General features: G+C 40.8%; 2 protein-coding genes across 6 annotated transcripts; one reads left to right on the forward strand and one right to left on the reverse strand.

Moving 5' to 3' along the window:
• Window positions 1–968: 968 nt before the first annotated feature.
• On the reverse strand, window positions 969–91,179 carry ZYG11B (zyg-11 family member B, cell cycle regulator). Of its 5 annotated transcripts, XM_070609606.1 has the most exons (16): window positions 90,784–90,959; window positions 89,369–89,463; window positions 85,032–85,206; window positions 67,584–67,749; window positions 57,455–58,209; window positions 43,083–43,223; window positions 40,079–40,255; window positions 39,131–39,195; window positions 34,736–34,835; window positions 34,443–34,493; window positions 31,734–31,895; window positions 31,581–31,628; window positions 21,836–22,033; window positions 21,652–21,704; window positions 20,232–20,329; window positions 969–6,080 (listed from the first exon to the last, which is right to left on the reverse strand). In XM_070609606.1, exons 4-16 carry the CDS (start codon window positions 67,594–67,596, stop codon window positions 5,890–5,892), a joined length of 2,052 nt encoding a protein of 683 aa, XP_070465707.1. In that variant the 5' UTR covers window positions 67,597–67,749; window positions 85,032–85,206; window positions 89,369–89,463; window positions 90,784–90,959; the 3' UTR covers window positions 969–5,889. The 5 variants fall into 5 exon arrangements, with proteins under 5 accessions (XP_070465707.1, XP_070465708.1, XP_070465706.1 ...); XM_070609607.1 differs by lacking the exons at window positions 85,032–85,206; window positions 89,369–89,463 and adding an exon at window positions 59,260–59,651 and having other exon boundaries at window positions 90,784–91,142; XM_070609605.1 differs by lacking the exon at window positions 85,032–85,206 and having other exon boundaries at window positions 90,784–91,015.
• A 21,035-nt stretch (window positions 91,180–112,214) lies between these two features.
• COA7 (cytochrome c oxidase assembly factor 7) lies at window positions 112,215–125,239 on the forward strand. The gene is made up of 3 exons (XM_008542676.2): window positions 112,215–112,382; window positions 115,059–115,199; window positions 123,923–125,239. The coding sequence occupies exons 1-3, from the start codon at window positions 112,277–112,279 to the stop codon at window positions 124,369–124,371; spliced, it is 696 nt and encodes a 231-aa protein (XP_008540898.2). The 5' UTR covers window positions 112,215–112,276; the 3' UTR covers window positions 124,372–125,239.
• The last annotated feature ends 18,940 nt before the right edge of the window (window positions 125,240–144,179 follow it).

The following is a 144,179-nucleotide window of genomic DNA, read 5'->3' on the forward strand; positions in this document are numbered from 1 at the left end:
AATTATTATCAAAATTATAAAAAAACTACTTGTAAGAATCCTATAACCCTAACACATCTAATCTCATGTTTATGTATTAGTGAAACGGTGATATTTGCAGTGCCCATTCATTAATACTTCTATAGCCTCTAAATACTAATGCTGCCCTAAAGTACCACCCTCAAGGACAGTCTCCACTTCTCTGACCATTTGGTGCACATTCTTTTCTGTACCATTCATTTGATGCTTAATCACATATTTCCTAAGATCTAAGAAATCTCATACTATTATGTAACAATATGGTGGGGAGGGGGCACCCAGTGGATTCCAAGTTTGGAATAAGAATTGTAGTGCAGAGTCTGTCACTGACTTGCTGTGTGACTTGGGCAAGCTCATTTTACCTAAGACTTAGTTTCTTCAACTATAAAACAAGGTTTCTGAAACCAAAATCACTAAGGATTCCTCCCAGCCATGAGGTTCATGTGTTATACTTTGTTTTTTGGTAACCTCCTTCACTAAATTCACTTAAACAATACAAATTATATCAGTTAATTATCTCAATAGTTTTGTGAATGAATGTCAACCCAAATATTATGTTCTCTAGGAAGTCTCCTTGGACTGCCTAAGGGGTGCCCAGTTTGCATTAGGTGTGGTCTCTGTGCCTCTATAACAAGCACGGTGGACTGTCTGTTATACAATGTTAAATAATATTTATTTATCTGTTTACTTATCTTTCTTCTTCTCCATAAAGCAGTCAGTTCCAGGAGGGACTTATAAATTATATAAGTTGCAACATTTCAACAGGATCTAGCATACGTATTTAATGAAATGAATAAATGGAGCTCCAGTACTAGAAACATTTGCAGTAAAATCGTTGATCTTTTTCAGCAAGCAATTGTTACAAGTGGATAACTAAGGAATCTGAATCTTGCATTAGTATTAAATTGTAAAGCAAATGTCTAGAATCAAAGTAGACAAGACACATTACATAAAATTTTAACATTTATTTAGGCAAAAAAAAAAAAATTCCCCAAACAAAAATCTGTACACACAACATTAATACCTAAGTGATGTCCTGATTTAAAATATAGCATGATTCATGTACAGAACACTCCCATTCATCTGGCCACAGTGAGAACAGTGCCTTCAGTCCAGATAATTGAGAGAGCCTTTGAAATGTATACATATTATACTTTCTAATGAATTTTTCATATCTTTTGAAAGGAATTAAATTCTTCCATTAGAATTCAAGCAAAAGACAGCTTTTTCACACTCAAAGTCACTGAGAATTTGACAGTGGGACTTCTACACAAGTCAGGGATTTTTAAGTTGTATTCTCGCAGATTATCTGAGAGCATAAATCTTGATATAACATCCTCCCATTTTTAAAGGGAAAAAATGCTCTCAAGAATTTCCTGCTTTTATGAAAGTGTCTCAGCTTTTATTAGCTAAGTAGCTTCTTGCTTCTACAGTGATTAAAATCAACTTAAAAGAACCCAATTTGAACAGTTTTCCCAAAAGTAAGTCCCAAATTAAGCACATACTACTAATGAACTAGATTTACGATTTCCCATACAATAATTTTGATAAATTTGGGACTTTTTAGATATTCTTAACAGCCAGTCTGTCTAGCTATAAAGTTAGGTTGTGCTGTTCAAAAGAGCTTTGCTTCATCCTGAGAAATGAGAAACAGCACTGACTTTCCCATAATGAACCCCAAAAAACTGGGAAGGGGAGAAACAGGCAGAGAAAGCTCTTCTAAGGCTACCAACCAGTTAACATAGAGTGTCTTAGGTTAAGATTTGGAAATCGAAGAATGTAGAATTAGGAGTGTACCATGTCATGCAAAGTCTATGAAATACTAAAAAAGATAAAGCATTTACTCATTTAGAGCCCATTCAGCAAATTTTCCTATCATATTGCTATTCTCATCACTGGATGAAGGGTGGATTTGCATCATTCCTAAAATGAAGAGTTCATGAGTTAACACTAAAAGTTAAAAATGTGTCAATACAAAGCAAATGGTAAAGATTAAACATCCAATATCCACACAATCATGTGAAACTGCTACAATGGATCTGAGAGGGAAAGCTGAAGTTGGCAAACCTCTCCGTAAGCTGTCTTAGAACACTACTCTGAGGGCTTAGCCACATAACATCCCCAAATAAGTAACACACAGATAAAACTGCCCACATCAGCTGACAGTATGATACTGCCTTCAACTTACACGTTTAGTTTAATAATACTGTTTATCCCAAGATAAAAGTTGCATAATAATTAAATAATGTAAACATAACATTAGAGGGAGAGGAAGGGTGGGTTTCAACATACACAAAACAGTAAGTTTGTTTTCCCTGCTATTCATGACCTCTTTTCAACCTCGGGTGCTGCTGCACATTGTTCTATGGGGGGGAGGTGGGGGGTGTCATGCTTTAAAATAGTAAGTCAAAAGCATGGTTCATCAATCTGATCTACCTTAATTTAGCACATAAAATGCTAAATCAAAGTGACGAGGGAGAAAAAGGGCCAACTCAAAAGGTCCCGTTAGTAAGAGCAATTTCCTAGGCTGGATATATAGGATTGCTATTTTTAAATATGAATCTTTGATTACTTGGAAGTTCGCAAACCAAAGATATCATGAAATTAAGTTTCCATGGCAGCTTTACGGTGATTCACCTCCACCTTGGATAATTCACTTCAGTTGACTAGTGCCACTACATGGCATTTCCGTCCAGGAGTGAGGAGCAGCAATATTTAAGGTCAATTTCTGGAACTGTGGGCCTGATATGATTTTAAAAATCCTCGGCTAAGATCAGTAGTCACTGAGTCCTTGGCCAGAAAGTAAACCCATCCCTTATTATGACTTATTTCATATTTCTTTTCAACTACAAAAATAAAAAATGATTTTTTAGAGTACAAAGACCATAGCAAAACTTACTTGATGGAAGGAACGAGATGCCTTGATTATTTTTGCTTTAATTGTTCTTGTTTTATTCAATGACACCAACATGCATCATTATACTCTAAAATGTCTGTTTCCTTTAGTAGATCTAAACTTTGCTGCTGCTTGTGGACTGATGTAGTGATATTGTACAATATCTGAGCACACCAATGATTTGAGCAATGAGTGGTTCACCCTAATCTAAATTGTGCTTGAAACAGCACCTCTAAGCCATTGAAGAAGTCATCCTTGAAGGTACCAAGGACTGTTACATTGTAGCACACAAATGCAAAAGGAGGCCTGATTGATTCTAACTGTAGAGACAAGCCAGTTACGCCTCATAATTTCAATATATATATCTACTATATTTTAGCCAGATTCAAGACTTTACAGATGATTCTGTGCCTTAAACATATACACAATTTTAAAAACCATCCCAACCACAAAGGCACTACAATTTTTATATATTTGGGATGCAATTAATTATTTTGCTTTAAGACTCGGATGTATCTGGTCATTATTCACTGCTCAAAGTAGTAAACTTAAATTTAACTTTAAATACTTCTGAGTCTTTATCAACAAGTTATTCTGAGTAATGAAAAGATTTACTGTTTTCTGTACATTTTTAGCCATTTCTGAAAACAATTTATAAAGAGAAAAACCTAGGATTAGCCTATAAAACATGCACTTTTGTCTTGAACAGGATATGAGAAACTTGATGCAAAACGTCTCAAATAGGCTGTCTCTTAACTAGACAAGCTAAAAGACTTGGAAATGGTCGACATAGCTAGCAACTCCCAAGCTATTGTAGGTAGCCTATTTTCTACATTTTGCCTTAGACGTTAAAATTCAGAAAAAAGAGGAAAAATTTAAAAGAATTTTCCATTTCCTCTGAAATAGACAATCTGTGAAAATTTATCTTGCATCTATAAAAATTCCTTACATCAATTAAGTCAGAATGAACCTACAATTTAATATGGTTTTTAGTGATTCTAAATACCTATTTTGTTTTAGTTTTCATCCCTGTGAAGGAGTACCAAATGATTCAAGTATGATTATTGTGATAGCGGTACGAAACGTGTATGACAAAAATGTTATCAGCATAGTAACAAGCCAGCTCCTTTCTAAATAAAAATGTTTCTGAATAATCACCATAATTCATATATACCATTTAAAAATCTCTACTGAAAACATTTTGGCCATCTATGAAAAAATTCAGTCATCTGAGATTGTGATTAACCTTATTCACAAACTAAAATTTAAAATGGGAGCCAGCCCTGGTGGTGTAGTGGTTAAGATCCGGCACTCTCGCTTAGTTCTTTCCTGGTCGTGGAACCACACCACCTGTCTGTTAGTTGTCAGACTGGAGAGGGCTCACAAAGAAAAATAAACTAACAACTAGGATACACAACTATGCACTGAAGCTTTCTTTCTGTTTTTTTTTTTTAAATATAGGTGTTACATAGGAGACATTTTAAAGATTTTATTTTTCCTTTTTCTCCCCAAAGCCCCCTGGTATATAGTTGTGTGTTTGTAGTTGTAGCATGTGGGATGTCGCCTCAGCATGGCCTGATGAGCGGTGCCATGTTTGCGCCCAGGATTCCAACTGGCGAAACCCTGGGCCACCAAAGCGGAGTGCATGAACTTAACTGCTGCGCCCTGGGGCCGGCCCCCTGCACTGAAGCTTAAAAAAATTTTTTTTAATGGAAATTAAGTTCCATGGTGAATTGCTGCCTCTCAGCTGCCATTATTAATATAATGATAACTGATTCTTTACTATACTGTAACAAGTATCTTAAAAGGAAGGCAATTGTCTAAAAAATAACCCATCAAAAAATATTTCCTTTTATGCACTGCAACTAGAATCATTACTTCTAACAATAGTCTAATTCTTCTCGTTCATTTTTGGCAGTGAGATGTGGACATCTTTCTCCAACATGAAAACATTAAGATACATGTATTTTGAAACAAAAGGAAATAATTTCTTGTGGCAAAATTTACTGTTGTTAATTGTATTGTAACTGAGCAGGTAACACCATGTGTAGTCTATTCCACTGAACAAAATGACTTTGAAATAGAGGGAAAAGAATGCTCAGTTCTAACAAGAGACAATTTTTTCTAAAATTCACATTTTCACAACAATATGACATATAGAGATTCAGACACTTAATCTTTAACACAGAATGCTGTAATATCACACTGTGATGCTTGGGGAAATATTTCTAGAGAGTAACCAGCAGTCAATGTAGGAAGCGGCAGCCCATGCTTCCGGCAATAAAAATAAACTACAAACTACTGGTCACTGTCTCAGGAGAGGTGGGCCCCAGAAGGATAGCCTGTCCCGGTTTAAAAACTATACATACCATAAGAGCAGACCATTTCCCAATTCCTAAAATCTATTCTTCCTTAATAGTTTTTAATATATTTTTCTGCCAGCCATTCAGGCTCCAGCCAGTGAGTAGCTTTCACAAGGAGAGGACTCAGATTTCCATTCTTTCACACTAAGAAGGACATCTTATAAAAGGTACACAGAGAATAAAGGCATTTTATACAGAAGCAGTATAAAATTTACAACTGAAGCAGTGCCAGAAATCAGGTTAACAGCTTATCTGAAGCTGCAAATTGATTAGAAGGGACTTTAAGATCAAAAAAGTCTGGCCTAAGTGTTCGTGCAAACTTTATCATAAAACTGTAGAATTTCAAGCACGGGTAAGTTCAAACACTGAAAGATGTGGAAAATTTCCTAAAAGGCAATGATGAAGGAAGAGACCCTTCTTGCCTTGTAAGTTAAAAATCACAAGACAAATTAGAGACTGTTCACGTGGGCAGTACTGTACATCATCAACCCCTAACCGAGCTTTTGACTCTCGTCATGGAAGCTTCCAAGACATCACAGAGGGTAAGAGATTCCAAATGAACCTATCACAAAAAGGATCCCTACGCCTCCGTTATCCAATTACCTATGGCTGTCAATTGAGTCTGGCCTGGGGCTGCTTTTTACAGGGAGGTGGTCTCCCATGGCGTACAATGTGTTTTTCTAAGCTGTCCAGAATGGCCACAGCAATCTGTTGGACATGGGGATCAGTCTGTTCATGTTCTTTGATGTTGTACAAATGCTGCAGCCCTCCTTCCTCGATCAGCATGCTGCAATACCTTGAGGCTGAAAGAAACAGGACAAAGAGCTTTTCTTAAAACCCTTAAAAATTATTCCACAAAAAAATGAGTTCTTTCGTTGCTTAAATTTTAGGTGTTTTGTTATTGACCACTAACATATGCTGCAGCTTGAGAAACACCTCTGTAACGATGTTATGTCTACACTGCAAGGCCCCACACATAAATGATACACATGCCATTTATATATATATGTATTTTAAATATTTTATATAATATATTTAATATAAAAATATATACATATTTTTAAATCATAACTTTAAGACATAGACAATCTGGAAAAAAAATTTCTTTGACCCAAAATCGTACGTAAGATAGGTACTACACTTTTATGCATTGCCTATGCTTTTTTTTTTTTTAAGATTTTATTTTTTCTTCTTCTCCCCAAAGCCCCCGGTACATAGTTATGTATTTTTAGTTGTGGGCCCTTCTAGTTGTGGCATGTGGGACACTGCCTCAGCATGGCCTGATGAACGGTGTCATGTCCGTGCCCAGGATCTGAACCAGCAAAACCCTGGGCCGCCAAAGCAGAGTGCACAAACTTAACCACTCGGCCACGAGGCCAGCCCCTGAAAGTGCTTTCTTGAGATGAAAACTACTCATGGTGCAGATGCCGTAAACATTGTTGAAACGACAACGAAGGATCTAGAATATTACATAACCTTGCTGGGTAAAGCAATGACAGGGCTTGAGAGGACTGACTCCAATTTTGAAAGAAGTTCTACTGTGGGTAAAATGCTACCAAGCAGTATCACATGCACAGAGAAATCGTTCGTGAAAGGAAGAGACAATCGATGCGGCAAACCTCACTGCTGTCTTATTTTAAGAAATTGCCGCAGCCACCCTACCTTCAGCAACCACCATCCTGATCAGTCAGCAGCCATCAACATCGAGCAAGACCCTCCACCAGGAAAAAGATTTCACCTCGTTGAAGGCTCAGATGATGATCAGCACTTTGTAGCAATAAAGTGTTTTTTAATAAGGGTATGGACATTTTTAGAAATAATGCTATCACACACTTAAGAGACTACAGTATAGTGTAAACATAACTTTTATATGCACTAGGAAACCAAAAAATTTGGGAAACTCGTTTTTTTTGAGGAAGATTAGCCCTGAGCTAACATCTGCTGCCAATCCTCCTCTTTTTGCTGGGGAAGACTGGCCCTGAGCTAACATCCATGCCCATCTTCCTCTACTTTATATGTGGGACGCCTACCACAGCATGACAGCATGGCTAGTAAAGCAGTGCCATGTCCACACCCGGGATCCAAACCAGCAAACCCCCGGCAGCCAAAGGGAACATGTGAACTTAACTGATGTGCCACCGTTCCGGCCCCAGGAAACTCGCTTTATTACAATATTCACTTTATTGTGGTGGTCTGGAACCGAACCTGCAATATCTCTGAGGTATTCCTGTACATATGTGAGTTATAGATGTGTAATATTTTTCTACCTCTGGATGGTACTGTCAACATTAATTTGTAAAAAAGCTCCATTTGATTGGCCCAAAGAAAAATAAGTGCTTATATGAATTAAGTATTCCTAAAATTCTCAGAAATATAATAGAAACTGGGGCCGGCCCCATGGCCTAGTGGTTAGGTTCAGTGTGCTCTGCTTCGGCAGCCCAGATTTGGTTCCTGGGTGTAGACCAACATCACTAGTTGGGGGCTATGCTATGGCAGCAACCCAGATACAAAATAGAGGAAGACTGGCACAGTTGTTAGCTTGGGGTGAATCTTCTGCAAGCAAAAAGAGGAGGATTGGCAACAGACGTTAGCTCAGAGCGAATCTTCCTCAGCAAAAAAAAAAAAGAAAGAAAGAAAAGAAATATAATAGAAACTAACTCAAATGCTTTTCTGGATCATGTGATCTGGGAAAATATTCAGTATTAAAGCTAATTTAAATTGTTGGTTTAACAAAAATAGACACATATATTTAGAGTTATTAGCATTAAATATAATACGAACATACACCTTTTATTTACCTGGGTTTATCAGTCAAATAAGCTCATGTTATCCCTGTTATGAAATTTGTCAGCAAGAAAAATAACTTGATCTCTGTGGTATGTCTATGTAAAAATAGTTTACAAATCTTTTTGGTAACCTAAAGCCTTAAAGTTTTGCTAAGTTAAATTAAACGATGGCTAGTCATTAAACATGTAGATTATTTCCAAATAAGATACTAAAACACTAATGATCGAACATAAGTTTACCCACTTTTGGTTTCCTTTTGCAGAGACACTAAAGATATTTGGGTCTATTAGTAAACATGTTTTGTGCCACATGAAAAATTACTAGGAGAAAGCACATTTCTAAAAATTATAAAAAGTATTTATACATTTGCCAAGCCACAGAATGCTAATGTAACAGTTCACAATTGTTTATTTCTTTATTTTCACTAGAAATTAAGGTTTTTAATGGTTAAAAATTTTAATACAGATAAGCTACTAGAAATGATAAGGGAAACAATGCGAGAAAAGTAAGATGTGTGTTTCCAGTAAAAGAAGAAACAAGGAGTGCAAATGCATTTTGGTGAGGGAAAAGAAAATAATTTTGTCCTAAAATGAGACTGGTTGTTTCAAAATGAGAAAGAGAAAAAAACATAAGACAAAATTTGAATGAAAAAAAGGAAAGACAGTTGTAGAAGGTTTATGGAAAAGATATCTTGGAAAAGAAATTTTATGTGTGGTCAAGCTGGCTAAGATTGGAATGGATATAATTAAGTTTAAAAAAACAAGTTTTATTACCAAAAGTAAGTGGGTGCAATATTAGAATTTGGGTTTCTCTCTGTTAAAAGGACAAAGTTTTCTTGGTCTATTGGTCTATAAGAGATTGGTCTGATAAGAGGTTATAAAAGGTTTTTCTTTACTTTTTAATTAATTTGCATAGAAAACAAAGATTTTCTGATATATCAAAATAATTTCCTGTGTTTCATGGTGTCTTTTTTTCCTAATTTAAAATGTATAATTGAATAATTGATTTTTTTTTTCAGCTTTGTTGAGGTATGATTGATAAATAAAAACTGTATATATGTAGGTTGTACGACATGATTTTTTTTAAAGGTATACCTGAATGATTTTTTTTTTATTGAGGTAACATTGGTTTATAACATTATATAAATTTCAGGGGTAACATTATTATATTTCGATTTCTGTGTACATTACATTATGTTCACCACCGAAACAGTAATTCAATCCATCACCACACACACACACACACACACACACACACACACACACACACACACACACACACACGTGCCTAATCACCCTTTTAGCCCTCCTCCCTCCCCGCTCTCCCTCTGGTAACCAACCACCAATCCAATCTCTGTCTCTATGTGTTTGTTTGTTGTTGTGGTTGGTTGAGGAAGGTTAGCCCTGAGCTAACATCTGCCACCAATCCTCCTCTTTACTGAGGAAAACTGGCCCTGAGCTAACATCCGTGCCCATTTTCCTCTACTTTATATGTGGGACGCCTGCCACAGTGTGTAGGTCTGCAGCTGGGATCTGAACTGGTGAACCCTGGGCCACTGAAGCAGAATGTGTGAACTTAACCGCTGCACCACCAGGCCAGCCCCTGTTTGTTGTTGTTTTTATCTCCTATTTACAAGTGAGATCACATGGTATTTGACTTTCTCCCTCTGATTTATTTTGCTTAGCATAATACCCTCAAGGTCCATCCACTTGTCACAAATGGCAACATTTCCTCTTTTTTATGGCAGAGTAGTATCCTACTGTGTATATATACCACATATTCTTTATCCATTCATTCCTTGATGGGCAGCTAGGTTGCTTCCAAGTCTTGGCTATTGTGAATAATGCTGCAATGAGCATAGGGGTGCATGTATCTTTATGCATTTGTGTTTTCACATCCTTTGGATAAATACCCAGCAGTGGAAGAGCTGGATCATATGGTAGTTCTGCTCTTAACTTTCAGATGAATTTCCATACTGTTTTCCATATGAGCTGCACCAATTTATATTCCTACCACCAGTGAAAGAGGGCTCCCTTTTCTCTACATCCTCTCCAATACTTGATATTTCTTGACTTTTTAACAATAGCCATTCTGATTGGTGTGAGATGATATCTCATTGTGGTTTTGATTTGCATTTCCCTAATAATTAGTGATGCTGAGTATCTTTTCACGTGCCTGTTGGCCATCTGTATATCTTCTTTGGAAATATGTCTGTTCATATCCTCTACCCATTTTTTGATTGGGTTGTTTATTTTTTTGTTGTTGAGTTGTATAAGTTTTGTGTTTTTTTTTTGAGGAAGATTAGCCCTGAGCTAACATCTGCTGCCAATCCTCCTCTTTTTGCTGAGGAAGACTGGCCCTGAGCTAACAGGGTGCTCATCTTCCTCTACTTTGTATGTGGGATGCCTGCCACAGCATGGCTTGACAAGCGGTGGGCAGATCTGCACCTGGGATCCGAACTGGCGAATGCCAGGCCACTGAAGCAGAATGTGCAAACTTAACTGCTGCGCCACCAGGCTGACCCCAATATAAGTTCTTTATATATTTTGGTTATTGACCCCTTATTGGATATGTGATTTGCAAATATCTTCTCACAATTGGTAGGGTGTTTTTTTTTTTGAGGAAGATTAGCCCTGAGCTAACTATTGCCAGTCCTCCTCTTTTTGCTGGGGGGAAGCCTGGCCCTGAGCTAACATCGTGCCCATCTTCCTCTACTTTATATGTGGGTTGCCTACCACAGCATGGTGTGCCAAGCGGTGCCATGTCCGCACCCAGGATCTGAACCCGCGAACCCTGGGTTGCCGAGAAGCAGAACGTGCGAACTTAACTGCTGTGCCACTGGGCCGGCCCTGGTAGGGTGTTTTGTTTTTGTTGATGGTTTCCTTTGCTGTGCGGAAGGCTTTTAATTTGATGTAATTTGTTTATTTTTTGTTTCCCTTGCCTAAGGAGATATTCAAAAAGATACTGCTAAGACTGATGTCAAAGAACATACTACCTATGCTTTCTTCTAGGAGTTTTACAGTTCAAATCTTACATTCAAGTCCTTAATCAATTTTGAGTTAATTTTTGTATATGGTGTAACATGATGGTCTCCTTTAACTCTTTTGCATGTGGCTGTCCAGTTTTCCCAACACCATTTATTGAAGGGACTTTCCTTTCTCCACTGTATGCTCTTGGCTCTTCTGTCAAAAATTAGCTGTTCACAGATGTGTGGGATGCTAAGCCTTCCTTATGCTGTATTTGTCTGGGTATATAAGAGTCCTAGAAACTGTATGAATTTCCTAGAAATTTGATATGTCCTGGTATATCACTGGTCAGTCATAATTCTATTTATTGTCTTAAAATGTTGCATATCACAGAAATAACCAAATATCCTTGTCATTTCCATTATAACAAACTCTCATGAGATCTTTAATCCTGGGCATTTTTTTAAGTCTTTTGTCATTTACAGAGAGTTATTGTTTTACTATGATGCTTTTGCAAAAGTATTCCTACAAAAGCGCTTCATTCTCTAGGACATTCATGGAAAGGACTTTGACAAGTACAGGTTTCTAATACCTTTGTGATCATAAAACTGAACTAGGTAAAAATTTCTAAAACTAATAGAAAAACTAGATTCAACCAGAACAAGTATTAATTACACAAGACTGAACAAACTGAGGACGATGATTATAATTTTGATGACTTTTTATTTGAAACGTTGCTGGTTACTTAACGTTTTGTTTTTTCCAGATTTAAAGAAACCTTTTCGGGGTGGCCCCGTGGCCGAGTGGTTAAGTTCGCGCACTCCACTTCAGTGGCCCAGGGTTTCACCAGTTTGGGTCCTGGATGCAGACATGGCACCGCTCATCAAGCCATGCTGAGGTGGCGTCCCACATGCCACAACTAGAAGTACCCAGAACTAAAAATATACAACTATATACCAGGTAGCTTTGGGGAGAAAAATAAAAAATAAAATCTTAAAAAAAAAAAAGAAACCTTTTCTTTTAAGCTATCCATGGCTTACAGCAATTTGGTAAAGTATGAAATATTTACTTTTGCTCCCTACCTGATCCCTCCAGGATTTGGAAATTCTTGAATATACTTTTTGTTGCAACATAGCTATTTGCATAAGTTCAATCAAAATCTGTTCTCCTTATAACAGGACACAATTGGAAACATTCGCTGTATTGCCAAGGCTTTGACTAGAGTGCCATATTCGAGAGAGACGTGTATAGACTCAGATACAATCAGTAGCTTTAAGGAACTGCTGGGAAAAATCGGCCTGGTACCTTTCTTAAACGGTTCCCGGCAGCCTTACCAGGTAAAATCTGATGGCAAGTCCTTGCCTTGGTTTTTTGGACTCGGAAGATTTCAAGAGTTCATTCTGAGATTCCTTATGAAAAGTTCCAGCAAAGCAGTCTTAAAAAGAGCTTATATGGCCAATCACTATTCTTGTTGCACTTATATCAATATCAGGCCAAGTTTAATGCAAACAAATTAGTTTTAGTGTGATTATCTTTGGTAAGAAGACAAAAATGGGGGTAATTGCAGAGAGAAAAATTATGTTTGCACCTTTTATTTTTAATTAATTATTTATTTATTTTTTGAGGAAGATCAGCCCTGAGCTAACACCTGCTGCCAATCTTCCTCTTTTTGCTGAGGAAGACTGGCCCTGAGCTAACATCCGTACCCATCTTCCTCTACTTTATATGTGGGACGCCTACCACAGCATGGCTTGACAAACAGTGCCATGTCCACACCCGGGATCCGAATCAGTGAACTCTGGGCTGCCGAAGCAGAACGTGCACACTTAACCGCTGCACCACTGGGCCAGCCTGTTTGTACCTTTCAGACGTTAGATTTTAGTCCTGTTAATTGTTTTCGAGGTTTTGTTGTATATCTACAAACTTGACTGGACCCTGAATTATTCTAGTTTCCTCAAATTTCTGGCTACAACTCTCCAAACTAACATTCCCAATTCTCTCCCACTCTTCTCATTTGTAATCACTAAGAACGAAGACTGCCCTTCGATCTCCTTGGAAGGGACTATACCAGGTCCTCCTCACTAGCCAGATGGCAACCAAACTTCAGGGACTTGAACCTTGGGTACACATCTCACAGCTAAAGAAGGCTCCACTGGGGCTGGCCTCGTGGCCTCGTGGTTAAGTTTGCACGCTCCGCTGCAGGTGGCCCAGTGTTTTGTTGGTTCGAATCCTGGGCGCGGACATGGCACTGGTGATCAAACCCCACTGACGCAGCGTCCCACATGCCACAACTAGAAGGACCCACAACGAAGAATGTACAACTATGTACCTGGGGGCTTTGGGGAGAAAGAGGAAAAAAATTTTAAAAATCTTAAAAAAAAAAAAGATTGGCGCCTGAGCTAACAACTGTTGCCAATCTTCAAAAAAATAAAAAATAAATAAAGAAGGCTCCACTTGACGTTTGGTCCTGTGCAGACAGTGGAGACCTCTGAATTAAACTGCTGATAAAGAGAAAGAGCTGACATCGATGTAGACTGCTTCCACCCAAGATGCCGGATCAAGACTTCATACTTTAAACATGAAACCCTTTCTTCTTTCTTTCTTTTACTCCGGCACTGGCTTGGAAGGATAACATCATCATCCATATCTCCCAGGCCATTGCTAAAGGAGGTGATCTTTCAGACTGCTGGATTTGTCATAAAAAACTCTGATCTGTCCATTAACAATGCCACCTTAGCAGGAGTGGTTTGTGTCCTGACAGGATTTATTTTTATCTGTGGCGGTTATCATGCTCCTTGGGCCTATGAATGTCTGGAGGGCTGGTGCATCACCAGGCAATGCCTTTTAGGTTACCTGACTGTGCCCCTGACTATTCACAGACAGACTGAGCCATCTCACTGGTCAACAACCCTGAATTGATACTGTCGAGTCAGAAAGGACCTACCAGGAGGGTTTCATGATTCGGAATTTCCTTCCTTTGGCAGGTCCCTACTTCACTGGTTACGAATGAGTACAAATGAGGCTATGATTAGGAATCTCTCCATAACTCTTGAAAATATTGCAGAATCTGTTGCGAAAAAGCGATAGCTGCCCAACAAAAATCCTTAGACTCTCTGGCCAAAGTTGTTCTTGATAATAGGATGGCCCCTGATCATCTTTTAGCTGAACAAGGAGGAGCCTGTACTGTAGCCAACACCATTTGCTGCATCTGGATTAACATTTCTGGGGAAGATGAAACTCAGGTACATAAGATCACTGAACAAGCCACCTGGCTTAAGAAAGTGACTCCTTCACTGGCGTCTTTCTTTGACTTATTTGATTCTGATTGGTTTGAATCTTGGGGACCATGGCTCTGCAGTACACTCTAGACATTATCCTGCTTATCACAATCATAGTAGTCTCCCCGGCATGCTGTATTTTCTCAAAAGCCTTAAATGCATGTTCACAGCTGCTGACCACCAAGCAAATGATCTCCCTAAGACTGGTATACCAGAAAAGCAATGAAGAAAATGACTGACTAAAAAATTATGAGCCTAAAAGTTGTGACCTGTGAATATAACAGAGATTCAGAAAAAAAAAAGTCATGGACTGTGAACGTCCCACAGAGGATGGGTAAGAGGTGGGACAAGAACTCAGCAGTCGCTGAGAGTGGCGCTAATGTCTTACATTTTTATCACATCTCTCAGTTTGGCTGACGGTCTGATCAAAAAGGGGTGATTGTTCAAAAAGAAACAACAGGCCCAAAATGGAGTAATTTGTGCTAAGCCCCACGTCAGCAAATCAAGACTTAACACCTACCCTAACTGCAGTTTCAGCCTCTCCCAGGAATGTGATCTTCAGCCAGTCAGTCTGGAATTACCTGGTCAGCACGAGCAAGGCAATCTGCCTGACAGAGCCCCACCTTCTCCCAAGGAAGGTGACCTTGCGCGAAACTTTCTGCCCTTTGTTTGCATAACTTCCTTGCCTCGCCTCTTTCTGCCCATGAAAGTCTTCCATTTTGTACAGTTTCTTGGAGCTCTTTTCTATGTAGTAGATGCTGCCCATTTCATGAATTGTTTAATAAAGCCAATTAGATCTTTAAATTTACTCAGTTGAATTTTGTTTTTAACACTATATTGTAGGTCCTTTGCATTTCTATATGAATTTTAGAATCAGCCTGTCAACTTCTCTTCAAAAGCCTGCTGAGATTTTGTAAATCTACAGCAAATTTGGGGAGAATTGCCATTTTAACAATATTAAGCCTTCTAATTTATGAACATGGTAGGTCTCTCCATTTAGTTAGGCATTCTTTAACGTCTCTCAGTAATGCTTTGTTCAGCACACAGGTCTTGCACATCTTTGTCAGATATATGCCTAAGTATTTCATAGTTTTTGATGCAACTATAATGTCACTTTTCCATTTATATTGGTTGTTGCTGGTATACAGAAATGCAAGTGATTGGTGTACATAGATCTTGTATCCTGGAACCCTGAGACACTCACTTATTAGATCTAGTTGCCCTTTTGCAGATTTCATGGGATTTTTCTACATAGATAATCACGTCATCTGCAAATGAGAACAGCTTTACTTCATTCTTTCCAATCTGGATGCCTTTTATTTGTTTCTTTCCTGATCCTACTGGACAGAACCTCCATTACAATGTTCGATAGTGGTGAGACTGGACACCCTTGCCTTGTTCCTGATCATAGGGAGAAACATTCACATTTAATTTTTCACTATTAATTTTGATGTTAGCTGTACGATTTCCTTATATGCTCTTTATCAGGACTGTATGCCAACATTTGTCAAATGCTTTTTCTGTATCTACTGAGAGGATCAAATTGCTTTTCTTTCCCGGTCTGGTAGCAGGATGAAAAACTCTGATTTTCAAATGTTAAACAACATTGCATTCCTGGAATAACCTCCCGGGATCCTTTTTATAAGCTGTTGGGTTCTGTTTGTTAAAAAATTGTTAAGAATTTCCTCATCTATGTTCATGAGAGATTGTTTAGTAATTTTCTTTTCTTATAATGTCTTTACCTGGTATTGCTATCAGGGTAGTTCTAGTGTTCTTTCTTTTTTTTTTTTTCAGCTTTCTTTCTCTCTAAGCTTCAGTTTGCACAGTTTCTGTTCAATTTCACTGACCTTTTCTTCTGTGTTATCTATTAAGTTCCTGTGGATATTTTTCATGTTAAATATTTAAAGTTTTAGCTGTAGCACTTCTGTTTTATCTTTTTCTCCTCTTATTATTCATTTGTTCTTTAAAATCTTGGATTATATCTATAAATATATGTTTTGAAGTTCTCTTCTGCTAATTCCATCATCACCATCATTTCTGGGTCTGTTTCAATTGCCTGATTTTTCTCCTGGTTATAGGTCACATTTTCTAAGCTTCTTCCCTCATCTAGCAATTTTTGTCAGATACTAAACATGTTGTTGACTGTCTAGATTGTGTTGTTTTTTTAAAAAAAGTGCACACTCTTCCGCTGGCAGATAGTTTATTTGCAGAGCAGCATGACCATTTCAAGACTTGTTTTTACACTTTGTTAGGGTTGCCCTAAAGAAGCCTTTATTTGGGGGCTAGTTTAATCTCTTCTAGTTCTTTTGACATCTGTAATGAATGCCTTGGGTACTAAGTTCTTTCTACTGTTTAGAATTCGAATATTTCCCAACCCTGTGTGACCTCCAAATGTTCAGTCAGCAGTTCCTGGTATTTGTTCTTTTTCAGGCCTCAAGGAGTCTCACCCTAGACATGCACAGCTTAGTTTCAGTCAAAGACTCAAGAAACCCTTATGAAGATTTCTGGAGTTCTTTCTAGATGTAGCTACCACCTCTGCATTACTCTATCCCACAAATTCCAGGCACCTCAGTCTTGCCAAACTCTGATTTCTGTCTCCTCAGTTCAAGGAGTCAATGAAATTGCTGTGCTATACTTGGTTTCCCCACCCTAAGCCTGGTCTGGTAAATGCCTCCAGGAAGAAAGCCAGGGAGACTGTAGAGCTCATCTTATTTGTTTTCCTGCTTTCAGGGACTGGAATCCTTGCTGTCTTTTGTCTAACGTCTAGAAAAAAACTGTTTCAAATTTCCCCTCCAGTTTTCTATTATTTATGGCTGGAGGGCTAGTCTGGTACAGTTATTCTGTCATGGCCCAGAGTATAAGTTTCTGCTTATATAATTTTCTGTCATATCTTCTTCACTTATAATGACATGCAAATATTCCACTGTCTGAATATTCCGACTTTATCTAACATTTCTCTATTGCTGGACCTCTAGGTTATTTCGTTATTTGCTATTATAAATAATGGTGCCATGAATATCTCTATAAAAACAAGCATTTGAGTATAATTTTAAAATTAAAAGGTAGACTACCTAAATGTTCAATAGGGAAATGGCTACATAAATTACTAAGTCCATTTAATAAATGGATAGCCATACGTTATGGATCATACTGTGTACCCCCAAAAGACAGGTTAAAGTCTTAACCCTCAGTATTTCAGAATGCGACCTTATTTGAAAATAGGGTTGTTGCTGATGGAATTAGTTAAGATGAGGTCATTAGGGTGGGCCCTAATCCAATATGACTGGTGTTCTTATGAAAAGTGGAGATATGGACACAGAAACAGACACACACAGAAGACGATGTGAAGACACACAGGGAGAAGACGGCCTTTTGACTAGAGAGATGTATCTACAAGTCGAGGAATGCCATGAATTGGCAGCAAACACCAGAAGCTAGAAAAGGCAAAAGAGGATTCTCCTCTCAAGCCTCCAGGGAAAGCATGGATCTGCTGACATCCTGATTAGACTTCTAGCCTCCAGAACTGCAAGAGAGGACATTCCTTTTGTATTAAACCATCTATCTGTGGTACTTCTTACGGTAGCGCTAGGAAACTAACACACCATATAGTAACGATTATGTGATTGTTACAAATGACAGTGTCAAAAACTTTCTAAAATATGGGAAAAGGTTCATCATAATGTATGAAATAGGCACTATTATTATTCCCATTTAACAAATGTGGAAACTGAAGCCCCAGGCTTAATAATTTTCTCAAAAGGGCATACATAGTAAGTGCTGGAACATGATTTGAATCCAGGTAGGTTCCTGTGTGCTCTTAATCACTATGCAATAGTATCTCTTAATCATTAAAAGCCATAAACGGCATTAAAACTTTTTAAAGCAAAGTGAGAAGTAAATTCCATTTAAATATAAACAAAACAAGCCAGGAGGGCAAGAAAGTAGGAACCTGAACTATCTGAGTTGAGATAAAATATTCTAACATTCCCCCAATTACAGTGCATTTTAGAATAAATTCTTTAGGGTGGTCATTCCATAGAATAAACTTGAAAGAATAGCAATACCTCAAGTATTAACAAAAATAAACAGTTATATGAAAAAGCACTATTATCTACTTATTATTTTTTATTTTCTCCTATGGAACTGTAAAAGTGCATCCTTGAGTAATGAGGACAGAAGGCTAGAGATTATAGAGGCTTGGCATAAGATGGGGTAGGCTTAATAAACTAGGGAGTTCTCACAACCTGTGGGTTCAGCACAAGAAGATAATTTTTAGTGCAGAGGCAGTTTAATGAGGCTAATGAGGCAGTCTTACGTTATAAACAAACAACTCTGCTTGTGGGGAATTTAGTAAGAGCAGCCAGAAACCCTGCCAGGTGGAAGTTCAGGTGGTTACAAAGCAGTTTCTCTGTCACATCCCATTCCCTAAACCCTCCTCCTCTGTCCACCTGACACAGACGACCTTTTGCTGACTTGCCTTTTTGTGGTACACACTGAGTTTTCATCAAAGAATGCAACAAGAAAGAATCTAACAAAATGTTACTGCTATTTGCTATAAGACTATTGTTAAAAACAACTCTTGGAGGGCCAGCCCTGTGGCGTAGTCGTAAGTTTGCACACTCAGCTTCGGTGGCCCAGGGTTTGCAGGTTTGGATCCTGGGCACTGACCTACACATCGCTCATCAAGCCATGCTGTGGTGGCATTCCATATACAAAAGAGAGGAAGACTGACACAGATGTTAGCTCAGGGCCAGTCTTCCTCACCAAAAAACACCCCCCAAAACAAAAAAACACAACTCTCAGGGCCAGCCCCACGGCCTACTGGTTAAGTTCAGTGTGCTCCACTTCAGTGGGCCAGATTCAGTTCCCGGGCACAGACCAACGCCACTCATCAGCAGCCGTGCTGTGGCAGTGACCCACATACAAAATAGAGCAAGATTGGCATGGATGTTACCTCAGGGCGAATCTTCCTCAGCAAAAAAAACCCAAAAAACAACTCTCATATTTCCTATATAAGGCCATTTACAATATGGCCCCTATTAAGGTCCTATAAAAGGAATTTAATTTGTAGGTAACTGCTCAGAAAAGCTTTACTTCCATCTGAGGATATGGAATGTTTTTTCCCCCTTATATGGAAAGAGAGCCATGTAGCTGATTATTTGGAGTCCAGCCACAAAAAAGTATATGAATCACCATGAACAGCCTACATATCTACATTCTATTTCTACTCTTTTCCCTCAAACCTTTAATGTTTTTTCAAATTATTTTTCCTTGTTCCTGATTATTTATTTATTTTTTAACATAAAAAAATTTATTTATTTACTTTTTTGAGGAAGATCAGCCCTGAGCTAACATCCACTGCCAATCCTCCTCTTTTTGCTGAGGAAGATTGACCCTAAGTGAACATCTGAGCCCATCTTCCTCCACTTTATATGTGGGACGCCTACCACAGCATGGCTTGATGACTGGTGCATAGGTCCATGCCCGGGATCTGAACCGGCGAATCCCAGGCTGCTGAAGCAGAGTGTGCCAACTTAATTACTACGCCACTGAGCCAGCCCCAGGAATGTCTTAAACAATGGAATTTAGTGTGGATGAGGCCTGGGCACTGGAATGCACCATAAACACTGGATCTCCTTAAGACCTTGTGCTCAACATATGGACTCACTGTAGGCTCCTAATCTCTATATTCCATAAGGTTAAAAGAGTGTGTCTCATTCACCAGTGTCATTCGGTATCTAGTATTGCCATTCTTTCATTCTGAAAGAATAAATCTAGTTTATAACCTAAAATTCTCTTACATTGTATTGTTTAAAGTCTGCGTCCCTAAAACTTACTTCAACACACAATTTAGAAATGGCTTTCCCATGTAAGGAGAATTTCACTTGAAACAGAAAGACAAATTTCTCTTTTTGGTACATACGATTTTTGCTGCAGACATGTTGCATAGCCCAAACTGCCCACAGCTGGACTCCTGGTGTCGTGAAACAGCCAAGTAATGGGAAAAATGGATTAAAGGACCTAAAGGTCAAAAGGAAAGAATAAAAGTTACATCTTATACTTAGTGTTATTTCCTAACACAATAATTCCATTCTAGAAACCACATTCTACTATTTTTAAACTAGTGTAAATGAGCTATAGAACATCTTTTCTTCGTCTTAGCCATTTGAAAAAGGATCATATTCACACAAAAGTCTTGGGACAGAAGATGGAAAGTGATCAAAACATGGTAGTAACAGAAAAAAAATTTTTTTTTAGATTTTTTTTTTCCTTCTTCTCCCTAAAGCCCCCTGGTACATAGTTGTACATTTTTAGTTGTGAGTCCTTCTAGTTGTGGCATGTGGGATGCCGCCTCGGCATGGCTTGATGAGTGGTGCTAGGTCTGCACCCAGGATCTGAACCAGCAAAATCCTGGCGCCACCGAAGCAGAACACACGAATTTAACTACTTGGCCACGGGGCCGGCCCAGAAAAAAATATTTTTTTCCAAAGTACTTTTTTGGTCTTGAAGATACATACTTGAAGAACAGCAGAACTTGGTTTGGAAACTTAGAAAAGGAGAAGTTAGCTGATAATTAACCGGTAGAACGCCATGAAGGTCTAGAATTAGCCTTTCCATTCCACTGGTCCTCTGCCCCAAAATGGATAGAACGTAAGTTGGGAGAATCAAAAACGTTGGCGGCATCAGCATTTATGAAGTAGACAACAAAAATAAGTTGTAATAATATTTATGCAGCAATGCGTAATACTTACATAGCTATCAAGTCACCTAATTGTCATAAACAGAGTTGGGAATCCAGTATGCACTTTCATAAATTTTTATTAACTGTTTCCTCAAACTAATCTGGTGTCTGGTTCTTTCAATGTCACCTTTTTTAGACCTCTGCATTAATACATTGTATCCTCTTCCTAAAATCTTCTGCCCTTACTTCTTTCTCAAAACTCAGCTCACAATCCACTTCCTCTGGATTTTCCAGGACAGATTTAAGTATCTAATGTTTAGTTTCATAGCACTCTTGTAGCACTTTCATATAACTAGTACAATAGTGAATTATACCTGATTCACATTTGGTCTCCCCTTACTAGGCTGTAAGGTTGTTGTGTGCAGGCACTGTCTTACTCATCTTTGAATTTCAAGAGTATAAAAGAAGTCCCTGACACTTGTCTTCAAAAACTGTAGAACGAAGGACTGAGGAATGATAGGTAGCAGAAAAAAGTAAAAATACTTTTTTTAAAGCCAATACAAAGATGGATGCCTCAGGGAAAAACTATACACCCAGTAGGAATGATCTCTAGGCAAGCAAAATGACTAGATTACTGGCTTAATATTATCTTGCTAATTACCTGTATGCTACCATCTCACACTCTGGAGTCGGCCATTTCAAAATAGCTGAATGCTGCAAGATACAAGACACAAGAAAGGATTACAACATTTATTTAGCACTGCATTATTGCATTATGAGGTTTTGATAGTTTAACCACTACAAATGTTGTTTATATGCTTCCAGAAATCACAAAATGACCCTACCAGATCATCCAGAAGAGAATTTCTCTGGCTACGGCTCAAAGTCCAAGCTTGTTCACCTCTAGATATTAAATGGGCAATAATTCCAGCTGCAAAGTAACTGACTTCCACTTCAACACTATGTAGAAGGCTGCTGATGTGGTCTATAAAATCCTTCCACATTAATTCAGAGTGCAATTCTTGTACTTCAGCTATATTGTTCTGGAAAAAAAAGAAGACATAAAAATCAAAGTTATATGTTTAGCAAATGGCTAAACGACCCCCAGCATTCTAAGAAAGAGCAGAGACTGCAATGATTTAAACATGTAGCTGCATATGGACAAAAGGTGAAGATTGTTGCTGTGTTAACACAGTGGGATTATGGGTGATTTTTTCCTCTCCTCCCCAAACAATAAAATAAAGAAACAGTAGTGGGTTCCTTTTCAGGCAAAATGGTGAACTAGATAACCTAAAAATTTACCGCTATAACATATGTAGAAATGCTGGGTGAAAAATAGCTAGCAGCCTTTAAATATCTAACTTTATTTGCTGGGATAAAAAGCAAACAAACCCAAACTAGAGCAGTAACAGGCCATCACTGACCTGCAGGAGCAAGAGAACTGGGTTTTAATAGCCGTGCAAGAGCAGAAGGTAAGGGCTAGAAATTGGAACTGAGACTTCGCATACAAGGCAAGGACTTTCAAAGCGTTAAACCTCAATAAAAGAGTCGACTGGCACAGATACGTGAAAAAGAAGCCTATTATATAACCTGGGCTCTGGCCTAAAAGTAGAAGTCTTCCCTTGTAATTTACAACCAGAGGCCTGCCCTCATGCAAGATTGTAGTTCAAATTTACACCATCTGTGTGGTCTGGAGAAACTCCAAGCTGAAAAGCAACAGCAAGAGAGGTAGGAAGAAAACCAGGAAAGTTTGTTTCTAGAAAGCAGAGAGGGGTGAGTGTCTCAAAAGGACGTAGAGATTACCAATTCTGAATAATGTGGAGAGCCTAAGTAAGATGAAGACAAAAAAGCATCCATTTGTTTGAGCAATATAGTGATCTCATGTCTTAAAAATTTCATAGCCTTAGACCTCCACCGAATGCCAAAGTTTGCCTGCTGGCCTAAAGAAGGTAGGTATCTGGACTTGGGGTGTGGTGGCTTCCCCAGGCAGTACATAAGGAAGACCTCTGTTCACAGGGGAAACAACTGAGGGGTTTCCAATTTATACTGTGATTGATCTCCCAAAGGATCTAAGATCTAACTTATCTCAGCACTCTGAAGATTAATCCTTATTCTTAAAACTTCATTTGATCTACTATGAAATCATAATTCTCTTCCTAACAGATTTATTCCATTTCTTAGAAACCAAAAACCCTGGTCTTTTCATTGTTAAGAGACTATTCACTCCCTAGCTTAAATCATTCTATAAGAAATGAAAATGAAAGGCATCATGTCCAAATGTATTCTTTGTAATGACCAACAAGTTTTCTTCTCCAACCATGAAAAAGAGTGAGGGTAGAAGAGACAAGTTTAACTATACTCACTACATGAATGTGTATAATCTTGTATTTTTCTATCGCATCAATGATTAATCAAGGTCTCCTATGTCCCTCTCTAATCGCACATATTTATACAAGAAAAGGCATTTCACATTAATTTTTTATTATTTATATTTTTTACATAGCATGTATCATTTTTATAGCGACACAAAAAGAAAGGAAATATATGCCATTTAAAACAAACAAACGAGTAGGCCTCCATCTCCTCCAAGCTTGGGGAAGCTTGATAGAAAGAAAGACAAAGACCCCACACCCCTGGAACTCAAAGCCCCACAGAAGACACATCACAATGCTAAATTACTATTCACAATGAAAACAATCCATGACGAGTAAGAATCAACAAACAATAGTTGATTAGATCCCCCAAGAACCTCATATAATACAACTACAAGATAGTAACTGATAAAAAAAAGTAAATACACACACACACACACACACACACACACACACGAGAAAACACAAAGACAGGGCCAGCCCAGTGGCACTGCATTTAAGTTCACACATTCTGCTTTGGCAGCCCGCGGTTCGCCAGTTCAGATCCCGGTATGGACATGGCATTGCTTGGTACGCCATGCTGTGGTGGGTGTCCCACATATAAAGTAGAGGAAGATGGGCACAGATGTTAGCTTAGGTCCAGTCTTCCTCAAAAGAAAGAAAGAAAACACAAAGACACCACTATTAAAACAAAACACAAAAAGGAAAAACTCAGAATAGAACAAAATAGAACATCAAAAGAATTATGGCCATTCTTTCCTGCCCTAAACAAGTTACCAGAAAACCAGACAAAATATATGAGAGAACTATTTTCAGACAGTGGATAATAGGCTATACAGGAATGTGATCCCTGAGAGAAGGTATTCAAATGGGGCAGTTTCCAGATTGCTGTGTATGTAAAGGAAATCTAAAGAGAAAGAATCTGGCAGTTTTGCTGAGTTGAAGAGACAGAGATCAGAGTTCAGGGTGGCCAAGGCAGCAAACATTTGTAGAACAGAGTACTGAAATGGAAAAAGCTTGAGAGAGAGAGAAAAAGAGTGAAAGACACCTGCAGAGGGATGCCTTCAAATCTTTGGTTGAGTATTGATATGGGGTGAAACTCCATGAGGCTAGGGAAAGAATCACCAGAAAGCAGTGCATGAACCAATCCCAAAGCCACACACGGTTAGGAATAGTTCACATTCCCATCAGCCAGAGTGAAGAGATCTCATAATAAACAAAACATTGGACAGTAGTAGGGTTAAATCATATATCAGTCATAGGGTAAAGACTGATCTGAACCATTCTAACAAAGTAGATAAATAACCTTTGAAAGGGATAACTTGATCTGCGAGTAACTTAACTGCATGTCAGACAAAATCCAAGATTCTTTAAAGGAAAACAATAAAATCCAGCAATTAGCAATGTAAATTTCACAATGACTGCCATCCAATCAAAATTTACCAGGCATACAGAGCAAGCCCTGATGGTCCAGCGGTTAAAGTTCCACGCTCACCACTTCAGCAGCCCAGGTTCACTTCCTGGGTGCAGAACCACACCACCCATCTGTCAGTTGCCATGCTGTGGTGGCAGCTCACATAGAAAAACCAGAACAACTTACAACTAGGATATACAACCATGTAGTGGGGCTTTGGGGAGGGGAAAAAGAAAATGGGAAGGTGGCAACAGATGTTAGCTCAGGGCCAATCTTACCCTGCAAAAAAAAATAGTTACCAAGCATACAAAGATCAGGAAAAAACATGACCCACAATCAGGAGAAAAATCAATGAATAGAAATGACAGAGATAACAGAATTAGCAGACATGGACCTAAAACAGCTACTATAAATGTTATAAATATGATTCAAGTTGAAAGGAAAATACCAGAAGGAGAAAAATGAAGATTAAAAAAAAGATCTAAATGTAACTTCTAGAAATAGAAAAAACATATATATATCTGAAATGAAAAATATACTGGATGAGGGGCCGGCCCCATGGCTGAGTGGGTAAGTTCATGTGCTCTGCTTCAGCGGCCCAGGGTTTCACCGGCTCAGATCCAGGGTGGGGACCTAGCACTGCTCATCAGGCCATGCTGAGGCAGCGTCCCACATAGCGGAGCCAGAAGGACCTACAACTAGAATATACAACTATGTACCTGAGGGCTTTGGGGAGAAGAAGAAAAGAGAAAGAAAAGAAGATTTGCAACAGATGTTAGCTTGGGGCCAATTTTTAAAAAAATATACTGGATGAGATTAACAGCAAATGAGATGCAGCAGGAAAAAAATCAGTGAACTAAAAAACATAGCAACAGAAAACATCCAAGTCAAAAGCACAGAAAGAAAGAAGAGAAAAACTGGGAAAAAAGTCAATAGGTACTTCTGTGACATGTGAGACAATATCAAGCAATCTAAGATATTTGTAATTGAAATCTCAGTAAGAGAGGACATGAGAGAGGGTACAGAAAAAAATTTTGGGGGGCCAGCCCAGTGGCACAGCGGCTAAGTTCACACGTTCTGCTTCAGCAGCCTGGGGTTCACTGGTTTGGATCCTGGGTGTGAATGTATGCACTGCTTGTCAAGCCATGCTGTGGCAGGTGTCCCACCTATAAAGTAGAGGAAGATGGGCATGGATGTTAGCTCAGGGCCAGTTCTCCTTAGCAAAAAGAGGAGGGTTGGTGGCAGATGTTAGCTCAGGGCTAATCTTCATCAAAAAATTTTAAAAAAAAGAAGAAAAAATATTTGAAGAAATAATGGCCAAAATTTTTCCAAATTTGATGAAAATTATAAACCCAAAAACTCAAGAGAAAAAAATGCCCAGTTAGACATCAATAGCCTGAAACAATTTACCTTTTGAAAATGAAAGCGAAATAAAAGACTTTTTCACACAAACAAAACCAAATGAAAATTCATCGCCAGCATACCTACACTAAAATAAAATTGTTTTTTTTGAGGAAGATTAGCCCTGAGCTAACATCTGCTGCCAATCCTCCTCTTTTTGCTGAGGAAGACTGGCCCTGAGCTAACATCCATGCCCATCTTCCTATATTTTATACGTGGGATGCCAGCCACAGCACAGCTTGCCAAGCGGTGCCATGTCTGCACCTGGGATCTGAACCAGTGAACCCTGGGTTGCCAAAGCGGAACGAGTGCACTTAACCACTGTGCCACCGGGCCGGCCCCTAAAGAAATTTTTGAAAAACTGATATAATATGGTTGGTGCAGCCACTATGGAAAACAGTATTGAGATTTCTCAAAAAATTAAAAATTGAAATACCATACAACCCAGCCATCCGACTACTGGGTATCTATCTAAAGAACGTGAAATCAGCAATTCCAAAAGTCCCGTGCACCCCTATGTTCATTGCAGCATTATTTACAATAGCCAAGACGCGGAAGCAACCTAAGTGCCCATCAACAGATGACTGGATAAAGAAGATATGGTATATACATACAATGGAATATTACTCAGACATAAAAGAGGATAAAATCGTCCCATTCACAACAACATGGATGGACCCTGAGGGTATTACGTTAAGTGAAATAAGCCAGATAGAGAAAGACAATCTCTATATGACTCCACTCATAAATGGAAGTTAAACATGTAGACAAAGAGAACAGATTAGCAGTTACCAGGGGAAAGGCGGGGTGGGGGGTGGGCACAAAGGGTGAAGTGGTGCACCCACAACATGACTGACAAACAATAATGTACAACTGAAATTTCACAAGGTTGTAAACGATCATGATCTTAATAAAAAGTAAAAAACAAACAAACAAACAAAAACTGAGTAATATGGGAAATATGTGGATAAATATAAAAGACAAATTTCTCATTTTTAAACCTATTTAATGGAAGATTGATGAGGACTCCTGCTTCTGGCAAAGATGGTGTAAAAGGGGCCAGATTTACTCTCCTCTGTGAAAGAACTGAAAAAAACACAAACGTGAAACAACAGTTTTCAAGGCACTGGACATTAGGTAATAAAGGACAGTAACCTTTAAAGATGGAAAACAAACAGGTGAGACATTGCCTTGAGAGGATTTCTAGGCTGCGGCACAAAGATACAGAACTGAAGCAGAGCCCAGTGCGGACTCATAGAGCTGAAGAGATGGAGCTAAGAGTCCAGGGAGCCCAAGGCAATTCACAGGACAGAAGAGCAGAGAGAAGAGCACTGCCCAGAGGGAAAATCCAGTCAGCTGCAGAGAGTGCCACTCGACGCAGCAGAGCACCGATCAGAGCACCGATCAGAGCACGGCTGTGAGGGAAGTATTTGAGGGCAGGAAAAGAACCATCAAAACAGAGTAGAGAGCAGCTCCCGGCACTCACCCAGGGCCAGGAATAGTGCTTGTTCCCACCATCCAGTCTGGAAAAACTCTTCATTCTCAGGGCACTGTGTGGAGGACTCAGGAAGGTCTTGTCTCAGTAGTACAGAATAATTAGCCCTAGCCTGAGCACTGCTCTGAACCCTCCTAATAAATCATAAAAGCAGGATCCAAAATGATCAAACTGTTTAAAAGTTAATTACATCCCAGGAGAAAGCTTAAGAATATTTTATGGGAGAACAAAAATATCCAGCACCCAACAAAGTAAAATTCACAATATCTGGCATCCAATCAAAAACTACCAGGGATACAAAGTGGCAGGAAAACACAACTCAAAATGAGGAGAATAATCAATCATTTGAAATTGACCCAGAACTGACACAGACATTAAAATTAGCAGAGGACAGTAAAACAGTTATTAAAAATATATTTCATATGTCCAAAAAGTTAAGTAGAAACATGGAAGACATAAAAAACAAACCCAAACTGAACTTCTAGAGAAGAAAATGATAATATCTAGAATGAAAAATACACTAGATGGGGTTAACAGCAGATTAGACACTGCAGAAGAAACAATTACTGAATTAGAAGGCATAACAATGGAAATCATCCAAACTGAAACATACATAAAACAAGAATAAAGAAAATTAAAAGACCACCAGTGAGCTGTGGGACAATTTCAAGCAACTTAACATATGAGAAATTGGTGTCTCCAAAGGACTCCAATGGGTTGGGGGCAGGAGGAGCGGTGCAAAAAAATTTTTTTTGAAGAAATAATGGCCAAAAACTTTTCAAACTTGAAAATTATACACCTATAGATCCAAGAAGCTCCATGAATCCCAAATACAGGGAACATTAAGTAAATTACAGCAAGACACATCATAACCAAATTACTGAAAATTGTTGCTAATCTTAAATCTTAAAAGTAGACAGGGGAAAAAAAATCATGCATATACAAAGGAATAAAGATAATGATGACATCAGATTTCTCGTTGGAAAGACGCAAGTCAGAAAAAAGCTAATCAACATCTTTAAAGTACTGTCAACTTTGAATTCTCTACCTGGCAAAAATATTTTTCAAACAAAAAGGTTAAATAAAGATGTTTGCAGGGGCCTGCGCAGTGGCATAGCAGTTAAGTTCACATGCTCTGCTTTGGTGGCCCTGGGTTCACCTGTTCAGATCCTGGGCTCAGACCTATGCATCGCTTATTGGGCCACGCTGTGACAGGCGTCCCACATATAAAGTGGAGGAAGATGGGCACAGATGTTAGCTCAGAGCCAATCTTCCTCAGCAAAAAAAAAGAGGAGGCTTGGGGGTGGTTGTTAGCTCAGGGGTAATCTTCCTTAAAAAAAAAAGTGTTTGCAGACATACAAAAGCTGACGATTTCATCATCAGCAGACCCACACTATACAAAGCTTCAAAGGACGCCTTTTAGGCAGAAGGAAAATGAAACCAAATGGAAATCTAGACCTACACGAAGGAAAGAAGAGCATCAAAACTAGCAGCTACTTGGTAAACATATAAGATTTTAAAGATTATTTAAATCTCCTTGAAAGATAATCAAGATTTCAAATAAAAATAACAATGTGTGGTTTATAACGTATGTGAAAGTAAAGTGCATGACAACAATAGCATAAAACAAGGACGATCAGAAATGGAAGTCTATTACTGTAAGGTTCCTACACTATATATGAAATTGCATAAAATCACTTAAAGGTAAATTGTGATTAAAGATGTATACTATAAACTCAAAGAAATAATTAACACAACAAAGGAAAGAGGAATATCTAATAAGCCAAGAAAGGACATCAAATGGAATCATAAAAAAATACTCAACCAAAAGAAGGAAGAAAAAACAAAGAAGAGACGGGACAAACAGAAAACAAACGCCAGGGGCCGGCCCCGTGGCCGAGTGGTTAAGTTCGCACGCTCGGCTTCAGCGGCCCAGGGTTTCGCTGGTTCGGATCCTGGGCGCGGACATGGCACCGCTCATCAGGCCATGCTGAGGCAGCATCCCACATGCCACAGCTAGAAGGACCCACAACTAAAAATACACAACTATGTACTGGGGGGCTTTGGGGAAAAAAAGGAAAAATAAAATCTTAAAAAATAATAATAATAAAATAAAATAAATAAACAAATAAATAAATGATCCAAATAGCTCAAATAAAAAGCAAAGATTATCAGGATTGGATAAAAAAGTAGGATGCAAAGTATATGCTGTCTACAAGAAACACACTTTAAATACAAAGACAAATATAGGTTAAAAGTAAAAGGATGGAAAAATATAAACCATGTTAACATTAGGCAAAAGAAAGCTGGAATGGTTATAGTAAGAGGAGACAAAGGAGATTTCAAAGTAAAGGATATCACCAGAGATGAAGGTCATGTCATAATGAGAAAGGGATCAATTAATCAAGAAGGCATAACAATTTTGTTATTGAACCTAATAATAGAGCTTTTTTTTCACAGAGCTTTAAAACACATGAGGCAAAAATTGATAGAACTGTAAGGAGAAACAGACAAATCCACAATTATATTTGGAGATTTTTAAACCCCTATAGATAATCGCTAGAGCAAGTAGGCAGAAAATCAGTAAGAATATGGTAGACTTGAACAATATCAACCAACTAGACCTGACTGACACTTACAGAACACAGAACATTTACAGAATCGAACAACAGCAGATTACACATTCTCCTCAAGTACACATGGAACATTGACCAGGACAGACCATATTCCAGGCCACAAACACAACACAAGTCCCAATAAATTTCAAAGGACTTAAATAAAACAAACTATGTTCTCTGACCACAAAAAATTAAATCAGTCAATATCTCAAACTAAATTATTGAAAAAAATTCAATCACAGAGTAATGGAGAAAAATATGGAAGGGAGCATATGAGGTTGTATTAATTACCTCATGGAGATGAACATGATGGAAGGTTGGGGACAGAGTTTTAAACTTTTTAAATACATTTTTGCACTATTTCACTAGTTATAGTAAACATGTATCCTTTTTAAAATTTAGAAAAAAAAGATTTTAAAGCCCTATGAGATCTCTCTGAATCCTTAAAATAATTTCCCTTTTTCCTCTTCCGAAGACTTCAGCCAACTTCTGTATCTAAAATCCTATGAAGTCCAAATAAAACAATCAAATACTATAATTTATTTAATACTTCCCTATTACTAGGCATTTAGGTCTTTTTACATTTTCTACTTTAGACAACTAAAGCTATAGCGAATAGACAGGTCCTCCTTAAATGTCAGCCCTCAGCCTTTCCCAAATCCATCTCTCATTGCTCAGTATCTCATACTCTTGCATCCGGAGAACAAACATTAATCTACATTTTTTTTACTCACTAATCTAATCTACGCCTCCTATGATCTCATTCCTCAAGAGCTGAGGTCTGTTCTAAAATGGCTTTTATCAAGTAGGTACTTTGCCTGTTGCAGTGATTAAAGGTGATAAAAACATTTAATCCCTCACCTTTGACTCAAAATCCTAGAGAGCTCATTTTAATCTATATCCAATATCTTCACAGAATATCTTATTTGTTAAGCAGTCCTTTAAGCAGTAATCGTTAATTACCAAACATAGCATCTAAGAACCCTTGTTGGCAATATTTTTAAATAAGATCTGTTTTTTCTGATTATAAAAATAAAACATGCTCACGGTGAAGCTTTGTGCTATACCAAAAAATAAAAAGAAAAGTGTGTAATTTGTATTTTTCCTTTTAATGTGGTGAAAATCTTAATATGCATATTTAGTTTTATAGTCTGCTTTTTCACTTAATTATATTATATATACTTTCTAATGTCATTAAGTGTTTATAAATAGAGTATCAACTTTCAATGTATTACCTCAGATGGAAAATAATTACAGCTTAGAATTTAGCAGGAAATGCTTATATCTTACCAAAAGTCCTAGGACTTTCTGCTGGATGGATGACTCAGTTGGGAAAGACTGTAAAAGGAAAGAGAAACCTGTAACTATCTAAAGAACCAAATATAATAAATCAATGCTTAAATCAACCAACGTCAAAGCTGTCGGCTAAATTCCCATTCTAACCTCTAGAACCCTCATGAAGAGTTCTAACCCTTGGTTTTCAATAAAGTGTCTGCATGTGGTTGGCGATTCATCTGTGAGGTTCCAAAGTGCACTCAAAGTAAACTTCAAAGTAGTGTCCACTGAATTTTGATTGGTTTTCTGCTTCACTATTTGAAGAAGTTGCTGAAAGAAGGAAAATAGAATTAATTTCTCTTTATTGAATTGTTATTGCAATTAGTGGTAATAACCATAAGTCCATGAAGATTAGTCTCATGGCTTAAAACATTCCCTATAAAATGTTTTTCATAAGTACAACAAACAGTCTCTTGGATCAGACTTTTCCTTCAACGAGAAAAAAGTATAAGATCTTCATAAATATTTCTATATTATTCTGATAATACCTATAATCTAATTGCCTGTACATAAAGTGAACAACAAAATGATAAAGCTTAGGACCAAGTATCTTACCCAATTGGTCATAACATACACTCATTTCAGATCCTGGGATGAAAATAGTGGAGGGGGAAAAGGAGAAAGAAGCTAATATTTATTAACCATCAGCAAATTATTTCCTATATTGTAGTAATGTTATCCCCATTTTTCAGGAGAGGAAATTGAGTCTAAGAAATATTAAGTAATTTGATCACGGTTAGCTGAGTAAGAGAAAGTAAGAACTGAAAGACCCAGTTCTATCTAACTCCAAGTTTTCCTTAAGAAAAAAAGAAAGGACAAACTACATACAATAGTTAGAGAATTTAAGTCTATATTGGATTTAAATAAGATAATAGCTTTGAAATTCCATTTGTAAATTATTTCTCTCTTAGCTTTAAACTAAGAAATTTAAGTTTGAAAGATAAATGTTTTAAGACCTACATAAGGCATCCATAATTCCATTTTTAGATTACACTTCTGGGGGTAAAAGGGATCTCTACTAAAACATATAGAAGCAAACATTAATAAACACTATTACTTAAAGATATATAGAATTCAGGAAAACATTTTTAGGGAACACAAACATCTAGGTGCAATTATGTAACTTAACAGTATAGTGGCTAAGATTGTGCAGCGCTAGAATCAAGGTACTCAAGTTTAAATGGAAACTCTACATCTGACTAACTTCACAACCTTGTTTGCCAATTGAATTCTTGTTTGCTCATCTGTAAATTGCAGGTGATAATTACGAACTAAAAACAGAAAAAAAAAGGTAGCTATCAACATCATTATTACTACTACTAATTCCTGCTTAAACCAAGCTTAATTTTCCCCCAAAGCATGAGTGGACTACTTTCTTAAAATCTTTGAATATATCTCCAGCCCAAATTACTGAAACACATGTATAGCAATAAAAAGTCATATTTAAAATTAAAATGTCATTCCTGAAAATAGTAAAAATCAGCATCCTTCTCTACTAATCTAACATATATTGTATTTTGTGTTAGGCACTTAGTATATATTCCTTTAATTAATCTTGTTTTCCTTTTCATTTAGTCTTCACAATAACTGCATAAAGTATTTTTTCTATTCTTTTCTTTCTTTCTTTCCTTTTTTTTTTTTTTCGGTGAGGAAGATTGGCCCTGAGCTAACATCTGTTGCCAATCTTCCTCTATTTTTTGTATGTGGGATGCTGCCACAGCATGGCCTGATGAGTGGTGTACAGGTCTGCACTCAGGACCTGAACCTGTGAACCCCAGGCCACCGAAGCAGAGTGTGCAAACCTAACTGCTACGCCACCAGGCAGGCCCCTGTATGAAGTATTTTTTATCACCCCTAAGAAAATTTATTGACTTGCCTCAAATTACACAGCTAGTAAGTGACAGAATTCGGAATAAACCCAGATATGTCGACTCCAGAATTACTACTCTTTTCATTACACCACCAGAGCCATCTCTCTTTACATTACTTTTTTTATTCATATCTATATTATTATACTTATTAGATTGTATTAAATTGTCTACACAGCTATTTTCTCTACCATACTGTGAATTTCTTATGGACAGGAATTATAGATACAATTCAGTGAATCCCTAACCACCAGTAAGGTGGTAGGTACCTGTTGATACTCCATACATATTTATCAAATGAATGACTTACTCTCTCATTACATACATGATTTGTAAGTCATAGAAAAAGGGAGTCTCTCCTTTGACTTTTCCATCTACTATATTATTGTTAAAACATGCCATGCCAGGATTGTAACAGCAAGCTCACTCCTAAGTGGACTTTTTGCCTCCAGTCCTCTCCAAGACACTGTTAATACTTATTCTCTTTAAAGCATCTTAACTTTTCACTGTTCATTATATTATTTCCACAACTAAGTGTAAGCAAGCAAAATCATATATCAGCTAAATCTTCTTCTTCCCAAAAGCATCTAGTACAATCTTATGCCTATAACAGTGTCTCTACATTTTCTTTATAAATAACAAAATCACAGAATTTTAGAACTAGATAGGATCTTAAGGCTCATTTAGGCCCCAATGGTTCAGGCAATTTGTCTAAATTCACAAATTGAGTTTACAAGCTAGATCCTAGGTCATCTGACTCCTAATTCAGGGATCTTTCCATTTCCAATAAGGAGTAAAGCTGTCTCTATGAAAAGAAATGAATACACTCATTTAGAAGTAACAAAAATAATTTTTTTTAATATAAAATGTCAGAAGATACACAACGCTGCCTGAAAACAATAAAATGAAAACTGTCTAGTGGTCTGCATGGAGGAGACAACAGACTTACTCTGACAATGAAGAGCTCAGCACCAAGCTGTGCAGTTTGTTCTGTAGAAAGCTGCAAGTGAGCAGAAGACAAAGTAAATGCCCAAAGACTCACTAGTGTGAGCTAACACCACTTACAGTCACAAAGACTACGATCTCTGATCGACTTGGAATTCTGCAATAGTGAATGCAGCTTGAATAAGCAGCCTGGCAGAGAGGCTTACAGACATTTCTGGCAAACAGATTTTGGGAAAAACAGTAACTAGAATGAGAAACAGCTGCCTACTGAAAATTATTCAACGAAAGTTCAGGTACCTTGGCAGCCAGGATGGAAATGATAGCAACTGCCATCCTCTGCATGTTTTGATCCTCATGGTTGCAGAGCCACTGCATGACAAGCTTGGCTGCCTCAAATCTGAAAACACACAAAGGGTTTCATAAATTAATCCTGGAGGCCCAGGTACAGTTTCAGAACTCCAGCTGGCAATTGATGCTACAATTTAGGTGAGTGAGAAGGAAAAGGAAAATTCCTCTTAACTGATAGAAAATAAAAATGACACTTAGTGTTTCGGAGATGGTACCTCATTATTAATTCTGACAACACTTTGTAAAGAAACAAGAGTTTGGAAACCATGGTCAAAACTATCTGGCATTCATCTTCTAGAATTATAACATTTTTAGTCTATATTTCTATTCTATAGTGATTTTTAAAGATTATATTTTTTCTTTTGCTCCCCAAAGCCCCCAGGTATATAGTTGTGTATTTTCAGTTGTGGGTCCTTCTAGTTGTAGCATGTGGGATGCTGCCTCAGCGTGGCCTGATGAGCGGTGCCACGTCCGCGCCCAGGATTCAAACAAGAGAAACCCTGGGCCGCCGAAGTAGAGCATGCGAACTTAACCACTCGGCCACAGGGCCGGCCCCACTATAGCGATTTTTATACTATAGTAATAATTGATTATTTTCTGGGCTCCTCACAGTACCTGGCACAATGGGAAGATTCATCACTCACAAACATTTACTGAGCCCATGCTTTGTGCCAGATACTGTTCTTGGTGCTGGAGACAGAGTAGCAAACAAGACAGAAAAATATTTCTGCTCTCATACAGTGTATTCTCTAGTGGGGAAGACAGATAATAAATTGTATAAATAAGTAAAATGTATGATATGATTAGGTACTGACGTGTGCTAGAGAGAAAAAAATAAAGCAGGAAAAGAGAGGATATGAAATGGTGAAATTTTATGTAAGGTAACTAGGGAAGGCCTCACTGAAACTTTTGAGGAAGAAAGAAGCCAGCCATGTGGATATCTTAGGGGAAAAGCATTCTAGGCAGAGGGAATGGGAAACATAACAACCTCTAAGTGGGAGTGTGCCTGGAGGTTTTGAGACAAGCATGGAGGCCAGTGCAGCCAGAGCAGAGAGAACAAGGGAAGGAGCAGCACTAAGAGATGAGGTCAGAGGTAACAGGGGATCCAGATCACAGAGTCTTAGTAAAGAATTAGCTTTTACCCTGAATGAGACAGAAAGCCATGGAAGGATTTTGAGCACAGATATGACAAGAACTGACATGTTTTTAATAGGATTATTCTACCAGCTGTGTTTAGAATAAACTTCAGGAGGGCAAAGACAGAAGCAAGGAGAGCAGTTCAGAGGCTACCACAATAATTCAGCAGGGAAATCACTTTTAGTCTAGCCCAAGTGGTAGAAGTGGAAGTGAAGAGAAACTGTCGAATTCTGGATATATTTGAAGATAGAGCTGGATTTGCCAAAAGACTGAATGTGGGGTGTGAGATAAGGAGAGAAATTAAGGACAACACCAAGGAATATATCTGATTATCTTACCCATAATTTCATCTTTCAAGACTTGGCTCAAATAACACTTCCTTTGAGAAGCTTTCCTTGACAAGTTTATCATTGCCTTCTCACTGCTCTTTAGCGTGTGTTTGCAACTCAGAGAGCTGCGATTAGCTAAGACTCACCTGAATCCCCTATTGGCCAGTGAGGGAAGGGATCATATCTTGTTTAGCCCTTTACACCAAGAACCCAATATAGAGCTTTACACACAAATAGTGTTTTTTGTTTGTCTGTTTTGTTTCTTTAAGGAAGATTAGCCCTGAGCTAACATCTGCTGCCAATTCTCCTCTTTCTGCTGAGCAAGACTGGCCCTGAGCTAATATCCATGCCCATCTTCCTCTACTTTATATGTGGGACGCCTGCCACAGCATAGCTTGCCAAGCAGTGCCATGTCCGCACCCGGGATCCGAATCAGCGAACCCCGGGTTGCTGAAGCAGAGCGTGTGCACTTAACCACTGTGCCACCAGGCCGGCTCCACAAATAGTGTTTAATACATGTTGGCTGAATGATTATATTGATGTAAATTATTCCTCTGCAACTTCCCTCAGATGTACTGTTACTTCCTTTCTCTTCCCAAAGCCATCTCTGAGCAAGCCCATTACTGGCATGCCACAGTAGATTCCTAACGGGCTTCTCTGCCTCTATTGTTTCCCTTCATTTGTGCCAACACATTGGTAATAAATAAATCTGTCAGAGGACTCAGGTATGATGTCACTCCTCTACTCACAGCATTTTAAGACTCTAGCAATGGACCCATACACTCAAATCTTTTTTCCTGCCTACTCTATGATTACTGCAAAGTGGACTGCTCATTAGTCCCGAAACATGCCCACAATCATGAGGTAATATAGCCTGGCAGTTAAGGGCACAGATTCTGAAGTTGTTTGAATTTGGGGTTTGAATTCTAGTTCTACCTAATGCTAATGGTAATAATAAAATAAATTATTTTATCACGTGAGGCAATGCAGTGAAGTCGTTAAGAACATCATACACTTTGGAGTCAGCCTGGATTCAAACATCACCTCTATCACTTACTAACTTTGGGACCCTGGGCAAGTTCCCTAATCTCTCCAAATTTCAGTTTTCTCATCTGTAAAATAACAAGATCTATTCCATAGGACTGTTGTGAGGATTAAATGATATCACATACAAAGCTTAGACTTAGTATAGAACTTGGCACATACCAAGCCTTTGACACAGGTTAAGTTTTACTAGTATTATTATTGACTTCTTGACTTCCTCTATGCCTCATTCATGCATTTCCCACAACGTAAAACAATCAGCTCAACCAGTTCTCATCTTTGAAGGAATACAGCATGGACGTAAAAAGTAGAGGCTCTGGAGCCACTCTGGATTTAAATCTAAATTCTACTACTTACTATCTTCTCACCTTGAGCAAGTTACTAAATCTGTGCCTCTGTTTCCTCATCTGTAAAATGAAGATTACAAGAGCAACAATTTCAAAGGACAGTTGTAAGAATGGAATTAGCATATGTAAAGCACTTAGCACAGTGCCTGGCAATAGCAAGTGGTTCACACACGTTAGTTGTTACCTTTATTATCTCAAATGCCATCACTAACATGAAATCTTTAATGATCACCAATCAGATGGAATCTTTCCCTCCTCACCTGGGGGCCCAATGCATTCTGCCATCCTCTATTATCAGAAATTCTGTCTTCTATTTACTCATTCATTCATTCATGCATCCATCCATCCAACATCCATTTAAGCACTAGAGATAAAGAGATTAACCAATCACAGTCTCTGACCACAGAGAAGCTCAATTCTGCACGGTGCATTGGCAAACCACAGCCCACTCACAGTGACGTTATAGCTGTGGGCCCAGCTGTCTGTTTTCTAAAGCTTTATTGGAACATACTTACCCCATTTGTTCATATATTGTCTATGGGTGCTTCAGAGGTACAACGACAGAGTTAAGTAGTTGCAACAGAGACTCTATGACTCATAAGCCTAAAATACTTATTATCTTGTGCTTTAAGGAAAAGTTTGCTAACCCCTGGGCTAGTTTACAATTTTCTTAAGGGGAGTGACTATATCTTTCCTACCTATGACTTCATGTGATCAGTACAGATGCTCAATATTCATAAAATAAAATTAGTAATCTACATGAGATATACGTAGTTGTATTTTTATCCAAACTATTTATTTCAAAAAGTAGATGAAACACCTCATTCCTCAACCAGGCCAGATAACAGTGTACTGTTAGCCAAATAAAAGCAAATCACAGTAAAATTTCTGCTTGAGAAATATACTTTTCATTACAACATAAAATATAAATTTATTTTTGAAAATACCATTATTAAAAAACTATTTTAAAATAGTAAAATGAAAAAAATCACCTTTTCAGCTCCCAAACCATAACATCTCAGAAAACAAGGGAATCCTTTATACTTACTGGAATCCAACTATATGGCCTCCTTTAACCTCTGCTTAAAAAGTTTCTTCTATAATTCAATATCAAATAAACAATAAGAATAAGGTATGACACAGAGGAAAGTACACTGGACCTAGAACGAGAGATGTGTCTTTCTAGCCTTGCAGTTACGGGTCAAAAACTATGGGCAAGACACTGAATCTCTGTATGCCTCAGTTTCTTTGGCCCACAATATTCTAAAAACTATAAGCAATATAAATTATCAAGCATAGGGCTATGAAAACAGGGGCCAATCCGTATCATGAATGTCAAAGCACTAAATTAGAGAAGAAGATTTAGCATCCTATAAGGCAATGCCAATACCATCCACTTGATTAATTGTACACCAGGGATATTTAACTGGGAAGAAATGAGCCAAGACAGATTTTACCCCATTTTAAATTCTAGGGTTATCACTTGCCTGTTAAATGGAACATCTTGAAGGATCCGGTCACTGCAAAGTGAAAGGAGGCAATTCTTCTGTAACTAAAGAACCAAAGAGAGAAAAGAAAAATCATGAATAAAATATTGGTTTGTTATTTTCTAACCTGGGGTAGCCTCTATAAAAAAAGGAAGAAGCCACTGATGAAACACCACTTATTTCTTATTTATTCTGCCCACCTACTGTTGAAAGACTGATTTCTACTAGACACATATAAGTTTACTTGCATATTTTTTTTTTTGTCTTTTCCATTAGATGAGAAATAGGATAATTCCAGCTAATCTCCCTCCCTTCTGGTGACCTTTGGGTGGATCCTGCCTTGTCTTCTGTCTATCTGGCATCCAGAGGCCGCGAAAATCAAAGCCTAAAGTTCATCTAGTTCATCAACTGACCTCAATGAGCGAAGCTGGGTTTAATGATCCACTCACCAATCTGAGTTGCCAATTTTACTTGGTTTTCGGCCTCTGAGTATTTTTTACTAACTTGCCAACTCACTGCTAAATTTTAAGAGTTAAAAATATAATTCAAGCAGCATTTTTAGTTTTCATCCTGAGGACAGGACAGATTATGTAGTCCACCACACTGCTAGAAATAGAAAATCCACGTCTTACTCATTTCTGTATCCCAGGACTTGAGAGTGCCTAGCCGAGAACAGACGCTCTATGCCTGTTTGCTGAAATCATCACAAACTCAAGATCTGGGTGGAAGATGAGTTTATATGGCTTGCACTATTTCCTTCAACATTTGGATTTAAATACTTTTAAGCAGGGAATGCACTCTTTAGTTTTCTACTTCTCTGTTGTCCTATACTCAGTCATACCACAAGTTTATTACTTTACAGACGCCGAAGGCATTTAAATTGCCAGCCTTGGTCTGCTAAACTGAACTGTAGAAGGACTATCTGAATGAGAATTCCCACACGTCTACCTGCTGGTGATTGGGGAAATGTTCCATGGCTTTGAGCAGCAGATGGGTCACGTCAGCCAGGAGTCGAACAGGCATTCCTGCGGCGAGATCCTGCTTGGTTAAGTTAAACACACAGGCGCTCGCAGCAAGTTGCACTGGCAAATTCATAGGGTGGTTTCTCATCCCAGTAACCACAAGCTGGAAAAAGAATTAGTTCTCTTAATCCACCTTATAAATACAAGCCCTATTCACATAGCAACATTACCTTTGTTGATCTATAATAGGTTTTAAGATGTCTTAAGTACATCTTTTTTTTTTTTTTTTTTTTTGAGGAAGATTAGCCCTGAGCTAACTACTGCCAGTCCTCCTCTATTTTGTTGAGGAAGCCTGGCCCTGAGCTAACATCCGTGCCCATCTTCCTCTACTTTATATGTGGGACGCCTACCACAGCATGGCATGCCAAGCTGTGCCATGTCCGCACCCGGGATTCGAACCAGCGAACCCTGGGCTGCTGAGAAGCAGAATGTGCGAACTTAACCACTGCGCCACCGGGCCAGCTCCAAGTATATCTTTTTTATCCTCATGTGCAAAGAGCCTAGGACAAAGCAGTTACTCACCAATATTTAGTTCCTGCCCACCTGGTCAAGGTAGGTATCAAGCTGTTCATGTCCAGAGAGTTTTCTGTCAGGCTAATGAATCTTTTCTATTCAGGTAACCTCATCTTTGTATTTCCAAGATCTAGTACAGTGCCTGTTACATGCTAAGCACTAAATAAATTCTTACTGACTTGACTAGAGTAAACTAGTGGCACACTTCACTTTGAAATTCCAACATTCACTTCTTTGAGAACAGCACTACAGTTAGAGTACAATAAAATCCATTCACTTCCCTCTGGCCTAGATAACTATTTCTCACTTTTTTCTTCTCTCCTCGAAATCCCAACAAATCCTCCCCATTCCTCACTATCAGCTGAAGACCTTGCTCCAACTATACCGAGAAAACTGAAGCCAATCACAAAAGAACTTCAGATTCCCACTACCACATGCACCCCCCTTACCAGCACACACACATGTATCTGCTGCCTTCCTGTCTGTTACCATAAATGATCTTTTTGGGCTCCTCTCTAAAGGTAACCCTTCTACTTATATGCTAGATCCTTCCCCTCTTATCTACGCAAGGACGTTGCTTCATCTGTTCTCCCTTCTCACTCCTACATCAATTTTTTATTCTGTACTGGACCATTCTTATCAGCATACAAACAAGCTAAGTTTTCTCCCATCTTAAAACAAAACAAAACCACCCAAAAACCTGGGCTGGCCTTGCAGCCAAGTGGTTAGGTTCGTGTACTCCACTTTGGTGGTCTGGGGTTTTCTGGTTCAGATCCTGGGTGCAGACCTACACACTGCTCATCAAGCCACGCTGTTGTGGCATCCCACATAGAAGAACTAGAATGACCTACAACTAGGATAATATACAACTATGTAGTGGGGCTTTGGGGAGAAAAAAGAGGAAGATTGGCAACAGATGTTAGCTCAGGGCCAATTTTCCTCACCAAAAAAGCATACTTTAAAAACAAACAAACAAACAAAAAATCTACTTCCTCAGCCAAGTATCACCTTTTTGCTTTGTTCCACTTTGCAGCAAAACTCCTTAAGAGAATTGCTTATATTCTTTTCATTTCTCTCTGCATCATTCTCTGAATGAATGAATGAGTAAATATTTCAGATCAGGACTAGAGGTCTAGTCTTTTGTTGCTCAGGTTCACAGTAACCCAAACTAAAAAACATAATGCAGAAAGCAAGTGCCAATATCTTCTGGTACGTATGGAAAGGGTAACAGGTGTTGGGGATAACATCCTAGGGACTGAAACGTTACTGGCTCCTATGCAAGCACCCCGTTCTCAAAATTTAAGATACCTGGGAGGTTAAGTCATTTCTGGTTCTGCCATTCATTGATACTTAACCTCACAGACCCTCAGTCACAAAATCTGTAAAACAGAAGATAAAACTTATCTCTTGGGACTGTTGTGCCCACTCAGTCAGGTACCAAACATAACAAAGTCCTACACTCACTGGTCTCAAAATTGCACGGGCATAAAGATTATCTTGGGGGGTTATTAAAATGCAGATTCCTGTACCTCATCCAGCCCTATAGAATCTAAATTTCTTGGGTGGGGTTCACAATTACACTTTTTAAAATAAACAATATTCCAGACTTCTGGTGGACAAAGGACCACATTCTGACAAATAACTGCTCTAAGCCATCAACAAAATTAAGAATCTTCCTTTCTTAGCCTTCAAAAGCTGTCTTGGTTAAAATACTTTAATTGAGGAATAATACAGATTAGTTATGAAAGCATAGGAAGTTCATCAATGATATGGAAAAGTGCCTTCTGGAAATCCAATACTATATTTCATTTTTTTTTAAGATTTTATTTTTTTTAAATTTTTTTCCTTTTTCTCCCCAAAGCCCCCCGGTACATAGTTGTATATTCTTCGTCGTGGGTCCTTCTAGTTGTGGCATGTGGGACGCTGCCTCAGCGTGGTTTGATGAGCAGTGCCATGTCCGCGCCCAGGATTTGAACCAATGAAACACTGGGCCGCCTGCAGCGGAGCGCGCGAACTTAACCACTCGGCCACGGGGCCAGCCCCAATACTGTATTTCTAAAAAGACCCTATACGGAAGCAATACAAGGTGAATATACAATGCAGTGTCCTGATTCCAGTAATATACTTCTATTTTCTACTAGCTGGTGAAAAAAGATCACACTGGTTATAGGTTTTAGGCAGTTAATATGAACAGGAAGGCATTTACATTGTTTAATGAGACTACTATAAAACTTCAATAACACTATGTAACTACGTTCTTTCTCCTTTATAGCTGATAACTAAAACCACACATCATCAATCCCATTACAAAGAAAAATCAAAGACTAAAAGCAAATTTTCACCAATGTTCTTCACAAAACTATCATCTATCCAGGGAGAGAATTTAAAAATTTCTGTATCCAGTTTCTTACTCTTACCTTTAAAATTTCTGGCTTTGTTTTTTCCATCACATGAGTCAGGCTAAACAGGTGAAACAGAGCTTCCCGGACAAAGAATGCTCGTTCACTGTACCGCTTCAATGCTTCTGCAATCTGAGTTTCATTGGCTTCTCCAGACACCTTTGAACATAGCCAGAGGTTAGCTTTTAGGATTCCTTTCAACTTTCTAACTTTCTTTACCCAAACATCAGTTGTATAGATGGCATCCAGGATAGCTATGTAAGGCTTGAAACAAATGGAAATGATTACTTTCCAACCCATCCAGAACAGGCATCCTGTGGAGGGGCACAGATGCTAAAGAGATGTATTTTAGATAGGCTCAGACCCTACTATAATTCTGTGGGTAAAATTTTCTATACTCCACCTAAAATAAATCTCAAGATATCAAACACTATTTAGAAGGTCTTACTATGTGATTAGGTTCCTATTTGCCTGTTAAGGTAACCCTCTCCCCTAACTCACAATACTATAGCTACATCGGCCTTTTTTTCTGATCTTTCAATAGGCCAAGCTCTTTCCCAGCAAAAGGCCATTATATATAATATCCTCTCTGACTGAAACCTTCCTTTCTTTCTTTGCCTGAGTAATTTCAACTCATCCTTCCCGATTCAAGTTAAATTATACTTCTTGAGAGAGGCCTTCCCTGACCCACCAATTTCAGTCAGGTCCCCCTGAAACATCTCCTTCATAGCTATTATCATAATCCCCCACTAGACGGACCCACTCACCACTGTACCCCAACAGCTAGCATTATGTGTGACTCAGAATAAGCACTCAATAAGTATTCATCAAATAAATGTATTAATTAACTTCTCCAGATTTATCAAGCTCCCATTCAGCATCAAGAGGTTCTGTTCAAAATTAAGTCTATCTCAGAATCTCCCATTTACACAGGTTAATATACTTATCTTAAACTATGGTTCACGTACCATTGTGTAACCAAATGTATATAATGGGAAGTGGGTCTTAATAAAAGTAATCCAACTAATAAGTGAAGAAGAAATTATTATCACCATGATCCCCAATGAATTAACAGAATGAGGTATTAAGTGTCAACAACTGCAAACATCACAGAAAGAAAAACAACCAGACATTATTGACTTCCCTAATGAAAGAGCACAACACCTAAGGGTCCTACTGAAGGGATCAAACATGAGTCCGATTAAGCCTCCAAATCCAGTTACTGATTTCCACATAAGACAAAGAGAGAGAAATATGTACCATGAGTATACAATCCAGAAAGTTCAGATCGAGGGAAACTTCACAAGTCAAGAGCTAGATTCTTTAATAGACAAATTCTAAGGAAAAGAAAAGGGTGGAGACAGAACCTGTAAGCTAAAAGATACTCAAAAGACATATAATTTTGAAAAATGAGCAAGATCAAGTGCCTAGAGGTCAAGAGTTGGGTCATAAAACTACAAAGAAAAGCAAGGACATGATTATTATAAAAAGCAGGCTAGAGGATGCGTTTGTAGAGAAGGAAGGCGTTGTGATCAGGATGGGGCACACGGAAGAGCTTCAGGGTAGCTGACAAAGTCCTATTTACTGTATTAACCTGAGAGATGGTCTCAAATGTGTTCACCTTATTTTCACTCATTAAGCTATACATTTGTTATTTACACTCTTTGTATCTGTCTTATTTTACAATCAGGTAAAAAAAAAAAAACAACATGAAAAAAACCCTGTCATTCAGAGACATATAATCTTCTCATTAAGTTGGAAGACTGAGTCTTTTTTGGCAGTAGCATTATACAAGGTGACACAAAAATAAATACTTTAAAAATATATTACTCAGTAACTAGGTTTTATGTGAACGTATAGTATTCAAGTGGGAATGTGCAACTTTGAGGAAACAAAGGGCTGCATCATGGCTGACATTTCAAACACTGATATGATACGCTACAAAGGTCTAATATGAATTATACTACAGTACAGACATGTGCCAAGTGACACAAGGCACATGCTGAGTATTTGTAAGACTGTGGAAATAACAATGGAAATTTCTTTACAAAATGCTTTTTAAACTATGTATGTATAGTACACATATATACACATTGGTCTTAACTATGTATTCACATATATAAGCAGTTATTGTATAATAAAAATTTTGCAAAGTGTTCAGTTCTTTTTAAATCACTCTGAACATTTTCCTAGATTATGTTAGATTTGGAGAGACAATGAAATGCTATATGAGATAAAAGAGATTTTAGGAGTGACGTCAGCAACATGGCAGAGTGAGCTGTTCCCTTTATCTCTCCCTCTTTGAACTACAACTAAATGGATATTCATTGATCAATGGAGGATACCAAAACAGTACAAGTGGATGCCTGAGAGACCCACACAGCTATACATCTGAAGGTGGACAGACTACCCCCAGGAGGTGGTGGAGATAGGTGGGCACTCTCCAGCACCCCCAGCAGCCCTGTGCACACAAGTGACTGCTCTCCTGGCTGGAGGGCCCATAGCAACACTGTGGCCACAAGGGTGGGAGTGCACCTTGGTGCAACTTCAGGAACAGGTGACAGCAGCCCTGAACCCCTGCATGATTGCTTTCCTGTCCAGTGGAAGAGCCCACAGTGCAGCTGCCACCCATGGCCCCAGGGAGTGGCCCAGGCTCAGACCCAGTGTGGAGGCCCTGCCCAGCAAGCACAACAGTTACTGAGACTTAGGAGGAGATGGCAGCAGATCTGTGTGCTGGGGCAAATAAGTCCCTGGCTGCCACGAACACCCAGAGTACTGCTACAGCCCCAAAGAGGGGAGTGGGTCTCGGCAGGACTGTGAGAACAGGCAGCAGCAGCTCTGAGCCCCTGCATGATCGCTTTCCTGTCTTGTGGGAGAGCCACAGTGCTGCTGCAGCCTCCAGGGAGTGGCCCAAGCTCAGATCCAGTGAGGAGGTCCTGCCCACCAAGCACAACAGCTGGTGTGACCGAGGAGGAGACGGTGGTGAATCTGCATGCCCAGGTGAATGAGTTCCCAGCTGCTGCAAATGCCCATAGTACATTAGACCGCAGCCCCAAAGGGAAGAAAGCATCTTGGCAGGACTGTTGGAGCAAGTGGTGGCAGCTCTGAGCCCCGTGTGATTGCTTTCCCATTTGGTGGGAGAGTCCAAAGGGCTGCTATGGTCCCAAGGAGTGGCCCAGGCTCAGACAGACACAGCTGACAGGGACTGCGGCGGGCTCAGAATACACAGCTTCTGCCTCCCGCAAGTGGTGGCAGGTGGAATCTGTGATCAGATATTATCACCATGCAAAGGCGCAAATCCATCCCATCAAATACTATGAAGAGATATATTAATACTCCAGACCAGAAAGAAAAAGACAAACACCCAGAAATCAATGCTGAAGGCACAGAAATTTACAATCTAAATGAAAAAGAATTCAAAATAGCTATTGTAAAAAAACTCAACAAGTTACAAGGGAACTCAGAAAGACAGTTCAATGGAATCAGTAATAAAATTAATGAACGGGGGGCTGGCCCAGTGGCGCAGCGGTTAAGTGTGCACGTTCCTCTTCTTGGTGGCCTGGGGTTCGCCGGTTCGGATCCCGGGTGCAGACATGGAACTGCTTGGCAAGCCATGCTGTGGTGGGCGTCCCACATATAAAGCAGAGGAAGATAGACATGGATATTAGCTCAGGGCTAGTCTTCTTCAGCAAAAAGAAGAGGATTGGCAGTAGTTAGCTCAGAGCTAATCTTCCTAAAAAAAAAAATATTAATGAACAGAGGGAATTCTTCACAAAAGAGATTGAAAATATAAAGAAAAAGCAATCAGAAATGTTGGAGATGAAAAAGACAATAACAAGACAAAGAAAAATCTGGAGTCCTTAAATAACAGAGCTGATTTATGGAGGACAGAATTAGCAATTTAGAGGACAGAAATACAGAAATCCTTCAGCTGGTGGAGGAGAGTGAAATAAGACTAAACTGGCAAAAGTCAATGACAAAGAAAAAATATTAAGAGTAGCAGGGCAGAAGAAAATAAACTACAAAGGAACTCCTATCACGCTTTCAGCAGATCTCTCAGCAGAAACCTTACAGGCTAGGAGAGAGTGGTATGATATATTCAAAATTCTGAAAGAAAAAAACCTTCAGCCAAGAATACTCTATCCAACAAAAATATCTTTCAGATATGATGGGCAAATAAAAACTTTCTCAGATAAAAAAAAGCTAAGGGAGTTTATCACCACAAGACCTCTCCTACAAGAAGTGCTCAAGAAGGCCTTCATACCTGAAAAAAAAGAAAAGGTTTACAAAGCCTTGAGCAAGAAGATGAATAGGCAGACAAAATCAGAAAAGTGCAACTCTCTATCAGAACAGGTTAGCAAACAATCTTAACATTCAAGATAAAGGGAAGGAAAACATCAAGAATAAATGTAATCACTTCATTTTAACCACAAACTCACAACACAAAACAGAATAAGTTGTGACAACAATAACTTAGATGGGGAAGAGTAAAGGGATAGAACCTGCTTAGAATAAGGAAATAAGAGGCTGTTAGAAAATGAGCTATCTCAGGGCCGACCCTTTGGTCAAGTGGCTGGGTTTCCATGCTCCGTTTTGGTGGCCCAGGGTTTCACCGGTTCGAATCCTTGGTGTGGACGTGGCACTGCTCGTCAGGCCATGCTGAGGCAGCAGCAACCCACATGCCACAACTAGAAGGACCCACAACTGAAAATACACAACTATGTACTGGGGGACTTTGGGAGAAAAAGGAAAAATTAAATTTAAAAAAAAAAAAAAGAAAAGAAAATGAACTATCTCATCTATGAGATCTTTTAAACAGACCTCACAGTAACCACTAAATGAAAAATCAGAACAGTGACACAAACGATAAATAAAGAGAAAACTGAGAAAACCATCATAGAGACACACCAAACTGAACTGGCAGTCTGAAATACACAGGACAAGAAACAAGGGAAATATAGAACAACTGGAAAAGAAGTAATAAAACGGCAGCATTACACCTTCATTTATCCATCCAATCACTCTAAATGTAAACGGGTTGAATTCTCCAATCAAATACACAGAATGGCTGGATTGATTGAAAAAAAAAAGACCCAATAATATGCTGCTTCCAGGAACACATCTCAGCTCTAAAAACAAACACAGATTTAGAGTGAAGGGATGAAAGATGATACTCCAAGCTAAGAGCAAACAAAAGAAAGCAGGTATTGCCATACTTATATCAGAAAAACTAGAATTCAAAATAGAAAAAGCAATGAGAGACAAAGAGGGACAGTATATAATGATAAAAGGGACACCCCACCAAGAGGACATAACACTTATAAATATATTTGCACCTAACACAGGAGCACCAAAGTACATAAAGCAACTATTAACTGACCTAAAAGGAGATATTAACAGCAACAGAATACTAGTAGGGGATCTTAACACCCCACTTATATCAATGGATGGATCATCCAGACAAAGCCAATGAAGAAATACTGGAACTAAAAGAAAAACTAGACCAGATGGACTTAATATATATAGAACACTCTATCCAAAAACAGCAGAATACACATTCTTCCCAAGTGCACATGGAACGTTCTCAAAGAGAGACCATGTGTTGGGAAACAAGGCAAGCCTCAATAAATTTAAGAAGATTGAAATCATATCAAGCATCTTTTCCAACTATAATGCTATGAAACTAGAAATCAACTACAAGAAAAAAGCTGGGAAAGGGACAAAGTTGTGGAGACTAAATGACATGCTACTGAACAATAAATGGATCATTGAAGAAATGAAAGGAGAAATCAAAAAATATCTGGAGACAAATGAAAATGAAAATACACCATACTAATCATATGAGATTCAGCAAAAGCAGTCCAAAGAGGGAAATTCACAGCAATATAGGCCTACCTTAGCAAAATGGAAAAATCTCAAATAAGCATCTTAAACTACACCTAACAGAATTAGAAAAAGAAGAATAAACAAAGTCAAAGTCAGCAGTAGGCGGAGAATAATAAAAATTAGAGCAGAAATGAATGAAATTGAAACCAAAAATACAGTAGAAAGGATCAATGAAACTAAGAGCTGGTTCTTTGAGAAGATGAACAAAATTGACAAGCCCTTAGCCAGACTCACTAAGAAAAAAAGAGAGAAGCCTTAATTAAATAAAATTAGAAATGAAAGAGGAAAAATTACAACAGATAACACAAAAATACAAAGGATTATACAAGAATACTATAAAAAAATATGCCAACAAATTGGACAATCTAGAAGAAATGGATAAATTCTTAGACTCATACAACCTCCCAAAACTCAATCAAGAAGAAACAGAGAATCTGAACAGACCAATCACAAGAGATTGAAACAGTAATCAAAAAATTCCCCAAAGATAAAAGTCCAGGACCAGATCGCTTCTCTAGAGAATTCTACCAAACATTCAAAGAAGATTTAACACCAATCCTTCTCAAACTATTCCAAAAAATTGAAGAAGATGGAACAATTCCTAACACATTTTACGAGGCCAACATCACCCTGATCCCAAAGCCAGACAAGTACAACACAAAGAAGGAAAATTAGAGGCCAATATTGCTGATGAACACAGATGCAAAAATCCTCAACAAAATATTGGTAAACCAAATACAGCAATACATTAAAAGGATAATACACCATGATCAAGTGGGATTTATACTAGGGACACATGGATGGTTCAACACCTGCAAATCAATCAATGTGATGCACCACATTAACAAAATGAAGAATAAAAAACACATGATCATCTCAATAGATGCAAAGAAAGCATTGACAAGATCCAACTTCCATTTACAATAAAAACTCTCAATAAAATGGGTATAAAAGGAAAGTACCTTAACCTAATAAAGACCATATATGACAAACCCACAGCCAACATCATACTCAATGGGGAAAAACTGAAAGCCACCCCTCTGAGAACAGGAACAAGACAAAGGTGCTCACTCTCACCACTCTTATTCAACATAGTATTGGAGGTTTTGGCCAGAGTAATTAGGCAAGAAAAATAAATAAAAGGTATCCAAATTGGCAAGGAAGAAGTGAAACTCTTGCTGTTTCAGACAACATGATTTTATATATAGAAAACCCTAAAGAATCCATCAGAAAACTATTAGAAATAATGGGGCTGGCCCCGTGGCCGAGTGGTTAAGTTCACGCACTCCACTGCAGGCGGCCCAGTGTTTCGTTGGTTTGAATCCTGGGCGCGGACATGGCACTGCTCATCAAACCACGCTGAGGCAGCATCCCATATGCCACAACTAGAAGGACCCACAACAAAGAATATACAACTATGTACCGGGGGGCTTTGGGGAGAAAAATAAAATCTTTAAAAAAAAAAAAAGAAAACTATTAGAAATAATCAACAACTACAGCAAAGTTGCAGGATACAAAATCAACTTACAAAAAAAGTTGCATTTCTATACTCTAATAATGAACTAACAGAAAGAGAACTCAAGAATACAATCCCATTTACAATTGCAACAAAAAGAATAAAATATCTAGGAATAAACTTAACTAAGGAGGTGAAAGACCTATACAATAAAAACTATAACACATTACTGAAAGCAATCGATGATGACACAAAAAAATGGAAAGATATTCCATGCACATGGATTGGAAGAATAAACATGGTTAAAATATCCATACTACCTGAAGCAATCTACATAGTCAATGCAATCTGAATCAGAATCCCAATGACATTCTTCACTAAAATAGAATAAAGAATCCTAAAATTCATATGGGGCAATAAAAGATCCTGAATAGCTAAAGCAATACTGAGAAAAAAGAACAAAGCTGAAGGCATCATAATCCCTGACTTCAAAATCTACTACAAAGCTATAGTAACCAAAACAGCAAAGTACTGGCACAAAAAGAGACACACAGATGAATGGAACAGAATTGAAAGCCCAGAAATAAATCCACACATCTTCGGACAGCTAATCCTCGACAAAGGAGATAAGAACACAGGTGGAGAAAGGAAAGTCTCTTCAATAAATGGTGCTGGGAAAACTGGACAGCTAGATGCAAAGGAATGAAAGTAGATGGATGTAAACGGATGAAAGACTTGAAGGCAAGATGTGAAACCATAAAACTCCTAGAACAAAATATAGGCAGTACACTCTTCGACATTGGTCTTAGAAGGATCTTTTCGAATACCATGTCTACTCAAGAAGGGAAACAAACAAAAAAATAAACAAATAGGACTTCATCAGACTGAAGAGCTTCTGCAAGGCAAAGGAAACCATGAACAAAATGAAAAGACAACTCAGTAACTGGGAGAAAATATTTGCAAATCATGTATCTAACAAGAGGTTAATCTCCAAAATATATAAAGAACACATACAACTCAACAACAACAAAAACAAACAACCCAATCAAAAAATGGGCAGAGGACATGAGCATTTTTCCAAAGAAGATATATAGATGGCCAACAGACACAAGAAAAGATGTTCAACATCACTAATTATCAGGGAAATGCAAATCAAAACTACAGTGAGATATCACCTCACACCTGTTAGAATGGCTATAATTGCCAAGACAAAAAATAACAAATGTTGGAGAGGATGTGGAGAAAAGGGAACCCTCATACACTACTGGTGGGAATGCAAACTGGTGCGGCCACTGTGGAAAACAGTATGGAGATTTCCCAAAAAATTAAAAACAGAAATACCATATAATACAGCTATCCCACTACTGGGTATTTATCCAAAGAAGCTGAAATCAACAATTTAAAGACTTATGCACCCCTATGTTCATTGCAGCATTATTCACAATAGCCAGGATGTGGAAGCAAGTCAAGTACCCATCAATTGATTAACAGATAAAGAAGACATGGTACACATATACAATGGAATACTACTCAGCCATAAAAGAGGACAAAATCATCCCATTTGCAACAACGTGGATGGACCTTGAGGGTATTATGTTAAGCGACATAAGCCAGACAGAGAAAGATAAACACCATGATTTCACTCATATGTGGAAGATAAACAAACACATGGACAAAGAGAACAGATTAGTGGTTACCAGAGGGGAAGGGGCTGGGGGGTGGGCATAAGCAGTAAAGGGGCACGTGTATGGTGACTAACAAATAATAATGTTCAACTGAAATTTCACAATGTTATAAACTATTATGACCTTAGTAAAACAAAAAAAATTTAAAAATTTAAAAAAGATTGTAAGAGGGAAAATGTATGACAATGAGTTCAGTCAGATGTCTTTTACCCACATTTGGGTTGATTCCAACAGCTTTATAATATCTTACATAAAATACAGCCTCAAGTTACCTTTGCATATAAATATAAAACTTTTGTAACTGGAATGTTAAATACTCTAAAAAATTTCATTGCCTGTATGTTTTATTCAGTGATCAACACTTCTTTAGCCAGTAATAACCCCTCAAATCAAGCAATCCAGCTCCTCAAACTATAAGCATCTTCAATTCAATCATTTTCATATGCTTGATAAAAAGAAACAAGTGTCTGTATACATCAGTTCTGCAAACAATTTAAAACAGAGAAAATGTCCTTAATCACTAAAATAAGCCTTATTAATATTTAATATATGCATTAAAACTTACATTTTAAGGAAAAATTTTCTCATAGCACTTTGTACATAACTCTACTATAGCATCTCTCACACTGGATTAAAGCTATTTTTAAATTTGTGTCTCCTCTCCACCAGACTAGAATTTCTCAAGAGCAGGGGCACTAACTCAGGCATCTTTAAAAAGTACTTAGTAAATGTTTTGTCTGTTTTTTTGGTGAGGTAGATTGGCCCTGAGCTAAAATCTGTTCCCAATCTTCTTCTTTTTCCTTGAGGAAGATTGTTGCCGAGTTAACATCTGTGCCAATCCTTTATTTTTTCTATGGGGGACGCTGCCACAGCATGGCTTGATGAGCAGTGTGTAGGTCCATGCCCGGGATCTGAACTAGCAAACCCCGGGCTGCTGAAGCGGAACGTGCACACTTAACCATTACACCACCGGGCTGGCCCCTGTAAACGTTTTCTGAAATGGATCAATTCCTCTGTTTAAAAAAACTTCTATGTACCTTCACTGGATGTTGAGTACTGCAGTTCAATATAGGAGTCTTAGTTCAAGGGAGGAGTTTAGGCTGGAGACAGAAAGTTAGGAGTCATCAGCACATAGGTTTAAAGACTGAGGCATGCACCACTCCAATATTTAGCGGTCTGAGAGAGGAGGGAGAACCAATAAAGGAAATTGAGACTGAGTAGTCAGAAAAGTAGGAAAAAAGCCAGAGAAGTGTGATATCCTAGGAGCTAAGCAAAAAAAAGTATTTCAAGGAGGATAAGATCAGCTGTGTCGAATGCCACTTTAGATCAAGACTGAGAAGTAATATTGGGTTTAGCACATTTCCAGTCATTCTCAGGAACTGGGAACCACAGCTTGGCAGAAAACCCCAGAATCTGGGAATGAGGTGGCCAAGAAACCTAAGAATCCTAGTTGTGGAGAAGTGGAAGGTTCAGGAAACTGATGGTGACAGAAGAGCAAATTGGGTGGGGAAGAAGCAACGACAAAGTTGGAAATGCTATGGTATGAAAACCCTCTGTGTTGGGACTATAAACTGAGAGGAAAACAAACAACTAAGACACTCAGAGGCAATGAGATGTGGTGGAAAGGACACATGCTTTGGAATCAAATAGTCTGAGGACCCAAGGGCAGGCTCCAATATCAATGTGACCCTTAAGAAAGGCACTCCCTTGGGGCCAGCCCCATGATGTAGTGGTTAAGCTCATGTGCTCGGCTTCAGCAGCCCAGGGTTCATGAGTTTGGATCCCAGGCGCAGATCTACACATCGCTCATCAAGCCATGCTGTGGCAGCATCCCCCATACAAAATAGAGGAAGATTGGCATAGATGTTAGCTCGAGGCCAATCTTCCTCACCAAAAAAAAAAAAGAAGAAGAAGAAAGAAAGAAAGAAAGAGAGAAAGCCATTCCCTCTCGCTGAGGACAAGAATACTTCCTTCACAGAGTCAAGAGATCAAAATAAGTTATCCATATCAAAGTGTAATACACAGACTGTTTGTTCTTTATAACCACCCACTCAGAGTACCACATAATGCCTTATAAAGAATACTGGAAAGTCACACTGTCTCTATTTCTTGCACCCTTTAGTGCAGCCTAAAAAACTGAGGCATGTAAAGCCAAAAAGTCAATCTAAACTAATGAAAAGCACCACAACACCAAGACAATCATTTCAGCCAAGTTTTTCCATCAACTTTGCTATAGCGGACAATTCTAAAAAGGGAGACACGGCAATCTCACCTCTCTTCCCATGACCTATTGTTTTCCAGTTCTCAAATCAATATTCAAACAAATAATTTAAAAGGAACACCAATTTCTACATATAGTTGAATAAAGAGCAAAGTTGTAATGATCTCTTTTTTAAAAAATTATTTTAAAACAATGATTGTCAACTTTGGCTGTATATTGCAATCACCTAAGGAGCTTTAAAAAACACTGATGCCCAGGTCCCACTTCCCTGTGGTTCTGATGTAATTGTCCAAGATCCCCAGGTGATTTTTTTTAATAAAAATTTTTTTTCCAGCTTTATCAAGATACAACTGACATGTAAGATTGCCTAAGTTTAAGGTATACAACATGATGAGTTGATATATGTATATATTGCAAAATAATTACCATGATAAAGTTAATTAACACATCCAGCATCTCACATAATTACCTTCTAGGTGATTCTCATTGTAGTCAAAGTTGAGAATTACTGCTTCAATGTCTACAGAGGTGGAAATTAGAGAATGATGGCCAATAAAGTAGATGCTTCCTATGGCCAAGATTTCAAAGCAGTAACAGTTCCATTTGTAAAATCAAACTGTTCCACAAAAGCATTGTGGTATACAGATGTCCTACTAGCCACAATTTAAAAACGTAGGCAATTCACTCTGTTGGTTGTAAGAAGAATCAGCAAAAATCATACTGTTTTGGGATCACAACTACTATAGGATTTTCCCCTTGAGAAGATTATTTAGCTTAATGTACCAGGAACACATTTCCTTCATCCTTTGGGATGCAGGTCAAGTTTACCTCTTCTAGGAAATCCTTCCTCAACTACCAGCACACAGGGATTTCTTCCCCTTTAATTTTTACAATTCTTCGCTGTCTGATCCATTTGTTAGAGAGTTAAGCAACATTAAAACAGTAATTTACATTTTTATGCTTCCTTCATCAACAAGCGCTGTGCTTGAAATCTATCTCGTTCCATAACAAGTTGTTAGGTAAGTTCCTCACACTTCTAGTTGCCCTGCACCTGGCTGACATGACCTGGCCACACCTGGCCCTGGCACCTACTTCTCCAGCCTCATCTTATCACTCTGACTTTCTACTGTTGAGCTCTAGCCACAGTGGCCTTCTTTTAGCTCCTTGGATATACCACGCTCCCTCCAACCACACACCTTTTGCATTTATTATTCTCTCTGCCTGGAATGTTGTCAACCAAGCTGCTCAAGATCTCCACTCATTCATCAACTTCTCAGAGAAGACTTAAACTAAGTTGAGTCTCTCTGGTAAATATTCTCATAAATAGCACTGTGTATCTTCCAGATTCTTAGCAGTTTAAAGCATATATGTGTGCATAGATTATATAAATACATATGTATGATACACAAATATACATATTCAAAGCACACACACAGCATATATTTGAATGTTTGACTCCATTACTAAATTACAAGCTCCATGAGGGCAAGACCATGTCTGTTTGGCCTCACCATCAAATCCACCATGTCCAAAACAGTGGCTAGTGCACAGAGGTACTTGACAAAATATTTATTGAATGAATAAATAAGAAAGTGACTCAAAATCATTAATCATTTTCTACATTCTTTTTTTTTTTTTGAGGAAGATTAGCCCTGAGCTAACATCTGCTGCCAATCCTCCTCTTTTTGCTGAGGAAGACTGGCCCTGAGCTAACATCCATGCCCATCTTCCTCTACTTTATATGTGGGACGCCTACCACAGTATGGCGTGCCAAGCAGTACCAGGTCCACACCCGGGATCCAAACCGGCAAACTCCGGGCTGAGAAGTGGAACGTGCGTACTTAACCGCTGTACCACTGGGCCAGCCCGTCTACATTCCATTTTTTAAATTTTTTATTTATTTATTTTTTTGAGGAAGATTAGCCCTGAGCTAACTACTGCCAGTCCTCCTCTTTTTTGCTGAGGAAGCCTGGCCCTGAGTTAACATTGTGCCCATATTCCTCTACTTTACACGTGGGACGCCTACCACAGCATGGTGTGCCAAGCAGTGCCATGTCCACACCCAGGATCCGAACCGGCAAACCCCAAGCTGCCGAGAAGCGGAACATGCAAACTTAACTGCTGTGCCACCAGGCCGGCCCCTACATTCTATTTTTTAAAGTCTAAATTTACAAATCTCAGAACTGAGATGTTTATAAGATGTTTATAACTAATCTTTCCTTCTTTTTTGAGATCAGTGATCATTGCTCAAAAAAGATACCTTGCCATTTTGGTCACAATATCCACTTCTGGGCCCTCCCTGACTCTGTTCCAGGTAGCAACAAAGGATGCTTCTGCTTAAGTGTTACAGGTAGTAAGGAAAAAAAATGGGCTCTGGAACAAGACTGATGCAGATCCAAATACTGGTTCTGAACAATAGTAAATCATATAATTTCTATGAGTCTGTGTTTTCCATATATAAAATGGAGTTAATACCTATCAATATAAAGCATCTAGAGGATACAGTGTATCCTTACCTGTGATCACATCATCACCACTCCTATCAGACTAAGCTCCACGGAGGCAGATCCTATATCTTTTTAATTTTTGAATCCCAAGCTGTACCAAGCCCAATGGATGTTTGCTAAACTGAATTTAAACCATTAGGCACGAGAAACCTTAAGAAAAGCAAAATTTTACCATTTCTACAGTAGAGATCTCCCTGGAGAACTTGATCTCCCATTAGATCCTTGATTCAATAAGGAGTTTCTTTGAAGTGATCCATTAGAAATGGTATGTGTAAGTGGCTCAAAATATCTAAACATTATCATCATGAGAACTATCATTTATCCAGGGCCTACTATGTGACTTGCACTTTACATGTATAATTATTAATTTTCAGAAGAATTCTGCAAGATAGAAATGATATCTATTTTATTAATAAAGAAACGGAAACAAAAGAGTTACATGATAGCTTGCTCTGGGTCATAAAGCAAGTAAGCTGGGATTTTAATTAGGACTCTGACTCTAAAGCAAGGCCTTTCCACTATACAATGACCTGTTTCATGAACTTGTTCCATATATTAGACATTCATCTTAAAGGAGTCTTATGCAACTAAGACATTGGTCAGCCTGACAAAATAATACATTTTTAAAGTCTAACCTTCAAATGTCCTTCGCCTGTGAGGAATTCAGAGTAACCAGCATCAGTGGCCAGCAAACCTACAAACTGCATGCTGGGTCGTTGTTGTATAAAGGCTTCAACAGCTTTATCTGTCACATGCTTTCTCCCAGAAACATCCAGGGAGACAAGGTTGGGTAGGATATCTTTTTGTTCTAGTAAGCGAAGAGCTATGTCTGACGTAAACTGTTTATCATCTGAAATATCAAGATGGTTCAGATGTTTTAGTTCCCGAACAACATCCAGTATCTGAGTAGTTGTCATTTTTAAACATTTCAAGTGGTGCATGGTTAAAGACTTGAGTCGGTCTTTGCAAGCCAGCAGAGCCGTGATGTCTGTGATCGAGGTGTTAGAAATATCCAGGCTCTCTAATCTTGGTAATGAGGCAACTTCAGCCAGGTCTTCATTATAAAAGAGAACGTTGGTGATGCTTAATGCTCGAAGGCCAGAAAGTCGGCTGAAGCACCGCTCATAAGGATCTTCAAGGGAGAGAGTTAATGAGTTCAGCACTAGGCACTGGAGATTCTGCTGGATCCATTTGTTACTGCCAAGCCCACTGATGATGTCTGTAATTGTGATGTCAGCATTCACTCCTGTGGCATCAAGTTCTACCAACTTGTGGTGGCAGAAAGCTTTCCGGAAAGCAACAGCAGAGATCTTGGCTTTGCGAATGCAAGCTCGCTTTAAGCGCATCTGGTTGCCCCTAAAAATACCTACAGTTCCATCATTTAGTAGACCTGGAAAAAAAACAAGCAGCACTTTAGCTTCAAAAAATGGTTAAGGAATAGCTAAAATTTCCAGCATACTTTCTATCTCCAAAGCACTCCCGTATAACAATATTTCATTTAATATACATAACAATTCAGTGAGGTAAAAATATTACTTACAATTTATAGATCAGCAAAATGGGGCTCAGAAAAGTAGCTTTCCAAGATCACAGTGCTAGCAAGTAGCAAGTGTGGTAGACATTACTGATATTCACTAACATCTGGTTCGCCTCACCTTCCTGGACACATGGACAACTACATTTCCCAGCCCACCCTTGGACTTAGATGAGACCATGTGTCTAGTTCTGGCCAATGGGCTACAGGCTGAAGAGCCAGTGCCTGATTTTCCATGCTATCTTTTCCTGCCATGACAAATGAGGAGCCTTCATGTTCTAGACAGTGTAGCTTTATGAGCGTGGAGCCTCCACCACCCCGGATCCCGGGGCAACCATCAACCAGAACCCTCCATGGACTTGTAGCACTTCTGTACCATGAGTGAAGTATAAAGTTTGTGTTAAGTTGCTGGATCTGGGGGGTTAATATGTTACCAATGCATTTCTAGCCTATCCTTTAAATTCACTATACATTATTATACACACAAACACATATATACACACACATATAAAGCAATGTCTATAACTCATTATTAAACTACTAGCTAGATCTGAAATCTCATCAAAAGGATCTAGAGGTTATAGTCCCTCCCTGTCAGATGAACTCAAATAAAGTAGACACAGTAACCTCTTGAAGTCCCTTAGAGATCTACCTAACTACCAATTAATAACACCAGAAGCATATGATGCTTTGGGGCCACATCTACCCCAGGAACAGCACATACCAACTAAACACTGACTGTGGGAGAAATAACAGCCATGCCAATCAAGGGTAGTCTAAGAACAGTCCAGGGCCAGCAAACAGTTGGCACCAGGTAAATAAACAGACTGGAGTCAAGGGAAGAACTCTAAGCGGCCCCTCAGCAGACTCATACTAAAGATACAGCTCAGGCTGCCAGCCACTCACCCTTAAATTAGAACTGAAGTATTTTTTGAAAGGGAGCACTGCTCTCTAGTGGATTTTGAAGATTTAATTATCGTTAAAGAGTTAAAATTTAAAAAAAACTTTTACAAAACCTGTCACAATGGACAAAAATGACTAATTATATGTTAAGAATTCCATTATTCTAGGGACCAGCCCGGTGGTGCAGCGGTTAAGTTCGCACGTTCTGCTTCAGCGGCCTGGGGTTCGCCGGTTCGAATCCCAGGTGCAGACATGGCACCGCTTGGCAAGCCATGCTGTGGTAGGCGTCCCACATATAAAGTAGAGGACGATGGGCACAGATGTTAGCTCAGGGCCCGTCTTCCTCAGCAAAAAGAGGAGGATTGGCAGCGGATGTTAGCTCAGGGCTAATCTTCCTAAAAAAAAAAAAAAAAGAATTCCATTATTCTAGAGCTATGCTGTCTAATACAGTAGCCATTAGTCCCACATAGCTATTGAGCACCTGAAATGCAGACAGACCAAACTGAGGTATGCTCTAAGGATAAAATACAGGCCAGATTTTGAAGATTTAGTACAAAAAAGATAAGAACGCAAAATATCTCATTAATAATTTTCTATATTGACCATGTTGAAATGGTATTTTGGATATATTGGGTTGAATAAAATTATTAAAATTAGTTTCACCTGTTTCTTTTTACTTCTTAAATGTGGCCACTAGTAAATTTAAAATGAGAGACATGGCTCTCATTTGTGGCTCCTGTTATATTCCTATTGGCAGTCTATTCGAGACAGTCTTTTAAACTAGCTGAACTCCAATTCAGGGGGTAAATTTCACGGTGGGGGTTCCATCTACTGAACACTTATTAAACAATTACTATATGTCAAACACTACCAAATGTTGTGGCTACAAAGAAATATGAGGTATGCCCCTATACTCAAAGATACAAAATTCCATGGAGCAAAAAAGTCTCAAACATGGCAAATCTCAAATTGAGATATATGGTAGACCAGAGCCAAGTACTAAGTACATAGAAGAAAAGAAAAGGAAGCAATCCAACACACCTAGAGATCTGGAAAAGATTTGATGGAAGAAGTGATCTTTGAGCAAGTCCTTCAAAGATGAAGGAAAAATTCAAACATGGAGAAAGAAGGTGAGGGCTATTAAAGGAAGAATAAATGGTATAAACAAAACCTTAGAATACATTTATCGAATCATTATGTTGTACACCTGAAACTAATAAAATGCTATATGTCAATTAAATCTCAATAAAAAAGTGCAAAAAAAAGGTCTTAGAGATATGAAAGCACATCACATGGTTAGAAAATGGCTAGTAGTTCTATATTGCTTGAACATAAACAACTAGAGCTATAAGATGATTCTTTCCCTGATAAAGAGGGAAAGAAGAACACAGATAAAGACCTACATATGAGTGAGAATGTGATGCATTTCTGGAGATTTAAATATGCAAGTGAGGTGAGACAAGAAATGAGGCTGAGGAGGTGAGTTGGGGCTAGACCACTCTGAAAGGTCAAGAGAAGAATATGGACCAGCTACGGACCTTGGAACCCAAAGAACAACATGGTGGAGCTCCTGGGTTTTGTTCTTGCCCCATACATCCCAGACTTGAAGAAGTTGGCAACCCAGAAATGTCAACAGACAAAAAAAGATCCAAAAAAATCTGCTCACTCTAGCCAAAGCACCAGGAGAGGGGTAGACTAGCAAGACAGAAAACTTTTAGAGTAACTAACTTACTTCAGCCAAACACCACAGAAAAAAATTGTGGCCCCACCCTCACTCACACCAGCAAAAGCCAAGAGGGGAGGCTAGACTTTCACCCTTGCTGGGCTTTAACTAGTTGCCCCAATCTCCCAACAGGGAGGTGTTAGAGAAGGCATAGTAGGGAGCCAGCGCTTTCGTTCCTGCTGGGTGCTAAGAGCCACTCTCTCCCCTGTGACGTCAGTGGAGCCATCTGGGGAGCCTGGACTTTCACACCCACCTGGCAGCAATGAGGTGCTCCTCCTCCTCCCTGCTTGGGTGGTGTCATAGGAAGCCTTGTGAAGAGTCACGACTTTCACCACTGCCCAACAGTAATGAGGCCACCGCGCCCCAACATGGTGTCAGTGCAAGCCAACTGGGAAGGGAAATGAGGTAGTCACACCCCTCTCAGCTAGGGAGGCATCAGTAGAGTCCTATAGGGAAGCAGAACCCCAACCCCTGCACAGGAGTAGTGAGGAGCCCCACATCTTGGGTGTCAACAGATATCAAGTGGGAAACCAGAACATTTACCCTAATTACAAGGCAGTGCCTCAACCCTCTGCTGCTGGAGTGGAGTGAGAGACAAACTAAAACAGAAGAGTCTCATAACATAGTACCTATAATGTCTAGATTTTAATCAAAAATCATCGTCGTACCAAGGACCTATAAGATCTCAAACTGAAAAAAGACAACCTATAAATGTCAGCACTGAGGTAACAGAAATGTTAAAATTACTTGACAAATATTTTAAAGGAGCCATCACAAAAATGCAGAAGTGAGGGATTACTAATATGCTTGAAACAAATGAAAAATAGAGTCTCAGCAAAGAAATAGAAGATATAAAGAAAAACCAAATGAAAATTTTAGAACTGAAAAATACAACAATGGTTGGGTTCAATGACAGAATGGAAGGAACAGAGGAAAGAATCAGTGAACTAAAAGATAAAACAATAGAAGTTACCCAATCTAAGCAACAGAAAAAAAAGAGACTAAAAAAATACTGAACAGAGCTATTTGTCATTGAAGTCACAGAAGGAGAGGAGAAAGTGGGTGGGGTTGAAAAGGTACTTGAAGAAATAATGGCTACATATCTATCAGATTGGCTCAAATAAAAAACTAGTAATAACACCAAATGCTGGCAAGTAGGTGGAGAAACTAGATCAATCATATGTTGCTGGTAGGAGTGTAAATGGTACAGCCACTCTGGAGGACAATTTGGCAGCTTCTTAAAACCCAAACATGCAACTACCACACAACCCAGCAACAGCATTCCTGGGTATTTATCCCAGAGAAACTAAAACTTATGTTCACATATGCTGTACATGGATGACTACAGCATAATAATAGTCATAATACTGGATATTATATTCATAACAGCTAAAAACTGCAAACAGCCCAGATGTCCTTCAGTGGATGAATGGTTATACAAACTGATGTATCCCGTAACACTGACTACCCCTCTGCAACAAAAAGGAACAGACTAACACAAATGACAATGCGGATGAATCTCCAGAGAATTATACTGTGCCCAAAAGTCCAATCCCAAAAGGTTATCTACTGAATGATTCCCTTTTTACAACGTTCTTGAAATGATAAAATTATAGAAATGGAGAACAGAAATGGTTGCCAGGGCTTATGGAGGGGGAAGAGGCAGGAGAGAAGTGAATGTGGCTATAAAAGAGCCACATGAGGGATCCTCGTGGAGCTGGAAATCTCGACCATATCATGTCATAGCCTGGCTGTCACACTGTACTATGGTTTTGCAAGATACTACCACTGGAGAAAGAGGCTCATCTGTGTTATTTATTATAACTCCATGTAAATCAACACATAAAACATGTAAAAAATGCAAAGTTTAATTTTAAAAAAAGAGATAACTGAGGAAAACTTGAAGGTGTGTTGACATGGAGTTAAGGGAATTCCATCTGACGGCTTCAATTTTCTTGGCAAGGATAAATAGCAGAACGTCTGAGAAGAGCAAAGAACACCTGAAACGACCGTTAGGAGCACTGGGTAGCTGATCAGGAAATACTCAAGAATTCCTGGGCAGTGCCAAGAAGCCCCACCTTTATATTGCCTCCTTATGCAGGTTTCAGCCTCGTTATTGCCTCCTTGGAGAAGCTTTCTCTGACCAGCCAAGCTAAAGCAGATGCCTACCTTTTTTATCCTCCCTTAGAGAACCATGTTCTTTTCCCCTCGGAGAATCTACCACAAGTTGTAGCTCAGGTTTGTTTGCTTCTTAATTGTGTCTCCCACTGGACTATATGCTCCATGACGGGCAAGATTCATGTTGTGTTCAATATTGTACACTCAACACCTAACACAGTGCCCGGCATGCAACAGGTGTTCAACAATTTTCTTCTTCTCTGGAGCTTCCTTCTCATACATTTTACTTTTATTGGGCTTCTGCATCTTCTAGTAACTCCTTTCACAATACATTAAGGACATTCTACTAAGGACCCTTGTAAAAATCAAACATAAAAAGAGACCCTGAGATAAGATCAATGTTTTCCTTGTTTATGCCACAAAATAAATTCACACTTTTTTTTTTTGAGGAAGATTAGCCCTGAGCTAACATCTGCCGCCAATCCTCCTCTTTTTGCTGAGGAAGACTGGCACTGAGCTAACATCCGTGGCCATCTTCCTCAACTTTATATGTGGGACGCCTACCACAGCATGGCCTGCCAAGCAGTGCCGTGTCTACACCCGGGATCCAAACCGGCAAACCCTGGGCCGCCAAAGTAGGGCATGCGAACTTAACCGCTGCGCCACCGGGCCAGCCCCAAATTCATACATATTTTTAAATGTTAGTTTTGTTTTTAACAGCTGAAACTTCAGACTCTTCAGTTAATTAAGACTGATTTTAACCTTATAGTTACTATCACAGTGCCTTACGAAATCTGCTCTCAAATTTTGAGACTGTATACCTACATTTAGTAAAATGGGTAACCCCTGACCTCTTTGGGTCAGTCTACATTAACTGAATTTTTCTAATAACTAAGTCTGAATAAGTGTAAACGCCTAGGTTCGAGAGTAACAGAACTAAAAGAGCAAGGAATTAAAAAAAAAAAAAAAAAAAAGAGCATCAGATCTAGAAACTAGTCCTGTGTTTTTGAGTCCTGGTTCCAACATTTATTTGCTAGTTGACACTAAACACTACACGAATTTCTCCACAAGTCTAAGATTCCTTATCTGTAAAATGTGAATTATATCTCCCTCACAGGAATTGCTGTGAAGATTAAATAAGGCAATATACATAAAGAGCATCTTGCAAACTGAAAGCACACAAATGTCATTAACCATATCTGAAGGAAATCTTTCTAGATTACCTTTTCTTTCTTTTAAAAATAAACATACTGGGGGGCCAGCCCAGTCGTGTAGTGGTTAAGTTTGTGCACCGCTTTGCTGGCGGCCCAGGGTTCCCAGGTTCAGATCCCACGCATGGACCTAGCACCACTCATCAAGCCACGCTGTGGCAGCATCCCACATAAAGTAGAAGAAGATTAGCACAGATGTTAGCTCAACAACAATCTTCCTCAAGCAAAAAGAGGAAGATTGGCAACAGATGTTAGCTTAGGGTCAATCTTCCTCACAAAAAAAGAGAAAAAATAAAAAAATAAAAAGAAACATACTGAAGAATCACCTGTCTTTCTCCATGAACAATAATCGTACTTACTAACTGTATTTAAATGAAATCTTCCTTTCCTGTCACACTATCCACTTGGGTTATTAGTTAGCAGCCTGTCCCCTTCAGATTATCAATTCTTAATTTGCTATGGTCAGAGAACCAAGGTAATTAGAACTGTCTATATTTAAGAATCAATATACTCGGGCTAGCCCCGTGGCTAAGTGGTTAAGTTTGCCTGTTCCATTTTGGTGGCCCGGGGTTTGGCCGATTGGGATCCTGGGTGCGGACATGGCACCGCTCATCAGGCCATGCTGAGGCGGCGTCCCACATGCCACAACTAGAAGGACCCACAACTAAAATATGCAACTATGTACTGGGGGGATTTGGGGAGAAAAAGCAGAAAGTCAAAAACAAGACTGGCAACGGTTGTTAGTTCAGGTGCCAATCTTAAAAAAAGAAATTTTTAAAAAAGAATCAATATGCTCTAAATGTGGGTTTCTCAAGGGCTTCTTTCAATGAGTAAAGGACAGAGCCTAAATAAAAAGATTTTGCCCCAAAGTATGTTTTACTTCTTTCTGGTTTAGGCTATAGACAGCTGGGCTGACCAGGATTGTGACTTCCAAAATAAGTGGTCAGATAAGTGACCCCCAGATAAAGGGTACTAGTCTGGGAGTACAAACCTTCAATCACCTAGAAAATCTATTTTGCTGTTCAAAGATACAATCCATAATGTTTCAAAAGATATTCCTCTTTTCAATTTAATCCCAAACCAAAAGGCTGAAAATGTCAAGGTGCATCAATTTAGATTAGGTAGACAGTATAACACACAGGCATTATCATTAGATGGCAAAATTCTTATTCTGATTCCCGGCTCTTACACACACCTTTTCTGGAAAATCTTTAGCACCGAGACACAGAATGAGCAAAGATTATGACACGAGAATCATAGATCCCAATAAATAAAACTTGTCAGCATCAGGCCTATTTTAACAAAGACTGCTACCAATATCATTAATCCTTCGAAACGGGTAAATAAGTAAAAGATTTTAAATGTAAATAATATGTTAAGTATTTTCTAAAATCATTATGTTATTTAAAAAATATATTACCAATTTTAAAAGCATTCATGGAACAACTTCTTTCTCAAATATTTTATTATGAAAATTTTCAAACAGAAAAATTTATGAAACAGCTTTTAAAAATTGTGACCAGAATTGGCAATATGTTCTTTTGCATATTATCAATAGTATCCACTGTTGATTGTTTGAAGGTGGATATCATTTTTACAAAGAAATTAAATAATTCAGAACACTTTTTGATGAATAAGGCAGATAATCACATTGGAGTAACACAAATAGGGGCAGCAAGTTACTTCTCTGACCCTCAGTTTCCTCATCTGAAGGCAGCTTGAAAAGAAGCAGCAGAAAACACATTTTGATCAAGCATATAACCTCTCCTCTCCAAGATACTACTCTGGAGGACAATTATTTAGTTACACTTACTTAACACAACTACTTTCATTATTTTACCTATATGAAAGTATTTGCCACAGTGTCTGGCAATGTCTTACAAGGTTTCAATAAATGTTAGCTGCTATTATTAGCTATCAGTAGCTATATTTCAAAAGGGATCTGGCAAAGTTAAAACTTTAGTTAACATTTTATTCTTTTGTTTTATAAAACTCGTTATATGTATATATATTTAAATTGAATATGCTAAGCATTATCATTAAATTGAGACTAAAAAGAAACGTTAGCACTGGCCTAATCTCTTAAATTGTTGTGCAGTTTTGTATGGGACCTCTAACATATATAGTACCTACTGAAATTTACCCTAGTTCCTTTGGCAGGTTGGAAGAATTCAAAGAGACCATAGACTTGAGCAGTGAAAATCAAGGAGTGCAGATGTCTTCTTCTTTCTTAAATTATTCCAAAATGCCTCAATTACAGCCTCATTTCTCCCATCTTTCCTTGGAATGCATTTTCTGCATTCACGATTGATACATATGTATATATGTGTGTGTATATATAAAGTTACAATACAAGCGTATAGCATGACCTGGCATCTAGGAACAGGGATACCTTTAATGTAGGTGTAGGAAGGTTGTGTTGCACAGTGAAAAGAGCAAAGATCTGGAATCAGACACATTTGTATCTGAACCAAGACTTCACCATTTACTAGCAGTGTGACCCTTAACAAGTTACTTCTCTGAATCTCAAGTTCCTTATCTGTATATAAATGGGATAATAATAGCTACTTTACAGGATTTTTGAGAAAATTCAAGGAAAACATATAAAATGCCTGGCATGTAACAGGCAATCAATAAGTGCTAATTATTATTATTGCCACATTTTCATTCTATTTTATAGTTGTAGACAAATTATATTTCCTACTTGTAAGAGTTTATAAACCCTAAGTATACAAAGGGTATTGCATGTCTTTCAACTTAAAACTTACACAGAAGTACCAAAACTCCTCAATATACATAACCAGAATTCCACAGATAAGACTTTCTCAACTTATTTTCAGAATTCATTTTGGAAAATAGAAGTACTAAATTAGCTATTATTTCCGATTTCAAAAGTCAAAAGCAGAAACTAGTTTTCCATAACAGTATTTATTGATTCTCCCACTGCCAAAAGAAGATGTAAGGTATTTTATACCAGTAGACTTCTAAAAGGATATTTTGGAAGTTAGAGAAGTTATTTTTGCCATGAGAATGGCTTCCCAAAGCAAAAAAAAAGAAAAGAAATGATTTGCCCAGATTAGAAAACAAAAATGCTTATTCCAAATTACACAGTAAATGGCAGGAAAGGCAAAAATAAATGAAAGCCTTTTCCTGGAATCAGGCTCATCTAGCCTTTTCTGTTATTTCTAAGAAAATAATTAAATGGCACAGCAGTACTTCAAAATCCAACGCCAATTAACAGCACATAATTTTTGTTTCCTCTGTTTATTTTTTACCATGAAAAGCCATGGTCTGAAGCAGTCGATCAGCCACCTCCTGTGGGAATACTCCAGGCTCCTGCAGACACAACGTTCCATCTTGTCTTTCTGAACAGAACTTCTCAAGGTGAGTAGTCAGGAAATTCAAGCAGATATCAAGTAAGGAATAGGGTGATGCCTCCTCCTTGGAACCCAGGTAGAAACATAAAGGGAACACAAAAGTCAACAAGTTTAGTTTCCAGAAAAGAAGACAGCAAAACATTCATTTACTCCTTCAACAAGTATTTTTACTCAGTGTCTATGTAATAAATACTGCATTTTTTTGGTTTGTTGTTAGTGCCATCAAGTTGATTCTGACTCCTAGCGCCCCTGTGTACAGCAGAGCGGAACCCTGCCCAGTCTTTTTTTTTTGTCTTTTTATTAAGATTATGATAGTTTACAACCTTGTCCTGCCCAGTCTTTTTGCTCCATTCTCTCATTTTCCGGTACTATATCAGACAATGCTCCGCTGCTATTCTTAGGGTTTTCACGGCCAAGTCTTTCAGAAGCAGGTGGCCAGACCCTTCTTCCTAGTCTGTCTTAGTCTGGAAGCTCCAGTGAAAACTGTCCACCATGGGTGACTCTGCTGGTATTTGAAATACCAGTCGCATAGCTTTCAGCATCACAGCAACACACAGCTGTCATAGTATGACAAGCGACAAATGGGTGGTGTGGTTTCCCTGATCGGAAACGAATCCGGGCTGGGGTGGTGAGAGCACCAAATCTTAATCACTAGACCACCAGGAGCTGGCTAGATACTGTGTTCGGCAGTGGGAATACAACACGTAAACTCAGGTTCTCAAGAAGCAGAAGAAGTGAAACATTTAAACAAATATTTACATAAATACTATTAAATCCTATAATTGAGGACATATTAGGTAGCATGTAAGCACATAGCAGGATGCCCTAATCAGTCAAGGATGGACAGAGAAGACCTCGGAGGCACAGCAGATTAATCTTCCCAAATTACCCCTAAGACCCTCCCCTGCTCAAACCTTCGATGGACTTCCATGGGTCTGAAAACAAAATACAAAATTCTTAGATTCTTACACTGTTGCCTGAGTCCTTCCAAAATCTAGCCCCAGTTTACTTTCCAACTTGATCTCCCACAGAATCCCCATCCCAACTGGATAGTTCAAATATGATAAATTTTTTTGGGTAAAAGAATTTGCTATAGGTGTTAGCATCCTAAAAAAGAAAAAGGTTAATTCAGTTATTCCAGTCTGAGGAACAAAGAACTAATCAAATAAGCAGAAAGATTTAAGTGTAAGGGTTTTAATTATAAAAATAAACACTCTAGCTTTGGCAGTGGCATGGGCAAAGTATGGTCCTCTGCTGATCTTCTCCACCTGTCTTGGAAACCACACCACCTTTGAGAGTGGTAGAGCCCTGACTAGCGATCCCAGAGTTTATAGGAGCCAACTTGATATATATGAAGTAGACACCAGAGTTCATATAAATCTACCCATTTGTTAACTGCAGCCCTTTTAGTGTTCTTTTAAAAATGGCGATGTAATTATGTCATCCTGATACTTTAAACTCTTCAACAATTTACCAGCATTTTTAGAATGAAGACTGAAATCCATCCCATGATCTTCAGGGCCCTGTATGATCTAGCCCTGCCTCCTTAGCATTATCTCATGTTATTTCCCCCTGCACTATCTTTCTTCAAGTCACATCAACTTTCTATTTCATGAAAGACACATTCTGTTTCTCATCTCAGGAGCCTTGCACACGCTGTTTCTTGTACCTAGAATAATCTTATCTCCCTCTCCTTTTTCTAGCTAATTTCTAATCATCTCTCAGAGCATAGCATAAATTTCGATTGGCAACTGGCTCCTTCATTTTCTAATATGAAGTCAAGATCTCCTCTACTTCCGGAAATCACTGTGCATCTTATTATTTTTTTAGTAATAAGAGTTGGAATAAAATAAAGAACTTTCATTAATAAGAATGTATCAACATGGGTTCATTTATTGTAAAAAATGTACTGTACAAATGTAAGAGGCTAATGACAGGGAAAACTGGCTGTTAGACAGGAATGTTCTGTACTACCTCTGCAATTTTTTCTGTAAATCTAAAACTGTTCTAAAAATAAAGCTCACTTAAAAATAAATATAAAAAATAAAAATAAAAAAATAAATAAACACTCTAAATGTCCCCCAACAACAATAATATAATGAAAATATAACTACAGCAGCTACCATCCATCAGGTGCTTTCTGTACGACTCTGTGAGTGCTCTACGTGAACTATCCAACATTTCATTGATTCCTCACCCCTATTTTACAGAGTACTCAAGCATTACCTTCATTTTTGCATAATGGAAAACTGGCTCAGCAAAGTAACATCTTTCTCAGCATTCCAAACACAGTAAGTGACAAAGTGTAGCTTCAAATCAAAAACTGATTCAGGAGTACAACCTTAACCACATTATACTACACATGTGGTATTTTAATGGCTGAATAATATGCATTCTTTAAAAATTAATGTTCAAAGATAGATTAATCACATAGAAAAATACTCATAATACAAAGTAAGGTACAAAAACTAGTTTATAGAACTTTCTCGACCTGATAAAGGACATCTATAAAAAACCCAGTTAGTATCATACTTCATATTGACAGTCTGAATATTTTCCCCCTAAAATCAAGAATAAGACAAGACGTCTGCTCTCACCACTTCTATTCAACATTGCACTGAAGGTCCTAGAATTAGGCAAGACAAAGAAATAAAAAACATACACATTGGAAAGGAAAAGTAAAACTACCTCAATTTGCAGATGACGTAACCCTGTATAAAGAAAATCGTAAGGAATTAACACACACAAAAAAACTATCAGAACTAAAAAAAAATAAGTTCAGTAAGGTTGTAGGATATCAGATCGATATAAAAATATCTATTCTATTTCTACACATTTACAATAAACAACCTGAAAATGAAATTAAGGAAACAATTCCACTTACAGTAGCATCAAAAAGAACAAATACGGACAAATTTAACAAAAGAAGCATAAAGTTAAAAAATTAAAGACCTAAATAAATGGAAAGACATTTGTATTCATAGATCAGAAGACTTAATGTTGTTAAATTGATCTACAGATTCAATAGAATTCCCATTAAAACCCCAGCTTCATTTTTTTGCAGAAATTAACAAGCTGATGTTAAAATTCATATGGAAATACAAGGGAACTAGAACAGCCAAAACAATCTTGGAGAAGAACAAGCTGGAGGGCTCAAACTTGTCAATTTCAAAACTTACTTAAAAGCTACAGTAATCAAAACAGTGTACTGGCAGAAACAGACATATAGATCAACAAAATAGAGTGGAGAGTTCAGAAATAAACTCTCATATTTAAGGTCAACTGATTTTCAACAAGGATGCCAGGACAATCCAATGGGCAAAAGAATAAGTTTTTCAACAAATGGTGCTGGGACAACTGGACATCTACATGTAAAAGGATGAAGATGGAGTCCCAACCTCACATCATATATAAAAACTAACTCAAAATGGATCAAAGACCTAAATGTAAGAGCTAAAACTATTAAGCCCTTAGAAGAAAACACAGGTATAAATCTTTCTGACTTTGGATTAGTTTCTCAAATATGACACCAAAAGCACAAACCACCAAAGAAAAAAACAGATAAATTGGACTTCATAGAAATGAAAAACTTTTGTGCTTCAAAGGTCATCATCAAACAACAAAAGACCCCAAATAGCCAAAGGAATTCTGAGAAAAAAGAACGAAGCTGGAGGTATCACACTCCCTGATTTCAAAATATACTACAAAGCTATAGTAAGCAAAACAGCATGGTACTGGCACAACAACAGACACACAGATCAATGGAACAGAACTGAGAGCCCAGAAATAAACTCACCCATCTATGGACAGCTAATTTTTGACAAGGGAGCCAAGAACATACAATGGAGAAAGGAATGTCTCTTCAATAAATGGTGCTGGGAAAACTGGACAGCCACAAGCAAAAGAATGAAAGTACACCATTATCTTACACCACACACAAAAAGTAACTCAAAATGGACTACAGACTTGAATGTAAGACATGAAACTTCTGGAAGAAAACATAGGCAGCATGCTCTTTGACATCAGTCTTAGCAGCATATTTTTAAGTACCATGTATGACCAGGCAAGGGAAACAACAGAAAAAATAAACAAATGGGACTACATCAAACTAAAAAGCTTCTGCACAGCAAAGGAAACCATCAACAAAACAAAAAGACAACCTAACAATTGGGAGAACATATTTGCAAACTGTATATCTGATAAGGGGTTAGTATAAAAAATATATAAAGAACTCATACATCTCAATAACAAAAAAACAATCCAATTAAAAAATGGACAAAAGATCTGAACAGACATTTTTCCAAAGAAGATATACAGATGGCCAACAAGCACATGAAAGGATGTTCAACATTACTAAATGTCAAGGAAATGCAAGTCAAAACTCCAATGAGATATCATCTCATGCCTGTCAGAATCGCTATAATTAACAAGACAGGAAATAACCAGTGTTGGATAGGATGTGGAGAAAAGGGAACTCCCATATACTGGTGGGAGTGCAAACTGGTGCAGCCACTATGGAAAACTATGGAAATTCCTCAAAAAATTAAGAATACAACTACCATATGATCCGGCTATTCCACTGCTGGTACTTATCCAAAGAACATGAAAATACGAATGCATAAAGATATATGCACCTCTACATTCACTGCAACATTATTCACAATAGCCAAGACTTGGAAGTAACCCAGGTGCTGATCAAGGGATGAAAGGATAAAGAAGATATGGTATATAGACACAATGGAATACTACGCAGCCATAAAAAAGGATGAAATCTGGCCATTTGTGACAACATGGATGGACCTTGAGGGTATTACGCTAAGTGAAATAAGTCAAAGGGAGAAAGTCAAATACCACATGATCTCATTCATAAATAGAAGATAAAAACAACAACAAACAAACACATAGAGACAGAGACTGAATTGGTGGTTACCAGAGAAAGGGGGAGAGAGAAGGGTGAAAGGGGTGATTAGGTACATGTGTTTGGTGATAGACTAATTAGTCTTTGGGTGGGAACATGATGTAATCTACACAGAAATCAAAGGATAATGACGTACACCCAAAATTTATATAATATTATAAATCAATGTTACCACAATAAAAAAAAAAGGTCATCAAGAAAGTGAAAAGAAAATCTGTAGAACAGAAGAAAATATTTGCAAATCATACATCTAATAAGGAATTTGTATCTAGAATACATAGAACTCAATAATAAAAAGACAACTCAATTAAAAATAGGCAAAGGTCTGAATGGACATTTTTCCAAATACAAATGACCAATAATCACACGAAAAATGCTCAACATTATTAGTCATCAGGGAAATGCAAATCAAAATCACAATGAAATAACACCTCACACCCACTAGGATAGCTATAACAAAAAGGCAGATAATAACAAGCGCTGGTGAAGATGTGGAGAAACTAGAACTCTCATACATTGCTGGTGGGAATGTAAAATGGTGCAGCCACTTTGGTAAACAGTCTAGCAATTACCATATAACTTAGCCGTTCCACTCCCAGGTATATATCTAAGAGAAATGAAAACATATGTCATATAAAAACCGGTACGTGAATGAATGTTTAGAGAAGCATTATTCGTAACTGCTGAAAAGTAGGAACAACCCAAACGTCTATCAACTGATGAATAGATAAACAAAACATAGTAAATCTCCACAATGGAATATTATTCAGCAAAAAAAAAAAAAAAAAGAATCCTGATAACATCATACAACATGGATAGACCTCAAAAACATTATGCTAAGTGAAAGAAGCCAGTTACAAAAGACCACATGATTCCATTTGATTTATGATTGCATTTATACAAAATGTCCAGAACAGGCAAATCTATAGTAGAGACAGAAAGTAAATTAGTGGATACCTAGGGCTGGCGGAGGGAGGGTTGGAGGACAATGAAAAGCGAATGCTAACAAGTTCAGGGCTTCTTTTTTGGGGTGATGAAAATGTTCTGAAATTGCTTGTGGTTATAGTTTCACAACTCTATGAATATATTAAAAACCATTGAGGGGCTGGCCCCACAGCCAGAGGGTTAAAATTCTGCATGCTCTGCTTCAGCAGCCCAGGTTCACGGGTTCGGATCCAGGACACAGACACACACCACTCGTTAAGCCATGCTGTGGCAGTGCCCACATACAAAATAGAGGAAGACTGGCACAGATGTTAGCTCAGGGCTAATCTTTCTCAGCAAAAAAAAAAAAAAAGAAAGAAAGAAAGAAAGAAAGAAAAGAAAAAGAAAAAAACCCCATTGAATTGGATATACTTTAAATGAGTGAGTCATATGGTATGTAAATTTTATCTCAATAAAACTGTAATAAGAATTAGTTTATAAAACTGTAAACACAAGACTAGAAATAAATACATCAAAATGTTAATAGTAGTTAACTCTGGGTGATATGCTATCAGTTGTCTTCTCTGAATAAATCAAGCTTTCTATACAGCATGTGATTTCTATCATCAAAAAGTTATCATAAAATACTTACAGGTTATTTTACAGTTTACAAAGTGCTTCCACATTGACATATTTGATTTTGTTGTAACTGAGTAAGGTAGGTATCAAAGCCACTATTTTATAAATGAGGAAACAGACTTCATAAATGGTTGGCCCAGTGTGGCAGACTGTTAGCTGCCAACTATAACATCTCTTCTTCCACATTAATACAATCTTTTATTTTCACCTGAGCACATAACTCCCTGTAATAAAGCTACATATTCCAGGCTCCTCTGCAGCCAGATGTAACTAGGACACATTAGAAAAAATTCAGAGGAAATAATTCATCAAATTCAACTTCTGCCTCACAGAATTTTGCCTATTCTTATTTCCTGAATTGTCACTATGAATTCTTCCTGCTTTTTCTACTCTTCGTTGTATCATCCTCCTAAATTTTAAAATTCATCACCCAGATGGTAAATTACACCTTTCACCTCAGTTGGTAAATTTCAAGATAATCTAATAATTTCGCAGAAGAGAAAATAAATCAAAGTTGGGTAACTGTCAGAGGGGAGACATATAAACCTTCTAAGTACATAATTTTTAGAAGCTATTTTAGCAGAACAAACCCAGGCAGTAATATATGAACACTCAGAGTATTTAATTAATCATTCTAAAAAATTTTTTCCAACTGGTAAAATTTGTTCAACACGGAACAAAAGCAGGTTTTTGGAACCCACAAATTTTTCTTTTCAAAGAAATTCCCCCTTATCTCTGTCAGTTCCTATTAGTAAGCATAAGACTTTCCTAGTCAGCTGCTCTTCTGCTGGGACGTGCATCTGCCTAATAGTTAATAGCCTGGGCTTTGGAGCTAGAGTGTAAATCCCAACTTTTCACTTGCTAACTGTATGATATTATAGAAGATACCTAACCTTTCTGTTCATCAGCTTTCTCATCTTATAATAAGGATAATAATACCTACCTCATAAAGTTGTTGAGAGGATTAAATGAGATAAAACAGGAACCAGAGAACTTGGGATAATGGCAGTATGTCTGGAAACACACTGCTTGTAAGGGGCGGAGCCAGGATTCAAACCCAGGAAAAGTGGCTCCAGAGCCTATGCCCTTATCTGCTGCAATATACTATCTTTTCAACTTTAAATACTAATTCCAAAAATATTATCTTACCTGACACTCAAAGCAGGTCTGTGTTGTGAACAAGGATAATCACCCCCATTTAAAGACAAAGAACAGAGAGGTTACATGTTAAGCCAGTGACAAAACTAGAACTATACTCAGGTTATCTGAAATCTACTCCAAAACCTACGCTACCATCGTGATTTCCCCAAATCCCCGTCATTTAAGCTAACAAAGAGGTACTGAGAGATCATGTTTCCTATTTTATTCTTAAACAAATAGGAGCAGCACAGGAAGACTACCAAAGAAAGGATAAAGCAGAAGCTGGAATTCAGTGTCTAAACAATTCATCTCTTGGAAATTCCTGCTCAGAGGGATTTTTTCCTTAACCAACTAGGCACGCCCCAGGCAGAGCAAAAACAAAGCTCCTACTAAAAAAGTAGAGGAGAAAGGAGGTCAAGTCTGACTCCATTTGATCAAAGACTAAACAATTCCTAGGAAGAACAAACAGGAGAGTTCTTTTTAATTAATCAAAATGGCTTCTACTCAATCTGGCCCAACCCGGCTCTTTAATACACAGCTCTTATCCTAGCACTCTTCGTCTAAAGAAATGATCTCACTGACAAAACTGATACGACCAGGCAAGGGATTATTTCTTCAGGAGAATTTGTTGTATTTGTTTAGGCAAGAACAGAAGAGGAACCAACGCTTTGGTGAAAGAACTAAGCTGAACATACAGTTTGAAATATCACCCCCTAGTGGTGACAGCTGAGTAGTAAGAACAGAGAAACTCTCAGAGGGAGTGATCAGAACAGAGAACTCAACCCTAGCGTCAACTATCACAAGCACAGCGGGCAGAAGGGCAGGGTCCCTGAACCACGGCTGAGAAAATCTCCTATGGCAAATAGGAAAACAACAACCCCAGCCTGGAAGACCAGCACAGCCCTTTATTGAACTTTTTTTGGTTAACATGGTGTTTTCTGGAACAGGATATAATCCTGACATTGTGAATCATTCAAATAAAGTTTGCCCCGATTGGTCCTCTCAAATTCTATGATGGCCAGATTGTAAATTGGCACAATTTTTCTGGATAAGAAAGATTCAATAACAATCTTAAAAAAAACCTATACTCTTGATCCAGTACTTCTTCATCCAAGAATTTACCAAACAAAGGAGAAATAATCAGAGATATTAACAAAGACATTTACAGAAAGAGATTAATCACAGTTTTTCTGACCAAAAAACCCCACACTAAAATAGGGGGAAATGGTAAGCAAATTATGTTATATCAACTTCACAGAATATTATACAGCAATAAGTATGTTTCTGAATAACTTTTAATGACATGGCAAAATGCTAAGAATAAAATATTAATCTAAGCTAAAAAAAAAAACCCTGTATATGCAACAGGATTTCAATTAAACATCTATACAGGCATAGGAAATGATATTGCCTGAGAAGTTATTTCAGAAGATTATAAATCCACTTCTAAATTAAACAATATATTGTGGTAAATCTATAGAGAAGAACAAGGAAAAGATTTAAAAAAAAAGGACAGTGGATACCTTGGGGGTGGGGGAAATGGCACAGAGGAATGTGGCCCACAGGGAAAAACATGGCAGTGGTCATGTTCTATTTCTTAAGTTGGATGCTGGGTTTTTAGGTATTTATTTACTAGGTTCCATGGATTACATAAATCTTTCCTATGGTATTCTAAGTACATCAAATTATTAAAAATGGAAAAAAGACAAAAACAAAAACTTGTGGAAATTAAAAAAAGCTGTGTTCACGCTTCTGCTTTTCAAATATTATAAGATAACCAAACAACAGCATCAATTTTATCAATGGTGGTCATATTTTTCAATAATATATGTATTCAAACTAGTAAGAATAGACTTTTTAAATTAGATTCAATAAAATTATTTTAATTTTGAAGGAGAATGTGTGTTTGTGTCCACACACGCACACTTATTTCTCCTCAATCTGCTGTAACGTAGCTTCTCACCACGGTTCTTATGCCCTTTCCCTATGCAGCCTTATGGTCCCCAGAGGTTTTCCCACCTGATAATGATGGACTGGGTTGGAAGGGAGTTTTGAGAGGGTTTTCAGGGGAAAGGTAGGGAAGCAGCTATGATGAATAAGGGAAGTACATAGGAATAAAGAGGGAATTTTTAGAAGCATATCTGTGAACTCTACTATACTTCACAATGTTCCAAAATTTGCCAATAAAGACTTGGAGTTATTTTGAAATGACTTTTGAGCTGCAGGATTATGTTCCAGGGATTATGACCTTACTCTGAGACTAGACTACATAGTCAAAACTTAACTAGTCATACATAAGCAATTAAGGACTTTCTCCCACTATTAAAGCTAGGTATACAGACACATCTTCTCTTCTGCTCTTGCCTTTAGATATCACAGAGCAAGGCTTTGAAGGAACAACAACAAACAACAACAACAACAAAACAGGAGAAAAGAATGACTAGACTGAAAGAAGGTCAGCGGAGGTCTTGACATGCATGGCACTACCTACAGGAGACACAGAACACTCTCAAATGTTGAAAAGAAAGAAAGAAAAGTAATAAGGAGAATCTTCGACATTAAACATCTGTCTAGCACTTTAATTTATAAAGTCTTTTCAAAACAATCATTATGACTCGGTGAGGTAAGGAGAACAGAGATTATTTTTGCTGAGGTTCAGAGAAGGAAATGTTACCAGTGGTAGCTGATGAGGATCAAGGCCGCCCCACAGAGAGAAGGTCAAGGCGTCCTGCGCTACAGAGCCATCTATATCATCCTCCAGGAAGCATAGGATGTCCTGACCTGATCCGACCTGATTTGTATCCAAAGTTATAGGACCATCCGATAACCAGACCCCACCTGCACTGATATCATTTTAACGACTTTTTTACATAATCTTTCCCTTGTCTTTTAAAGAAATAACTCACATACCTATGCCTTATAAATTTAGCCTTACCCTCAGCCCATATTTGCAGCTCTTCACTGCCCATGGGTCCTGTCCCCATGCTATTCTCTGAATAAAGGAGCACTACCACCAGAACTTGAGAGTCCAAGAAATCTTCCTTTCGACTCCTCAGCTCACCGAGCCTGCATCAGTAGCCATGCCTCCCTTTCTTTAGATATGCTGTTCCTTCTCCTTAGAATGCTCTTCCTCACCTGTCCATCTGTCAAATTCCTACTCACACTACAGGAGCCAGTAGATATGTTCACTCCTCCATGAAGCTGTCCCTCACATCCCAAAACCCAGGCAGAGATAATCACACGGCAGCTTGTGCACAGTTCAATTACAATTATCTACTGTCTAACTTTCATTTGCTTAGAAGGCTGTCTCCCCCTCTAGACTATGAGTTCAAGGAAAGATAGTAGTTCTCAAAGGTTTTTTGTCTGTAGCCTACTTAGGTGGGGCAAAAACCTTATGGTCTACCAATCTCTCTCGGTTCCCAAGTTTCAGAGGAAAACAGCATTAACTATGAAGTATCACTACAAGGAAATGCTTTTTTCCTTTGGAGAATTAACTTTGATTTTATTGTACTGGAACTGTAGATTAACCCTGTTCACTACAAGGAAATTGTATAGACATCTGCTTTAACAACAAGAACATGGATGTTTTCTATTTGAATAACAATACATTGTCAAAGTCTAAATTTAGAAATTTTTATGTCAAAAGTACTATCAATGCAAATATACATCATCACACACTAGGTTAACCAAATAAATCACAATAAATGATAGCAATAATAAAGTTAAATTAATGATAATTCATAATTAAGATACAAAACTAGCAACAATACAAAAGTACCACCAACTCAGACAACACTACTGATGCATCGATTACAAAGCTCTCTCCTGAGAAATCAGGAATCCCAACAAGCTACATTTGTACACATGTAGTAGGAGCTCGCAACACTTCAAGTGTGAGACAGACTTCTTCATAAAAGACTATAGTCCTCAGTAAACTCTAGTAATCTAACTTTAGCTACATGATTACTAAATTGTAGTAATTCTTAATAATTCACTAAGTAGTTCTCCAGTATGGAACCCTTAATAGAATATAAAAATTACTAGCGTGGAAAACCGCATTATTTACCAGGCCCTAGAAGTTAAGGAAAGAATTTTTAGAATAGGTCATCATCCATCAGGAGCTCCATGTCCTAAGCATGGAAAACCACTGGGGTTAGGACCCATACCCTATCCATTTCTGTATCCCATGCTCTGGCACAGAGCAAATGCTCAGTGTCTATTGAGTAAGTGAATAAATGAACTACCTATAAGCAGATTCCCCACTTGTGAACTACTGCTTCTTATAAGAACATGGCACACCTGGGGGCACGAGGCAATGAAACAGGGCAGAAAAGGGAGTAGAATAGCTCCTCAAAACAGCTTTTCCATCTTACTACTTTTTGAGGCACATACTAATTTCTACTAACAAGAAAATGTCTGACTGAGACATCAACCCTCTCATTCTCTCTCTCTCTCTCTCACACACACACACACACACACACTCCAGGAAAGACACACATGCACGTATTAGCAGTATATCTTTTTGGTTGGCTTTCCATTTCTTCAGAATCCAGCTCCTTACCTCCCTGACAACAAAGAAGATCACTACTTATCTATCATTCATTAAAATTCTAGGTCCAGTATTCCTCCTCCTAACTGCAATGCCTCTGGCGAAGCTACTTCATTTTCATGCCTCAGCTTCCTTATCTGTAAAATGAAATTTGTAATACTTTTCCTTTCACTTCATAAGGTTATTGTATCAAATGAAATAAAGGACACAAGTATGCACTGTTTACTGTAAGACATTGTTACCAGCATCATCCACAATGTGTGTTTTTCCTTGCAACTAACCAGAAGAGAGACCTCATTACTCAGAGGTTCTGAAGGCCACAGGCTCTGTCTTTCACGAGTCTCACACACTCACTAACTCTTCCTAAACCTTCTCATGGTTTTCTTTTAATCTCCCTTATAATTTTTTTTTTTTTTTTTGCTTTCTTATACTCCCCTTCCTTGAAGTATTTAGTCATTTACACAACACTCAGCTTAGAGGCATTCTCAGTCACTTGCACATCACTTAGTTATCTATTTTGTTGGTTGGTTTGTTTTAGATATTTAAAAGCTTTCTTCTGTTACTGTACTGCCAGGGTCATGGCAAGGAAGCATTACAATATTCTAGGCAGTGGCCCATCCATTTCTACCAATCGGGGAAGTGGGCGACACTGGGAATTGACTACTTATAGCAATTGCAGTCTCCTGTTGGAGGGTTTCCATTGCTGCTGGTGTGACAAATAATGAAATAGAGCCTCACAGATCAGGCATCTTCTATTCTTGGGAAGTGAGGCCCCATAAAATGCATCCAGTAAATTACTTGTTGAAAGAATTAGTAAATTACTACATGCTAACATCTCAAAACTCATTTTATTTCTCCCCATGAGACAAGACTACAGGAAACACCTGATATAAAAAGTCATAAAATTGCCTTAATTCCTCAAGACAGAGCTTGTGGACCTCAGAATCACTGAGTGATAAGGTCTCTCTTTTGGTTAATTAAAAGGAAAAATACACTTTATGGATGATGCTGGTAACAATATCTTACAGAAAACAAAGCAAATTCATATCCTTTATTTCATGTGATATACCCAATAACCTTACAAAGTGAAAGGAAAAATACAAATTTCATTTTACAGATACGGAAGCTGAGGCACAAAAATGAAGTGACTTTTCCAGAGGCATGTGGTTCCCAAGAAGAATACTGGACCTGGATTTGAATTCTAGTGGTGTTACACTCAAATTATCTAGCTTTTCTAACCCTTGGTTCTGTCCTTTGTAGAATGGGGATAATATTAGAACTTATCTCTTGATGTTAACCTCAGGATGAAGTGAGAAAGTGCGTTTAAAGCTCCCGGAACAATGCTTGACAGAGTAATCACTCAGAAAATGCTCCCTTCCCACTTGCTAGCCGTGACCTTGCACTAGTAACATAAACTTAAGTTTCAGACACACAGGACAGCAGTTCACGGTTGTAGATTCTCAAGGGAGACTTTTCCCATCCAGAGTCCACGTCAAGACAAACAAGCTTCTTTGTCTCCCTACACCATCTGCAGATATTTTTCAGTCCACCTTTTCATGAAGGGTTTGGGCATTTTAGGGTCCTGGCTTTACGTAACTGCCTCAGTCCCAACCGAATCAGGCTCAAAAATCTCATCTCCTGCCTGAAAGGTTCCTAAGACTGACAAATCCTTCAACAGAAGACAATGGCTTTGATACTACTATTTTTGCATCCCTGGATGATTTTTTTCCTGAAGATTGGGCCAGGAACCAGGTGACTACAAATATTACAAACTTGACAATTTTGATTAGAAATAAAATTTTTATTGATATCTCTCTGAAGGACTATGTAATACTGTGGTGAAAAAATGTGGGCTTGGGCATCAGATTGTCTGGATTAAAATGCCAGCTCTACCACCTACAAAACGATGTAACTTTAGGCAAGGTACGTAATCTCTCCACACCTCAGTTTCATGATCTGTAAATGCAGACAATAACAGTACCTACGTTACAGGATTGTTGTCAGAATTAAATAAATTCTAAGTGCAAGACACTTAGAATAGTGACTGGCATATATTAACTGCTCAGTAAATGTTAGCTATTATTATAGAATATAAACTCCATCGAACAAACACTATGTTTTGTTCACTGCTGTATTCCTAGAGCCTAAAACAATACCTTCTACATCGTGGGCACTAAATGTTTATTGAATGAATAATGAACAGTCAAGCACAAATTTATTGTTAGATGTATTTAAAATACTTATTTGCCCCTAGAGAAAGAGACTATATGTCCAGAGAGAAATATTAAGTCCCAAGTCTAGCTATGAAATTAAAGAATAAAATCGAAAGGCAGACAAGCGTCATTTGAGTTCACAGGTATAAGAAACTTCAGATACTGGACAATCTTCGACTCCTCATTTTAGTAGTACTCTATGGGAAATCTCTTCTTAGTTTACGTGGGGTTTTTTCCCCTAGTATTTTCTACTACCGATTCAACCAAGTCAGACTTCCAGGAATAAACATCTAATATAACCTTAGATGTGATCTAATTCCTTTACCTTCCCCTTCCCCAAACACAATCATTTGACAAACGAGGAAGAAAGTCTAGAAGGTGCTATCAAGGACACAAATATATTGTGCTCGTGGGCACAGATACACTGAACTATCTGGCATGGACTCTGGGGAGTTGTTTTCTTTTTTAAAAATCACGAACCACTCTTCAGAGATCTCTAGACGCCAGATAAAAATGCAGGTAAGGCAAGGTCCTTGCACATATCACTCCAAGGCCTGGTCAGTGTGGCAAATGGCTATGTGCTAAAGGGCAAGGAGCTAGAATTCTATCTAAAAAAGAACAAGGCCTGGAAAGGTACATAAATCCCCTTCCCTTCCATCCTAGCTCATGCATAAAGCTATTCTAAGAAACAAAACAAAAATTCAGGTCAGTGATCACCAAGCAGATGAGCAGATCATAGGAATCGCTAACTCAAAAAGATACTTTAAACATTATTTTCCTCTTAACTACTAGCATGAGTTTTGAAATATAATACGGTAAGCAGAGAAGCCAGGTTAATAATGGAAAGAGCACTGGGCTTGCAGTCAGTCCTGGCTCTGCTACTTACTAGCTGTGTGACCTTAGGAAAATAAATTAACTTCTCAGTTTTCTTATCTGTAAAATTGATGCTAAACCTCTATCTTGACTACCTCACAGAATGGCAGTGAGGAATAAATGGAATGTACAGGAAAATATCTTTAAAATACTAAAGTACTATGCAAATATTAACATAATTGAATGAAGGGTTTCTGGTATGAAAAGTTCGGTAATATATTCAAAGAGATAAGAGATCAAGTTTACGCAAAACTTAAACCTGTAAAAGCAGCTTGCTCTGATCCAACAGTATTATAGTTAATAGAATGTATCTACTAGAACAGTTACGTTTACCTTGCTGGAATATTACTACATTTTTTAAGAGGTGGAAGGGATCATAGAGAGGATTGAATACAACTTCTTCATTTCAGAGATTTAAAAATGGAGGCAGAGAGGTGAAATTATTTGCCAAAGACCTATGAAAAGAAAACAACCGACATTACATAACCAAGAACATTCAAACCTTTTTTTAATGCCCTTAGAAAAGGAGAATATGACATTGAACAGGCATTCAGATGCTGGAGGGCTAAGAAAAATGTTTATACAAAGGAGAACTGGAGACAGGAAAAAAGAAAAACCAAAAGATCTTTATATGGAACTAAGAAAATGTTTAAATAACTAAGCACCCCTCTACCAGCAACTGATTCTTTATTATCTGGGTTTAAATATTCTATTCTCTGGAAGGACAACTTCACAAATTATAGACAAGTAATTTGTAAGTATTTAAACAAAGTGATATTGCCTTGCAATTCATCTCGAAATAAGTTGGCTTCCTCCCCAACTCTTCCTGCTGAACTCTCTGGACAAAAACATTTATCCAAGGTCAAAGGTACCACTTAGGCTAGTCAGAGAACCTACCTGATCCAACATTTCTTACCCATCAAACCTCTTTTTCCCCTCAGGGGATCTGTACAGAGTGTTCACCTTCCACCCCGCCCGCCTTTCATAATTCTCATCTGCTAACATCGCCTTATGCAACTCTTTACAAAGTACACACATTCTTTCACTGAACTAATATTTATCTACTTATTTATAAGGCAGTATGCTAAGTGCTTAAGACGTGAAGTTGAAAAAACACAGTACTGTCCTTCCCCTCAGAGAGCTCACAATCTGGAAACACAGTCACCCTCGTTAACACCACCACCACCACTGCTGTAACCCAGGCTGTATAAAGTACAGAAGAAGCAGATGGAAAGGAGGAACCTAAGGCTGTCTGGAGGTAAATGAAGGCTTCACAAAGCAGATAGGGCTTAAGGGGACATTTGAAGGTTAAACAGATAAGAAGTCACAGGGGAGACAGCATTCTAGTCAAAAGGAAAAGTGTAAGCAAAACTTGGAGACAGGCAAAAGAGCATGACGTGTGCTCAGTATTACTGAGCATAAAATGCAAAGACTAGTTCTCATAAAATGATTACATCATTAAAGGATGAGATCACAAGGGTGCTAGTACACTATGCAAAACAACTACTTGCTGAGCCCCTACTATGTGCCACACACTACCAAATACACAGGAAACAAATCTTTGTAGACCCCTTGCTATCCATATGTCTGGTCACCTGAGTTGTGCAGTACAGCTTGTACGGCCACAGCAGCCCCATAAGACCACCGTAAACTAGCAGGGCCCCAACTGCAGGCTCCTTAAGTATTGGGAAGAGTCTACAAATTCATATGCGTACAAGTATGCTCTGTACACAGTAACACCTTAAAACATACACTATTTTCAATGCATAACAGATGCTGTTAGAATTAGAGTACAATATCATTTTTAAATAATACTGAAGTCCTACCAGGCTTTTGCCTTTTTTCCCCTCAACTAGTGTATTCTGAAAGTACATTCCTGTCATGTCTCCCTAGCTGTTCAATGGTCACTAGTGAAAGGTATCTAAATGCTAAAGACAGAATGCCATTCCATATCTGATATTCTCCTTCGAGTGACTTATAAAAGGCAATTTGGCAATATGGATCAAGAACCAAAGACCTGCACACTCCCTTTGACCAATTTTCTTTCAATAAATATCAATTACTTTTATAATGAAAACAATGGTACAAACATTTTAGATGCCTGAATCCAGTTGATTCCTACAACCTCATAGAGTCCAGGGAAGGTGTCTGAAATAGCACAGGCTTGGAGGTCAGACAAACTTGTGCTTGAATCCTGCTCTGTCACTTATTAGCTATTTGACCACAGGGAAGTTGCTTGAGTTCTCAAAGCCTCAGTTGTCTTATCTGTGCAATGAGAAAACATGATCAACCTCACGGAACCGTGAAGATTAATTAGTACATCATCTGATACATTGTGTGCTCACTAAATGAAAGCTATCGTATGAGATCATGCTTCTCTAAATACATGTCCCAGCATTCAAGAATTTTGTTTTAACATTATTTCTCTATTTTAATTATTAGCATTAAAAATATCTTTTAGTTCATTGCAAATGATGACAACTTTTGCCACTTATTGGTTAAATGTGTTTTTTAAGGGCTAGCTTTAGAAGCTATGAACAAAGTAGCATTCTAGTCAGCATTTCCCAATTCATGGATTGCTCACGTCATTAAATTCAATATTGATGTCTACTTCAAATTGTATATTTTTGACCATTTACTAAAGTAATTATTTAAAATTTTCTTCTTAAAAATGAAATAAGTTTGAGAGTATCCAAAAATATATCTACTGAACATGTGTGAATTAGTGGAAATTAGGAGACTGGCTCATGATATTATAATCATTCACTTGTTATAACTTCATCTGAACAGCGAACATCACAGTAGTTTTAAACTATTTTTATTCTTGTAATGAACTGTTGGTTAAAGACAGAAAACACAAGCTACAACGATGATGAAATAAGCGTAAAAGAGTGCATTTATTTCATCAGAATTCTTAAATGGTACATCAAGACAGCTCAGTATTTTTTTAAGCCTTAAAAAATGAAATGTGGTGATAGTTATATCCAATTTGGATTTTCATTTATTCAGAATGAACTATTCATACTTCCAATGTTTTATTTGTGGAGACAGGCTTGCAAGCAAACCTGCAGCCTGGAACTATTCCTTTTATTTTGTCATTTAGAAACAAAACAGAACAATTATAAAAACCTGTTGATTTTTTCAATACAAAAATGCAAGAATTCCAAATTTAAGGTTAAAAAGTTAGTTCTTATCTATTTTGATGACATAGACATAATTTCAACCTACATTGTAATATATATTCATTTACAATATGACAATGCTTATCTTATGTTAATGTATCATGTTAAACAGGAAAAGGTTGAAATTTGTTTTAATGTATTTTGTCCAATGTATTATTAAATGAACTACATATGTAACTTAAAAATAAAATATATTTTACTTAAAATTACTCCTTTCTCATACTACACAAAAACTATTAAACAAATTAAATAAAGTTGGGAAGTGTTGATTCTCTCTACATGACCTTTGGGAGACCAGCTTGTAAACAAAGTGCTCTGATATGATAAATTTACTTTGTTATAATAGTCTCATAAATCCGTCAAGGCAGCATATATGAAAACTGAGGCCCAGTGAGCAAAACTGCAAAGCTATTAGTGATTCTGTGCCTCGTCTATAACTCTATATCAATCCCTGTACGAAAAATTCACTTAGCCAAAAAGTGGTGTGCCAGAACTTCATATTTCATTTCCCTAATATTCTCCTTCCTCTAGTTTAAATGACCACCACCTAACAAGGTTAGGGTGCAAGTTCACACACTTACTTTTCACCCAGACTAGTCTAACAGCTCTTCCCACTCCAAATCATATTTCACATTGATTTAAAGTAATCATCCTCAAAATCTCTTAATTATGATATTCCATCACACAATAAAACCTTTCAAGGTACTCAGGGTCCTTACAATGAGGCCAAAACTCCTGAGCCTACGATTCAACGTCCTCCATGACCTGACCCTAGGCTCACCTAGCCTCATCTCCCAGCACTCTCAATGCTAGAGTCACATCATTTCCCAGAACACACATGCCTGCTTCTGTCTCAGCTTCTACCCTCAAGCTGGTCCCTTTGCCAAGAATGGCTTTCCTCCCCAAACTCTCACCCAATAAAACCTCACTTGTTAAAGCCTCCAATTCAAATGTCCCTCCCCAACAAAGCCTCCCTGACTTTCTGATCATCCCCAAAATCACTCATTCACGCAACAAATATTTATTGAGCACTTATTATGCACCAGGCACTATGTAAGTGTTAAGGATACAACCACGAGCCAAACAAACATGGCCTCTATCTTCACAGAGCTAGTACTAATCTCAGTGAGTTGCTATAAGAATTAAATGAGGGGCCAGCCCGGTGGCACAGTGGTTAAGTGCGCACGTTCTGCTTCAGCAGCCCAGGGTTCGCAGGTTCGGATCCCAGGTGCGGACATGGCACCACTTGGCACACCACGCTGTGGTAGGCATCCCACGTATAAAGTAGAGGAAGATGGGCATGGATGTTAGCTCAGGGCCAGTCTTCCTCAGCGAAAAGAGGAGGATTGGCAGCAGTTATCTCAGGGCTAATCTTCCTCAAAACAAAAAAAAAAAAGAATTAAATGAGATAAAATATGTAAAGCACTTAAAATAGGGCTATATACAGTCATGTTCAATAAATATTAGCTATTAATGTTGCTGCCTAACCATACCATCTAAAAGTTGCCATACTCACATATACAATATCACTTTCTATGTTACCCTGATTTATTTCTTCTTAGCACTTACAACTACTTCTCATTATAAATTTGCTTTTTATTGTCTACCCTCCTCCCCCACAGGGATCATGTCTTTTTTTTAACTACTGCAACCCCAGTGCCTAGACCATCACCTGGCCCTTAGCAGCCGGTCAAACACCACCTCTTTAACAATGCTTTTTATAGTCTGGGAGTGGAGACAGACATTAACCAAATAATCACAACAAGAAATATAAAATTACCATTGATATGTCTTCTATGAAAGAGGGTTACCTAAGGAGTACGACTTAGGTTTTTTTGAGGGATAGGCAGGGCAGACGGAGTTTCCTTGAATTCCATGAGCTTAGAACTCCAGGATATGCAGAGCTAAGCAGGCAAGAGAATCCCACCACAGGTCATTCACATATACCATTCCTTCTATTTGGTTTTCCACAACACAACTCTTATAATTTAACCCTTCACTTTTCTTCCTGTAAGTAAGACCCTCCGGGAAGCCATCTCTGACTATCCCATACCATGACCCCACAATTTTTCCTTCCTTAGCACTCTTCACATTAAAAATTACTCCTTTTGCTTGATATCTATATTATCCACATACATGAGATACAAAAAAGGCAGGGACCACATCTGTTTTATTGTTTGTAACATCCCCAATGCCAACACAGTCAATGGCACTCAAAAAACTGTTAGATGAATAAAAAGCAAAGTCTGTATGTTGGACCAGTTGTTCTCAAAGTGTGGTTCACAGACCAGGAACATTAGCATGACATGGGTACTTGCTAGAAATGCAAACTCTCAGGCCCTTGTCTAGACCTAATAAATCAAACTCTGGAAGTGGTGGCCCTCAAATCCTCCAGGTGATTCTGATTCATGGTCAAGTTTGAGAACCCCTGTCTCAGATATCTCAACTATTCAAAACACAACAATGAAAATTTTGAAAAAACAAAGCTTTATAATAATGTCCAAGTCTATTTATTGAGTGTGTACTACATATATTGCACGAGGAAATTTTTAAAAAGTAAACTCTACAGATAATTCCCAGCTCATAAGCTAATATTTTGCCTTCTCTTCACCTATCCCATAGATACACTCTTACTCTGTGTGTGTTTTAACGAGCAAGGAAAAGTCAAACTAGTTGGAGGCAAAGTCTAAACCATAATCATGCCTAATACATCTTTCTAGTCTCATTTTCTACTACACATCCTCATTCTCGCATCTCTCCATGCTACATAAAGGTAATCCTGCAATAAATCCTAATTACTTTCTACTCATCTTCATAACAAAGCATCCTTCCCCCTTCCAAAATGATCTATATAAATCCTATTCATCCTTCAGGCCCAGCTCAAATGACACTTTCGGATCCTAAATACCCAAAAAGGTGTGCGTAATTTCTCCTCTGTATTCACATGTTCATTCTCAGTGGGAGGGTCAACACTTCCAAAAACAAGCAATTTAGTGTTTCAGGTAGGACAGCTCTTTATTCTGAAGAAATCATCACATCTTTCTAAATTTCCTTTTTCACCAAAAATAAGATTCTCAAACTCACTTTTTCCATGTAGTCCACTAGTTGTCTGAAATTTCAGTTTAGGATTATACTTGTCAGATAGGAAATGGGATCAAAAAGTGAATCATTCAAGCATCTACTTGGCACCCTGGGCACTGGGAATGACAGGAATAAGTAAGGCACAGTTGCTGCCTAGAACTCACATTTCAAGGGGAGAAACAGGTTAACACACAATGACAGTGTGATAGGTTGAGAATGTGAAGGGCTGTTGTGGAGGCAGGCACAGGAGAACGACAACCTAAAAATGCAGAGTCAGTGAGTTAGGGAAAGTTCACAGATTAAACGATTTTATAATAAACTACTTTCAAAAATAGATGAGGGAAAAATAGAAATTGACTAACCTCCTTGGATAACATGATTACAAGGACTCAGTTTTGACTAGAAGGTCTTATTCCTCCCAGAGACCAAAATTTAGATTGCTGCATATGATGGAGCAATATGTTCATTAAATGTACTGCAAAGCATGTGTAACCCAACTCAGTGAAAAACCAACTGAAGCCCCAACCTCTTTTGCAAGGGGAAGGAGAAAATGAGCAAATATAAGGGTCTCCCAACTAAAGGCAGAGAGAGCAAAACAAAGGAAGGCATCAGAAGGTATTAAAGAGACTGTCACAATCTAACTGCCAAGCTGATTTTCTCTCTTCAGACGCCCTGGACTCTGCCTCCAAACAAAAACAAAACATTTGTTCTGAGGAACAGTCAAGCCTGTAAATAAACATTTTTAAATTTCCCAAACTGCACCGCCACATTAAACGACGCTCAAAATAAAAATACATTTCAAAACATTTTTAGTTATTTCTGTCAAAAGGCTGGGTGTCTCATAAGGTCATAGCATGCATGTCACCCCATGTCTCACTCCAAGACACACTGCCACTCAGGTTTTGCAATCCCACTCGGTAACAAGGCTTCCAAGCTCCCTCTTCCCCTCTGCATAAAAGAAAAGGAAGAAGAAAGCCTACGAATCCCTCTCCGCCCGCCCTACAGTTCCTGGGAAGCAATCGCCCTCAAATTGTTCCTGCTTAGACCCCTGAAGCCCGTAGAAGGAAATGGGGACAGCTGCAGGCGCGGGGGAGCGAGGACATCCGATCGGGGGAGAGGAAATGTGGATGATAGAGGACGAAGGGGAGAAAAGAGCCGGAGAGGAGGGCGCAGTGGAGATAAAATGATGAAAGGGGGTAAGAAGCGAGAGCAAAGAGCAGGAGCGAAACACAGGGAGGAAAAAGAGGGAAGGAGCAGAGATCCCCAAAGAGACGAAGAGGCAAAATAAAATGGTCGAGGAGAAAAGGAAGGTCGGGATAAAGGACGAGGAGGGGGCGGCAGAGGGGACCGCGAAAGAGGCTGTCACAAGGGTGATAAAAAAGGGTGTCACCAGGGAGGAGAGAGATTAAGGGGGGGGGGTGTCACCCCAGCAGGTGGCCGGGGAACGCGGGGAAGGAGGAGCGAGTCACGAGCGCGCGGTAACAAGGGGGAGAGGTAAAGGCAGGGCGCAGAGGGGGCCCCAGCGCTGGGGAGGCGCAGGCCCGCGGGGGCCGGGCTCGGGCAGGCCTCGCTCCCTCACCATGGCTGCGCCGGCCTGGTCCTCGGGCGTGCAGCCTCTGTCCCGGGTTTGGCGGCGGGCCGGGCCTGAGCCCGCCCCCAGGCTGAGCCGGCGCGGGGGCTCCAGGAGGCTCGGGCGAGCGGCGGCTCCGGGCTCGGCCCAGGCCTCGGCCTCCTTCCCTCACAGGCTGGAAGTGCAGCAGCCGCAGCCGCAGCCGCAGCCCGACCCGGAGCGCAGACTCCGCCCCCGAGACGCCCCGCCCCTGACCGCCAGCCCCAGCTTGGCGCCGCCCCCGCGCCCGCCGCGCAGGCTCAGCCCAGCAGCCCGGACCCGGCTCCCGACCTCCGGCTGCTCCGCGGGCTCAGGTCCTTCGAAGAGACACCCCCTCAACCCTGTCTTCCTTTAAAAATAAGAGCTTTAAATATTACGTCATAACCGGAGACTAGAGCGCTCACTCGTTTCAGTCACCTGTAGACCCCTGTGCTTCAGGTTCATTGTCATTTGTTGCTATTGTTATAATTCTTGGTGATTTCAGTTCTCTTAGATGATTCTTCCAATGCCCTGATCTCTCGGCTCCTCTCCTCCAGGCATCGCGCTCGCCTCTGCCTGTCACTTCCATACTCACACCTTAGGTCTTCTCGTTACAAATATTTGTAACCCTTCTGTAATCTCAATCATCCAACTCACCACAACCTCTTCCTTTCTAGCTCTCTTTCTGTAACACCAAAATCCAAAAGTTCTGCAACTCCGCCAAGACTCAAAATCCTCTGATCCTACTACCTTTTCACTATTGCTCACACTACCCTTATATCCTCACTTCCTTCCTTGAAAGCTTGGATTCTCCTGTCCATCATGAAAATCATTCTTTCATTTCTCCAGTCCTGCTCTCCTTTCCTTGCACTCGGCTGACGAACTCTAATCCTGAACCTGCAGCAAAACGAGGGAGAGTGGAGAAAAATCCGAAATCCGAAACCCGAAACCGTACTGACTGGTCTCCCTCTAAATTTGATATATCATCCTCCTCCAACAGGCCCCTAATGCTTGGCTGTGCTACTGCATTTCTCCAGTTCCCTACGCTCTCCTACCTTGGTGGATAACTATTTCCCATCTCTTTTCAACCATTCCTCCTTCATCCTCACCTGACTGATGATTTTGTTACCAATTCACTGAGAAAATGAAGCAAAAATAAGAACATCTACAAGTTCCCATGTGCCACCATGACTTCCAACTGACGTATGACTCTGCTCTGCCTGTAACCACGCTCCTACGCTCTGCCTTCCTTTCCTTACTGCAAATGAACGACTTGTATTTTAGCTGAAGTCAAACCCTCCTCAGTTCCTCTCAAACTATCTATGCTAAAAGACTTGGCTTGGGTTTTTTTCCCCAATCAATCACAAACCTAATTTTTGTAAAATGCAATAAAAATTAATTACTAGAAAAGTTAAATTTAAAAACAGACATTCAAAATGCAAGCTCAGATTTTTTTGCCATCTGAATTATTTTTAAATGTACCGTTCAAGGGCAGTAAGTACATTCACCATCACCACCATCCAGCTCCAAAATTCTTTTCTTCTTGCAAAACTGAAACTCTGTACCCCTTCAACAATAACTCCTTATTCCCTCCTTCCTCCAGCCCCTGATGACCATTCTACCTTTCTGTCTCTATGAATTTGACTACTCTAGGTCAGATTTTTTATTATTAGATCCAACAGACATAACATTTTTCTGTCAAATTGCTATAAAAGTTTCTAAATATTTACTCTCAATTTCTGCCACCAACTGGTGACAAACTGTTCAGAGACCATCCCTAGTCCACAGATCACACTCTGAGTAACAGAGTGTTAGGTCTCATAGTCTCATTTTCTCAAAAACATCTATCCAGCAATTCTTCCTCTCTTCTACATCATCATTTTTCTATTTTTCTTTCCCATTGACTTACCAACATGAATTTATTTCTTCTATCTCAAAAACAAACAAAAAAAACCCCACCTCTCTTGACACAGCTTGACCCTCCATCTACTGCCCCATTTCTCTGCTCTCCTTTACCGCAAAATGTCTCTCAAAGGTGGCTTGTGCTGTACTTGATGTCTTGATTTCCTTTTTCCCATTTTCTGTGGGACCCTGTCCAGTTAAGCTTTTACCTCCACCACTCTACTGAAATGCTCTTATTAAGGTCACTAGTGACATCCATTTATTAACAACAGTCAAGTCTCAGTGTTCCTTGACCTATCAAGAGCACTAGACACAGCCGATCATTTCCTCCTTCTTGGTTACCATGACACTCCACTCCCCTGGTTCTTCTATCTCACTGGCTGGTCCGGGTTTCTCCACATTTCTTTGACCTCTGAATTACTGCAGTGCCCTAGTCAATACTTTGACCTTTGACCTTTTCCATTTATACTCACACTTTGGTGATCTTATCCCATCACATTACTTTAAATCTGATCTGTGTAGTGATAATCCCCAAAATTACACCTCCACTCCAGACCTCTCTTCTGAATTTCTGGTTTATATATCCAACTGCCAGCTAAACTTCTCCCCTTGTATGTTTAATAGATTTCTATTATTCCTAGTAGCCACCCAATAGACTTCCCCTCAAGTCTTATTGGCCATGAATAAACCAAAAAATAGCAAAGAGAATAAGACCACCAATATTAGCTTAGACCAAACATGATTTACTCTCTGTGTCTGACCTGGGAACCACCTTCCCTGAAAACCTGGTGGTAGTAGAGGAAAATCATCATTAAACAAAGCAGGGTCTGCCATCAAGAGAGAATGGAGGGGCCGGCCCCATGGCCTAGTGGTTAAGTTCGCGCGCTGTGCTTTGGGGGCCCAGGGTTTCCCTGGTTCAGATCCTGGGCACGGACATGGCACTGCTCATCAAGCCATGCTGAAGCGGCATCCAACACGCCACAACTAGAAGGACCCACGACTAAAAATATACAACTATGTACTGGGGGGTTTGGGGAGAAAAATGAAAAATAAAAATAAAAAAAGAAAAGAATGGAGCCACAGTTGATCTGTAATCAATGAGACAGAATAGAAAATCCTAAAGTACATCAAAATATACATGGGAATTTAGTATGATAAAGGTAAAATTTCAAGTCAGTTAAAAAAAAAGGTGGAATTATGTTTGGTATTAGAATAACTGGATAGCCATGTAGAAAACTTAACTTGTATCTACACCTCACACTATTCACCAAGATAAATTTGAAATGCATCAAAGATTTAAATGTAAAAAAAAAGTGAAATCAAAAAATACTTGAAGGAACCATAGGAGAAGTTTTTATAATTTCAAAATGAGAAAAGTCTTTTTATAATCTCAAAGAGAGAAAAGTCTTTTAAAGTACAAAACAAAGCCTAAATGCTATAAAAGATTGATAAATTCAACTATGTAGAAATAAAAAATGTCTATAAGGCAAAAAGCCACTATAAGAAGAGGAAGGTGACAAGTGACTATATACATACGTTTACATTTCCTATCATAGGAAAATGGATAATTTTCATATTTATATACAGAGCTAAAATCAATAAGAACAAAAATACAAGCGGAAAAGTGTGCAAAAGATATGAAACGATAGTTCACAGAAAAAGAATAGAAATGACTCTTAAATGCTCACTCTTACTCCTAATAAGAGACGTGTTAAGTAGAATTCCTTTGAAATGCTGTTTTTCACCTATCAGATTGGCAAAGATCTATAAGACTGATAAGACACTATGGGGGCAGTTTGACACGTACTCTCATATTTTGTTGGTGAGAGTATAAATTGGAACAACTTCTGTGGAAGACAATTTGGTGGTGATATTAATCAAACTTTTAAATGCATATTCCCTTTGACTCAGAAGTTCCACTTCTAAAAATTTAATCTTCACATATGCTTAAGCATATGTACAAGCTTTGTAATAGCAAAAGATGAGAAACAATTTAAATGTTTATTAACAAACATTAATAAGCAGTTTATTAATAAACTGCTTAAATAATAGTGTATTCCTACAATGCATACTCTGCAGCTATGAAAAAGAATGAGAAAGTCCTTGGTGTACTGATATAGAATGCTCTTCAAGATCTAGTGTTAAGTGAAAAAGCAAGGTCCTAAATGATGTATATTGCATACTCTCATCCCTATAAGAAATGATGGTAGTAATATATATTCCTAATTGCTTATATATGCAGAAAATATCCCTGGAAGAATTGAACAGAAATCAATATCATCGATTGTCCAATTGCTGCTAGGGAGGACAACTGGATGGCAGGAGACAGGCAGGAGGGAGACTTTTCAGAATATAGCCTTTTGTGTATTTTGATTTTTATAATTACAAGAATGTACTACCAATTCTAAAAGTAAGTAAAAATTCAAAAGATAATCATTTTGAAGCACTTATTTATTTTACAAGTAAAATAATTTTTTGCAATGAGGAAAGACTTTATCAATGTTCCTAATTTTATGCGATTTCTTACAGGCTTTTATTCTTGTTGAGTTAATTAGGGCTGGATCCGTAGTTACTCATCATCAGTTTGGTGAATATAATCAACCTCCTTTGGCAAACAAAGTTTATAACTTAGTGAACCAATATCATTTTCTACAACAAACATTCTAACAAATGTAGTTGCCTATAATAATTCATAATCTCAAGATTACAAATCGAAGTTCTTTGGAACTTTTAAAATAAAACTTTGGATATTATTGGGAAGCTCTGCTCCTTTTGATAAACATAGAAACAACTTTATGAGGAAAGATTCAGAGTAAGTATAGCTTTAACTTAAATTCAATGACAAATGGTATATAATTACACACTATTCTTTCCTCTTATCTATGTAAACAGAAGTTAATGGTTAATTCAACGCTTTGCCCTCTCAAAAATACTTGTACCCTTTCAGAATTCCTGCTATCAAAGTTTGTGGCCCTTGGTCTCAATCTAACTATAATCGAGAGTTGAATCTAAGGTATTCAGGGCTTATGATAATTTATTTTCCCAGAAAGTTAATTGTTTACAGAATTTGAAAGATTCCTTTATATTCTTCTTTTTTTTTGAGGAAGATTAGCCCTGAGCTAACGTCTGCTGCCAATCCTCCTCTTTTTGCTGAGGAAGACTGGCCCTGAGCTAACATCCGTGCCCATCTTCCTCTACTTTATATGTGGTACACCTACCACAGCATGTCTTGCCAAGCGGTGCCGTGTCTGAACCCAGGACCTGAACTGGTGAATCCTGGCCACCGAAGCGGAACGTGCACACTTAACCGCTGCGCCACGGGGCCAGCCCATTTCCCTCATATTCTTGAGTGATAGCTGTTATTATTATTATGAAGAGAATATCAAGTTGTTCCATTTTGCTCTAGAAGATAGAGCTAGAGGCAGAGAGGAGGGGAAGCTATAGGAAGGAAGATTTCAGTTCAATAAAGGGAAGAACATTCTAAGAGCAAGAACTATCCCACATGGAATGGGCTAATAGTAAACTCTTGGTCACTAGGGATGTACAAAAAGGGGCCAACGGACAAAATGTTGGGAATAGATAGAAGTTTAAAAATGAATTTGATGATTGCTCAGATTCCTTCTAATTCTAAAAGTCAATGGTTCAAGAAAGTTAAATGGGAAAAGGCAAAAGCAAAGATTAGGAACTTCAGTACAACTCACTTATTTCCAACGCAGGATTTCCTGTTATTTTTAACATTCAGTGCCCTGACTCTTTAAGGGAAGGAATCATTGTAAATGTCTACTGTCTTTTGTACTACTCTGTTGGATCATGAAAAAGACTCCCAGTTAAAAATAAACAACTCCTTCTTAACAATTTAATAAGGGGAAGACAAACTACTGAGTGTGATGAAATTTCAGCGGGCTACTACTGAGCATGAGGTAGTGAGCTACATTCCAACCACTCAGAACCTGAGACTCAAGGTAGAAGTTTCCAATAAGCATCATCTATTAAGAGAAGTGCCCCCTGGTTGGTGGCTGGCTACTCTCTGTGCACAGCTAGGCAGTATCAAAGGGGTTTTTCCAGGGCTGAAAATAGCAATCCAGATACTAACTCTAGCAATCCCTCACAAAGTCACAGCAGATAGTTTTCAAGAAAGCAGTTATCAGCCAGCCTCACATTTAATCCTCACAACGATCCCCTGGGACTGGTAGAAGGGGTTATTATCCCATTTGATAGGTAAGAAAACACAGGCCCAGAGATAGGAAACCTCACAAGTCAGCTGTGGGCGAGCTAAATCTGGCCCCAGAGCTCATTCGACTACTTCACAGCCTTGGAGAGGACTGAATTTCTCTCTAGGCTAGGAAGGCCCAGGTGAACAGGAGGTCTTGCTAATGTGGAGTTAATTTGTTACTATAATACAAAGTAAACTTTAGTGTCTATCGGAATCAGCTGGAGCGCTTGTTAAAACAGTTTGCTGGGTCCCCGCCCTGCCCTGAGTTTCTTTCTTTCTTTTTTTTTTTTTTTTTGAGGAAGATTAGCTCTGAGCTGACTACTGCCAATCCTCCTCTTTTTGCTGAGGAAGACTGGCCCAGAGCTAACATCCGTGCCCATCTTCCTCTACTTTATATGTGGGACGCCTACTACAGCATGGCTTTTTCTAAGCGGTGCCATGTCCGCACCTGGGATCTGAACCGGCCAACCCCAGGCCACCGAGAAGCGGAACATGCGCACTTAACCACTGCGCCACCGGGCCGGCCCCCCAAGTTTCTGATGTATTAGGTCTGGGCTGGGGCTCAAGATTTTGCATTACTAGCACATTCCCAGGAGAAACTGATGATGCTGGTCCAGGAAGACACTGGTAGAGCCACTTTCCTACTCTATCCTTCATACTGTCTTCTACCAGACACCAGAGGGCAAATGAAGATGATTTGAATAGAAAAACACAAGGGTTTTACACCTCTCTAGATTACTGCTGAGGCACAAGTGTACTGTCTCAGGATGAGACTGAGGAGCACTGTGCCAGGAGTCAGAAGAGTTGAATTCTAATCCCTCTTCTGACACCGGGCAGGTGGGATTTGATACCTTTAAGGCGCCTTGGAACCCTGAGATGCTGAGGCCGTGGGCAAATCTTTCCTTTCTCCAGGGTGGTCTGATCGTCTATAAAATGTCCTGAGGAGACGAATGATCAGGAGGAGTGACCTCCATGGTCTCCACCGATTCTAACGTTCTGCTCTGTACTTGTCAAGCCGGAGTCTTGACTTCTCCAGTTACCTATACCTCCAGGGTGGACAGAGAGTAGCCAATATGTAACATGGGCCACAGGAACTCTGAGAAATCAGAATATGCACGGAAAATGCTCTGCACATGACAGCATCGAGACTTCATGGGGGAGTTGGCGAGAACTCCTGACTGTAGAATTACAAACCCTGTCTTCGGAGAAGGGAAATGGGTATTAAAAATCAATTAAGTATCTTCTTGTCCTGTCTTAACTAAAAAGGAACAATGTATAGAGGGTTTTGTACAGAAAGGAAACAAACTCCTTGGACCTATAAGTACAGTGATGTCAAATGAGCCTCCTTCTCTGACTAATTGGGCTGAGGCAGAGGTCTCCAGTATGATTTTACTATACATTTTACTATACTCTTTGAATATAAATTACAAGTCACTCCTAGATTTTCCTGACTTCTAGTGTAGATAGATAAGGTTAATTCCTAAAGCTTGTAAAATATGTTTCAGAGAGTTGCATAAGGGCACAAAACATATTTACTGTGAGAAAGGGCATTAGTTTGAGAAATATGCCTGGTATTATTGACCTAATCTATAAATGACCTCTCTGGTGTTTTCTTTTCCTTTTCCTTTCTTCATTCCCCGACACATAGTGAAATCTCTGGGCGTAGAAAGCAGTTTGGCAGTTCAGTTTTCTTTTTCCTTCTGAAGTTGCTGGATTTATAATAAAGGTGTCTTTAGCTGTTTTTGACTCAAACATCAAGGTGAAGTGTATTCCACGGGATAAGAGATCAAAGCCCTAGGATGCAGAGTTTAAAACTTTAAACCAAGGAGGGGAGATGAAGGCTGCCCAAACTTCCGGTGTAAAGGGTAGGGAGAAGTATGTGCCCAAGGTGGGCAAAGAACTGACCAGCAGGTGAAGTGTCCAAGTGTCAGAGCCACATTCTAAGTCACCTGTTTAGGGATGGTGTCTCTCCCTCTTCATTGTTGTTATCAGCTAAACACATTGGTAGAAGACCTTGGTCACCTGACTCAGCCTTCACTCTATCGCAGTAATTGTCACAGTGGGGTCCCCAGACTGCCAGTGTCAGCATCGCCTGGGAACTCATTAGAAATGTAAATTTGGAGCCACCAAGACCAACTAAATCAGAAACTCTGGGTGTGGGGCTGAGAAATCTGTGTTTTAACAAGGCTTTCAACTGATTTTGATCCACACTAGTTTGAGAGCCACTGTGCTATTGCAATTCTACAACTTGGGTGACTCCACCACTCACCTCAGTGATTCATCGGCTCTCTGCTCTTTGACCTCCTTGATTCTCATGACTCTCCCTCCCACTGCAGCCACCCACTCCCACAGCTGCACCCTGGACCTTGTCAAATTCAGAATTCCTTCCTGTCTGAAGTCTGAAAACATCCTATACAAACTCTTCATCTTTGTACTCTCTGTGCTTTTCTTGAATGGTGACAAACTCTTCGATGGCTTCATGGCTAGCTCTTCATGGCTTCCATGGCTTCAGACAGGGAGCGGCCAGCCCCGTATTCTGATGAGTCCAAAATTTTTCTCCCAAGCTTCAGACCTCCACATCCAATGCCAAATGCGGCCTGGATCTCCCACTGGTATCTCATAGCAACAGATCAAAAGACTAACTCCTTAGGTTTCCCCAAAACTTGTTCCCTTTTTTGTGCTCCCTGTCTCAGGAGCTGAGGCCCACAAGTGAGTTCTTTAAGGGTGACCTGGGAGTGATCCTTCACACCTTCCTTTCCTTCACCCCTTACAACAAAGCAATCAACCAAATTCCACCAATTTTACCTCCTAGGGGCTCATATGCAATTATTGATTTATTCTTCAGCAGATATTGAGGCTTTTGCAAAGCCCTTCCCAGACCAAGAACTCTATGGGTGATTTCTCGTCTGTTCCCTCCCCCTTGATATCCCTATCACCAGTGCCTATGTTGTTCTCAACCCTGACTTCATGTTAGAATCACCTAGGAGGCTTTCAAGACCACAAGGCCTTCACCCCCCACCCAGATAATCTAATTTAACAGAACTAGGCTGGGATTACAGAATAGGAGGTTTTGGTTTTTTAAAGACTTTTTTTTTTTCCTTTTTTTTTTTTCTCCCCAAAGCCCCCCGGTACATAGTTGTGTATTCTTCGTTGTGGGTTCTTCTAGTTGTGGCATGTGGGACGCCGCCTCAGCGTGGTTTGATGAGCAGTGCCATGTCCGCGCCCAGGATTCGAACCAACAAAACACTGGGCCGCCTGCAGCGGAGCGCGCGAACCTAACCACCTGGCCCCTTTTTTAAGACTTTTTTTAGGGAAGTTTTAGATTCACAGCAAAATTGTAAAGAAGGTACAGAGATTTCCCAAATACAGAGCCTCTACACATGTATAGCCTGCCCCATTATCAAAACCCCACACCAGAGTGGTACATTTGTTGCAACTGATGAACTTACACTGACACATCATAATCACCGAATGTCCACAGTTTACATTAGGGTTTACTCTTGGTGTTGTACATTCTATGGGTTTGGACAAATGTGTGATATCTATCTATCGTGATAGTATCATAAAGAGTATTTCCCCCAACCTAAGAATCCTCTGTTTTCTGCCTGTTCATCCTCTCCTCCCCTCAACCCCTGACAACCACTAATCTTTTTACTGTCTCCATGGTTTTGCCTTTTCCAGAATGTCACATGGTTGGAATCAGACAGTATGCAGCCTTTTTGATTGGCTTCTTTCACTTGGTAAAAGTGATAAGCATTTAAGTTTCCTCCACGTCTTTTCATGGCTTGATAGCTCATTTCTTTTTAGTGCTGAATAATATTCTATTGTCTGGATGTACCATAAGAACTGGAGTTTTTAATTTTAAGCACCCCAGGTGACTAAGGGAAAGCTAATTCTAGACTTTATCTTTTCGCACCCTCTAGAAGAATTTGGAGAAACTACGGTCCTCCTCATGCATTTTTAATTTGACAGCTACATTTTTATTGTCAGTTTAATAAGTGCTTACTGAACACTCTTGCTTTGCTGTCCTGGGACTCTGCCTCGGAAGCCCTGTATATTCAAGTCATCTCTTTCAATGGTACTCCAGACACTTTTACCCCCCGCGCAGTACTCTTACAGTAATATTCAGGATAGGTGAGAGGTATATCTTTCCTTTAAGGTGAGAGAAAAGTTGTTGTGAAAGAGGAGAAATAAAAGGCATATTATCAGGCAGATTAATTTTAGGAGAGCGTACACATAAAAGTTTGGGATATAGAAATTATTCATGCTTGTGTACCCCTAGAAAGTCTTCATATACCTCCAGGATTGTGGGTTCCCCTGTTTGGAGACTGCTGCTTAGACCATTTTAAAGATTTTTTTCCCCTTTTTCTCCCCAAAGCCCCCCAGTACATAGTTGTATATTTTTAGTCGTGGGTCCTTCTAGTTGTGGCATGTGGGATGCCACCTCAGCGTGGCCTCATGAACAGTGCCATGTCCGTGTCCAGGACCCGAACTGGTGAAACCCTGGGCCGCCAAAACGGAGTGCACGAACTTAACCACTCAGCCACGGGGCTGGCCCCTGGTTAGACCATTTTAGTAGCCTCACTGGTCACTCTGCCACCAGTCTTTTTTTTGAATATATAATTCATGTGCCATGAAACTTACCCTTTTAAAGTATATAATTCAGTGGTTTTTAGTACATTCACAAAATTGTGCAACCATCACCACTAATTCCAGACATCCATACCCAATAGCAGTCACTCCCCATTCCTTCCTACCCCCAGCTCCAGCAACCACTAATCTATATTCTATGTCTATGGATTTGGCTATTCTGGACATTTCATATAAATGGAATCTTATGATATGTGGCCTTTTGTGTCTGGCTTCTTCCACTTAGCATTATATTTTCAAGGCTCAATTATATTTTAGTTTGCGTTTCCCTAATGACTAATGATGTTGAACATCTTTTCATGTGCTTAAAAGCTAGCTCCAGTCTTAAACTTCTAATTCAACCCCCATTGCTATCAAAATTATCTTTCTAAACCATATTGCACTCCTGTTTGGAACTTTTCAATGGCTCTACGTCTCCTATGGGATAAGGGCCAAACCCCTTAATTTGACAACTGGGGCACTTCTCCACCTGGCCTCTGTCTATGTCTTGGGCAACAACACCTTCATTCCACGTCGCCTAGCTCCATTCTAGCCATACTGAACTACTCGTAGTTCTTGGAATATATAGTGCTATTTCAAGGCCCCGTGCATTTGCTCATAACATTCTCTCTGCCAAGGAACCCTTTCTTGCTTTCTTAAAATATGTCTTCCACTTGCTCTTTGATTCTAGACTCCTGTGTCTCCTCCTCTGGAAGGCCTTTGCTGATCAATCCCTCCATAATTAAGTTAGATGTCCCTCATGAGCTTCCCTCCACAGCAGTACTATATTGGGGTCGTCTCTTTTGCTTGTCTGCCCAACTAGGCTGTGAGCTCCTTGAGAGCATTGACTAGATTTGATTTATCTCTGTCGTCAGGGCCCAGAACACGTCCTGACTGGAGAAATTAATTTTATAGGATCCTCATGGCCCTCAAATGCCCACTGGCTGAAGTGCTAAGAGCTTGTTCCAGTTCCTCAGGAGAAGGCAAAGCCAGCTTACCTTTAGGGCATCTTAAAATAGCCCAGACTACTCAGACAGAAACCTTCTCCAATCACAGGAGTATGTAACAGGTGAAAGATAAGATATTTTTAAAAAGAGTAATATCAATAATGGATTAACATTAATCCATTTGGGGCTATCTCATCAGCTACGGGTACTGGAATACCTTTCTTACTGTCAGGATGTGTTACGCACGGCTTTCACTCTCACGCAATCATCTTATTGAAGAGGCCACGGAGAGCACAGTGCTGGTTCAGAGCACAGACTGTGAGTGTCTGCCTGGGTTTCACTCCCAGCTCCAGACTTACTAGCTGTGTGATCTTGGAAAGGTTAGGTGACATTTCTGTGTTTCTGTTTATCTATAAAATTGGTATGAAAATTACATTTACGTCTTCGAGTTCTAGTGAGGATTGAGTTACTATATATAAAGCTTTTAGAACAGGACTTGGCAGGATACGAGTATTAACTATTAATATAAAATCCTTCTGCCAATCCTACAAGCTAGATATTACTATCCCCATTTTACAGATGAGGAAATTGAAGTTTAGAGAGAGGAGTGACTTTTTCAGACTCCCAGGTCTGGTAACTGACCCAGACCTCATACTTGATGTGCACATTTTCTCACCTTTAACCCTTCCCTTCTGCCATTCTCTGTCAGGGCAGGGTGGGAGAAAAGAAGTGGCAGCTAGTTTGGAACAGTCGCCCCAATCAGACTATTGTAGCTTTGTCCCCAGGGTACCCTCTGTAGAGGGACATCTGTCCATGTCCTGCAAATCATGCCTCTGCCATGCACAGTGTATGTGTGTGTGTAAAATTCTACTTCCCCAGGCATCCTGGCCTGTCTTCTACTATTCATTGTCCTAGCCTTTTCCTAGGAGGCCATATGCATATAAATAATTTATTCTCCAACAAATATTACATGAGGCTTTGCAAAACCCTTCTTAAACCTGGAATTCTATGGGTGGCAAATTCCCCGACTAAGGATAACTTTTTTTTTCCTGCTGAGGAAGATTAGCCCTGAGCTAACATCTGCTGCCAATCTTCCTCGTTTTTCTTTTTCTTTCTTTCTTTTTTTTCTTGAGGAAGCTTAGCCCTGAGCTCACATCTGTGCCATTCCTCCTCCACTCCATATGTGGCTTGCTGCCACAGCATAGCCAATGAGAGAAGCAAGTCTGCTCCCAGGATCCGAACCTGCAAAGCTGGGCTGCTGAAGCGGCCCGTGCCAGACTTAACCACTACACCACAGGGCCAGCCCCATGATAACTCTTTTACTCTACATTCTTTCCACTGGATCATGTGCCCAGAAAATAATTCTCCTTTGTGTCATGTTATATGCCGGACACTGAGGACACAAAAATGAATAAGACTCAGTCCCTGCCCTCAAGGTGCTCAAGTCTTGCGGGGGGAAAGGATAGACAACAGCAAAAGAATATGATCACTACTCCTATGTGGGGCTGGCCTGGTGGCGCAGCGGTTAAGTTTGCACATTCCACTTCGGCAGTCCCAGGTTTGCCAGTTCAGATCCCGGGTGCAGACATGGCACCACTCAGCAAGCCATGCTGTGGTAGGCGTCCCACATATAAAGTAGGGGAAGATGGGCATGGATGTTAGCTCAGGGCCAGTCTTCCTCAGCAAAAAGAGGAAGATTGGCAGCAGATGTTAGCTGAGCGCTAATCTTTCTCAAAAAAAAAAAAAAGAAGAAGAAGAAGAAGAAGCATGGCACCTACCACAGCACAGAGGAGGCATCCAGCCCAGCTGAGGGGTCAGAGCAGGCTTCCTAGAAGAGGTACTACTTGAGTGAGGCTTTGAAAGAGGAAGAAGAATTCCCTAAATAAGAGAAGAGGAAAGAGTATGCTAGGTACAGGGAACAGGTGTGAGAAGGCACTGGATCATGAAACCAGATAACTATGTTTAGGCTTTAGAATAGTCTGGGATGCGGCACAAAGAGTATGCATCGAAGTGGAAGAGACAAAGCTGGAGAGGCAGGCTGGGCTGGATTACAGCAGGGCTTGGGGCAAAGGTAAGGAGCTTATAATTCATCTTTAATGCTATGTGACATTTGGTTACAACTCTCTTCCTGCACAACTGCTTTTTTTCTGACAGTCAGCATTCAGTTGCGTTTAGAAGTCCAGGTTAATCTACCCGTTTATTCATTCATTCACTCATCAATATGTACTGAGCACCTACTTGTATCAGTTCTTGTGTAGGGACAGGAGGCCTCAGGAATGGATGTTTGGGATATGACCCCCGAAATCTTGAAATCTTGTGAGTTTTTTAGAGGGCATTAAGTCTCAGCCGAAACTTGAGGTGATTTACCCTGACACTTGATCCCTTCCCTGCCCTTGATGTTGCAACCCGTTTTGTCATTTGGACTTCCCTGAGAATGCTGCAGTGAACCAGGTCGGGGGCACATTGTGGGAATGGCTACAGTTGCAACAGCTGAACCCGTCAGCCTGGGTAGTGAATAAGTGCTGACTGTGCTCAGGCACATGGAGCCTCAGGATTGAGATGCAGGAGGAAGAGAATGTTAAGTCTCTGCTCTCCGGGAGTTCACAGTTTAAAAATGCAGAAAGTCAGACCTGGAGGACACATTAGAAACCATTAGTCTCATGGGATAAATGGAGCTCTTCCAAAGTGCTGACCATGTATTGGGACCTGAGACCTGGTTCCTATCATTAAGAAGCGCACAGTCTGGTTAAACAGGTGATGTAGAAACAGGTAATGACCACAGTGCTTCAGGAGGCGGAGGAGATCTCAGCTGGCTAACCACAGCCCACTGTCAACCAGTTAGGAAGGTGTCCTAACAAGGACTAGGCATGTGATGTCTGAGCTGGCATCAAGGGTGTCACAGTCTGAGTTGAGGCTGGAGGAAGTGGGAAGAGAAGCCCACACAGAGAAAACAGCCTGAGTTGTTCAGAGAAGAGGAATGGGTCAGAGTGATTGGTTTGTCTAGTACAGGTGGGGAAGTATCGGGTGGAGTGGTAATCAGGAGCCTGATGAGAGGACCTTGAATGCGGAGCTAAGGATGTGAGCACTGTGGAGCCATTGGTTTCCAATACGGGGGTGACACTCGTAGGTGTCCTATGAGTCTGATTTAGAGCAATGCTTCTCAAACTTTATTGTGCATCCAAGTCACCTGCGGATCCTATTAAACTGTAGGTTCTAGTTTAGTAGGCCTGGGCGGGGCCCTAGAGTCTGCATTTCTACCGAGATCGCAAATGATGCCGAGGCTACAGATCACGCTTTCAGCGACAAACATTTAGAGTTGTTTCCAATCTATAAAATTTATCAGTTGAAAGTTATCTGATTAGAAATAGTATCTTAATTTTTCCAGCGTTTTAAGGTTGACAAAGAGATATACCTACGTTATCTCCTTTACTGCTTCAGCAATTGTTCCAGAGAGGTAAGATAAGGAGACGACATATTCCTGCTTGTGTGAAGCATCCTTCAAACTTAGGTATTAAAGTTAGTCTATCTTCTCCCAGCATCGTGTGGGGTAGGGACTGAGAGTCCCATTTCACAGATGAGGAGACTGAGATCTGAAAAGAAAATGGACTTAGTCAAAGCCACACACTATAGCAGCGGCAGAATAGGAAGCAGAATTGAAGCCTCTTGCCTATTCCAGTGCTATTTCAGCAGGTTTCTATGTTGCTTCAGACATCCATTCATTCACTCAGTACAGATTTATCATACACCCACGACATTTCAGACCCATCACAACATGTGAATGTGCAGAAAGACATCTTTCAATAGCTGGAAAGAGTGAAATATACAAATGTAGTAGGAAAGAAAGGCTTATTGGAGAGCGTGGCTTGTCGAGCTGTCAGCTCAAAGGTGGATTATAAAAGAGGAGAGATATCAGACAAAAAAGATACCAATATTAATCTCTGACTTTTGTACATACATACATCAAGTATTTACCAAGCCCGACTCTGCACCAGGCCCTATGTTAGATTTTGATGACACAGGCATGAATCAGACAATTCTCAGAGAGTTCACAGTTTAGTTTAATAGAGCATTTCACTGCTTACAAGCCCTTTCCCCATCATTAATAGCTGCCATTGGCTGAGTGCATAGAATGTGCCAGTGCTGTACTAAGGTTTATATATCATTATCATAATTTTCTCAACTAATCCTCAAAAATCTCTTTCGAATGTACGCTCCATGAGGGCGGGGATTTTTGTCTGTTTTGTTCACTGACGTATCCTTAGAATCCAGCAGAGAATCACATAATAGGTACTCAAAAAAAATTTGTTGAGTGAATTAATAAACAACCCTGTTACATAGATGTAACTATTACCCCATTTCACAAATAAGTGATCTAAGCAGCAGGTAGGTAAAACGCTTTGCTTGAGGCCTCCCGAGCGGTAAAAGACAGAATTAAGATACTCTTAGAAGAACCCAGGACTGTCTGACGCTAAACCCAATGGTTTTACCCTGTGTATACTGGTGGTTCTCAAACGTTAGCATGCATCAGAATCACCTGGAGAATTCGTTAAAACACAGCTTGCTGGGCCACAGAGTTTCCGATTCAGTACATCTGCGGTGGGGCAGGAGAACATTCATTTCTAGCAAATTTCCAGGTGATTCTGATGCTGCTGGTCCAGGGACTATGTTTTAAAACCACTGCTCTATAGCAGACTGCCTCCCAATTTCTCATTTATTCCCATAAAGTAAAAGTAGAGATTAATATCCCATGGCAGATGAGGAAAATAAGGCCAGAAAAGTAACACAACTCATCCAAGTTCCCACAGCAAGTGTGGGTTTCCAAGGTCAGTGTGGTTCTAAAGTCCTTATCATTCTTGATGAAACTTGCTGCCTCAGATGGGCAAAGGACACAGAAGAAACAGGAGGCAGGGAGGAGGGAGGGGATGTGTTTGTCAGGAGGAGGTGAAGATAAAGTTGGAAATGTTACCATCCAGCTTGCTGCCCTGAAAGAAGAGTCCATGCTCTGCTGTTAACTTGCTGTGTGGCCTGGGCCAAGCCCCTTACTCTCTTTGGACCTCAATCCTCTTCTCCATAAAGCAGAGCACTTTCCAGCGGGCAGCACAGCCCGGGAACCGCAAAGACAGGGAAGTAGAGTTTGCATTGAGTCCTGTTTCTAATTGCTTTGCGCTGGCTCGAGGCCAGGCAGGTCATGCCGGGACTATGCCAGGTGCAGTCACCGGGGCTGAAGCGCCAGTCTGAGCAGGGCGGAAGCCGGTCACGGCCTTTGCCTGTCTTCGGTGCGAGAGATGCAGGGAGGGAGGGCTGCAGGCTATGCCGGCACGGGCATGGGGGATTACTGGCCACAGCAGGAAGGGCGGGGCGCCTCTACGGCTAACCCACCCAAAGCTGAGGGTGCCGGTGCGACCTTTAGAGGACGGAGAACTGATGCCCCCCACGGCAACTCCAAGAAAGCCAAATCATCCCAAGCAGGTGCACCGTCCGGCTCAGTTTAGACAAGAGCACCAATCCCAGGCCTTCAAAGTGACCTCATAGCAAACATGATTGGTCCCGTCTCTCTGCACCAGGAGGATCCTGTCTGCTCACTTAACCTTTGAGGAAGGCTTGGCCGGCTGTGTGACCTTGAAGAAATCACTTTACTTCTCTGAACCTCCTTTATAAAATGGAGATATGAATACCTACCCAGAAATGACCCATAAGACAGTGAACGTGTCTAGGGGAAGACATCATGTCTTTAAAAACTACTTTTCTTATTTTGTTTGCTTACAAAAGTGGTGTATGATTATTATAACAATAAAGATATAATACAAACCCTGGAAAGTCCCCTGTGCACTGTCCCCTCCCTCCTTCCCAGCCCATAGTTAACTATTAACAGTTCAATGTATTTCCCCTTGGAATTTTTTTCTATGAATATACAAAAGGTTTTTTTCAAAACAAAAATTAAGTTATACAAGTTTTTTTTTTCACTTAATGAGTTTGAACATCTTTCAGTGTTGGTCTGAGTAGACCTTTTTCATTCTTTTTAATGTCTACATTGTATTCAAATCCCCTCTTCTTGGATATTTGTTGTTTCTGTTATAAGAACAGCAGCAGGAACAACAACCAAAACTACAGCAAATATTTATTTGTGTAGGAATTTCTGTAAGACATATTCTTGGAAGTTGAATTTCTGGCTCAAAAATATAAGCAGTGGCCGGCACCGTGTGTGGTCGTATAACTTTAGATATGAGTCGGGTCGTCATGTAGATCAGCATGTAAGCCAGGACGCCATGGGCTTCTCTCTCTGGGGCAGCCTTCATCCACATCATATTGTACACTTAAAAATTTTTAAGAGGGTAGATCTCAAGCCTTCTTAGCACAGTAAAATAAAACTCAAACAAACTAAAATACAACGTGGCTATAGCATTTTGCTTTCCGAACAGAAACATATACAAGGGTTCCAGTTTTTTTACATCCTCATCAACATTTGGTATTGTCTTGATTATAGAATTCTAGTAGCTGTGTGGTGGTATCTCATGGTGGATTTTTAGTTGCATTTCCCCATGCTGAGCGTCTTTTGTGTGCTTGTCGCCTATCCATATGACTTCTTTGGAGAAATGTCTACTCAAATATTTTGTTTAAAAAATATTTTAAAGAAATTTTAAACATTGTCTTCTTATTGTTGAGTTGTAGGAGTTCTTTACATGTTCCGGATGCGAGTCCATTGTAGGATAGATGGTTCGCAAATATTTTCTCTCACCGCCCCCAAATACATAAGCACATTTAAAATGTTAATAAATATTACTAAATTGCCCTCTAAAGAGGAGGCACCAATCTATGTTCTCACCAACAATATGAGAAGCCTGGTTTTTCAGCATCCTCACAAACATAGGATGCTAATCTTTGTTAATTTAAAAGATAAAAAATATCACACTGTAATTAGCCTTCCTTTGATCATTAGGAGAATCTCATCAAATGTTTATTAACCAGTGCTTCTCCTCTTTAAGAGTTGCATGTTCTTGTTGAAAACTTTCATTTTTCAATTTTTCATCCCTTACGCCCTAGTCATTATTAAGCATCCAGGGAATGTTTGTTGAATGAAGAGTAATGCTGTGAAGAATAAATGAGATAATGTATCTAAAGTGCTAAACTCATTATTAGTGATCCATTAATATGAATTGAATCTAAGCCTGGAGTTAGGAAGTGAGTGCTACAATGCTCTTGAATTCCCCCCATGTCACCCCAACCACACCCCCACTCCCCACCCCCACTCCCGATCCAGGATGGTTGCTGTGAGGTCTAGGATTCCAAGAGGCCTGGTTTCTCCCAGTCCTCTCACTGTATGTTTTAGGGTAAATCGCTTAACTTCTCTGACTTTCCATTTCTCTGCAACAGTCTGAACAGTGTCTACGAGCTGCATCATGCTTATTGAAAAGAGTTATTGGGTATGAGATTAATTTACAATAAGCATATATTCATGTATTACTTGAATAATTAAAACAAATAAATTTAAAAAGTAAATGCAAACATTTATAAGAATAGGGGGTTATAAACCTACAGAGACAAGGACAGGACTAAAAAAAGAAGCTGGCTGCTCTTTTGATGACCTTAAATTTCCTTTAAAAATATGTGACTTCATACTTGGCCCAGCCTCTCTTCCATCTTTCTGTCGCTCTCTCTGTCGCTCTCTACTGCTCAGGTGGTCTCACTTCAATGTAGTTCAACTCAGCAAATACGAATAAGGGAAAAGTATTATTTGCGGCTGGTCCCTGACTTTAGTTACCCACATCACCATCACCAAGCCCTCCTTTGTTCTTGGCTCTGTGACTGGCACAAGCGACACAGAGCTCACAGTCTGGTGGGGGACACAGACTTTCATGCCGTTATGGGAATGACAAGAAACATTTCTGGAACAGGAATGACTCTGAGCCAGGCACTATGCTAAGAACATTGCACACATGAACTTTTAGTGTTACTGACAGCCATGCAAGGGATCTGCATTTATAGGAGAGGAACCTGCCTCACAAATGTGATTGGATCAAGGTCACAATTTAGTAAACATGGGACATGGATTCTGACTAAGATCTGTCTGCTCTCCAAAGCCAGTCCTTTCCTACTACATTATATCAGAATAAACCAAGTGATATGGAACACTGAAGTGGGAGCATCTAAATCTACTTTGGGAATGTGTGGTTGTTGCGCCTGGGAAGGCTTCACAGAGGAGAAGACGTCTGATTTGGGCAGAGAATGGTGGTCCAGGCATCAAGAGCAGGAGTAAATGGTGACACAGACTTCAGACCTATTCAGAGAATAGAAGGTTGGGTGGGGTGTCAGGAAAGAGAGGCAGGAGATGAAGCTAGAATCAGATTGTACAGGGCCTTGAAGGCGAGGTTAAAGAAATGGACTTGAAATCAAAGGGTAGGGGTTCCCTATCTGGGGCATGTGTACTGGGAGTCTCCAAAGGTGATCAGGGGTATGAAAAACCACAGCTAAATGTGGCATATCACCTGAAATGTCAATTTTACTACAAGCCTTTGGGAAAAGGCAATCTCATCTCATCCTATGAACGATGTATTATAGAATTGAATGTAAAATTATATGAATTTTTAAAATAAAACTGGGATTTCAAAGACATTTCCCAGTTGCAGTAAGCTGCTCCCCAATAAGGAAGTGGTTGGAAGAAGGCCACTCTCCAATGCCATTAGGGACAAGTTAATGGTGGAGCCAGTTGGGAAGCGTTGCTATAGGTGATGGCAAACCATGGATTGAGCTCCTCTGAGGTCTCTAGACTAGGGCTGGACGGGATTCCAAGATGGATAGGAACTGACTCTTTGGAGGGTTTTCAGTCTAGGTTTTATGGAACTGATGATTCTGAGCAGAACAAAGCAAAACCAGGTGACGTTCCTCTCTCTTGCCCTCTCCTTGACATGTTCCTCTTATACCTTATTATTTTATTTAATATTTATTGCACTTCCTGTGTGATCTTGGACAAGTTACTTAACCTCTCTGTACCTCAGTTTCCTCATCTGCAGAATGCGGATAATAATACCTACCCCATAGTGTCACAGTGTCATCGTGAGAATTAAATGAAAATTGTATAAAGCTCTGAGAGCCTGAAACAAAGTTTAGCACTGTTTAAGCATTAGCTATTATAACAGCATTATTACTACACCGTCTACAGCTGCTGCGTTCCACTCATCATCTCCCACAGCCATTCATTCCTTAGGTCATTCGAGTTGCGGGCAGGGCTAGTTCTGGGAGGAATACTACGCAGATGAACCAGACTTCTCATTGCACTTGTACAAACTTACGAATATTGGTTTGTTCAGCTACACCTGGCACATAGTGGGTGCTCAAGCGCTTGCTGAATGAATAACAAGCGTCTTCCTACTAAACTGCAAGCTCTTTAAAGGCACGGACCATACTTCCTAGCTGTTGTATTGCTAGAACCAAGCACTTGGTGAGGCACACAGTAGGCGCTTAGGGATTACCGAACTAACGAACCAAAGGATAGAGGAAGGATAAATGACTGCAGGCAGAAAGTCATTAAGGCCACAAAGTTGGCACAGATGAAGCGCTGCAGAAAGACCGCCACCAGCTCTAGGAATGTGCTGAGCAGAAGAGACGCCACGCCCAAAGACCTTAACAGCGCGGAGGAAGCCGGGCCGCTGCCCTGGCCTTCCCGAAGGCCCCCGCGAGCGCCGACCTCGGCGGCACGCCCCGCCCCCGGCCCCGCCCCGCCGGCTCACGTGACCACGGGGGCGTGCGCGCGGCCCGGGCGGCGCGGCGGCGAGACCGCGGCTTGGCAGCCGGGGCCATGGCTGGTGTGGTGGACTTCCAGGACGAGGAGCAGGTGAAGTCCTTTCTGGAGAACATGGAGGTGGAGTGCCACTACCAGTGCTACCGCGAGAAGGACCCGGATGGTGAGCGCCGCCGCACGGCCGGGGCACACGTGGGGCACGTGGGGGAGGGGCGGGGGCTGGACGGGGCACGCGGGCGACCTCTGAGGGCGTCTGGAAGGCTCTGTGGGACCCTGACGACCTTGTGTGCGTCGCGGAGGGGCGGAATGGGTTCCACGAGGACTTGCGGGGCTCGCAGAGAGAGAACGCTCCGCCGGACCGAGCCTGGAGGCCGGGGCTGGGGAGGAGGAGGGCAAGTGCCTGGACCTTCAGGGTGGAGGGACTGGGGATGCGTCAGAGAACAGATAAAATCCCCTGTCTCCATGGAGCTTACATTCCAGTGGGGACAGCTGGACAAGACACATAAGCCAATAAATGAAGTAGTGTGTCGAAAGTGATATATGTAATGGGAAAAAGAGCTGACTGGGGTCTCGGGAGTTGAGTAGGGCACTATTAAATTGAGCTGTGAGGGGGAATTATTGAGAAAGTGGCCTTTGAAAGAAGGCTTGAATAAGGTCGGAGAGATCTGTGCCAGGCAGAGGTAACAGCTAATGCAAAGGCCCTGAGGCATGAATGTGCCCCGTGTGTTCTGGGAACGTTGAGTTGACTTGACTTGAGTGTGTGAGTGGATGGTGGGGCCCCGAAGGGGCCACCCCGAGCAGCCAGTACCATTGGGTGATTTTCTTCGTCGTACCTTATTTTTATGACGGAAAAAAAAAGTGGCAGCGGCCCTACCTTCTAATAGCTTGAGTCTAGTTTCCAGAACATGATATAGCTATTTCGTGAAGCTGACACAGAGTTGCTTGTGGGTATGATGGTTTAAAAAGAACCCAGGATTGTTCTCTAAGGGCTGGCCCATGTCCTGAGTGCGCGGAGAATTCACAGGAGTTGGAGTCACTGAGGAGCAGGATGGTTGGGGAAGACTTCTGGGGGAGGTTGGAAGGAACAGGCAAGTGTTGGTTAAGTGGAGGAGAGGGTGGGAGGGGAAAATGCTGTCTTTTGGAGGTTGAAGTAAGAATGTAGTCAAAAAAAAGATTGAAGAGGGAGCCTGGGCCACAATGTATCAGGCCTTGAATGCCTCGGTAAGGCATTTAGACTTTATTCTGTAGGCAGTGGAGAGCCACCTGTGTTTTGAGGAGTGAGTTCATGGTAGTGTACTCTGGGGAATACACTGAGCAATGGAGTGGGGAAGGGTAGGCATGGAAGGATTGTCCGTGGCGCTTTACAAGGGGAGTCTGAGAGGAGGCTCTGGTTACTGTAGCTACTGGTAAAGTAGTTTCCTTCAAAGCCGTCATCATGCTCACATGGATTACTGAAATAGCCTTCTAACCTGACTCTGCATCCTCACTCCCTTGGAGTCTGTTCTTTACTTGCAAACTGATGTTTTAATTTTAATTTTGTTATCTTACATGTTTGTTTATTAGATTTTTCAATAACAAAAATAACATGTTTGTTATCAGTGCTGGACTGTGTCCCTTCATGCGCTTAACTTCCTCCGTATTCATCCAGGCATCTACAAACCTATTTACTACAGTAACCTTTTAAAAATGCACGTGGAATCATGTCACTGCCCTTCGTAAAACTCCAGTGGTTTGCTAGTGACTTGGGATAAAATCCTAACTCCTTCATATGTTCCACAAGGCCGTGTGATCTGGTCCCCGCCTTCCTCTGCTTGTTTCCTGCCCCTTTCCTCCTTGATCCAGCCACGTATACCTTATTTGTGTCAAGCTTATTCCCTCTTTTGGGTCTTTTTATTTACTGTTCCTGTGCCTGGGACTTTCTGCCCCCTTCTCATTTCATTCTCTTTAGATAGTAGTTCATTCCTGTCATTCACATCTCAGCTCAGCCCTCACAGCCCTCAGGGAGGCCCTCCCTGACACCCAGCTGTGTTAACCATTCCCCCAACATGCACGGCAAACCATCTTATCATCCTGTTTGATTTCAGTCATAACATTTATTACTATAAGAATACATCTTGTTCACCTATTTACTTATTTATTGTGTTTCCTCCTCTAGAATGTAAGTTTTAGGAGGGCAAGTGACTGCATTCCCAGCATCTAGAACAGTGTCTGATAGATGCACATGGATGCTCGAATATTTGTTGAATGAAAGTGAACGAGAGATGAGTGTCGTGGTGGTTGAAGAAGAAGGGACAGAGGGGAGAGATGTTAAGGAGAGGCTTGCTGGGACTAGAGACTGCCAAGGAAAGAGGGTATTTCCAACTCTGGTAGCTGCTGTTTCTACTCTATCTCCAGGGTTCCTGTTCCCAGCCTCGCCAGGGAGTAAGGTAGCCTTCTGCCGAGACTAGCCCCTGGGCCCTTTTGGTTTGCAGTATGTTACTGCTAAACTTCCTGAGAATTTCCGAGGCTAGCAGAGTTTCAGTCATGGAAGTCAGTGGGTCTTTGGGCCTGGCTGAGGGGGAGCAGAAGGATGCTGTCAGAAGGACTGGTGAGTGGTGGACCCAGCGCAGTGGCTGAGGTCTCCCCAGTTGGAACATTGCTCAGTCCCAGGCTAAGGGCAGACGACGCCATTTGTAGAATACTGAACACCACCTGCATTCCTTGGGAAGGTCACCTTGCCACACCTCGGGAGGAGAGAGGCTGGTCCTAAATAAGACATTCTGGCCCACCACACGTGGACCCTGCCCGCTGCCGAGCAGCAGCCCCGGACGTGGAGAATAGCCTTCCCCTTTCCTCACAGGTTGCTATCGGCTCGTGGACTATTTGGAAGGGATCCGGAAGAATTTTGATGAGGCTGCCAAGGTGTTGAAGTTCAACTGTGAAGAGAACAAACACAGCGATAGCTGCTACAAACTGGGAGCCTATTATGTGACTGGAAAAGGTAAGGAGGCTCTTGCTTTCTTTGGTCCCTGTCATTGATGGTAGTGCTAGCATCAGGTTCCTGGGCCTGATACTGAGGCCTCTATGCAGAAGGGTCCTCACAGGCATTGCAGAGGCACTTTGTAGGAAAATTTGGAGACGAGTTTGGCAGAGTGATGAGGGGAAGAGCACAGCAAGTTAGGCAGCCCTTAGAGAGTCCTGTTTGCAGGTAGTGAGACCTTGAACCAGCCACTTTAACTTTGTACCTCACTTGTATTACCTGTAAAATGGAGAAAAAATAGTACTTGCTTCATAGGGTTATTGTGAGGGTTAAATAGGATAATGTAGGTAAAGGCACCACCATGTGCCTGGCACAGAGGAGGGGACCAATAATTAATTCCCTTCTGTTTATCTTTTCTTCTCATGTCCTGGTTGCAGTTATCACTAGAATAGTGAGTAGTGTTGAAGCTATCTTTTGCTAAGTAACAAGTTATCCCAACAAACATTATTTCACATAGTTTATATAGGTTAGGAATTCGGGAGTGGCTTAGCTGTGTGCCTCCAGTCTCTCATGGTTGCAGTAGGGACATTAACCAAGGAACCAAGGCTACAGTCATTTGAAGGCTTGACTGGAGCTGGAGTTTCCAATTCTAAGATGGCTCCTCACAAGGCTCTTGGTGAAGGCGTCTGTTCCTTGCCAGCTGTTATCAACAAACCTCAGTTCCTTGTGGCATGAATCTCTCCATGGGCTGCTTGTGAATCCTCATGCCATGACATCTAGCCCCTCTCGAGTAAGTGATCCAAAAAAGAGCAAGATGGAATCCACAATATTTTCTTTTTCAGGAAGATTGGCCCTGAACTAACATCTGCCACCAATCCTCCTCTTTTTGCTGAGGAAGACTGGCCCTGAGCTAAGATCCTTGCCTGTCTTTCTCTACTTTATATGTGTGATGCCTGCCACAGCATGGCTTGCTAAGCGGTGCCATGTCCACACCCGGGATCCAAACCAGTGAACCCTGGCCGGCTGAAGTGGGGCACGTGAACCCAACTGCTGTGCCACTGGGCCGGCCCCACCACAGTGTCTTTTATGACCTACCCTTGGATGTCACACGTTCTTCATTTCCGCCACATTCCATTTATCAGAAGTGAGTCAGGAAGTCTAGCCCACACTAAGGGACGAGAATGTAAATTCTACCCCTTAAAGGAAGGAATATCAAAGAATTTATGGGCATATTGTAAAACTGCCACAATAGGGAGTACGACCTTTGACAGGCAGCTGTTCTTTTTGCTCACTAGATCTTGAGCTTCCTAAAGATGGTATAATTCATTCATCCCTTGTTTCTGGTGCCTAGCCAAGCCTGGTTAGAGAGAGATTCAGTGAAAGTTTGATGAAGAAGATGTCTTTAAATCTCTGGAGCCGTGTGGATGATTTCCGCTTTCACATGCACATGGGTTCTGTGGTAGTCTCTGTTTTGAAGAAAGTTTAGCATCAACAGGAATATCATCGTTCCTTGGTGGAGCAGAGGGGCATTTCTTTGATCTAGTAATTCTCCTACTGTCCTTTCCTTAGGAAGTAACTGGAAATGCAAATAAAGATTATGTGCATAGATGCTCACCGAGCATTATTTATCTGGCAAAATTTTATTTTCATTAATTTATAATTTATAAGTAATACATAACTGCATATCTTATTTTTTTAAAAAACCTGTGTGCCAACAGCAGGTTAGTTAAATAAATAATATTACTTCCATTGGATGGAATCTTATTTAGCTCATTAAAAAATAATGTTTCTAAAGAGTTTTTGTTGATATGGGGAAGAGCTTTTGATATAATGTTCAGTGAAGAAAACTAAATATAAAATTATATATGGTGTGAACTCAACTATATAATACAGTGTGCAAAAAACAAACATGTTCCTAGCTATTTAGTCTCTGGATTTGTGTTTTGGTAAAGTTTTGGATTCCTTTTGTCTTTATACCATATTTTATTATATTTCCACAAGGAGAAAGTTCCTTATTGAATTAGGGAAAACAAAAGAGGCTCTGAAATTATTTTCCCTTCTCTTGTTATGTGATTAATGATTGTGTACTGAGACTTTTTTTTGCTTAAGTGCCCCTTTGTTGAGCACACTTTAGCCTCTACTGTCTGCAGTGAAGTAATGAATTAGATCTGGACCAGTAGCAGGGAAGAAATACACTAATACCTGTTATACGTGGGAGAGCTTCATAAGCATCTTCAGAGAGAGAGAGACGTGTAAAGTACTGTGGGGATTCAGTGCTGGGAGCGTATCATCATCAGGTGGTGCTGTCGTGAGGAGGAGGCATTGAAACTGGTCCTTGAAGGACAGCCTAGATTTTGTTGGGTGGAGGTGGAATAGAGTTATGTCTCAGGCAGAAAGAGGGTGAGCAGGTGTGAAAGAACACAGAATGTTTGGAGAACAGTCCTTAATCCTCTGTTAAACTGACATTCTTAAATACATTTCTCCAGGTGTTTAGACCAAAGTGGTCACAGAGGATCCTGTTAGCTGATCTTAGCTACTCGGGCTGTTTTGGATTACTGTTTAGCAGAACTTGAGCCCTGCCATATCTAAAAGCCAGTACTTTTGGCTCTCCCTGCCTAATTCTGAGGCAAAGGATTTTCCAGTCTTTTTGATTTTGCCCTTTGTTCCTGAAAACACACCCAGTGCCCTTTCTTGACACAGACTGGTTAATAACTCTCCTTTTACCAGGGATAGCTTGGGACAGGGGAAAAAGTGGGAGGCCAAAGAATCCACTTTTAGTCCTGAGCACTAATTGACGGTGTGTTATTAGGCAAGGCATTTTCCTTCCCTGAGCTACAAATTCCCCACTGACAAAATTAGAGTAATAACGTCTGCTCATACCTTGTTCATAGGATTTTTCTGAGCATCAGATGAATCGGATGTGACTGCTTTGTTAAACTGTAAAACACCAGTGTGAACAGGTCTGGTTTGTATTGGTTGCTGCAGAAGTTACTATGGCTTGCACACTTAGAGTGACCCAAGGGATGTTTTGGCGACCTGTTCATCTATGGAATCAGCTTAAAGTATTTTTGTGAACCAATCTAAATGTTCTTTGAAAGGAAATAGAATGTAACCCTGACACACATCTCTTTGATAAAATATTACACAGCCAATAAAACAGATTTAAGGTGCTGGCCCCATGGCCCAGTGGTTAAGTTCGCACACTCTGCTTTGGCAACCCAGGGTTTTGCTGGTTCGGATCCTGGGCGCGGACATGGCACCACTCATCAAGCCATGCTGAGGCAGCGTCCCACATAGCAGAACTAGAAGGAGCTACAACTAGAATGTACAACTAGGTACTGGGGGGCTTTGGGGAGAAGAAGAAGAAAAAAAGAAGATCAGCAACAGATGTTAGCTCAGGTGCCAACCTTAAAAAAAAAGAGATTTAAGAAGGGTTTCTAGTGAAGAAGGCTCATAATTATGATGTATAAAAGCAAAACGAAACTACATGGAAAACATTCTAGGAGGAAATACACCAAGAATTAAATAGTGATGGTCTCCAAGTGTGACAACAATGGATGATTTTTTTCCTCTCTATTTAAGTCTTCAATTTCCTCTTCTAAAAAGTAGGATTACTTTAGAAAAGGAAATGAAGGCTCAGATAAGTTAATGGTGATAATCGCAAACAAATACTTATCTCTAGTCAAGACTGCTCTTGTGAGCTCCAGACTGCATTTGGCTGACTGCTCACTGGAGAATTTGCTTGGAGTTCTCACAGCCATCTCAAACTTAGATCAAATATGGGACTCTTAATTGTTTTCTTCTCCCAATTTATTGTGCCCCTGTTGTCTTCCACTTTAGCAAGTGGTTTCTCCACCTAGTAGCTCATGGCCATTGTATCTTCAAAATATGTCTCAAATCTGTCCTGTCTCTCCCTGTCCTGCTACCATTCTTAATCCAAGCCACCCTCCTCTCCTGCTTGGATTAGAGGTAGGAGATAATGCAAGTCTCCAGTCTTCTTTCCATAAGGCAACTAAAATGAAATTTTAAGAATATAAACCATGGATTAGATAAAATATGTGAAGCAACTGTTTTCAGACATTGGACAACAGGCTGTGCAGTACTGTGATCCCTAAGCAAGGGAGATACGTAAGGTGTGTCCCATCCAGGATTATTTTGGTTTTCTGCCTAGAAGTACTTTCCAGATTTTGCACAGAGGTAGAAACCAAGTAGAGCGTGATGTGGTAGTCTTGCTGAACTGACCAGGCAGAAGTCAGAGTTTCTGGCCACCGAGGCAGCTGGAATTTGCAGGACAGGATACTAGAGAAAAAGGAGCTACACAGAGAAGGAGATCAAGAAATCCACATGGGGTGCTTTTCAGTCTTTGGCCCAATGATAAGCTGCACATGCATAGAGGGGGACTCTGAGAGACCTTGCAGTAAAAAGTTAGTGGGGAGCTATGTACTGAAAAGAGATTTCAGAGGTATCACAGTGCTGGGAGTGGTTTGAATTCCAACCAGCCAGAGTGGAGAGACCTCATTGGACAACACAGATGTTCATCTGAGACTCCAGAAAGACCATGTCTTAGTAGGAAGACTATTCTAGATCTACTCCAACAAAACTTAAACACAAGCCTCAAAAGGATCAGGCTGATTCGCCAGTAAGTTAGCTACCGGCCGGAATAAAACTCAACAATCTTTAAAGGAATACAACAAAATCCGGACTAAACAAAGTATCATCTACAATGCCCAGCATAAAAATAAGAAATTACTAAACAGAAAAAAAGCAGTCACTAGAAACAGACCCAGATATGACAGAGATGCTGGAATTAACAGTCAAATATCTTCAAACAGGTGTAATAAGTATTTTTAAGGGTTTAGATAAAAGATGGACATAATGAATGATGGGAAATCTCGTTAGAGAAATTGAAACTTTTAAAAAGAACCAAATGAAACCCTACAGTTGAAAAACATAATATTTGAAATGAAAAGTTCACTGGACAGGCTTAACAGCAAATTAGACACTTCAGAAGAAATTAATCAGTGAATTGAAAGATCAGTGAACTTGAAGACAGGATTATAGATATTATCTAAACTGAGGCACTGAGAGAAAAAACAAAAAGAATGGAATAGAGCCTCAGCTGTGGGGTTCAGTATCCATCAATTTAACACATGTACTGGAGTCCCAGAAAGAGAAGAGATTGAGGCAGAAAAAAATGAAGAAATAACAGCAGAAAAAATTTCCCAATTTGATGAAAAATATCAGTCCACAGATCCGTGAAGCTCAAGGAACCCAAGCAGGATAACCATGGGAAATTACACCTAGACACATTATTACCAATTTGCTGAAAACCAAAGAGAGAAAATCTTAAAAGCAGTCAGAGAAAGAAAGACATTGAGGGGAACAATGGTGAGAACAGTGACTTCTCATCAGAAGCAATGTAAGCCAGAAGAAAAAGAACATATTAAATGCGGGGAAAAAAACTGTCAACCTTGTATGCTCCTTTAAGCAAAAATATCTTTAAAAATGAAGATGAAATAAATTCATTTTCAGGTAAACAAAGGCTGAAAGAATGAGTCCTTAGCAGACTTATGTTATAAGAAATCTTAAAGGTGTTTGGGTTGAAGGAAGATGGTAACAGATGGAAACTAGGATCCATACAAAAGAATAAAGCAAACTAGAGTACGTGTATAAATATAAGACTTCTGCTGAGAAGGATTGGCCCTGAGCTAACATCTGTGCCAGTCTTCCTCTATTTTGTATGTGGGACGCCTGCCACAGCATGGCCGCCATGAGTGGTGTAGGTCTGTGCCTGGGAACTGAACCTGGGCCGCTGAAGCAGAGCATGCCGAACTTAACCACTGGGCCACAGGGCCAGCCCCAAGACTTCCTTATTTCTTAATGTCTTTAAAAGACTATACAGCAAAAATAATAGCAATATATTGTGAGGCTTATAATATATATAGAAGTAAAACAAAAAAGTAATATATATAGAAATGAAACATGACAACAATAGTCCTAAGGATGGACATGTGGTAAATGAATGAAAATATACTGTTGTAAGGTTCTTACATTTTATGTGGTATAATACTAATTTATGGTAGATTATGAAAAGGATATGTATTGTAATCACTAGATAAACCACTGAAAAAAGAAGTATAACTAAAAAGCCAGTGATGAGAATGAAGTGAACTATTAGAAATATATGATTCAAAAGAACACAAGAAAAAAAGGAGCAAAAAACATTTGGGACAGATGGGAAACAAATAAGATTGTAGACTTCAACCCACCTCTATCAAGGATTGCGTTAAATGTAAGGAAACACTCCGGTAACAGGCGTAGATTGTCAGGCTGGATTGAAAGCAAGAGCTAACTATATACTGTTTAAATATAAAGGTGGCAGGAATATATTCTCAAAAGAACTCAGAGGATATAGAGTCTATGAACTTTTCTAGAAAAATCTATGTGAAAACCAATAAAGTTAATCAAAAGAAATAATTCAGGAACGGAGAAGCTGTTATGAAAAGACTGGTGATGAGCAGAATCCATTTAGAATGAATATTGGGCTAATTAATTAGGGTTACCGGATAGAATGTAAATAATATAAAGCTTTAGGGCATGGAAACACTGTAACATTTATTGAGCACTTATTATGTGCCAGGCTCCTTGTAAGAACACATTTAAGCTTCCAACATACGGAGTAGATGCTATTGTCCTTATTTTACAGATGAGGAGAATCTTGTAGGCTTGAGGAGGTTAAGTGGTTTGCCCAAGGTCACACAGCCGGCAAGTCATGGAGCCAGGACTGGAGCCGAGGTTTTCTGGCTGCAGAGCCCAGACTACATTAACTACTATGCTGTGCTGTCTCCCTAAGTTGAAGTGACATAACCAACCAAAAGTACAAGGTGGGGAAGGGCTGGCCCTGTGGCCGAGTGGTTAAGTTCGCGCGCTCCGCTGCAGGCGGCCTAGTGTTTCGTTGGTTTGAATCCTGGGTGTGGACGTGGCACTGCTCATCAACCCCCGCTGAGGCAGCGTCCCACATGCCACAACTAGAAGGACCCACAACGAAGAATCTGCAACTATGTACCGGGGGGCTTTGGGGAGAAAAAGGAATAAAATAAAAAAATCTTTAAAAAAAACCAGTTTAAAAAAAAAAGTAGAAGGTGGGGGAGGAGAGATGAGAGGAAGTGTGAGATGCCAGTATCCTCACCTTTTCTAGTTGTGAGTCAGTACTGTCTAAAATTCCGTTAAAGAAAATAAAGAAAATAAAAACAATGATTCTAACCTTTTAATATTTTAAATAATCTCTATAACTCCAGGGGCCCATTTAGGAAATTTCTCTGTTGAAGAAATAGTCATTTGAAGTTCAGCAGGTTCTTCAATTTCACTTCAGTTTGGTTTTCTTCTGATAGATTCAAGTAAAATCTAAGTTAAAATTGTTATTTACGAATACCATATGTAATCCCATTTTTCAGAGTACTTCTATCTAGCTGTCCGTTCAGCCCACCAGCATTTAATCTGAACACGTGCTACAGACATGACTGGATTGGGGTTCTCGAAATGATGATGGTTATTTCTAGGTGGTGGATTTGGAGTGATTTCTTTAAAAAATAATGTTAAAAGATGGTTAGAATGTTTATGTTTTTAAGAATGGGTGATGGTACATGGGGATTAGAAATTTTCTGGAAAAAAAAACAAAACCTAAAGATAAAAGTGGGCCCTGTCACCACCTCTGCTTGAAGTGGCCCATCAGCAGTGTCCCATCGCTCCTGGGACTGAGTACAGGGTCCTTAACGAAATGCAGTGGACCCTGCGTCATCGGGCCCCTGCCTGCCTCTCCAGCCTCCTTTCCCCAGTGATTTCTGAGTTCCAGCCACATGGGCTCCTTTTCTCTCTCTCTTTTTTTTTTTTTTTCAAAAGATTTTTATTTTTCCTTTTTCTCCCCAAAGCCCCCCAGTACATAGTTGTGTATTTTTAGTTGTGGGTCCTTCTAGTTGTGGCATGTGGGATGCAGCCTCAGCATGGCCTGATGAGCGGTGCCATGTCCACACCCAGGATTCGAACCAGTGAAACCCTGGGCCGCCGAAGCAGAGCGCGTGAACTTAACCACTCGGCCACGGGGCCGGCCCCTCCTTTTCTCTTTATGTCTTATTCCTGCTGCCTCGAACAACCCTCACCCCATATTTTCTTTTTCTTTTCCATTATGTCACTGCTCAAATGTCGCTTCTTTGGGGAAGCTGCCTTGACCTCACCACCTAGTCTAGGTCAGAGCCCTGGTACATTTTCGTAGCACCCTGTACTTTTCCTCTGTGCACTTGTCACACTTACAATCATATGTTTATTTGTGTGATTGTTTATTTAGGCCATAAGATCTGAAAGGGCAGGGGCATTGTCTGTTCCCCAGAACCTAGCACAGTTGTTGGTAAATAATAGGCGTTTGTACGTATGTAAATTAATGAACATTTGGCAAAGTGCTTGTAAGATGCCAGGTTCTCATGTAACCCCATGAGGTCGCTGTTATTGTCATTCCCACTTTTCATCTCTTTTACGTGTTTGGGCTTCCTTGTAAGATGTCATTTGAACAAAAGATTCCATGGCTAAAAAAGCTGGAAGGTCTGTGCATTATGCCAGGCCACCTTCCTTTCATGCTGCCTTAGCTCAAAGTATGTGAACTTTATTCGAGAATCGTTCCCTAACTTTGGCCTGAGACATTCAGGTGCTCCCTGGCATGGGTTTACTTTTTTCTTCCCTTTCCTTCTTCCCAGGTGGACTGACTCAGGACCTGAGAGCTGCCTCCAGCTGCTTTCTGATGGCGTGTGAGAAGCCTGGGAAGAAATCTGTGGAGGCATGTCACAACGTTGGTCTCCTGGCACATGATGGACAGGTCAATGAAGATGGCCAGCCCGATTTGGGGAAGGCCAGAGACTACTACACAAGGGCCTGTGATGGCAGCTATGCCTCCAGCTGCTTCAACCTCAGTGCCATGTTCCTGCAGGGTGGCCCCGGCTTTCCCAAGGACATGGGCCTGGCATGTAAATACTCAATGAAAGCCTGTGACCTGGGCCATGTCTGGGCCTGTGCCAATGCCAGCCGCATGTACAAGCTGGGGGATGGCGTCGATAAGGACGAAGCCAAGGCTGAGGTGCTAAAAAACCGGGCCCGGCAGCTGCACAAAGAACGGCAGAAACACGTTGAGCCTTTAACGTTTGGGTAGTGAGGCCCACCCTCTTCTCAACAAGCAGCTTGGGGCTGGCACCTCTTATTTCTGAAGCAGCTCTTGGAGGTCAACCTGCTGGAGCAGGAAGACTTGAGACCTGGTGTCAGTAGCTCTGGTTACACAGACCCGTTGCCCCAGAGTGTCACCTACTGGGACGTAGCCTGAAATGCTTATTTCAGTCTGTTTTCCTTTATCTGGTGTGTTCTGTGAAGACACCCACGTTTATGGGCTCTTAGTTCTCATACTCTTGTAGCCTTGTGAAAAACCGCAAACTAGAGAGTCTCAGAGATTGGGGTGGGGTGGGGAGGAGAGGCGAAGAGCAGGAGGTTGGGAAAATTTGCAGCCACAGGGCCTGAAGGAATCAGACGTTATTAGTAGTTGGGAGGGTTTGAAAATCAGAAGGTAACTTGACTTACATGTTAGAGGGCTTCAGGAGCTGAGAACACTTAAATAGTTAGCACTGCCACCCTCTAAGTGGAGCCCACGCCATATGTAATCACTGGTGTGGGCTCCAGTTACAACTGTCCCCTCTAACATATGTAATCTTTGCTGTGGGCTCCCCTTTTGCCTTTAGCGTCAGGTATTTCAATAAATGCAGAGATGGATGTGCTACATGCAAGTTAAAGGTCCTTACGCTTCCAAGTTACTAAAGAGGAAACAGCCTTCCTTTAGTGGAGATGGTCACAGGTGAAAGTCAGCATCCCCCTCCGCTCACCTGGTGCTGCTCCTCATGCTGAGGGAGCAGATTATTCCCAAGGTGGCTTCAGCTGGGAATTTGTAAGCAAGGGCTTTGTGACACATTTTGTCCCTCAGAACGGAACTTCCTTAACTGTCCCTGTGAATAAACTATTTTGATTGATTAGTACTTTGTGTTATTAGTGTTTTCTCCAGCTTCTGGGTAGGGTGGAGAGACTGTTCTTCATAGTGGTTGTGACTTTTAAGAACAGTTGCTTTTTCAATTTTCTCCCTAACTTGTCACCAGGGGGCGAGCTTGTCATTTTCCTGCTGAAAACAGGACCGTTATTTCTGTCACCACCTGCTATTTTGGGGCTTCAGTTTTGCAGCTGTCCTAGAAGGAATGCTTGCTGTGTGGATGAAGGTCTGTAAGCACAGTTGATAGTTGATACAGGAGAGGGACTTCCCCAAGTGCAGAGAAGAAGCTTTGAAAGTGAATTTATTTGGGGCCGGCCTGGTGGTGCAGCGGTTAAGTTCGCACGTTCCGCTTCTTGGCGTCCCGGGGTTTGCCGGTTTGGATCCCAGGTGTGGACATGGAACGACTTGGCAAAAGCCATGCTGTGGCAGGCGTCCCACATATAAAGTAGAGGAAGATGGGCATGGATGTTAGCTCAGGGCCAGTCCTCAGCAAAAAGAGGATTGGCAGTAGTTGGTTCAGGGCTAATTTTCCTCAAAAAAAAAAAGAATTTATTTCAAAAATGTACAATAGCTTCTGTTGTGTTTAAACTCTGTAGGCCAACAAGCATATGAAAAGATGCTCCAACACCACTAATCATCAGAGAAATGCAAATCAAAACCATAATGAGATAACTACCTCATACCTGTCAAGATGGGTATTGTCAAAAACAAAGAAGTGTTGGTGAGGATGTGGAGAAATTCAAAGTCTTATACATTGTTGGTGGGAATGTAGAAATGGTGCGGCCACTGTGGAAAACAATATGGCAGTTCCTCAAAAGAATTAAACATTTAATAAACAGAATTACCATATGATCCAGCAATTCTACTTCTGGGTACATATCCAAAAGAATTGATAGGGTCTCCAAGAAATATTTGTACACCCATGTTCACAGCATTCACAATGGCCAAAAGGTGGAAGCAACCCAAATGTCTATAGACAGGTGAATGGAGAAACCAAATGTGGTAGCTACATATGATGGAATGTTATTCAGCCTTAAAAGAAGGAAATTCTGACATAACATGGATGAACCTTGAAGACGTTGTGCTAAGTGAAATAAGCCGGTCACAAGAAGACAAACACTGTACAATTCCACTTAGATGAGGTATTTAATACTCCGACAGAAAGTAGAATGGCGGTTGCCATGAGCTGGGGGAGGGGAAGTGGGGAGTTGTTTAATGGATATAGAGTTTCAATTTTATAAGAAGAAAAACTTCCGTAGATTACTTGTACAAAAATGTGAATATACTTAATATTACTGAACTGTCCACTTAAAAATGGTTAAGATGGTAAATTTTATGTTGTTTTACCACAATTTTTTAAAACTAAACATTTTAATTTTTTAAAAATGCAGGATATGAGTGTTTTGGTTATAACAGTAATATGGTCTCATGAAAGGCAGTTTGGAATGTAGCAGAAGAAACAATTATTACCTCACTATCCTTTACCAGCTACAGGCATTCTTTGGCCTAGTAGTGGTGTTTAACCATTTTTTAAGAATCGTATCTTTTCAATCTGATAATGGGTTTTGTAATTTTGAAGCATTAGGTTAACTTGATTTTCGGTGGCAGGTCCGCTAGGTTATTTTCTCTGGACCAGTTCGTTCCTGGGACCCGCAGTGCCTCCCTTTGGATCACATACTGAGGTGGGCTGGGAACAATGGAGTGAGCATCAGTAGTGTCAAAATGTTATATTTTACTAAAATGCAAAGAAAAATAATTTACTGTCCAGAAGGGTCCAAGGCCATTTCATTCCTGGGCTGCTGTGGGAAGGAATGGGTTGATAAGACCCTGCGTGACTGAGTTTCTCACTTTTGTGCAACCTTTGAGGCAAAGTTTGAAAATGGGTTTTCAGACTCTGGTCACAGCAGGAGTATCATTCCTGTGTCTTCTGGCCAGCAGGCATTTGAATCTTCGTTAGTAACTATTTCCAGTAGTTTCCCTCCATGCCGGGCTTGGGTTGGATGGTCTAATGGGAAAGAAGTTTCATAACTGACTAGTGGTTTGTGTTCTCGTTAGTGTTCTCACTGAAATCTCACAGAGCAGTGCTCAAGTGCTGAGAGAAAGGGAGGCAAGCGTCCCAGAGAGGGAGGGGGAGGCCGGAGGGTCTAGGGGTTGGGTTCTATCTTATGGGTCATGTGGAGTCACTGAAGAGTTTTGAGCAGGAGAATGAAATGATCCCATTTGGAAATCAGATGACCCTAGTGCAGAAAATGGATTGGAGGGCCATGTGGGGGTGGGGAAGGGTGCAGTCAATCGTGGGGTTAAGAAACCTTCCAGATTTCTAGCCTGGGCACCTTAGTGGACAGGCTTATTCATGTTGATTTGGAGCCTATGAGATTGATAGGGGAACAAAAAAGCTTTTTTAAGCTGTTTGGTAATTTTTAAAAAAACTTAGAAATACATTACATTTTAATTTGTTAGAGTTCTATGAAATTGCCTGAAAAATTTTGTGAGGCAGCATGGCAGAGGGAGAATGCCTGGACTTCAGAGCCGACAGCTGTGAGCAGCTCTGGATTAGTGAAAGGCATACTAAGCATGAGCGTTTAGGGCACCTAACAGAAGAATAGGAAAATATACATAAAAATTAATTTTATGTTTTTAAAAAGCGTCAGGTAATCACCTTGGGGGGAAAAAAATGAAAACTTTTTTGGCTTCCTAATGTTGATTTTGCAGTTTAGATCTCTTTTACTTTGAGTTCTACGTTAGGGTTGGGGGGCACCAGACTCTTCTTTCCGGTTCTTAGATCTAAAGGTCTTAACCTGGGTTCCCAGCTGAGTTTTGCCTTTTTTTTTTGAGGAAGATTAGCCCTGAGCTAACGTCTGCTGCCAATCTTCCTCTTCTTGCCGAGGAAGGCCGGCCCTGAGCTAACATCCAACCCATCTTCCTCTGCTCCATATGTGGGACTTACACAGCATGGCGTGCCAAGCGGTCCCATGTCTGCACCCGGGATCTGAACCGGTGAACCCCGGGCCACCGAAGTGGAACATGCAAACTTAACCACTGCACCACCTGGTCGGCCCCTGAGTTTTGCCTTTTATTGGCTATGTGACCTTGGGCAAGTTACCTGACCTTCTGGGTCTTAGTTTTGTCACTTCTTAGATGGAGGATAACAATGCCTTCTGCTAGGGTTGTTAGAAGGATTAAATAGTAGCTCTTATCATAGAATGATAAATGTTTCTTTAAGAAGATTTTTATGGGACTAGATTTTACAAGTAGATAATTATTTTTCTAAGTGACCATGTTCCTTTGTGAAGGAGACTAGCTTTTAAAACAGGCTGCTTTTGCTGCCATTCTTTTAACCTCCAGGTAGCTGATGGTGAGGCTCTGTAAGGGTATTCTCTGCTTCGAACAGCTGCAGGAGGCTGGCCTGGAGAGGGTGGGTGGGGCCTGCCTCCTGCCTCCTCCTCCTCTCTTGCCCAGTGGAGAAGGAGTCCGTGAGAAGACTTGCACCTGCTGGGGGCCCAGAGTGGAAACTATTCCCAGCGGTGCCCCTCTCCAGGCTTGAAGAATGATATTATATTACAGTTTATAAATCAGGCCTCCTCACTGTCTAAGGGGAAAGGCCGAAATTCATTGCCCAGCATGTCTCCTCACCCACAAGATACAGTGCCTGCCACCATATTTAGCCCCATCTTGTTACTAGCTTGCGCTTCTGCATCAGGGAACTGTAGTCTCTGCACCACGCCAAAAAAAAAAAAGCAACAAGAAAAACACCCAGGCTGGTTCTTACTGCCACGCATCTGTGACGCTGGTTCATCTCTCTGGAATGCTCTTCATCTGTTAAGCCTAGAAGCTGATCACACTGTGTCATCGTCTGTGTACTGATGTCTCCACTGCCCACAAGACTGAGTTCCTGGAGAACCGGGGCTTAGCCGGCTTCATCTCTCTCATCAGTGCCCAGAGTGAGGATAGGCGCATGCTGGGCCATCAGGGGCTGCTTGCTGAGATGAGCAGCACAGAGTGCTACCTTAGCAGCCTTCTGACCCCCCCAAGACACATCAGGCTCAGGCTCCTTTTCAAGCCACAGGGCTGTACTGGTTTTGAAACTGCTGATCAAAGAAAGCTCCGGTCTAAGCTGGAACTGGCTCCTGATGGATCAGTACTCTTTCTTGAGCTCTGTTGGGGAAAGCGTCTTTAAAAAAAAAAGGGGGTTGAAACAATGAAAGAAAAGAACCCAACACAGAGCCACCCTGGCACCCTAAAGTACTTGCTCAATAACTTAATGCCGACAAATCAGTAATAATATCCTCACGGCTAGAGAATCACAAGTCCTAGTATACCGCATACTTTTCTTGGAATACTAAGAATTAATGGTCTTTGCTCATCATTATAATTACTTGTTTCCGTGTTTGTCTGATTAGTCTATGAGGCTTCAGTGACAGGGACCGAGAATTCTATCCTCTTTGAAATCCTTCAGAGATTTCTCGTCCCCTCAGCAGTGATGACCACCCTCCTCCTCGGTCTCTTGGGGCACCTGCTTAAAATGGAGATCCTCGAGTCCACGTAGATGTACTAAATGAAAATCCAGATTTTCGATAAGCAAACCCCAGGAGATTCGTATGCATATGAAAGTGAGTAACCCACTCCAGTGGTCTCAAGCCCCTGCTCCTTAGCTCAGCACCACGACCTCTCTGTAGTCTGGGCCCCTCAGCTTCAGCTCTTTGCACAGCCATTCACCAGAACGTCCTGCTTTCCCACCCCTCTTGGCACAAGCCTGGCCAACTCCTAATGGTCCTTCAAAACTCAGCCCACATGTCACCTTCTCCAGGAAGCCCTCTTGGACCCCCCCAAGTTCTGTGGTGCTCTAGCAGTCCTGTGCTTCTCGCTCTCAGTTCTTTCCACCTGGTTGGGGACAGGCTGTAAGTGACTCAAGGGCATGGATTATATCTGACTCATCTCTGCTCCCAGTGCCTAGCTCAGGACCTGGTACAGATAAGGTACTTAATCTCTATTGAAAGAAAGGGAAGGGAAGGGACTCTGGGAAGAAATCTATCTTCCTGTGGATCCATTGAGCATTGCAAAGGTAGTGTTTTGGAGAAGGATCTGGATTTAAATAATTTCTCATGATTTAAATGTTATACCAATGTGTCATGTTACCTCTCTGAGCCTCATTTTCCTCATCTCTCAAGTAAGGGTAATGCTTACTTTCAGGACTAATGTGAGGGTTAAAGAGTTAAATGAGATAAAGTAGGTGAGGTGCTTAGCTCAGTGCCTGGCACATTCTAACTGTATAATAAATCGCCGGAAGACTCTTCTGGAAGGGGAACTGGGCTTGTTCTGTAAGCCCCAGAGAACAGAACGAGGCTCGATGGATGGAAGCTGCAGGGAGACTGGCCTCAGTTCATAGAGTCTGATTAGAAGAAAAAACTTTCCACGTGACAGGACGGGAAGCCTTAGGAGGAGGTGAGCTTGCTACCACAGGAGTGTGCGAGCTGAGGGTAGATGCTCACCTGTTGGGCTGACGCAGCGGGCCTGATTCTACGTGGGATTTGGGGTGAGTGTGACGGAAGATGGGAGCCTAAGGCGTTTCCACTCAGTGCCTTCCATAATGCAATATTTACTCAACCCACACTGAGAGTGTCCTCTGGGCTGGGCCCTGGCTTGGGCACTGGGGACACAGAGCTGAACCTGACAGGTTCCCTGGAACTTAGGACCTCACAGTCTATATGGTGGTCATTTATTGAGCGTCTGCTATGTGCCAGATGCCTTAATCCTCTCAACAACCCTCTGAGGAAGCTTTTATTCTCACCATTTTTCAGGCAAAGAAACTGAGGCTCTGACAGACGGAGTGGTTTGCAGAGACACATAGACCCAGTGATTAGTGCAGCTGGGATTACAATGTAGTCCTGCCTGTCTCCCAACCGCTCTTTCCACCTCCCAGGGCTGCGTGTCATCCAGATGTTGGAAACTCTGCAGTCTCAGGGAGATCCCCAGACAGCACCCAGGGCCCTTCTGGGCACCAAGTAGATGCTGACAAACGTGAGTGAAAAGGCTGAAGTCAGCTTCAGGAGGACGTGGTCTCCCTGCAGCACGCTCTGTGCCCCAGGCGCTCTCCAGCTTGGGCCATGTGGAGGGCCCAGGAAAACATGCTGAGGTCAGACCTCGCTGCTCACATGACCAGCCCAGCTGCCTGGGCCGAGGCTCCCTGAGGAAACCTGAAACCCGGCGGGGTTCCATCAGCTCCAAGAATAGCAGCTGACCCTACTCTCCCTGAGCTGGTGGCCTCGATCAGGTTCCAGGAGGCCCCAGCCGACTCCAGACATCAGTGGCAGAAGCTCTGACCTTGAGGTTGCTCTGGGGAAGGGTAATAACAGCTACATTCACTAAGGGCCCACAGTGTGCAGGGCATCTCCTGGAGCAGGGGACAACCTTTAAGAGAGGTCTCGGAAGTACAGAACCCATTTTACAGATAAGGAAAATGGGGCTCAGAGATACTGAGACCTTGCCCAGGGTCACAGTCAGTATGTAGCAGAGCAAGATTTGAGCCTGCCTCTGCCAGTGACACTGCTTCTGTGAAGAGAGAAGAGTATGCTTGAGACCTCAGAGGAGTCCTGGGCAGAGGAGACAAATTGCATCAGCTTTCAAAGTGACGTCATTCCAGCCGAGTGGGGCCCAGGCGCCTAGGAACGCAGGATTTGAGAGCCAGTAGGGCTTCTGGAGAGCATCCCTGTTGGCTTGAGCCTATTTCCTCATCCATAAAGTCAGAAGCACAGACACATGGCAGCTTCAGAGCACAAGCACAAGCAGACTTTAAAGCCAGGCAGATGTGGATTAGAATCCTGGCTCTGGCATTTCCTACCTACGAGACCTGAGACAAATCACATCACTGCCTCTCTGAGCCTCTTGCCTCAGTCATTTGTTCCACAAATAGCTTTTGAGCACTGACTATGTGCCACGTGGCATTCCAGCAGCTGGAGAGACACAAGTGAAAAAAGCAGACAGAAATCACTAGCCCTGTCAAGTTTAAATTCTAGAGTTTTGAAAAATACCTCATAGGATTGTCATGAGGATTAAATGGAGGAATGTAGAATGGAGTAGTGTGTCTGGTAATGTAACAGTCTGGTAAATGATGTGTTCAGTTTAATGGTCTGATTATTACGATGTGAACATGCCTGGTCAATGATCAGTGAAAGAACATTTAATTTGATACTGAATTCAACCCTTTCATTTAATAGAGAAGGAAACTGAGACCAGAGAGGGCATGAAATGCCTCTTGTTGCCCAGCAAGGCAATGGTAGATTTCCAGCTCCTAGTCTGTTGTTTCCAGCACCATCTACTAAACCCAGGGGGGCTATCTATGACAAAGGGAGCCAGGGAGGGAGGTGGGCAGCCTGAATCTTACAGCCAGTGAGGTCAAGGTAGGCTTATAGCTAACTGATGGACTCCAGAGCCCAGTGAACTTTGACTCTCTTTGTGTAAACACTTCCTGTGTTTCTCAGGCGTGCCAGGAGCTTCCCAGGCTCAGCCTCCACATGGGCTCATGGCAGGTTGGGCTGAAGGTGGGATGGGGTGATGAAGAGCTGAAGATACAGGGTGCTGCCCCTTGCTGGCTTCGTGGATGTGCCACCTGTGCATTTGCACAGGGCCCCACACTTGGTTTAATGCTCTGTTGTCACTGCCTTGAATTCCTTAATAACTTCTGAACAAGGCCCCTGCATTTTCATTTTTATTTCACTGGACCCCAAGGATTATGCAGTTTATTTATGTAGGTGCTGTGCTCTGGGGTGGAGGGTAGCAGGCCCCAACCTGAAATGGTTCTGGGACTTGTCAGAGGCTTGTTGATACTATGGGCCAATGGCTGAGTTGCCAACAGACAGGAAAGAAGCCAGACAAAGCCCCACCGTACAGGTCTGGCCTGTGACGGCAAATCTCTGTGACCATAAGGGGCAAGGGAGACGACAGGCTCTAAGGAGATTCTGGGGGTAGAGCTGGAGCCGACAGAGGAGCAGCATGATCTGAGGGGATTTCAGCTCAGTGTGAGGAAGACTTTCCTAACGGTCCAAATGTAATCATAATATGTCAACTATATGTCAATAAAGCCGTTAGAAATCTGATCATCATACTGGCATCATACTGCCGTACTGTGATCATCGACTGGGTGCTTACTGTGTGCAAGGAGTTATGCTAAGCACCTCACTGAAAATCTGGAGGATAGCAGAGCAGTCAACAACACCGGGTCTCGAGCCCTGCTGCCTGGGTTCTATCCTGGCTCCACTGCTTATTAGTTGTGTGACCTGGGGCAAGTTACCTGACCTGTCTGTGCCTCCGTTTTCTCATCTGGAAAATGGGGATAAGAATGTTGCCTACTTCCCAGAGTTATTGTGAGAATTAAATGAGTTTGATGCCGGCCCTGATATCAGTTCCCCTACATTAAACCCAGCATATATGGGGTTAAAACCAAAGCACTCTTTCTCTGTTTACTTCCTGGCTCCCTGGCTCCAGAATCTACTATCTGCCATGGAGACAGACACAGCCAAGGACAACCATCTGGATTCCTTATCATCTCCTTTTCCTCCCAAGGCCGAATGCAGCCTGGTGGGAAAGCTCCGACCAGCAAGGCCACTGACTTCCTCCACCTCTCTGCAAGCAGCCACATTCCTCACAAACCTTTAAAACCCCTTGCCTCCCCTCTTTTAGATAGATGAGATGAAACAAGACAAATTTGAGGGCTCACTCTCGTCTCCCAGCTGATATCATCTGAAATAAAAACCCTTTCCTTGGGGGTGGCCCCGTGGCCAAGTGGTTAAGTTCACGTAGTCCGCTTCAGCAGCCCAGGGTTTCATGGGTTCGAATCCTGGGCGCGGACATGGCACCGCTCATCAGGCCATGCTGAGGAGGCATCCCGCATGCCACAACTAGAAGGACCCACACTAAGAATATACAACTGTGTATCAGGGGACTTTGGGGAGAAAAAGGAAAAATAAAATCTTAAAAAAAAAACAAAACCCTTTCCTTGCCATAAGCCTGGTGTTCCAGTTTTTGTTGGGCACCTCTTGTGTGGCGGGTAAAGAACCTATGTTTGTAGGCGGTAACAAGTTTACACATGCAAAACACTTAGCATAGTTTTTGAGGGGCCGGCCCCGTGGCCAAGTGGTTAAGTTCACGTGCTCCGGCTCGGCGGCCCAGGGTTTCGCGGGTTCGAATCCTGGGCGCGGACATGGCACTGCTCATCAGGCCACGCTGAGGTAGCGTCCCACATGCCACAACTAGAAGGACCCACAACTAAAAATACACCATTATGTGCCGGGGGGCTTTGGGGAGAAAAAGGATAAAATAAAATCTTTAAAAAAATAAAAAATAAGGGGCTGGCCCCGTGGCCGAGTGGTTAAGTTCGCGCGCTCTGCTGCAGGCGGCCCAGTGTTTCGTTGGTTCGAATCCTGGGCGCGGACATGGCACTGCTCATCAGACCACGCTGAGGCAGCGTCCCACATGCCACAACTAGAAGAACCGACAACGAAGAATACACAACTATGTACCGGGGGGCTTTGGGGAGAAAAAGGAAAAAATAAAATCTTTAAAAAAAAAAAAAAAAAAAAAAAAAAAATAAATAAAAGAATAGTGTTTGACATAGATCTACTACTGTATATAAGTGTTAGTTATTGATTTAAGCCTCAGGACAATCCTATGGTGTAGGGAGTTATTTGCATTATGCCCATTTAACAGATATGTAAACTGAGCCTTAGACGAGGTCAGTGGCTTGCTAATCACAGAGTTGGTAAAGGGTAGAGCTGGGATTTGGCCAGCAGTCAAGGAATCTTTGAGGAGATTCCACCTTAGGAGTTAGGTCAGACTAGTTGACCTTCATGTCCAGTGTTTAGAACAGAGTAGGCGTCTGGTGAGTTTTTGTTAAATTAATCAATTACTGTTTCTTTCACCTCTGAGATTCTAAGCCTCTGGGAAATGTGTGCCCTGAAGGAGGAAAATTCAGGAACCCAGCTGCTTGGGATTTCTTACCAATTGTTGGCCTCAGCATAATTAATATCGAGTGTTGAGTAGAGCATGCTTTACCCTAGGCCTTCTGGACTCACTGCCTGTTTGCTCCCTCCTGTCATCCCTGTGGGCACTGCCCGGGCTCCAGTCTCATCTCTCCGGACTCGGAGCTCAGCACCACTGCACACCAATCCCGGTCTCTCACATCTGCACAGTCCTTCACCACATACTAAAGGTTTTCACATTCAGCGATTTGTTGCTCTGTGTGGCAGACAGCTCAGTGCTCGTGCCAGGCCTCTGAACAGAATCCAGCCAGCCAGGGCCGACTGCATGGGCAGGGGGGCGCGGTCTGGACACTTGGGGACACTCGGTGAGTTGTTGCTCTCTGGGTGTATTTGGGGATCTCCTGAGCCAAGGAGCACTGAAGGGGCCAAGCTTCTCACCAGGGAGTGTTCCCTGCTGCTCACACTTAAGAGCTCAGACTCAGAAACAGTGCTCGGGGAATGCTGTCTGAGGAAGGCAGGCCCTCGGCTCCTCTAGAAGTTTAGCAAGTATCCCTTCATGAAGCTCCAGCTACAGAGGGCTGCTGCCCTAAACCTCGTCCTGCCACAGAATCGCTTTTTCCCAAATTGTCATCAACCTATATCCAGGTTTGCTGTAGGACGTACAGCAGAGTGCCGCCACATCTATATTAAAAACAGTAAGAGCAGACACTCTGTGTCAGGTACTGTTTGAAGTGCTTTGTAAATATTAACTTTTAATTCTCACAACAACCTTATGAGATAGAGACTGTTTTTATTTAACTTACAGAAATTCAATTTTACTTGCTGTGAATAAAAAGAGACAGAGAGATGGAAAGAGAAAGACCAGTAATCTATTAAATACTATTTCACTCACTCAACAGGTGCCCCAGGATCAGAGTGTCCTGGGAGAGGTAAATCTATTTCTCCCACTGGTATCAGTCCCTATACGCCTCATAAAATCCTCAGCGTGTGCGCGTTTGGCCACACTGACTGTGATTCTAGAGTTTAAGGATATGTCTCTCCCCCAAGCAAGCCAATCTCTTCATCAGATATCCCACCAAGGAAAACGCAGTCTGCTCCCTCGCTAGAGGAAAACCGGCTGTGCTGTTGAGAGGTGCTTCTATACTCTACTTAATGGGTGATTGAAAGGCTTTCCAAGGATAATTTTGATTATTCACTATATTTTAGAACTTTACCCTCGTAAGCTTTGACTGAACTACAACTCACAAATAAGGTGACCAACCTTCTCAGTTTGTCTGGGACTCGAGGGTTCCTGGCACAGAAGACTTCTAGTGCTCAAACTGAGAGAGTCCCAGGCAAACCAAGATGAGCTGGCCACTCTGCCACAGAACGCCCCTCTGCGTCTATCGTGAGAGCTGGCTGAGGCTGTGGTCCATTGTATCATTCTTTATGAGGACGTCAGGAGAAATTCTTGTCTGGTCTTCAAACCAAGAATACTTGTATGTCCTCTAAGGAGTAAATGGTTTGTTTTTATCTCGTGAACACTGTGAACTGTGTAAGTGAATAGGTTACCCTATTTGCCTTGGCTGCTGGAATTCTTAGAGCTAAATATGTACAACACAAATTGAGCTGTGCAGGTCACTGCGTTCTGCACTTTTTGCACCATTCCAGGCTCCACTCTGTCCTACCTTGTTTTTTTCAATCTTATCTTGTCCCATCCTAAACTTAATGATCTTGTTTTACTTTAAATGTCTTTTTTGGATTAAGGCAGGGTAAAATTAAACAGTTCTTGACTTAGAGTCCATGTACTCTGCTGAGAGTCGTTAAAAATCTGAAATGTTATGCAAAATTTATATCTATATACATTTTTTTTCCTGCGGGGAAGAAGACATAGATTTTAAATATTTCTTGAAGGAGTCTATGCTCCCCAAAATATTAAGAGCCATTGGTATAAGTGAACCAAGGAACAAATAAATGCTTTTAGTAGAAGGAAGTTGGAAAGTCGAAAGTTTCAACTTTAGTCCTGATATTTAAAAATATTGGAGAGATGGTATGGAGGAATGTTGGTGGGGCACAATATCGGAATGGTGGAGAGAGGAGTGTTCGTGGGGTGGAATGCCCCATAACGGAATGGCAATGTAACTGAATGTGGTGTGCTGGAACATTAGCATGTTAGACTATTAGTATGTTCTGGAATGTTGATGTACCTGAGTCCCTACAACGCTTCCTTCCAGATGTCCTGGCATCCTCCTTGCTTAGTTGTACCTCAGGGTTGGGCCTCTATCTGATTCAACCTGTAAATCTCCCATACCCCCTATCTCAGTGCCCTGTAGGAGCCCAGCAAAGATCCAGTTGGCTGCTAGAGCCTCTCAGTAAAGATCCAGTTGGCTCTTAGAACCAACCACCTGGCTGGTTCATGGGCTTCTGCCCACTCCACACTGAGATGCCTATTCCTGTCTGACTTTGCCCACTCTCCTTTAAGATACATCTCAAATACCTTGCAGACTCAGGATCCCAGCAGACTACCTTGTCCACTTCTGTGTCCTCAGTGCCTGTCTCAGGGCCTGCCCAGAAGGCATGCCAACCCTATGGCTACTCTAGGGCAGCCGGGCTAAGCTGCTGGCCAGAGGGTTGCCCGCAGATGGGGCTCTCAGCGCTGGAGTTCAGCTTCTGGGGACTTCAGGCTGAAGGCAACTCAGATCCTTGGAGTTGCTCAGGAGCAGGGGGAGCCAGGTCAGAGTTAGTTGGGGGAGACAGTTGAGGCTTCATTACTGGAGGAACTGGTTCAAAGGCCAAATCGAAGAGTCGGGGTAGGACAGAGACTGACGTTCCTCAGCCTGGAGTGTCGAGTGGAATTAGATAGAGGAGGAGTTGGGCTGAGGGCTGGGATCCTAGATGTTCCCTCCTCTTTTTTCACTATCCATTCATTCAATTAGCTATCATTTGCTGAGGCCTCTCTGTGGCAGATGTGTCCATACCCTGAAGTTAATAGTCCGTAATGGAGGAGACAGGCACATAGACAATGACAACCCAGTGTGGTCAGGGATGTGACATAGGACAGACGTAGGGACTGTGGGAGACCAGAGTACATCCCAACCCAGTGCGGGAGTCAAAAAATTTTCCTAGAGGAATGCTGTCTGAACTGACTCTGGAAGGAGTCAGGAGGGGTGGGGGTGGGGGGGTATCCGTGTGGTAGGTAGGCTGCCTCAAGGACCAGGGCATGTGGAAATTCCCCAGTGTCTAGGTGTGGGCCTCACACGAAGGTGCTAATGATCACAGTCTGTCCAGTTCTTTGGGCTGCACAAGTTTGACTTGTCCAGGTCTAATCGAATTGCCTTCAGATCCCTCTCCCCAGCTATTCCAATAACTCACAAATGTGTCTGTTGCAATCAATTCCAACCAGGAGAAGATAATTGGCTCTTAACGTTCGGAGACATTTCCTATTATGAGAGAACAGGATTTTCTGGAGGTGCAAAGCCTCCTACCTTCCAGCCCTCCTGCTGCCATGTCCTTTCCTCTGGGCCCACACCTTAGCCAGGCCCTCATCCAAACAGCTGGTGGGCCATTTACTCTACTTCTGTCCATCTTAGTCACATCAGCTTTAAAATGAGCTCCATAATCGTGCGGAGAATGCTCACTAAACAGGGAGGCAAGAGAACTGTATTCAAACCCCGGCCCTTGTCCAGGGGCTTCACAGAGGGCTGGCTGTGTGAGGTTGGGCTGGGCACTTCCTCTCTCTAGGCTTCAGCTTTCCCATCGGTGAAAAGGGGGAAGGATGCAAAGATTCTAAGGCCTCTTCCTGCCTTGACATTCTGTGTCTGCACTGAACCCTGGATGTCCTGTTTTCAGCCTGCTCCTTTGAAACAGAGGCCATGTGATAGTGCAGACTCTGGAGACAGGAGACCTAGATATGACTCGGGTTCTGACTTGCTTTGTGAGCCTGGGACCACTACTAAACCTCTCTAAGCCCCACTTTTATTTGGTGAACTGAGGTAATACCTACCTCACAGGGTTTTGTGAGGCTCCAATGAGCTAAAAGTAGTATAATGATGGTGATGGTGATGGTGGTGGCGGTGGTGATGATGGTGGTGATGATGGTGATGATGGTGATGGTGGTGGTGGTGATGATGGTGATGATGGTGATGGTGATGGTGGTGGTGATGATGGTGGTGATGATGGTGATGATGGTGGTGGTGGTGATGATGGTGATGGTGATGGTGATGGTGGTGATGATGGTGGTGATGGTGGTGATGATGATGGTGATGGTGGTGGTGGTGATGATGGTGATGGTGATGGTGGTGGTGATGATGGTGATGGTGATGATGGTGATGATGGTGATGGTGGTGGTGGTGGTGATGATGGTGATGGTGGTGGTGGTGATGATGATGGTGATGGTGATGGTGGTGGTGGTGATGATGGTGATGGTGATGGTGGTAGTGATGATGGTGATGGTGATGATGGTGATGGTGGTGATGATGGTGGTGATGGTGGTGATGATGATGGTGATGGTGGTGGTGGTGATGATGGTGATGGTGATGGTGGTGGTGATGATGGTGATGGTGATGATGGTGATGATGGTGATGGTGGTGGTGGTGGTGATGATGGTGATGGTGGTGGTGGTGATGATGATGGTGATGGTGATGGTGGTGGTGGTGATGATGGTGATGGTGATGGTGGTAGTGATGATGGTGATGGTGATGATGGTGATGGTGGTGATGATGATGGTGATGGTGATGGTGGTGGTGGTGATGATGGTGATGGTGATGGTGGTGGTGATGATGGTGATGGTGATGATGGTGATGATGGTGATGATGGTGATGGTGGTGGTGGTGGTGATGATGGTGATGGTGATGGTGGTGATGATGGTGGTGATGGTGGTGATGATGATGGTGATGGTGGTGGTGGTGATGATGGTGATGGTGATGGTGGTGGTGATGATGGTGATGGTGATGATGGTGATGATGGTGATGGTGGTGGTGGTGGTGATGATGGTGATGGTGGTGGTGGTGATGATGATGGTGATGGTGATGGTGGTGGTGGTGATGATGGTGATGGTGATGGTGGTGGTGATGATGGTGATGGTGATGATGGTGATGGTGGTGATGATGATGATGATGGTGATGGTGGTGGTGGTGGTGGTGATGATGGTGATGGTGATCTGTCTGCATAGCAGTCAATCTCTTGGAATAAATTACAAATGCGAGTGTTGTTAGGAAGTTAGGGGCCAGCTCCAGAGTCACAGGAAAGGTGACAAGTTTTTGAAAGCCTTCACCATGGCTGAGCAAACATTCCTGGCAAGAGCTAGTACTGAAGGGGAAAAGGCATTAATCTTTGCTGACCCCCTATATCCATTTGTTTCTTCCATTCCTGTGAGGTGGGTGTTAGTGTCCCACTTACTGGCTGGGTGACCAGTAACAAAGCCCTTCAGGGACTCAGTCCCTTCATCTGTAAAATGTAATGTTACCTGACCCAAGGTTGCTGAAGGCTATAGTGGACACTGACTGCTTTTGGCGTCCCAGCATCCAAACGCTTTGCCTACTTTGGAGGACTTCCAGGCTACACGGAAGCTGAAGGGGGCAGCAACTCTTCCCCTGACCTCTGTGGGGCTGGGCTGGGCCAAATTGGTGCCCCACCAGGGCTTGAGTCTGAGGTTACTTCAGGAGGCTGCAGTGGGGACAAGAGCCCAGCAGTGCAGGGCTGAGCAGCACGTGGCTGTGTGGCTCTAGGTGGAGTATGTCCTAAGCAGACAGTTCCTGTGGCAGGACTTTGGCTATGCCCAGCTGCCCCTGATTCCTGTCCAGCTCGCCAGTCTCCCGTCATTTCAGTGATCTATCCAGTAGCCTTCCAGGAAAGCTCCTTTTTGCATAGTTTTGCCAGAGGTGTTTTCAATTGTTTACAACTGAGAACTCTAACTGGTACAGAGTAAACCATGTCCTTGCCAGACACAGTGCCCAGTGTATGGTAAGCTCTCAAAAACTACATACATACTCGCGCATGCACACATGGAAACAAAGGTTCAGAGAAGTGCAACGACCTGTCTGAGGTGACACAGCTAGGCAGTGGTGCTGGTATGGGGCTGACCTCGAACATCTTAGTGGTACATTGTATTTACATATGACTTTACATCATAACACATTACTGTTGCACAATTATTGTTGGGTGAGTCACTAGCTGCCTGTGAGGCCGTCATGGAAGGAACACCAAGTACCAGAACTTGCAGAAAGGAATGCTCCTGTAACCACTATGCTTATCTGGGGTTTGGAGGAATAAAGGGAGGGTGCTTGGGGTACAACATGAGGATGGGGAGGGGACATATGGCGTCATCCTAAACTGGGACCTCCTCTGCCGGGCCTACCAACCAAGGGAGGTTTTGATTCCTGCAGTGTCGGCAAAGTGGATTAATCGAACCTTATGGGAGAAAATGTGTAATGAATATGGATAATACAGGTGATGAGGCCCCAAGGAAAGCTGGCTGGAGGAAGGGTGAAATGCTGAAGACAGGTCTGAGAGGAAATAGGCTATGGCTCCAGGGGTGCGCACAGGGACAGCTGCTCCTCCCCAGGGGCCTAGGACCATCCTGCTGACCTGGTCTCCACCCTGCCCTGGCCTTCAGACCTTCCCTTCACACTTGCATGGAATCAGAGAATGTCAGACTCACAGGGTTCTGGGATTAGAATCAGGCTCAGGATTCTAGAATCATAGACCTTTAGCATCACATACGTTAATCATAGAAAATTTCAGAATGTAACAATCTGACATTTGGAGGCCCTGGGCGAAAAACTCAGGAGCTCCTTCTCCAACCTTCATTTAATAACAGTAATTAACATCTGTTGAGTATATCACACCTTCCATAGTCCTTTCCATGTGTCCGGCCATCACGGGGGAGTGGGCGGTCTTCTACCTTCAGGTTAAGTAGTGTGCAGATGGTCAAAAGGAACTGCGTGGGACGGGGACCCAGCTCTGCAGCTTATTTTCCATATGCCAAGGTTTTGATACCCTTGTCTTCTAGAGTTATAAAAACACTTTTAACTACTTGGTATAATGTGTCCAAATTATCAGATGCTTGTTGTAAAAATTTTGCATGGTCATGTACTGTTTTTCTTAATTCTGGCATATTGCAATGCTCAAAATCACAAAAATGTGATTATCTTTGTTGTATCAGCATAATTAAGGCTAGTACATCCTGTGATAGCTTTTGGGCAGGTTTTATCATCCAGCAGTGTTTTCACAAAGGAGTTAATATATCCAAGATAGATTTAAAGTCACTAACGTAAAGACTGAACTTCAAGTCACTCTAGGTTTAATTAGAACATGTTCTGATTTCCTTAGAATAAAAAGTTAAACTACCAAAAGAAAGAAGATAAAAGGCAAAAGCCTCCGTGGACAGGAGCGCTGAACGCCACACCGAGGGGCGAGGTGCGCCTCCCGCAGGGAGGAAATCTGTGTAGGATTTTGCCAGTAACAGGCGGCGGGCAGCCTGGGGCAAATCCCTGCCCTCCTCTGGGTCTCAGTTTCCCCCGATTTCAAACGAGGATAACAATTCCTGTCCTGGGAAAGTTCAGGAGTTTTCAGCCCTGGGAGAGATGTGCCGCCACGGGAGAAACAGCTAAGAGAGATGGCGAAGGGGGAGGGGCGCGGAACAGCAGGGAGCTGCGAGGGGCTTGCGGTCTCCATGGTAACGCACCGCAGCCCGGAGAGGAGGCGGGGCTTGGGAACCCGGGGCTGGAGGTTTTGAAAATGGAGGTTTCACAAAGAAAGCTCCCTGCTCCCTGGAGAAAAGCCTCCTCGAAGACACAGCTCGGCCCTGGAGCAGCCGTCTGTGCCGGACGGCGCAGCGGTTCTTGCCCTACGTTACAGATGGGAGAATGAGGCCCGGGGGAGAGCCGGAGCTGTCCGCAAGTTATCGGCAGGGCAGGCATTTGAACCCTGCTGTCCTGACATGCAGTCACTGCCCTTGTCGGTACCAGCATGTTGTTCTTTGAACCTTGGTTTCCCCATCTGTATCATGAGACATGGAAAGGAATAGGTTTCTGAGGGCCCTTCGAGCTCTGACAGCGTTCAGTGAAAGTATTAGCAAACACACCCAGACGGTGAATATTAAGGTGAGGATCACGGGTCCGTGAGGCCTGGGCATTGTCTGATTTGTCTCTGTGTCCCCGCCCCCACAAGTGGGAGGCACAGAGTGGACGTTTGGTATTTGTGGAATGAATATTTATGCAAACGGAAACATTCGTTCTTTTGTTCCACAAGGTTTAAAGAACCTGCCATGTGCCAGGTACTGTGATAGTTCAGAGAAGGGCTCGTGCACCGAGGGCCGGACGCTGCTGGAGGAGGAAGCCCTGGGCGAGGGAAAGGGGAGCCAAGAGGGCACAGGTGAGGGAGAGGACTCCGCTGCCGGGACCCGCCCTACAAAACGCACTGCATTCCTGTCCTGGGACTTCCCGGGCAAGCATGATTTGCCCCCATCCCCAGTCTCTGGAAGGACAATTTCCTTCTCAAGGTTCCTGCTGGGCAGGGAGGCAGGCAGAGGGCCAGGACCTCCGTTGAAGAAGAGGGTGGGGTCCCCTTTGTTTTTTGTCTTCTTAGGGCAGGCATATGGGAGTGAAGGTGTGTGGAGGTGGTGCTCTTCCTCACCTGTATGGCAAAAAGAGCACTGGATGGGTAGGCAGAGACCTGGATTCAAGTTCCGGCTACCTCCAGCTCAGTGTGTGACCTTGGGCAGGTTGTTTTCCTTCCCTGGTCTTAGCTTGCTAAAAACTATCTGGGGATAGTGCTTTTGGTAGTTGTGTAGCGAGAATCGAATGGGAAAATGGTTATGAAAGCCTTCCGACCTCCTCACTGAAGTCGTATTTATCATTTACTGTGAGCCAGACATTTTACAAACATTATCTATAGTCTGAGCAACAATCTTGCAGTGTTGGTATTTGTTATCTAAATTTAACATGTGAGGAAAATGAGGGTCAGAGGAATGAAGAAATT

The sequence above is a fragment of the Equus przewalskii genome, chromosome 2, assembly GCF_037783145.1.
Source record: "Equus przewalskii isolate Varuska chromosome 2, EquPr2, whole genome shotgun sequence".
Classification (NCBI taxonomy): domain Eukaryota; kingdom Metazoa; phylum Chordata; class Mammalia; order Perissodactyla; family Equidae; genus Equus; species Equus przewalskii.

Excerpts from the sequence above, each read along its gene's own strand:
- COA7 (XM_008542676.2), top strand. The coding sequence starts at position 112,277 with ATGGCTGGTGTGGTGGACTTCCAGGACGAGGAGCAGGTGAAGTCCTTT. Across the intron at positions 112,383-115,058 it reads CCGCGAGAAGGACCCGGATG|GTTGCTATCGGCTCGTGGAC; the intron begins GTGAGCGCCGCC and ends CTTTCCTCACAG. Across the intron at positions 115,200-123,922 it reads CTATTATGTGACTGGAAAAG|GTGGACTGACTCAGGACCTG; the intron begins GTAAGGAGGCTC and ends CCTTCTTCCCAG.
- ZYG11B (XM_070609604.1), bottom strand. Across the intron at positions 31,629-31,733 it reads TCTTCATGAGGGTTCTAGAG|TCTTTCCCAACTGAGTCATC; the intron begins GTTAGAATGGGA and ends TTCCTTTTACAG. Across the intron at positions 21,705-21,835 it reads ATTCTCTTCTGGATGATCTG|CATTCAGCTATTTTGAAATG; the intron begins GTAGGGTCATTT and ends TGTATCTTGCAG.